The sequence below is a fragment of the Bufo bufo genome, chromosome 5, assembly GCF_905171765.1.
Source record: "Bufo bufo chromosome 5, aBufBuf1.1, whole genome shotgun sequence".
NCBI classification, from domain to species: Eukaryota; Metazoa; Chordata; class Amphibia; order Anura; family Bufonidae; genus Bufo; species Bufo bufo.
In genome coordinates, this window is record NC_053393.1 from 341,608,861 (window position 1) to 341,753,039 (window position 144,179).

Genomic DNA, 144,179 nt, shown 5'->3' on the forward strand with positions numbered 1-144,179 from the left:
GATTAGAATGATATGATCTACATATAGATAATATAGGATCTACTGTTCACAATAGGTGATATCACAGCTTATATTCACCCTCTTGACTTCTGTACAGGGCACAGAGCATGTCTAGAAAACTCTCCTATAGAAGTCAATAATATCCCCTCCTGTTCATTATGTCCATGGGCGTCCGCGGGGGGGGGGGCAAGTGCTTCCCCCTGGGGCCCTGAAAATCTGTGAACTGAGTTCTGCCTCTGCTCTGCAGCACTGGCAGATCCAGAAGGGGGCAATGGGGCAATTCCCCCCCCCCCGAGCTGCTCAGAAGTGGGAGGGGGGGGTGGCGGGGCACAAGGAGATGAACGCTTCCATTGTGGAAGCGTTCATCTCCATAGTCATCTGTATCGCCGTCCTCAGGACAGCGATACAGATGACTGTGCTGAGGCAGGGGAGGGAGAGGCGTGTCTCTTTTATTTCCTCTGATAGGCTGCAGGCACTAGGCCGGCAGCCTATCAGAGGCCGGCACAGGCGGCACGATGACGTCATTGCGCCGCCTGAGCCGTACAGTGCGGGACACAGGCCGGAAGAGGCCTGCATCGCATCGCTGCCAAGGAGGTAAGTATAAGTGTTTATTTATTTTTGTGTACAATACTGGTGGCTACTGGCACATAATGGGGGTCTCTGGCTACTGGCACATAATGGGGGTCTCTGGCTACTGGCACATAATGGGGTCTCTGGCTACTGGCACATAATGGGGGTCTCTGGCTACTGGCACATAATGGGGGGGCTGTCATTACTGGCACATAATGGGGGGGCTGTCAGTACTGACACATAATGGGGGGGCTGTCATTACTGGCAAATAATAAGGGGCTGTCATTACTGGCACATCATGGGGTTGTCATTACTGGAACGAGGGGGGCTGTTATTACTGGCACATGATGGGGGCTGTTATTACTGGCACATGATGGGGGGCTGTTATTACTGACACATGATGGGGGGGCTGTTATTACTGGCACATGATAGGGGAGCTGTTATTACTGGCACATTATTGGGGGCACTATAGGGGCATCTACTGAGGCCACAAAGTAGGGGTGTTTTATATGGGGGGCTCTGTACAGTAGAATTTTATACTGGGACACATTATGGTGGGTACTATGAGGAAGGGGGAGAGGAGTACTATGGGGTCATCTACGGGGGCACTAAGAAGGGGTATTTTAGACTTGCAAATTATGGGGGACACTGAGGGCATCTACTGGAGCATTTTATACTGGTACATTATGGGGGGCACTAGGAGGAAGAGGGGAGAGGAGCACTATGGAGGCATTTATTGGGGGCACTATATAGGGGTATTTTATACTGGCACATTATGGGGGCACTATGGGGACATTAGCTCAACTGGGGGCATTACAAGGGGGTATTTTTTGCACTGTCACATTATAAGGAGAATTATTTCTACTGGGGGGCATTATGGTGGGCTTTATTACTCCCACATGGTATGACCCCCTAGTAGCAGCACCATCCTCTCCCTGCTCTGCTATTCCTCTGCCCCTTCTCCAAATCCTTATTATGAAATCTTTCTCATTACGATAAAACACTTCAGCTCCGCCGAGCCCCCTGCCAAAGTGTTGAAGTGGTGTCCGAGATCTCCAAGGGCCAAGCCAAGTAATTGTAAGTTTTCATGTGAAATATGTTTATGTTATACACATATAACCTACACTGTGCCACACAATATACAGTATACCTCTACACTGTGTAGTCTGTTCTATAAGCACCATTGTTTTGTGGCGGAGGACAGAAAATGATCTGGAAGTGCCCCTCCCGAGACCAGGCTCTGGATCCGCCACTGCACAGCTCATGCGTTATTATACTTTGTGATAATGAATATGCCCCTCCCCTTCATTACATTCTCATAAACAAGCAGAGCATGGATGTCAATAAAATTATGCCCCCCCTGGAAAAATTTCTGCGGTCGCCCATGATTATGTCTATGCTCTATATAAAGTAAATGCTGTTAAATACAGCTCATATGACATTTCTGTCAAGTTACTGAAACAAGTGATGCCCAACTAACTTTGTTGAATATTATCTATAATGGGGTCCTCTGGTTTCCATCAGGGAGGTTGGTATTTGAATAAAATAGCACTGCATGCTGTGCTGTTTTCTATGTTATTTTTAATTGAATCTTTGATGGCAGCACAACGCAGATGTGGGAATAAACCTAAGGCCTCTTTCACACTACGTTTTTTTTTTGTTTTGCAGGCCGTTTTTTGCGTTCCGTATACGGTCCGTATACGGTCCGTATACGGAACCATTCATTTCAATAGTTCCGCAAAAAAAAATGGAATGTACTTCGTATGCATTCCATTTCCGTATTTCCGTTTTTCCGTTCCGTTGAAAGATGGAACATGTCCTATTTTTGCCTACAAATCATGTTCCGTGGCTCCATTCAAGTCAATGGGTCTGCAAAAAAATTGGAACACATACGGAAATGCATCCGTATGTCTTCCATATCCGTTCCGTTTTTGCAGAACCATCTATTGAAAATGTTATGCCCAGCCCAATTTTTTCTATGTAATTACTGTATACTGTATATGCCATACGGAAAAATGGAATGGAAAAACGGAACGGAAACGGAAACACAACGAAAAAAAAAAAAACGGATCCGTGAAAAATGGACCACACTGAAATAGCCATACGGTAATGTGAAAAAGGCCTAAAGGCAATCTGTCATCAGTTTTATGCTGTCCTAACTAAGGGCAGCATAAACTAGTGACAGATCCCCTTAGCAAAATGCTGGGTAACTTTAATTAAGTCAGAGAAAAAAATGCACTATAATAATAGATGCAAGCGTAACATATGGATTAAGCCCTCACTCTATTGATAAAATCTGAGACACTTGGTCAATACATTTTGATCAAAACACATCTAAGCCCACCTTCCAATGACAAGTTAGGACCTAGCTGTAGTCAACAGGTGAAAGGTTCCCTTTAAAACTAGCATTCTCTGAGCACAATTCACTTGTTAGCTTATATCTGTCACTATTAACTGAAAAACATTTTACAACTATTTGAAATGTATAAAGTAAAACAAAGACAGACTTATTATGAAAAAACTGAATGCCAAAAATTGTAATTCACAGTGTTCAGTTTTCCTCACTTCACCTTCACTAAATGTGTGGCTGCCTTTAACTGCTTTTGTGTTTTTTCATTGTTAATCAATGATACTCCACAACAGAGCTTAGCTACTTAGACGAAAAAATAGCAAACCTAACTAATGGCCTATTTAAAAGAAATAATGTCTATTCAGTAAAGAGAGCCCAGAAAAGATTAAAACACTGTTCATTTGAATGTCTTAGTAACATTAATTGTATAACAAAGAGCAGTTTTCTTAAGGGGAGAATCTTGTCAGAAGGGATGGGGTTTTTTCACACTCACTCAAATTGTTGGCTGTTTTTCTTTATAATTTCAGCAGTAGTATGACATTGAAATTTTGAAAAATGTGTAGAACATTCACATATAGGATGTTAATATGTTAATATTTTTTATGGTAATGTTCCTTTAATAATACTCTCAGAAAGTTTTATTTTTTATTTTATTTTTTTTAGAATTGTTGGCAGTTTTTTATTTCAACAGTACTGTGCCAGTGAAAATTGAATAGAAAATTTTGCCCTTATGTATAAGTCTGCACAGAGATGGGTTAACCACAGGTAGGTTAGAGGTGATGCCTGTTTTTGTAATATTGGTGATCTATCCTTAGGCTAGGTCATCAATATCAGATCAGCAGGAGGCCAACTCCCAGTGCAGCACAAAATACTGCCCCAGCATAACCAAATACCACATTGCATCACAATGTTCTGCCTCATCAGAATAAAATACCACAGTACAGTAAAATATACTGCCCCAGCAGAGCCAAGTATCACAGTGCAGCACAATGTACTGCCCCAGCAGAACCAAATTTCACAGTTCAAAACAATATACTGCCTCAGCAGAAGTAAATACCACAATGTAACACAATATGCTGCCCCAACAGAACAAAATACCACAGTACAGTAAAATATACTGCCCAAGCAGAACCAAACACCACAGTACAGTAATAAACTGCCCCAGCAGAACCAACTTTCACAGTCCAGGATAAAGTACTGCCCCAAAAGAACCAAATACTAAAGTACAGCTGTAGTATTTAGTTTTGTTGGGGTAGTAATGTATTTTGTTTTGTCTTGTGGTATTTGGTTTTTCTAGGGCGGTATTTAGTTCTGCACTGTGATTTTTTTCAGTTTTTTGGCTTGTTTGCTGTAAAACCCAATATCACAGTACAGGACAAAATGCTGTTCCAGCAGAACCAAATAACACAACGCAGCAAAAAATATCTTCCCAGTAGCTGCCCCTCTTTGGTGGCCTCAGCTGCCATGTAATAGACTCCTCCTCTAGTTGTTTCCAGTTAAGGTATGGAGGAGGGGGGTGAGAAGGTAAGATGTATGCCACAGTACAGTGCACCAACAGTTATGTACCCCACAGTTTCCAAACAGTAATGTTCCCCAACGCTAATGCCTCCCATAGTAATGGTCCCCTACAGTAATGTCCCCAAGTAGCCAGGGAGAAAAAAAAACAAAAAACATCTAAGTCCCGTTCAACACCATCTGCAATGCAGGCCTCTTCCTGTCAAAGTCTGGGGTTTACTGCCTTGTAAGCGTCAAGCCTGAGAAGTTGAATGGAGGGGAAGTATACCATCAGCTCCCATGTGTCGCAGCAGTATTCAACTGCATTGCCATTGTGGTACACTAGGTGTAGGAACCGTGTCAATCTGAAGTTCCTTTGCCCCACCAGTGCAAATGAATCTCCTTTTAAACCAAACAAGTGCATTTCCACTGTATTGCATTCTCTGTCAGTAAAGCAAATTGGTTCTGTTGGTCATACACATAGTGCCATTTTACTGCACATGTTGGCTGGGAAAAAAACACTAGGGAGGAAGAAAGGGTGCTCTCATGTCACTGAAAGGAAGTGGGGGGAGAACATGCCCTGAGTGGCCTATAGGCTGCCAGAGAGACTAGATTAGCCAATAGGTGCTGCAGAAAGTGGGGAGGTGCCCTAGCAGAACGTCATTCGATGTTGGGCTGTGAATGAGGGTGGATGGGTCTTGCAGTGGCAGAAAAATGATCTTAGGGAGTCAGGGACAGTCATAAATAAAAATCAAGCTTGTATTCTACTGCCAGGAAAAGTGAAGGGAAAGCCTAGAATTACAAAGAAGGAGAATTGAGTGTGTAGAATAGGGACAGGCAGGGAAAGCTGTCAGCCAGGGAGAGAGAAGTGAGAAGTTAAGGCTGAATTTACCTCCTAGCACAACTGCAGCTGCTGCAAACCTCAAAAGATGCTATCTGCAAGAAAATGACTTACATTTTTGCCCATGTTAACAGAAATCAATTTTTTAAAACACATGTTCTCCACACAGTTCCATAATTTTTAGGGGGAATTATTGAATTTATTTAATCTAGCATAAGATTAGCAGGTGATTACTAGACCAATACAAGGGGTAGCACACAACATTATCTGTGAGTGATAACGTGAATTTACATTTTTATCTGTCTCTACACGTTTTATTTTTTAGGTTGTTGAAATTATTCAACCAGCATATACATGATTATTACACCAATACACAGGCTAACGCACAACAGTATCTGTGAAGCCCAAAAATGTCAGGGCTACGGAAGGTTTCCAAATGAAAGACCCACAGCCAGAATGTGGGTAGTAGCAGCACCAGCTATCTGACCAGAAGTAGCAGTAGTAGTAGTTGTAGTAGGCCACAAGTTGTCCCTGCATGCTCCAGAACATTATTGTTGATGAGATTGTGGATTGGGTGGCTCATTCCTTCTCTCAGTCACAGCAGGATGAGGTGGCAGTGTGTTTAGCAAACATTTTAAAAAGGGGCTTATTCACTAGAGTGTGCCTGCAAGTGAGATATACACCGCGCCATCAGAGACATTTTTTTTTCTGGGAAAATTAACCTATGTTGTGCCACATCTGTGTGTGCGTTCAATCTGCAACCATTATATTCAGTACTCCAGCAGAGAATTATTTATATTTTGGGCAAATTTAACTAGTTTTGGGCACATCTGTGTGTGTGTTTAGGCCGCAACCATATATACAGTATTCCAGCAGAGAATTATTTGTATTTGGGACACATTTAACTACTTTTGGGCACATCTGTGTGTGGGTTCAATCCACAAAAGTTATATGCAGTATTCCAGCAGAGAATTATTTGTATTTGGGACAAACTTAACTCGTTTTAGGCACATCTGTGTGTGTGTTTAGGCCGCAACCGTATATAAAGTATTGCAGCAGAGAATTATTTGTATTTGGGACACATTTAACTACTTTTGGGCACATCTGTGTGTGTGTTCAATCCACAAACGTTATGTACAGTATTCCAGCAGAGGGTACATTTTATTTGGGACAAATTTAACTAGTTTTAGGCACATTTGTGTGTGCGTTTAGGCCGCAACCATATATACAGTATTCCAGCAGAGAATTATTTGTATTTGGGACAAATTTAACTAGTTTGGGGCACATCTGTGTGTGCGTTCAATCGACAAACGTTATATACAGTATTCCAGCAGATAATTATTTTGCTGGTGGCAAATTTAAATAAGTTGTCCATCATCTATTGAATAAACCTTTTAATATGAAGAAGGCAAGCACAAAGGGACGGGAAAGTGGGCATGTTGCTGACGGTTCAGGCAGAGGCCGTGGCCCTGGGTGCAATGAAACTGAGCCAGCTGCCGGTGAAGAAAAAAGATAAAATCCACCATACACTGTTTCATTTTACAGTTAACTGGGCGTCGCAGGACAACACTGTCCAAGTAGGACCAGTGCGACCAGATGGTCGGTTGGATGGCAGAAGATAATTCTTCCACCCTCTCTTCCACCAAGACCAGTCTCATTAGCAAAGAGTCTGGTCCACAGAATCCTCACCCTGATCCTTCTTCCTCCCACCATGAGGACCTATTTTCATTGCCATCACTAGATTTGGCCCTCTCGCCAAGCATGCTTGAAGAGGCACAGATCTTGTACCCTGATTCACAACCTCTTGACCTATTACAGGGTCCAGAAGATGAGGGTGGTGAACGTCATTTATTTGTTAACGAGGTGGATGAGGATGAGACACAGTTGTCAATCACTGAGGTTGTGGTTAGGTCAAGTCAGGAGGATGGGGATAAGAAAGTAGAAGAGGAGGTGGTGGACGATGAGGTCACTGACCCAACTTAAGAAGGTGAAAAGCCGAGCGAGGAAAGTAGTACAGGTGAGGAGGTATCTGCAGCACTACAACAAGCTGTAAGAGGCAGTGGTGCAGCAAAAGGGAGAAGTCGGCCCACACCAAACAGGCCCGCAACCGTTACATGGAGCACCCACATGCGTAAATCTCCCTTGCCAAGGGGTAGGTGTTCCGCAGTATGGCGCTTTTTCGCGGAAAGTGCAGCCGACAAAAGAGTGGTAGTTTACAACCTGTGCAGTACCAAAATGAGCCGGGGCGCGAACACCAGCAACCTCACAACCAACAGCATGATTCGCCACATGGCATCCAAGCACCCTAATTAGTGGGACGAACGCCTGGGTCCACAATCTGGGTCTGTGAGTCACACCACTGCCTCCTCTTCCCCTGTGTTACACATTGCTGGCCAATCCCCTGTCGAAGGCGCAGGGCCTGATGCCCCTTGCTCTGCACCTGGGCCTTCGCAACACCAGAAACTACATCCACTTCCCTGTCCCAGTGTAGCGTCCAATTGTCCTTACCCCAGGCATTTGAACGCAAGCGGAAACACCCAGCCACCCACCCACAACCGTCCATAGCGCAACTTTCGCAACTTTCAAAACTACTGGCCCTTGAAATGTTGCCATATAGGCTTGTGGAGACTGAGGCCTTCCGCAGCCTGATGTCGGCAGCCGTCCCTCGGTACGTAGTCCCCAGCCGCCACAATTTTCATGGTGTGCCGTGCCCGCCTTACACCAATATGTGTCCCAGAAAATCACCCGTGCCCTGACCAACACAATTACTGGGAAGGTCCATTTACCACGGACACATAGACAAATGCTGGTGGCCAGGGACGATACATTTCCCTGACCGCTAGTAATGAGCGTCAGGGGTCAGATTTTGAATTTGCAATATTTTGCGAATATTTTGTAGAATATTCGTTGAATATTCGCAAATTTGAATATTCGTTAGGAGTAGTGTTGATTGCGAATTTTCATAATGCAAATTTTTGTAATGAGAATTTTCGTAATGCAAATTTTCATAATGAGAATCAATGAGATCGTGAAAACTCAGATCCGGTGGTATATTCTAACCCCCAGGCGTTCCCATGGTGACGGGGACACTTGTCGGGGAGGAGTATGCCAAAGTGGAACAACTGTACAGATTAAAAAAAAGACGAATATTCTAAAAAACTACTATATTTGTTTTTTAGACTATTCATAATATTCTAAAACAAGAACAATTTAGCTAATATAGTGCTATAATCTTTATTTTTAATAGTTTTAATTTTTTTCCAATCTGAACTTCAGATGAGAAAAAAATTACAACTATTAGACAAAGAAGATTATAGCACTATATTAGCTAAATTTCTCTATATTTGTTTTTTTTTATTCGCTATATTGCTATACATTTGTTTTTTAGAATATTCGTAATATTCTAAAACAAGAATATATAGCAAAATATTATATTACGAGAATTCGCATGACGAAAATTCGCATTTTAAAAATTCACAATCAACACTGCTCCTAAAGTCAAAGATATTGCAGCCTTCTCATTGGCCCACAAGCTAGAAGCAGGGAGGGAACATGTGTACTTATTTAAAAAAAAATCTTGAATATTCGCTATGTTGCTATATATTGTTGTTTTAGAATATTACGAATATTCAAAAAGACAAATACTGTATATAGCGAATATTCAAATATATAGCGAATATTAAAAAATAATAATAATATAGAACAATTTAATCAGTACACATGTTCCCTCCAACCCTCACATCTCCTCATCCGCTTTCGCCGCTACCTCCAACACTTCTACCTCCAGCAGTCAGCCATCAGTCTCTAGCTGGAAGCAGTGTAGCACTGCTGTGTGGAAACGTCAACAGGCCGTGCTGAAGCTGATCTGCCTAGGGGACAAACAGCACACCACTGCAGAGCTGTGGCAGGGTATAAGGGACCAGACCGAGCTGTGGCTGTAGCCACTCAACCAACAACCAGGCATGGTTGTGTCGGACAATGGCCGTAACTTGGTGGCGACTTTGGAGCTTGGCAAACGGATGCATGTGCCATGCCTAGCTTACGTATTAAATTTTGTGTTTCTACGGTTTATTAAAACATACCCAAATTTGACAGAGTTACTAGTAAAGGCGCACCACATGGGTGTCCATTTCCGCAAGTTGTCTACAGCTTCAGCCGCTCTGTCAACGCTGCAGCAACGCTTGGGGCTTCCAGCTCACCGACTGTTGTGCGACATGAGCACGTGCTGGAACTCTATGTTCTACATGTTGTCCAGGCTTTGTAAGTAGCAGAGGGCAGTTGTGAAATACCGGCTGCAACATGGTCATCGCCTTTCGAGTCAACTTCCACTATTCACAAGCGAGGAGTGGGCATTGATGGCAGACCTCTGTGAGGTTTTAAGAAACTTTGATGAATCCACACAGATGGTTAGTGGCGATAACACTATAATCAGCGTAAGCATCCCACTTCTGTGTCTACTCAAACGATCGCTGCTCACAATGAAGGACGACACTCTGAATGTGGTAGACGTGGAAATGGTAGAGGACTTTAGTGTGGGTAATAGCCAAACCATCGACATTTCGTCTTCTCAGCGCGAATTAGACCATGAGGAGGAGGAGGAGCTGGAGACAGTTGCCTCTGCTACAGAGGGTACTACCGACGGAACTTTAATTTCATTGGTTCGACGTGGATGGGCACAAGGGGATGAGGAGGACGATGAGGAGATGGAGAATCATCCTGACGTTGACATAGACGTCTTGCCTGTTGGTACTCTGGCACACATGGCTGACTTCATGTTAGGCTGCCTTTCCCGCGACCCTCGCGTTATATTGTCACGGCTGTATGTGAGCAACAAGAGCATGCACAGAAAATAGAGCTACTGACCGGACCCAAACTAGGGAGGATAAAGGGTGACCCCTGTCAGACCCTCAAAGCTCTCCCTATGCTGTTAAGCCCATGCCCGGATCCAAATGGTGGAACGAGGCATGCCCGCGTACCTAAGACTGATGACCACTGTAACCCCTACAATAGTGGAAGGGGCACGGCCACCGGTGCCCTGCTCAGTATATGGAGGGAACCGTGGTCGCCTCGGATCCAGTCAGAAAACACACAGATACACTACAATGTCTGCACACTTAGCTGAAGGAGCTGCAGCCGCAGTGAAGACGGATCCAAAGACAGGCTGGCAATATCCGGAGTACTTGCTGCAGCAGAACACAGGTCCAGTGAAAGGATAGCATACAAAGGAAGAAACTCAAGCAAGAGCTACAACTCAAATGAGAAATATAATCCACACACTACAAAAGGAGGAGGGGTGATTTAAAGGCAGGGAAATTAAACGCAGGAGGAACAGCTGGGAGGAAGGAAACAGAAAGTAAAGAGCTCATCACAGGGGCGGAGAAACAGAGCTGTGAGAACGTCTCAAAGCTCTGGTAGTGACATATATGTATTTTAGATAACACGGATTACTGGGTGTTCACCCTTCTCGACCCCCGCTACAAAGAGAACTACTCATCTCTCATTCCTGTGGTGGAGAGGGCAAGTAAAATGGTGCAATACCAGAAGGTCCTTTTTCAGAAATTTCTCCAAACATTTTCATCTGACAAAGCTGGCAGCAGAGTCCGTACTTCCATAGGTAAACGAGGAAGTCAGACAACGGGAACACACTCCAGTTCCAACAAAGGCAGGGCAACACTGTCCAAGGCATGAGACACTTTCATGACACCCCACCAGCAACCACACCATGATACGTGATCTACTGTCCCAAGGAGGGAAAAGTTTTGGAAGATGGTGAAGGAAAACCTAGCAGACCGTGTCAGCGTCCTCAATGATCCCTCGGTGACTTACAACTACTGGGTTTCCAAGCTGGAGACGTGGCACAAACTTGCACTCTATGCCTTGGAGGTGCTGGCCTGCCCTGCCGCCAGCGTATTGTCTGAGCGTGTATTTTAGTGCTGCTGGTGGCATTATAATAGATAAGCGTATCTGCTTTTTCACTGACAATGCTGACAGGTTGACTCAGATAAAAATGAACAAGGCCTGGATTACCCCCTGACTTCTCCACTCTACCAGAGGAAAGCTGAGCTAATGAGGAACAAAAACGCAATTTAAATGTATGCTTTATAATGTACTCAATCCACAAGATTCAGATGCACCCTTTTCACTGCAAAAAAGGGTATATGTTTTAATCTTGTTTTCTCCTCCTCCTCTTCCATACAGTATATATGCCCTCACTACAATGTTTTATAGGGTCCGCTCACCTTCAGGCTCTCAATTCCAATGTTTTATATGGTCTGCTCACCTTCAGGCCCTTACCTCCAATGTTTTATACAGTCTGCTCACCGGTAGGCCCTCACTACAATTTTTTATAGGGTCCGCTCACCTTCAGGCCCTCACCTCCATTGTTTTATACGGTCTGCTCACCTGTAGGCCCTCACCTGTAATGTTTTATGAGGTCTGCTCACCTAAAGGCCCTCACATATAATGTTTTAGAGCGTCATCTGAACAGCAGGCCCTTACATATAATGTTTTAGGTCAGCTCAGCAGCAGGCACTCGGCCAAAAAATTTTATAGGGTCACCAGCATGCCCTCGCTCCAAATGTTTTGGAGGGTCACCAGCAGGCCATCAAGGATAATTTTCAAGGGTGTATATGATGGCCTTCTTGTTTTCTCATCCTCCTCCTTTTCCATACAGTATATATGCCCTGTATGGGTTTTCTCATCCTCCTCCTCCTCTTCCATACAGTATATATGCCCACACTACAATGGTCCGCTCACCTACAGGCCCTCAATTTCAATGTTTTATATGGTCTGCTCACCTTCAGGCCCTCACCTTTAATGTTTTATACGGTCTGCTCAGATGGATGTCCTTGCTAAAGGGTTGAATTTCGCAATCACACCAAGAACCATACCAATAGTTGATATTATTTCTGCCACTGAAGCCTCAATCCACAGCAACAAAAGTACCACAGGGTGAGGCTGAACAACTTCACCTTAAAGTGTCTGCAGCTCTGGCCAGTGCCAAACCACCTCCTTCAAACTTGACTAGAGAAGAAAGGAAGGCGGTTACATCCCTGAAGAAAGACACAAACATCACCATCCTGCCTGCGGATAAAAAAAGATGCACGGTTGTACTTAATACATCTGACTACAATGCAAAGGTGACCACACTCCTGGATGATAACAACACATATGAGGCCCTAAGACGAGACCCAACCAGTGGCTACAAGAAGAAGGTTATAGAACTACTACAACAACTAGAAAAGGACAAAATCATTGATCGGGCCATGTATCATAGCCTCTACCCTGGGGAAGCCCCTCCATGTATTTATGGATTTCCTAAGATACATGTCAGCAGCATCAACTCTGTGACCTACAATGGGGCAAAATACTTAGCCAGAATCCTAGAGCCCTTGGTTGGAAACACACAACATCACATACAGAACTCTCAGGATTTCACCACTAAAATACAGAACTTGGTATTGGGCACAGAAGAAACAATGGTCTCTTATGATGTTACATCCCTCTTCACCTGCATACCCATTACAGAGGCAATTGAAACAGTCAGGAAACAGTTGCTACTAGACAACACCTAAGACCGCAGAACAGAACTTAGCCCAGACCAAGTATGTGCCTTACTGGACCTTTGTCTGAGTACCACCTACTTCAAGTAAAAGGACAAGTTCAACAAGCAAAAACATGGCTGTGCTATGGGATCGCCAGTCTCACCTATTGTAGCAAACCTGTATATGGAGGAAGTAGAAAGGAAAGCCCTGACCACTTTAAAGGGAATTACACCGAGTCATTGGTTCAGATATGTGGATGACACTTGGGTTAAAATTCATAAACAAGAGTCACAGGCTTTCAGCGACCACATCAACTCAGTGGATCATAACATCAATTTCACGCAGGAAGATATGCAGAACAACAAACTGGCGTTTCTGGACTGTCTTATAACAGTGGAAGAGCAAACGAAGCTGGGAATAGAGGTCTATCGAAACACACACAGACCAGTACCTGCTATTTGATTCCCACCATCCTCTAGGCCACAAACTGGGAGTCATCCAGACTCTACACCACCGGCCAGAGAAAATCCCCACCAGCACAGAGGCCAAGGCGAAGGAATTCAAACACCTCAGAGGGGCACTTAAAACTTGTGGGTATCCAGATTGGGCCTTTGTCAAAATAGAAGGAAGGAGAAGAAAGAGCACCAAGACTTCCAGTGAGGGCGAGAAGCATGACAGACGCAAGAATATGGGTATCCCATATGTAGCTGGGGTGTCTGAGAAACTCAAAAGGATTTTTTATAAATATCACATCCCTGTCTGCTTTAAACTCAGCAACACACTGAGGCAACAACTGGTTCACCCAAAAGACCCAACGCCTAAACACAAGTTGGACAACATTGTGTACGCAGTCCAGTGAAATTAGGAATGTTCAGAACTGTATATCGGCGAAACAAAACAACAACTACATCAGCGTATGGCTCAGCATAGAAGAGCCAAAACCTCTGGTCAAGATTCAGCCGTGTACTTGCATCTAAAAGAAACAGGTCACACCTTTGAAGACAGTCAAGTACGTGTTTTGTATAAGGAGGCCGATTGGTACAAACGAGGTGTGAAGGAGGTCATCTACGTAAAAATGGAGAAGCCAAGCTTGAATAGAGGCGGGGGGGGGGGGGGGTAGACATCTATTGTCTGCCACATACAATGCTGTCTTGACACCTTTCTCTGGGAGGTCATATCACCTACTGACTCCAATTAGGATAATGGAATCAACACCTTTGACCCCATGCTGGGTATAATGACCTCTGACCTCTGGTATAATTACCAGATGATGATTCAGTTACATATTTATTCCCAGAGAATTCTTGTACAGCCACTCAGAATTGAGAAAGCTCGTTGGAAGAACGAGTGAAACGTTTTCAAAAAATCTACAGTAAGTCCAGTCGCCTTGATTTATTCTTTACAGACATAAAAGTAAAGTTTTTGCTGCGACCACAAATCTGTTTGTAGTAATACAGGCTAATTTTAAAGCGGGTTATCCAGGAATTGATAATGATTTACTATCCTCAGGATAGTTCTTCATTATCACTTGGGAGAGGAAGGGTTCCAGCTCTCCCACCGATCAGCTGTTACTGGGAGCCGACGCGCTCACTGCTCAGCTGGTGCCCTTGCAGCTCCACAACCACAGCACCATACATCGTATAGTGGTTGTGCTTGGTATTACAGCTCAGCCCCATTGACTTGAATGTCATTGGCCTAGTAAGAGGCTGCGGCACTCACAGACCACCAGCATCTTTTAACAGCTGATTGGCAGAATCCTGGTTGTCGGACCCCCACCGATCTGATATTAATGACCAATTCAAAGGACAGGTCAATATAAATTCCCAGATAACCCCTTTAATTCATCATTATCTATTGTACCAAGCAGTATGAATGCTTTAGTACAGTAACCATGGTGACAGATGCTTAAGTTTTATATTTAAACATATTTCTATCTGTTTTGTGTGGTTTTTGGCAGTGGCGTACCGCCAATATAGGCAGACCACGCCATTGCTATAGGGCCCGTGGCCACAGGGGGGCCCGAGCGCATGGAAGGCCCCACCCCCTATGTATACTCTGCACAAGACACAGTTTAATCATGGGGTATTGAGGCGGCAGGTGGCCTGCCCACTTGTGTTCACCCACTATGTCCACGAACTGACCCTTTTCTACTTATCCCCTGGCGGCAATGCAGAGTCCAGACAGCCAACCTAACCTCCTCCCGTTAGCCCATACATTCTATTGAACCACCTCCGGTTTGCACATACATTCTATTGAACCTCCTCCCGTTTGCCCGTACATTCTAGTAAACACCTCCCGTTTGCCCATAAATTCTAAACCACCTCTGGTTTGCCCATAAATTTTAAGCAAGAGAATTGAACTGCACTCCTCTAGGAGATAGGTGGTGCTCAGTGGTAAGGGTGGTAACAGTATTGATAGAAAACCACGGCACTCTGAAGAAATTTTATAATGATTTCTTATTAATTTCATTATTTTTGTTTCATTGTTTTTATCCATCCGCATAAATAATCACTGGCCAACGTTTCGGTCCTACATAGACCTTGTTCACGGCCTTACTTTCTTAAGTAATGTAGATGGCGGATGGCTTCGCCATCTACATTACTACATTACTTAAAGGGATTCTGTCACCTCGTTTTCGGGTATAGAGCTGTGGACATGCACGGCTAGATCGCCGCTAGCATGTAACATAGTAACATAGTAACATAGTACATAAGGCCGAAAAAAGACATTTGTCCATCCAGTTCGGCCTGTCATCCTGCCAGTTGATCCAGAGGAAGGCAAAAAACCCTGTGAGGTAGAAGCCAATTTTCTCCACTTTAGGGGAATAAAAAATTCCTTCCCGACTCCAATCATGCAATCAGAATAACTCCCTGGATCAACGACCCCTCTCTAGTAGCTATAGCCTGTAATATTATTAAGCTCCAGAAATACGTCCAGGCCCCTCTTGAATTCCTTTATTGTACTCACCATCACCACCTCCTCAGGCAGAGAGTTCCATAGTCTCACTGCTCTTACCGTAAAGAATCCTCTTCTATGTTTGTGTACAAACCTTCTTTCCTCCAGACGCAGAGGATGTCCCCTCGTCACAGTCACAGTCCTGGGGATAAATAGCTGATGGGATAGATCTCTGTACTGACCCCTGATATATTTATACCTATTAATTAGATCTCCCCTCAGTCGTCTTTTTTCTAAAGTGAATAACCCTAATTCTGATAATCTTTCAGGGTACTGTAGTTGCCCCATTCCAGTTATTACTTTAGTTGCCCTCCTCTGAACCCTTTCCAGCTCTGCTATGTCTGCCTTGTTTACAGGAGCCCAGAACTGTACACAGTACTCCATGTGTGGTCTGACTAGCGATTTGTAAAGTGGTAGGACTATGTTCATATCACGGGAATCTATGCCCCTTCTGATGCAACCCATTATCTTGTTGGCCTTGGCAGCAGCTGCCTGACACTGGTTTTTGCTGCTTAGTTTGCTGTTTATTAAAATTCCTAGATCCTTTTCCATGTCAGTGTTACCGAGTGTTTTACCATTTAGTATGTACGGGTGACTTGCATTTTTCCTTCCCATGTGCATAACTTTACATTTATCAGTGTTAAACCTCATCTGCCACTTATCTGCCCAAGCCTCCAATCTATCCAGATCCCTCTGTAGCAGTATACTGTCCTCATCAGTGTAAATTACTTTACACAGTTTAGTGTCATCTGCGAAAATTGATACTTTACAAGCCTTCTACAAGATCATTAATAAATATATTGAAGAGAATAGGGCCCAATACTGACCCCTGAGGTACTCCACTAGTGACAGTGACCCAATCTGAGTGTGTACCGTTAATAACCACCCTCTGTTTTCTATCACTCAGCCAGTTACTTACCCACATACAGATGTTTTCTCCCAGTCCGAGCATTCTCATTTTATATACTAACCTTTTATGTGGTACAGTGTCAAATGCTTTGGAGAAGTCCAGATATACGACATCCATTGATTCGCCGCTGTCAAGTCTAGAACTTACCTCCTCATAGAAACTGATTAAATTAGTCTGACATGACCGATCACTCACGAAGCCAAGCTGATATGGCGTTATTTGCTTATTTCCGTTGAGATGCTCTAATATAGCATCTCTCAGAAAACCTTCAAACAGTTTACCCACAACAGATGTTAAACTTACCGGCCTATAGTTTCCAGGCTCTGTTTTTGGCCCCTTTTTGAATATTGGCACCACATATGCCACGCGCCAATCCTGTGGGACATTCCCTGTCAGTATAGAGTCTGCAAATATCAGAAATAAGGGTCTGGCTATGACATTACTTAATTCCTTTAGGATACGGGGGTGTATGTCATCCGGTCCTGGCGATTTGTCTATTTTAATCTTTTTAAGTCGCTGATGTACTTCTTCCTGGGTCAGACAGGACACTTTTAATGGGGAATTTATTTTTGCATTCTGCATGTCATCTGACAATTTATTTTCCTCAGTGAATACATTGGAGAAAAAAATATTTAACAGCTTTGCTTTCTCCTCGTCGCTCTCTGCGACTCCCCCCTCATTACTCTTTAAAGGGCCAACACCTTCAGATTTATACTTTTTAACATTTATATAATTGAAGAACATTTTAGGGTTAGTTTTACTCTCTTTTGCAATTAATCTCTCGGTCTCTAGTTTGGCCGCTTTTATTTGTTTTTTACATGTTCTATTTTTTTCCTTATAGTTTTTCAGTGCTTCCGTGCTACCCTCCTGTTTTATTGTTTTATATGCTTTCTTTTTGTCATTTATTGCTTTCTTTACAGTTCTATTTATCCACATTGGTTTCTTTTTGTTCCTTAACCTTTTATTACCATACGGTATGTACCTCTCACAATGAGATTTTACGATGTTTTTAAAGATATCCCATTTTGTGTCTGTATTTGTGAGGACTTTGTCCCAATTAGTTAGGCCTATGGCCTCTCTTAGTTGGCTAAATTTAGCTTTTTTGAAGTTTGGTATTTTTGTTCCTCCCTGTAGAAACGCTCTTTTGAATGATAATTGGAAGGTTATTACTTTATGGTCACTATTTCCCAGGTGTCCCCCAACCTGCACGTCTGTTGTTCTGTCAGGTCTATTGGTTAATACTAAGTCCAGTATGGCCGTCCCTCTAGTCGGGTCCTGAACCAGTTGGGAGAGGTAATTGTCTTTGGTTATTGCCAAGAACCTGTTTCCCTTATGAGATATACAAGTTTCAGTTTCCCAGTCTATATCTGGGTAGTTGAAGTCCCCCATAATAACCACCTCATTATGATTTGCCGTCTCGTCTATCTCGTTTAGTAGTAGATTTTCTGTGGACTCTGGTATATTAGGTGGTTTATAGTAAACTCCTATTAGTAATTTATTGTTGTTTTTAGATCCATGTATCTCTACCCACAGTGACTCCACATGTTCATGTCCCTCACTTATATATTCCCGGAGTGTGGGCTTTAGACAGGACTTTATATAAAGGCAGACCCCTCCCCCTCTCCGGTTTTGACGATCCTTTCTAAACAGACTGTAACCTTGTACATTAACTGCCCAGTCATAGCTATCATCCAGCCATGTCTCAGTTATTCCCACTATGTCATAGTCCTCCTCACACATCACTAATTCCAGTTCACCAGTTTTATTAGTCAGGCTTCTGGCATTAGTATACATACATTTGAGAGGTTTATGTATATTTTTTCCCCTACACCTTTCCTTCTGAACTGTTCTAGTCCCTCCTTCCATTCCTCCCCCATTCTTATTACCTTGCCCCCGGTCTCTATCTGCACTATCTTCCCCTCTTATAGTGTAATTACCCTCCCCCCAGTCCCTAGTTTAAACACTCCTCCAACCTTCTAGCCATCTTTCTCCCCAGCACAGCTGCCCCTTCCCCATTGAGGTGCAGCCCGTCCCTACGATAGAGCCTGTAGCCGATAGAAAAATCGGCCCAGTTCTCCAGGAACCCAAACCCCTCCTTCCTACACCAGTTCTTGAGCCACTTGTTAATTTCCCTAATCTCCCGCTGCCTTTCTTGTGTGGCCCGTGGTACAGGTAGTATTTCGGAAAATACTACCTTTGAGGTCCTTGCCCTCAGCTTTTGACCTAAATCCCTGAAATCATTTTTAAGGACTCTCCACCTACCTCTAACTTTGTCATTGGTTCCGATATGGACCATGACCGCTGGATCGTCTCCAGCCCCTCCCAGTAATCTGTCAACCCGATCCGCGATGTGTCGAACTCTAGCGCCAGGAAGACAGCACACTGTTCGGCGATCACGGTCTTTGTGACAGATTTCCCTATCTGTTCCCCTAATAATTGAGTCTCCCACTACCAGCACCTGTCTGGCCTGCCCTGCTCTCCTGGTTCCCTGCTTACTGGAGCTGACATTCCCCTGACTGGCAGAGGAAGTGTCTGGCTGCAGCAGTGCCGTCCCCGGACTGACATCCCCCTCATCTGCCAAACGTGCAAACTTGTTGGGGTGTGTCAGATCAGGGCTAGCCTCCCTGGCACTCTTCCCTCTACCCCGCTTTCTAACTTTTACCCAGCTAGCTACCTCACTTTCCTCAGCCTCCTCTCTGTCACCCTCCCCCTCATCTACCTCAAAGAGTGCTTGCTCGGTGAGAAGCAAACTCTTTTGCAAATTATCAATGCCTCTCAGCGTTGCAACTTGCCCATTTAGAGACTCGATCTGCGATTCCAAACGGGTAATTTGCTCACATCTAGAACAAAGATATACACCCTTGAACTCCTGTTCCAGGACTGCATACATCATGCAAGATGTAAACTGGACTGCGTTGTAAATTGTGCAACACATACTAAATGGGGATTACAACAGTAAAAAAGTAAAACAGTATAAATGATTTAGATTTAGACCCTGTCTGCTGTAGTCGAAGGACCACGTAAAATTAAGCCAACAACACACAAGGAAATTATATCCAACCTTAGTTTCCAAACTCCTTTTCTTAAACTCCTTGTTTTTTAACTCCACTTAATAAGAGCCTTGCTCTACTAAGTGGCTTCTTAAATGGAGTTAAAAAACAAGGAGTTCTAGAGCTGTGTGTGGTTTTGTGGGAGTGATTTCAGGTGGCTGAGTGTGGATTGCAGCAGAGATCATTGAAAGTTAAGTGTTTGTATTCTAGTACTTGCATTTAAAATCACATTTTTTTAATTTATTTTTTATACCGGCCCTATAGGGCTGTGTGCTTTTATTTTGTTTAATAAATGATTTTAGAGATATGTAAATGAGCCTTGTAAGGTGCCCAAGGGGCTGCACTAACCTTCCTGGAGCCCAGCACCACCTGTGTCTCCGAATCTCCTCCTTTCGTCAGTTAGATTGCCGTAATCTTGCGATGTGCGAACTCGCACATGCGCAGTTCCTTCCCTGAGGCTGATGCCAGCACAGGGAAGGAACACTATACCGGCACTGCGCATGCGCGAGATTACAGCAATCTAACTGTGATGAAAGGAGGAGGACGCAGGCGGTGCTGGGCTCCTTCACAGGGGGCGTGGCTGGGCACCAGGAAGGTTCGTACAGCCCCTTGGGCACCTTACAAGGCTCATTTACATATCTCTAAAATAATTTTTTAAACAAAATAAAAGCACACAGCCCTGTAGGACAGGTATATTGCGGACATGCTAGCGGCGATCTAGCCGTGCATGTCCGCAGCTCTATAGCCTAAAACTTGGTGACAGAATCCCTTAAAGATACTAAGGCCGTGAACATGGTCTATGTTGGACCGAAACGTTGGCCAGTGATTATTTATGCGGATGGATTAAAACAATGAAACAAAAATAATGAAATAAATAAGAAATCATTAATACATTTTTTCATAGTGCCGTGGTTGCCGATACATTTTGTTAGGGGTCAGCGTGACTTCAGGACATGCACAGTATTACAATCGGCATGGCTTGCTGTCCGGAACAGATACTACATAGTAAAGCATGGACCCGATCTCCCCTCAGATACCACCTACCTGTGTATGAATTTTGTGTAAGTACTTAGGTGATGCATACCTTTCATTGATCTGCACATTTTTTTCTGAACTGACAGATGTTTATATTTGCTCATGTTTTTTTCTTGTACATTTATTTATATACCTCCTGAGTCCTCTATGAGCCTACAAGCCTCCCCCCCCAGCACATCACTAACATCAGCAGCAAGGAGTTAATAATGCCCCCCAAAATGCCTGAGCACCTTACTTACTTCATTCCACGGCACCCGCATTGCTCCTGATGCCCGCACAGCTGCCACTGCCTCCCTCCCGTCACACAGATGAAAACATTCAGCGACATGGGGGGCAGTAAATAGCAGGCCACAATTTTTTATTGCTACCATTTTGGAGTGTGTGTGACTTTTTTATCACATTTTATTATATTTTTTGGGGTAAGATAAGTGATGAAAAAATGGCGCTGGTAGCAAAGGGGTTAAGATGTGCGGGATGGGCTATGTCCGGCTTTACCAAAGCAGACAGGCAGGAACAGTGATGTGTTTTTTAAGTTACTGCAACAAAGTTGGTTAATAAAAAATTATCAAAAAGATTTATCCCTAACGGTTTCAGTAGGTCATGTATACATGTCTTTATTGGCAAATGGGGGTGTGGCAGGGGAGGAGCCAGGACAGGAGGTGGGATGGGCCAGAGGTGGGTAGTGGGCGGGGTTAGGGGGCCCAATTCAGATTCTTGCTATGGGGCCCAGTGATTTCTATGTACGCACCTGGTTTTTGGTTTATATTTTAATAAAACTGTTGGATTAGAGTTCTCCGGATCCGGCACTGCTAGATGCTACCGGAATGCCCGCTAGCCCTATTAACTATAATAAACTGGAGAGGGATCTGGCAGGTAAGTAATCATTTATGGGGTCAGTTGCCCATAGCAAAGATTCCACCTTTCATTTTTGACAGCTCCTTTGGAAAAAGAAAGGTGAAATCTGATTGGTTTCTGTGGGCAACTAAGCCAGTTCTACTTTACACCAGTTAGAAGATTGACCTCTAATAAAGAGTAGTGAGGTCATCTATCAGAGGTGACTGGTTTCCTCTTAAAACCGGACAACCCCTTTAAATATGTTTAGTTGGCTATGTACTTCCATTCTGTCACTAAGGACGCCATGTTGTCTGAAATGTTTAGGGCACCTGCACATGTTGCAGAATTTTCATGTTTTTTTCTGCATGGATTCCCATGCACTTGTGATAGTCTATGGCCTGCATAACGGATCCGTCCCATTCCCGATATGCAGAAGAGGACTCCCCTGCATAACAGAAATGGGACGGATCTGTTTTGCAGCTCATAGACTTCTATTATGAAGGAATGAATAACGGAATGCCTCTAAAGGAAATCCTTTATGCATTCCGTCATAGAATTGCTTTATGGTCCGTGGTAACGGAATCCATAACGCAAATTCTGGTTTTACCACCAAACGAAGCATGAACGAATTTCAAAATATGAAATTTGCTTATCTTTAGTTATAAAGTGACGGGGGACCCCTATGAATATGGAAACACTTAATAAATGGGGAGCCAATGATATTTACTATAGATTTCTGTTGGTAGCACATCAGAGCTGGGGCCTTACCCATCTGATATCTCTTATGTGACCAGAGTCTAACTCCTACTAGGCTGCCTATGTGATCGGAGTCTAACTCCTACCAGACTGCTGGAGCGAAAAGGCCATTCACAGAAGTTGAAAAACATTTCACTGCAAGTACTTGGCTGGCGGCCAAACGAACAACACACCCCAAAACTTATTTTCCAAAAAATATGACAAAGTAATGGATTCTCATGGCCCTTAAATTGTGGCCCAAATGCTGAATGGATGCTAAACAAATGAGATATATGGAAGGGATTTTTTATAGCACTGGCGTATAGATCCTCCCTGCAACAACTTCATTCTTGTCAGTTTAGTAGTCACCAGCTGGAATGGAGGTGCTTTATGGAGGACCTCCCTGTAGCAACTACCACCTGCCCAGAATTGATGAACCTCCCTTCAGCAACTTTGTTCCAGTAATTTCAGTAGTGAACGAGCTAGAATGGAGTTGCTGTATGGAGGACCTCCATGTAGCAACTACCGCCTGCCCATAAATGATGAAGCTCCCTTCAGCAACTCCGTTCCAGTCATTTCAGTACTGAACTAGCTAGATTGGAGTTGCTGTATGGAGGACCTCCCTGTAGCAACTACCGCCTGCCCAGAAATGATGAACCTCCCTTCAGCAACTCCATTATAGTCATTTAAGTACTGAACCAGCTAGATTGGAGTTGCTGTATTGAGGAACTCCCTGTAGCAACTACCACCTTCCCATAAATAATGAAGCTCCCTTCAGCAACTCCATTCTAGTCATTTCAGTACTTAACCAGATAGATTTGACTTGCTCTATGGAGGACCTCCTAGGCGTAGGGCTAATGCACATGAATGTATTTTTGGTTGGCATCAAAACCGCAATTTTTGTGCGTCGGATGTGGACCGATTCACTTCAGTGAATCGGTTAAACATAAAAAATTACAATGTGCTATTAGAAAGTACATGTCGCTCAAGAATAAGACATAATAAGGCTTTGTGAAAAGAAAAGTAAAAAGTTATGGATCTACAGTAGGAAGGCAGGGAGGAAAAAATGAAAACACAAAAATGAAAAACAAAGAAAAAAAGAAAAAAGTGAAAAAGACATATATATATATATATATATATATATATATATATATATATACAGTACAGACCAAAAGTTTGGACACACCTTCTCATTCAAAGAGTTTTCTTTAATTTCATGACTATGAAAATTGTAGATTCACACTGAAGGCATCAAAACTATAAATTAACACATGTGGAATTATATACATAACAAACAAGTGTGAACTAGGTTCTTCAAAGTAGCCACCTTTTGCTTTGATTACTGCTTTGCACACTCTTGGCATTCTCTTGATGAGCTTCAAGAGGTAGTCCCCTGAAATGGTTTTCACTTCACAGGTGTGCCCTGTCAGGTTTAATAAGAGGGATTTCTTGCCTTATACAGTGGGATGCGAAAGTTTGGGCAACCTTGTTAATCGTCATGATTTTCCTGTATAAATCATTGGTTGTTATTGTTACGATAAAAAATGTCAGTTAAATATATCATATAGGAGACACACACAGTGATATTTGAGAAGTGAAATGAAGTTTATTGGATTTACAGAAAGTGTGCTATAATTGTTTAAACAAAATTAGGCAGGTGCATAAATTTGGGCGCTGTTGTCATTTTATTGATTCCAAAACCTTTAGAACTAATTATTGGAACTCAAATTGGCTTGGCAAGCTCAGTGACCCCTGACCTACATACGCAGGTGAATCCAATTATGAGAAAGAGTATTTAAGGGGGTCAATTATAAGTTTCCCTCCTCTTTTAATTTTCTCTGAAGAGTAGCAACATGGGGGTCTCAAAACAACTCTCAAATGACCTGAAGACAAAGATTGTTCACCATCATGGTTTAGGGGAAGGATACAGAAAGCTGTCTCAGAGATTTCAGCTGTCTGTTTCCACAGTTACTAACATATTGAGGAAATGGAAGACCACAGGCTCAGTTCAAGTTAAGGCTCGAAGTGGCAGACCAAGAAAAATCTCGGATAGACAGAAGCGACGAATGGTGAGAACAGTCAGAGTCAACCCACAGACCAGCACCAAAGACCTACAACATCATCTTGCTGCAGATGGAGTCACTGTGCATCGTTCAACCATTCGGCACACTTTACACAAGGAGATGCTGTATGCGAGAGTCATGCAGAGGAAGCCTTTTCTCCGCCCACAGCACAAAAAGTGCCGCTTGAGGAGGGCTAAAGCACATTTGGACAAGCCAGCTTCATTTTGGAATAAGGTGCTGTGGACTGATGAAACTAAAATTGAGTTATTTGGACATAACAAGGGGCGTTATGCATGGAGGAAAAAGAACACAGCATTCCAAGAAAAACACCTGCTACCTACAGTATAATATGGTGGTGGTTCCATCATGCTGTGGGGCTGTGTGGCCAGTGCAGGGACTGGGAATCTTGTCAAAGTTGAGGGACGCATGGATTCCACTCAGTATCAGCAGATTCTGGAGACCAATGTCCAGGAATCAGTGACAAAGCTGAAGCTGCGCCGGGGCTGGATCTTTCAACAAGACAACGACCCTAAACACTGCTCAAAATCCACTAAGGCATTTATGCAGAGGAACAAGTACAACGTTCTGGAATGGCCATCTCAGTCCCCAGACCTGAATATAATTTAAAATCTGTGGTGTGACTTAAAGAGAGCTGTCCATGCTCGGAAGCCATCAAACCTGAATGAACTAAAGATGTTTTGTAAAGAGGAATGGTCAAAAATACCTTCAACCAGAATCCAGACTCTCATTGGAACCTACAGGAAGCGTTTAGAGGCTGTAATTTCTGCAAAAGGAGGATCTACTAAATATTGATTTCATTTCTTTTTTGTGGTGCCCAAATTTATGCACCTGCCTAATTTTGTTTAAACAATTATAGCACACTTTCTGTAAATCCAATAAACTTTATTTCACTTCTCAAATATCACTGTGTGTGTCTCCTATATGATATATTTAACTGACATTTTTTATCGTAACCACGAACGATTTATACAGGAAAATCATGACGATTAACAAGGTTGCCCAAACTTTCGCATCCCACTGTAAATGGGGTTGGGACCATCAGTTGCGTTTAGGAGAAGTCAGGTGGATACACAGCTGATAGTCCTACTGAATAGACTGTTAGAATTTGTATTATGGCAAGAAAAAAGCAGCTAAGTAAAGAAAAACGAGTGGCCATCATTACTTTAAGAAATGAAGGTCAGTCAGTCAGCTGAAAAATTGGGAAAACTTTGAAAGTAAGAGCTATTTGACCATGAAGGAGAGTGATGGGGTGCTGCGCCAGATGACCTGGCCTCCACAGTCACCAGACCTGAACCCAATCGAGATGGTTTGGGGTGAGCTGGACCGCAGAGTGAAGGCAAAAGGGCCAACAAGTGCTAAGCATCTCTGGGAACTCCTTCAAGACTGTTGGAAGACCATTTCAGGGACTACCTCTTGAAGCTCATCAAGAGAATGCCAAGAGTGTGCAAAGCAGTAATCAAAGCAAAAGGTGGCTACTTTGAAGAACCTAGAATATGACATATTTTCAGTTGTTTCACATTTGTTTGTTATGTATATAATTCCACATGTGTTAATTCATAGTTTTGATGCCTTCATAGACATGAAAAAAAAGAAAACTCTTTGAATGAGAAGGTGTGTCCAAACTTTTAGTCTGTACTGTATATATATATATATATATATATATATATATATACACACACAGTGCCTTGAAAAAGTATTCATATCCCAAAAATTTTCACGTTACACCCACAAACTTAAATTTTTTTTTATTGGGATTTTATATGACAGACCAACACAAAGTAGCAAGTATGTGTAAAGTGAAAAGAAAATGATACATGGTTTTCAAAATTTTTAAGATATAAAAATCTGGAAAGTGTGGTGTGCATTTGTATTCAGCTGCCCTGAGTAAATACTTTCTTAGGACCACCTTTTGAGGCAATTATAGCTGCAAGTCTTTGGGGCTACTTCTCTACCAGATTTGCACATCTAGAAGCTGGCCCAGTCTCAAGTCTTTTGCAGCCTCTACCAGGTTTTCCTCCAGAATTGCCCTGTATTTAGCTCTATCCATCTTCCTATCAACTCTGACCAGCTTCCTTGTCCTTGCAGAAGAAAAGCATCCCCACAGTGTAATGCTGCCATCACCATGATTCATGGTGGGGATGATGTGTTCAGGGTGATTTGCAGTGTTAATTTTCCGCCACACATAGCGTTTTACATTTAGGCCAAAAAATCCAACTTTGGTCTGACCTGACCAGAGTACTTTCTTCCACATGTTTTCTGTGTCCCCTACATGGCTTGAGTCAAACTGCAAACTGGACTCCTTATGGGTTGCTTTCAAAACATGCTTTCTTCTTGCCACTCTTCCATAAAGGCCCTATTTGTGGAGTACATGACTAATAGTTGCCCTCTGGACAGATTCTCTCACCTGAGCTATGGATCTCTGCAGCTCCACCAGTATGACCATAGGCCTCTTGGCTGCTTCTCTAATTAGTCCTCTCCCTGCATGGGCTGCCAGTTTATTTGGACACTGGACACCCATGTCTTGGTAGGTTTGCAGTTGTGCCATAATCCTTCAATTTTCAGATTATGGATTTAACATTGCTCCATTAAATGTTCAGAGCTTGGAATTTGTTTTTAGAACTTAACCCTGATTTTCACTTCTCCACAACTTCATCCCTGACCTGTCTGGTGTGTTTCTTTGTTTTCATGATGCTGTTTGCTCACTAATGTTCTCTAATAAAACCCTGAGGCCTTCACAGAACAGCTGTAGTTATACTGAGAATAAATTATACACAGACTACATATCTATTAATACTCTATTTTCTAATTAGGTGACTTCTGAAGGCAGTTGGCCGCTCTGGATTTTATTCACGGTTATCAGAGCACAGGGGGCTAAATACTAATGCAAGCCACACTTTTCACTTTTCACTTCACACATATTTGCTACTTTTTATTGGTCTATTACATACAATCCAAATAAAATGAATTTAAGTTTGTTGGTTTAACGTGAAAAAAGTTCAATGGGTATGAATACTTTTTCAAGGGACTGTATAATCAGGCAGGAAGGAAAAGACGAAAACGCAAAAACGAAACATTTGCTTTAAATAAAATTCATGTTAACCAGAATAAAAATAAATAAGGATGAAATTATAAAATTCTGATTATATGTAAAAAATATATATAGAAATATAATTAATACCCATTAATAAACTGATAAATACTGATAAACATGCTTCACTGTGCATGTGCAATACTCATAAATGTGCTTCTCTGTAGAGAAACTACTGTTCTGTAGAGAAACTACTAGATGGAGTTTCTATGAGCAGGTCTTGCCAGCAACTCCATTCTAGTCCTGTCAGCAGTGATCGGTCTAGATTGGAGTTGCTCCTGGCAGTATCTACCTCCAGCAACTCCATTCTAGCCTCCTCACTGCTGAACTGTCTAGATTGGAGTTGCTCCTGGTAGATCCTGCCTCCAGCAAATCCATTCTAGTCAACTCACTAGTGAAGTGTTTAGAGTGGAGTTGCTGTAGGAAGGACCTGCCAGAAGTAACTCCAATCTAGACACAACTCTAAATAGACTGCACTTACAGGTCACATGATGCACCCGATGTCACATGACCAGTGATGTTAACGCGTCTAAAGTATGAGTGTCGGCTCTTATTGGCTAGCGCTCCTTCACAAGGAGATGTCCTAGCAACCGGACGCTGGTGGTGATGCCTGCCGGATCTCACAAACACTAGTGTGAAACTAGCCTGCAGGAGCAGTGTGGAAAACTTACTTTAAAGTGGTATGTGGAACCAGCCTAAACCTACAAATACCAAATTTTGTCATTAAAGGTTTTGGGGACAATGGGGGAGATTTATCAAACTGGTGTAAAGCAAAACTAACTTAGTTGCCCATAGCAACCAATCAAATTTCACCTTTCATTTTCCAAAGGAAAGGTGGAATCTGTTTTGTCACTATGGGCAACTAAGCCAGTTTTTTTTTTTTATACATCAACTTTGATAAATCCCCCTCATTTTTTTATTACTGCATTCTAATTATCTTGGACTTTTGTAATCATTTTCCAGTTGTTTTCAACAGCTTGCCTTTTACAACATTCAGTTTCATTGCATGTGCCTACTATTGTTTCTCCTTCCCAGTGAAGTCAATTGAGGATTATTTACATGGCTCAATGGACTTCACAATGAGTGCTGTCCCTGTTCTCCAGAGACGGTACACGTATCCATTGATTTTAATGTGCTTTTTCACACATCATTGTTTTTTCACTAAACATAATTTAGTAAGGAAATGGCAGCAAGCTGTACTTGCTTAGGTTGCATTCCAAACATACCCATTGAAGTCTATGGATCGTTGAACACCACTGACAGAACATACATGATATCCGTCTTTTGTCAGTGGTTTTAATAGACTATTGATAGGAGATGCTCTGTAAATCCTCAGCCTGGCAGTGCACATGATAAATAAATAAAATAGCAATGACAAAAAAAAAACATGTTCACTAATTAAACACTGACTGTTTTATCAAGACTTGTCTTGGATATGGATGTGTGAATAAGTCCTTAGAGAACTGATCAGCTGGCTTGATCTATACTGTAGCCCTTATCTTTATTTTCCTTATACAATAGCTCACTAACACTCATTTAACATTTTCTGGAGCCTGCAAATTTATTTTTATTCTTTCATTATTTTTCATTCTTTTTTTATTTTAACCTTCACATAGTAATATTAGGGCTTATTCTTTGTGGAAAAGTTCTAATTTTTAATGGTACCATTTACTATTGCATAGATTCTAATAGAAACTGGAAAAAAAAATCTAAATAGGATGGAATTGGAAAAAAAAGAATTCTACCACCGTTTTAAGGGTTTTGTCTTTACAGCATTCTCTAAGGCTACTTTCACACCTGCGTTCGGGTGTCCGCTCGTGCGCTCCGTTTGAAGGGGCTCACAAGCGGCCCCGAACGCAGCCGTCCAGCCCTAATGCATTCTCAGTGGAGGCGGATCCGCTGAGAATGCATCAGTCTGCCAGCGTTCAGCCTCCGCTCCGCTCAGTGAGCGGACACCTGAACGCTGCTTGCAGCGTTCGGGTGTCCGCCTGGCCGTGCGGAGGCGAGCGGATCCGTCCAGACTTACAATGTAAGTCAATGGGGATGGATCCGTTTGAAAATGACACTATATGGCTCAATCTTCAAACGGATCCGCCCCCATTGACTTTCAATGTAAAGTCTGGACGGATCCGTTCAGGCTACTTTCAGACTTAGAAATTTTTCTAAGTTATAATGCAGACGGATCCGTTCTGAACGGATGCAAACGTCTGCATTATAGGAGCGGATCCGTCTGATGAAACATCAGACGGACCCGCTCCGAACGCGAGTGTGAAAGTAGCCTAAGTGGTTATACAGACCTGATATATTTATTCTCCAGTTCGGCATAATTTTATTCTAGGGAAATGTAGGTGATTTGAATTTTTTTATTTAGTTTTTTATATTTTTTTAAACGTTTCTATTTATTTGTTTAAAAAATAATAATAAATTGTCACCCTAGGTAGACTTAGTCTTGACATTAGTTCCGGGGTCCTATAGGGTGAGATAGGATTCTAGGTATCCGATGTATGAACTTACCTACCTTTGGGGCCTTACCTACCTTTGGTATATTTCACAATATTTTCAAAATGAAGCACTGAAGGATAGGGACACATTATTAATGAATGTAAGGGAAGATAGACAAAGTTATTTTAGATATATTCAGTTGGTGGATATTGTCAAAACGGATATAAAAAAGGAAGATATAGTGATAAAATCACACGAGGTGATGAATTATATATTAGGCTGGAAAGGTAAGCACAAATTGGTGTCAAGCTTGTATAAAAAGATACGAGAAACTAGAAGTGAGGGATTTATTTGTAATAGTAAATTAAAATGGGAGAATGATATAGGGATAATAACAGACGATCAGTGGGGGAAATTTTGGTGTTTTAAACCATATCTGAGGAACCCCTCTCATAGGGTAACTCAGTTTATGATATTACACCGTTTATATATAACACCAAAATGGCTCAAGAAAGTTTCAGCTAAAACGCCCGGATTATGTCCTAGATGTATGAATGATAAAGCGGATATTATCCATATGTGGTGGAGGTGTCTAAAGATTCAACCATTCTGGTGCAGTTTGATTGAATCAATCGGGGATATTTTTAGTTTCAAAATCCAATGGATGGCTTTTGTATGTATTTTGGGTGAAACTTCCCATGTGCTATCAAAGGAGAATGAAATTATGTTATACAAATCATGTTTTATAGCTCGCTTACTGATAGCAAGAAAATGGATGCGCCCTGAGGTACCAACAATAAAAGAATGGGAAAATTTTATGAACTCCAATTGTATAATAGAAAGAGTAGGGTATATTAAGAGCAACATAGGTTATAGACAAGAGAAAATTTGGGCTCAGTGGTCAAAACATATAAACAAATAGATATGGATATATGTATGTGTATATATATATATATATATATATATATATGTGTGTGTATGTATGTGTATATATATATATATTTTTTTTTTTTTACTTATTTGTTTTTTGTCCCCCCCCCCAATCTTCCCGGTGGATATAGGGTGGGGGGATATGGGTTTGGGAGGGGGGAAATAAGGTTTAAAGGTAATATAAGTGGTGTGCATTTACTGTAATGTATTGGATAGGTTAAGTATCTCCATGTAGGGGATGTCTTAGTGGTAGGGGAACGAATACCCTACTACATTTTATCGGTTTAAATGTATAAAGCACGCTTACTTCCTCTTGGTTGATACCTGATGTTTTTTTTGTTTTGTTTTTTATTATGTAACTGTTAAATGTACTACTAGTGTTCTTTTTGTACTTTATTGGATTAAATAAAAAAATTAAAAAAAGAGAACTGATCAGCTGGCTTTATCTATACTGTAGCCCTTATCTTTATTTTCCTTATACAATAGCTCACTAACACTCATTTAACATTTTCTGGACCCTGCAAATTTCTTTTCATTCTCTTTCATTCTTTCATTATTTTTCTTTCTTTTTTATTTTAACCTTCACATAGTAATATTAGGGCTTATTCTTTGTGGAAAAGTTCTAATTTTTAATGGTACCATTTACTATTGCGTAGATTCTAAAAAAAAATCTAAATAGGATGGAATTGAAAAAAAAAGGAATTCTACCACCGTTTTAAGGGTTTTGTCTTTACAGCATTCTCTAAGTGGTTATACAGACCTGATATATTTATTCTCCAGGTCGGCATAATTTTATTCTAGGGAAATGCAGGTGATTTGAATTTTTTTATTTAGTTTTTTATATTTTTTTAAAAGTTTCTATTTATTTGTTTAAAAAATAATAATAAATTGTCCCCCTAGGTAGACTTAGTCCTGACATTAGTTTCGGGGTCCTATAGGGTGAGATAGGATTCTAGGTATCTGATGTATGAACTTACCTACCTTTGGGGCCTGTTCATACTGGTAGTCTGTCAGGACTGGAGTTAGGGTTTTCTCCATCTTCCTTCCCTAGTTTCCAGACCTTATTCTGGTATCCCCTTTCCCTCCTATGCTTGGTGTGGTGCTTTCCTCCCACACACGAGCGGGACACTCGGTACCGAAATAACTTTGGATTCCAAAGTCCAAAGTTATTTGCGAGACTTTGGTGATAAAGAATTTCACCTCGCCGGAGCCCATAAAATTGAATGTTGTACGGAGACGGATTTCCGTACAGCATTCAAATGAAGTTTTGACCGAAGTGACTATCAATCTATGATCCGAAGCTCACCTCACACAACACTACATAGAAACAAATTTTTAATAAAGACAAATGGAAAAAAGATTTTTAGTCCAAGAAACATTAATGGCAATGATAACAAAAATGCCCCAAAGGTGTTCATAGCATTTCCTCATCACCCCACTCAATAATAAAGTGGTTAAATTGCAGATAGTTTAAAATATATAGAATACAAAATCCTACTACTTCATGAGGGTCACATTAATGTAATTTCATAAACAGGAAAACAGCATGCCTACAAAACTGGAATTATAATATCAGATGATAATTATATAAATATTTTTTGCATCCTGTTGAGATGACAATAAAACCATGATTTAAATGATTTAAGTAATACAAACATTAACATCAGGGCTGCTTGCAAAATCAGTTATTCTTATGCCTACAAGGAAATTGAGCCCTCACTGTTATGGAAATATTATATAGTATAGCACAGCATGATGGAAATTCAAGCAATGATTCAAAAAATGATATTGAGATTTACTGTATACTGAACAAATGAGAATTAGTTGAGGTCATATTACCTTCCAGGAGAGGGGGGAAAAGGGGGTGGGGGTAAGTGTAGTTTTTATTTATTTACTAAATTTTCTATATTTTGTAATCAGGTTTCCTGTTTTATTTACACAGATATTTGGAATATAACTATTATCTATTACTACTACCTATTGTGTAGTTGTACACAAAGAATTTTTAGTTTTTGATGTCATAATTTGTAGTTTTTTGGCTAGAGTGTTGTGACAACATATTAGTCTTATGCTTTCCTACCGATAAACTTAGAGGGATATTTATCAAGACAGGCACTTTCCGCTCTAGTCTTGATATCCCCAGCATTGCCGGAGGATGCAACACACTTAAGATAAGGTGCAGGCCTTGTCATAAATTAGGTGCATCCTCTGTCAGTCTCAAAGCTGCCACAGATTTCTAGCTTCATTTGCACTAGAAAACTTATGTAAATGAAGATAAATTTGTCTCGACTGTTGGTCACACCCCTTTTCACCTTGCCATGCACCCTTTTGGAAAAGTGGTGTGGGCTAGGTAAAAAGGGGCACTTGTGACTTTGCATTTAAAAAGCCACAGCACAGCTTACAACTTTTTAAAGCCACTTTTCTGGTGCAAGGGAGATGATAAATCTCCTCTTTAATGTAGATTGCTAGAAGGGTTCCCTTTCTGCATTTGGTGATCTTGCTTGGCACAAAAGCCTCCCTCACCTGGTGTCCAAAGGGAGTCAAGCTACATAAAAAATGAGGCAGAGTGCAACAGGGAATAATACCTTTTGTGACAGAAGGATTAGATATAAGCAAAAAGAGGTGTTCACGTGGTGTTGTGATCAGCCACAACAACTATACTAGCACAGATTACCCCCAACAGGGGTTCAGATCAGCAGCAAGGGTTTCACCATCCACGTCACTTGGAGTAAATGGACCAGCTCTCCAGACAGGCAAACAAATTGTATTAAAGAAAAAAATTTAAAAAATCGCTGGTAACCGCTCTAGCTCCAGTATAAAGTATCTTTATTTAGAAAAATCTGATGTTTTGTTGTGGTGACAGAAGCAGAGTGCTATTGTAAAGGGCATTGTCTATCTCATATGATGGAACCCCTTTTAATAAGTCAAAGGGTCATTGAGTTTTCAGAAAACATTTGATATGTCATAGAGATATATCAAAAGCTTTGTTTGGTGGAGGTCCAAATGCCGACACTAACATCGATGGCTAGAATCTGGAGAGAGAAGTGCTTGCATATCTCCTCAGTGCAAAGAACAGAATTGAGACCAGACCATAGATTGTCTATTGAGTCCGTCTCATTTCCTTTTCTGTAGCGAGGAGAGAAAGTAGAACCAGAAAGGGCACCTGCACTCCATTTTTTAGTGGTGCCAGTGGCAGAAAGACACCAAATCGTAGATAGGTAAAATCCATGGCACTTAATATTATAATGCTCAAAAGATTATTTTATTTACGTACATTAAGTAGAATGTTTATGTCATAGAATTTCTTCAGCCATATGAGCCTGTGTGTAGTTGTGTATGTGCATGCTGTTGTACCATGGTTCCAGCAGCATGCACGTACCCTACTACACACAGGTAGAGTTAAGCGGACACCTGGATGTTCGGGTTCGACGGGTTTGGCCGAACTTCACAAAAGACTTCGAGTTCGGGAACCGAACTGGACCCCGAACCCTATTGAAGCCAATGGGGACCCAAACTTTTGAGCACTAAAATGGCTCTAAAAATGTCATGGAAAGGGCTAGAGGGCTGAAAATGGCATCAAAATGTGGTTAAGAGCATGGCAAATGTGGATAGGGAAATTACTTTAAATAACATAAAATACGTAAAAATATAAAATAATAATCTTAATCTAGGAGGACGAGGTCCATATGGAGTAGGAGGTTGAGGAGGCAGTGGATGTGGCCGTGTAGGTAGAAGCGGCGGTGGAGTAGCAGGTAGCCTACACTGCTTTTTGGTTTTAATTTTTAATTTTTTTTTTTTTAAATTAGGGTACACCCCAAAACATTGGGAAATATAACCTGTGATAACCCCCTCCAGTCGTACTAAACACACGTTCAGACAATACACTGGCTGCAGGGCAGGCCAGCACCTCCAAGGGGTAAAGGGCAAGCTCAGGCCATGTGCCCAATTTGTAGACCCAAAAGATGCAGGGGCTGACCCCTGTCAGTTAGTTTGTGTAGGCGTGTGCACACATACTGCCCCACCATGTCGCACAGCCCCGTGATGTTCACGATCCAATTTGATATCTGCTCTATCAACTATGGATGTTCTTTTCTGCGCTTATTATGGTGATGACGGGTGGCAGGGAATCAGGGTTCCAGGCCGGAGAGGGAGCCTGAGAAAAGGATTCCACATGCAAGGGAGGTCAATGGATGAAATTAAATGTAATTGAGCGGAAATGTGGGAAAAAGTGTGGCAATTACCCACTCCCGATTCGGGGAGGTAGTGACGACAAATAACAATACAGGACTCTTAAGATGCCCTGTTATTGGAATGATTAATAAAAAATTATAGGGAATGTCACTGTGGTATTTTGGATTTAGAAATGTTAGCCAGGAGAGGCCCTGCTGCCGCTTTGTTGACTCTAGATAGCTTCTGCCTGATCGCACATCCCTGTGACGTCAACCATCCATTTGGATATCTTCTCTATCAACTTTCGATGTTCTTTTCTGAGCCTACCATGTTGATCACGGTTATCGGTGAATCAGGGTTCCACGCCGGAGAGGCAGCGTGAGAAAGAGAGACCACATCCAAGGGAGATTAATGGATAAAATTTTATTTTGATCGAGCGGAAATATTGGAAAGTTATTGAAGCGCAAATGTGAGACAAATTATTGAAGCGCAAATGTGGGAAAAGTTATTAAAGCGCAAATGTGGGACAAATTATTCAAGCGCAAATGTGGGAAAAGTTATTGAAGCGCAAATGTGGGACAAATTATTGAAGCGCAAATGTGGGACAACTTGTTAAAGTTTAAGCATTGAATCAAAGGAGGTGGAACTCTTCAATTAAAGAAGAATTTCAGAAATTTTATTCCCTGTCACCTTTGCAGAGCAGGGGTTTATTCACGGACAAAATTGTAAAATGTTAACCCAAGAATGTAACAGAAAAATTTGTGAAATTTATTAACCTGTCTATTGACAGAAAAAAAATGTTTAATATCACCCGAAAATGTAAAAGAAAAATTTGTTAAATTTATGAAGCTGTCAACTAGGTAGAGCAGGGGTATATTACACAAAAAAATGTGAATTTCACCTGAAAATGTAACAGACAAATTAGTGAATTTTTTAAAACTTTTGACTAGGTATAGCAGTGGTACATCGCAACCAAAAATTGGTGAATTTCACCCGAAAATGTAACAGACAAATTTGTGAATTTTTTAAAACTTTCGACTAGGTATAGCAGTGGTACATCACACCCAAAAAATGTTTGTATTTTACCCGAAAATGTAACAGACAAATTTGTGATTTCTTTTTCTAACCTGTCTACTTGGTATAGCAGTGGTATATCACACCCAAAAATTGGTGAATTTCACCCAAAAATGTAACAGACAAATTTATGAATTTTTTTAACCTGTCTACTAGGTATAGCAGTGGTACATCACACCCAAAAATGTGTGAATCTCACACGAAAATTTAACAGACAAAGTAGTGAAATGACATAAATTAAAATAAAATACGTACAAAAAAAAAATAAAAAAATTGATTTATGAGGTGGAGGCCCATATGGAGTAAGAGTTTGAGGAGGTGGTGGACGTAGCGGTGTAGATGGAAGCAGCGTTGGAGGAGGACGAGGTAGCCAACATTGGGTTTTGGTTTTAATTTATTTATTTATTAGGGTACACTCTAAAAGAGTGTGAAATATCCCAAATACAAGAATAAGCAATTGCGCTGTAGTATAACAATGACTGGTTAAGGCCGGTATGCATGTCTATTCTGCACAAGGTACGGACAAGTCCTGTGGGATCCATGCCTGGTTCATTTTAATAACTGTGAGCTTGTCCACTTTGGCTGAGGAAAGGCGGCTTCACTTGTCTGTGATAACGCCCCCTGCCATGCTAAACACACGTTCAGATAATACACTGGCTGCAAGGCAGGCCAGCACCTCCAAGGCATAAAGGGCAAGCTCAGGCCATGTGCCCAATTTGGAGACCCAGAAGTTGAAGGGGGCAGACCCATCATTTAGTACGTGTAGGCATGTGCACACATACTGCTCCACCTTGTTGGTGAAATGCTGTCTCCTGCTAAGACGTTCCATATTAGCTGGTGGTGCTGGTTGTTGTGGCGTGCTGACAAAGCTTTTCCACATTTAGGCCATGCTAACCCTGCCTTCTGAGGTTCTGGTGGTGCCCCAGCTGTGTTGGCGACCTCTTCCTCCCTCTCTGCCTTCCCCTTGTGCTTCCACTGTGCCCCCGCTGTCAGATGGGAATGCCAACAGCAGCGCGTCTACTAGCGTGCGCTTGAACTCGCACATCTTACGATCACGCTCCAGTGAGGAAATTAACGATGGTACGTTGTCCTTGTAACGGGGATCCAGCAGCATTGCCACCAAGTAATCAGCACAAGTTAGAATGTGGGCAACTCGGAGGTCATTGCGGAGACACTGCAGCATGTAATCGCTCATGTGTGCCAGGCTGCCCAGAAGCAACAAAAGCTGTCCTTTGTGGGAGGTGTATCGTCTGTGTCCTCTGTATTTCCCCAGCCATGCACCAGTGATGGCCATGAGCTGGTCTGGGTGCCACCCTGCTGAGAACAAGGTTCCTCCTCCTCCATCTCCTTATCCTCCACCTCGTCATCCTCCAGAACTGTGCCCTGGCTGGACAGCTGTGTACCTGGCGTATGTGGGTGCAGGAACCCACCCTCGGAGTCACTTGTGAATGACTGGCCGGAAACCGTACAAAATGATCCCTCTTCTTCCTCCTCCTCCTGTGCCACATCCTCTTCCATTATCGCCAGCAGCATTTCTTCATTAAGGCATAGAAGTGGGATAGTAACGCTGAGAACCACGTTATCAGCACTGGCCATGGGGGTGAAGTACTCAAAACAGCGCAACAAGGAACACAGGTCTCGCATGGAGGCCCAGTCATTGGTGGTGAATTGGTGCTGTTCCGCAGAGCGACTCACCAGTGCGTGCTGCAGCTAAAACTCCACTATCGCCAGCTGCTGCTTGCACAGTCTGGCCAGCATGTGCAAGGTGGAGTTCCACCTTGTGGGCACGTTGCATATGAGGCGGTGAGTGGGAAGGCCGAAGTTACGCTGCAGCACTGACAGGCGAGCAGCAGCAGTGTGAGAACGCCGAAAGCGCGCATAGACGGCCCGCACTTGACATATTGGGGTAATTTTTAAGGAATCTCTGCATCACCAAATGCAGCACATGTGCCAGACAAGGGATGTGAGTCAAACCGGCTAGTCCCAGAGCTTCTACGAGATTTTGCCCATTATCGCACACCACCATGCCGTGCATGAGGCTCACTGGCACCAACCACTCATCGGTCTGTTGTTCAAGGCCCGTCCACAGCTCCTGTGCGGTGTGGGGTTTGTCCCCCAAACAGATAAGTTTTAAAACTGCCTGCTGTCGTTTACCCCTGGCTGTGCTGAAGTTGGTGGTGAAGGTGTTACGCTGACAGGATGAGGAGCCGGTAGGAGATGAGGAAGCGGAGTAGAAGGAGGAAGCAACAGGAGGCAAACTGAAGCGCCCTGCAATCCTCGGTGGTGGAAGGACATGCGCCAAACTGCTATCCGCCTCAGGCCCAGCCGCCACTGCATTTATCCAGTGTGCTGTTATGGGGATATAACGTCCCTGACCGTGATTACTGGTCCACGTATCCGTAGTGAGGTGCACCTTGCCACAGATAACGTTACTCACTGCACACCTGATTTTGTCCTCTACTTGGTTGTGCAGGGAAGGGATGGCTCGACTGGAAAAGTAGTGGTGGCTGGGCACAATGTACTTTGGGACCGCCACCGCCATAAGGCTTTTAAAACTATCTGTCTCCACCAGACGGAATGACAGCATTTCAAAGGCCAGTAATTTAGAAATGCTGGCATTCAGGGCTAGGGATCGCGGGTGGGTAGGGGGGTACTTCCTCTTCTTCTCCAGTGTTTGGGAGATGGAGAGCTAAACGCTTCCGTGGGACATTGTGGAGATGCTTGGTAACCCAGGTGGTGGTGTTGCTGGCAGATCCTCTGTTTGCGGGATGGCAGGTGGCACTATCATTCCAGAGGTGGATGAAGAGCCCGAGACTGCTGCAGAAGAGGAAGCAGGAGGAGCCAAAGACCTTTCTTGGTTTTTGAGGTGTCTACTCTACTGCAGCTCGTGCTTAGCACTTAAATGTCTGGTCATGCAGGTTGTGCTCAGGTTGAGAACGTTTAAGCCTCGCTTCAGGCTCTGATTGCACAGCATGCAAACCACTCGTGTCTTGTCGTCAGCACATTGTCTGAAGAACTGCCACGCCAAGGAACTCCTTGGAGCTGGCTTTGGTGTGCTCGGTCCCTTACTGCGGTGGGCAGTAGCAGACGTACTGTCTAGAGGATGGCCGCTCCGCTTTTGCACCCTGCTCCCTCTTCTGCTGTGCTGGTGGCTCTGTGCGACCACCGCCTCTTCCTCTGAAATACATAGGTCACTCGCATGACCTTGATTCCATGTGGGGTCGAGGACCTCATCGTCCTCCACATCATCTTCCACCCAGTCTTCACCCCTGCCCTCCTTGTCGGTCTGCACACTTTAGAAAGCCCCAGCAGTTGGCACCTGTGTTTCGCCATCATCCGAGACGTGCTGCGATTGTCCTCCCATGTACTCATCTTGAAAGTTAAGTGGTTGGGCATCGGTGCACTCAATCTCTTCCAATTCTGGGGCAGGGATAGGTGGATGGCCCTGGAAAACCCTGCTAACAGAGTCATCAAAAAGCAGAAGAGACTGCTGCATGACCTGGGGCTCAGACTGCTTGGATGATTTGCAAGGGGTAGAGGTGAAAGACTGATGAACATCAGCTACAGGTGCCAACTCTGATCTTTCAGCAGGAGACTGGGTGGGAGACAATGTGAAGGAACTGGAGGCACAGTTAGCAACCCAATCTACTATCGCCTGTACTTGTTCAGCATCACCATTCGAAGACCCGCACTAGGCCCGACCAAATACCGCTGCAGGTTCTGTTCTTCTCGCACCTAAGAAAGTGGTTTCACTTGTGCATGTAGCTGGCACAGATCGACCACGTCCTCTCCCTGCAACAGAAGCTCCACCAGCAGCACCACGAACTGGGCTACGTCCCTTATTTGACGCTCTCCTCATATTTCTCAAAGGATCTTGCCCTAAATTGGTGTTTAATTAATAGCAGAATAGAACCACAGTATGTAAAGGGTGAATCTCACACACCCTGATCCACACTAGGCCGCATTTAAAGATTTTTGCCCAAAATGGCTGTATTTCAAATAACTGAATAGAACCACACTATGTAAAGGCTGTATCTCACAATGACATATGCAGCAAAGGCTGCAAAATAAACTTTTTTGCCCAAAACGGGTGTTTGTTTAATAACTGAATATGACAGCAGTATATAACCCTTGAATTTCACACATGCTGATGCTGCAAGGCCAGAAAAATTGTGTATTTTTCCCAAAAAAGGGTGTTTTATTAATAGAAACATAGAAACATAGAATGTGTCGGCAAATAAGAACCATTTGGCCCATCTAGTTTGCCCAATATATCTGAATCCTATGAATAGTCCCTGGCCCTATCTTATATGAAGGATAGCCTTATGCCTATCCCATGCATGCTTAAACTCCTTCACTGTATTTGCAGCTACCACTTCTGCAGGAAGGCTATTCCATGCATCCACTACTCTCTAAGTAAAGTAATACTTCCTTATATTACTTTTAAACCTTTGCCCCTCTAATTTAAAACTGTGTCCTCTTGTGGCAGTTTTTCTTCTTTTAAATATGCTCTCCTCCTTTACTGAGTTGATTCCCTTTATGTATTTAAAAGTTTCTATCATATCCACTCTGTCTCTTCTTTCTTCCAAGCTATACATATTAAGGTCCTTTAACCTTTCCTGGTAAGTTTTATCCTGCAATCCATGTACTAGTTTAGTAGCTCTTCTCTGAACTCTCTCTAGAGTATCTATATCCTTCTGGAGATATGGCCTCCAGTACTGCGCACAATACTCCAAGTGAGGTCTCACCAGTGTTCTGTACAGCGGCATAAGCACTTCACTCTTTCTACTGCTTATACCTCTCCCTATACATCCAAGCATTCTGCTGGCATTTTGTGCTGCCCTATTACATTGTCTTCCCACCTTTAAGTCTTCTGAAATAATTACTCCTAAATCCCTTTCCTCAGATACTGAGGTCAGGACTGTGTCAAATATTCTATATTCTGCCCTTGGGTTTTTACGCCCCAGGTGCATTATCTTGCAGTTATCCACATTAAATTTCAGTTGCCATAGTTCTGACCATTCTTCTAGTTTTCCTAAATCCTTTTCCATTTGGCGTTTCCCTCCAGAAACATCAACCCTGTTACATATCTTTGTGTCATCAGCAAAAAGACAAACCTTACCATCGAGGCCTTTTGCAATATCACTTATGAAGATATTAAACAAAATTGGTCCCAGTACAGATCCCTGTGGAACCCCACTGGTAACATGACCTTGTTTTGAATGTTCTCCATTGACTACAACCCTCTGCTGTCTGTCACTCAGCCACTGCCTAATCCACTCAACAATATGGGAGTCCATGCTCAATGACTGCAGTTTATTGATAAGTCTTCTATGTGGGACAGTGTCAAAAGCCTTACTAAAATCTAGATATGCGATGTCTACTGCACCTCCACCGTCTATTATTTTAGTCACCCAGTCAAAAAAATCTATAAGATTTGTTTGACATGATCTCCCTGAAGTAAACCCATGTTGTTTTTCATCTTGCAATCCATGGGATTTTAGATGTTCCACAATCCTATCCTTTAATAGGGTTTCCATTAATTTGCCTACTATTGATGTCAGACTCACTGGTCTATAGTTGCTCGATTCCTCCCTACTACCTTTCTTGTGAATGGGCACGACATTTGCCAATTTCCAATCTTCCGGGACGACTCCTGTTACTAATGATTGGTTAAATAAATCTGTTAACGGTTTTGCCAGCTCACCACTAAGCTCTTTTAATAATTTTGAGTGTATCTCATCAGGCCCCTGTGACTTATTTGTCTTCACTTTAGACAGCAAACTTAGAACATCTTCCTCTGTAAAGACACATGCATCAAACGATTTATTAGTCATCCTTTCTAGTGGAGGTCCTTCTCCTTCTTTTTCTTTTGTAAAAACTGAACAGAAGTATTCATTAAGGCAGTCGGCTAGCCCTTTATTCTCTTCTACATACCTTCCGTCCTTTGTTTTTAATTTAGTTATTCCTTGTTTTAATTTCCTTTTTTCATTTATATATCTGAAGAATGTCTTATCCCCTTTTTTCATAGACTGAGCTAGTTTTTCTTCTGCCTGCGCGTTAGAAGTTCCTTTAACTTGCTTGGCCTCTTTCTGCCTAATCTTGTAGATTTCCTTATCTTCATTGCTCTGTTTTTTTTTATAATTACAAAATGCTAGCTTTTTATTTTTAATGATTTGGGCCACTTCTGCTAAGTACCACAGTGGTCTCTTCCTTTTTTTGCTTTTACTGACAAGTCTAATGCAATTTTCTGTTGCCTTCAATAATGCACCTTTTAAGTAGTCCCATTTCTCCTGGACTCCATGTAATCCGTTCCAGTCTGATAAGGACTCATTTATGACTAATATCATTTTTGAAAAGTCTGTTTTTCTAAAATCTAAAACTTTTGTTTTTGTGTGGTGGGACTCTTTCACAGTTCTTATATTAAACCACACTGACTGGTGATCACTAGATCCCAAGGTTTCGCCTACAATGACATCATATACCGAATCCCCATTTGTGAATACCAAATCCAAAATGGCCTCCCTCCGGGTTGGCTCCTCAACCACTTGTTGTAGGGATAACCCCAGTAGGGAATTTAGAATAGCTGTACTCCTGGTAGAACTCCTGCTATTTTGGTTTTCCAGTTTATATCTGGAAGATTGAAATCTCCCATAATGATAACTTCTCCTTTCATTGTCATTTTAGCTATTTCTTCAACTAGTAGATCATCTAGTTCTTAACCACCTCCGGACCGCTGTACGCAGATTCGCGTTCCGGAGGTGGCAGCGCTGCGCACAATCACGCATATACGCGTCATCTCGCGAGACGCGAGATTTCGCTCCAAGCCGGCCCGCGCATGCGCATCGCGGGCCGGCAAAATTCAAAGAAGAAGTTCGTCACCAGCCTGCCAGCAACGATCATTGGCTGGCAGGCTGGCGATTTTTAAAAAATCCAATCAAAAGTCATATAACAGATCATATTAGTAAATATGATCTGTTATATGGCTTCTCTGCTCCTCTGCTGGTCCTTTTCGTCGGTTGGATCCAGCAGAGAAGCAGACTGAACTGTGAGTACACCAAACACTTCACTGTAGCCCCTGATCACTCCCCTGCACCCCAATTAACCCTTTGATCACCCCTTTGATCGCCCCTGTCAATCACTAGTGAAAGGAAAAAAAGTGCTCAGTGTAAACTGTCACTTTTTTTTTTTCACTGGTATTGGCTGTTAGGTTTTAGGGATAGTTTAGGCCCCTTGGTTAGGTAGTTAGCGTCAGTTAGCGCCCACCCCACCGCACCGCAGTCACTTTTATTCGCTGAATAGCGTATCGCTAATCAGCATTTGTACTTTTATAGTATCTGTAAGTGATCAAAACTGATCACGGTCAGATCTATAATAGTATTAGTGTCACTTTAGTGTACTTTAGTTCCACCCAAAACGCAGTGTTTGCCCGATCAGGCCTGATCGGTCGCCCACACGTGCGTTCACCCACGCCCGCCCCACCGCAGTGACAAAAAAAATATATTTTTTGATCACTGCACATTCATTTTACACGCACTGCGGCGATAAAAAAATCAGTTTTGATATTTTTTATCAACCGCAGCGGCCTCCGGTACTTCGCTAGCCTCCCCTTTGTAAGACAGGCTTGCTTTTTTTCTTGGGTAGTCTCAGGGAATACCCCTAAATTTAGTAGTCCAAAATGTCAAACAGGGGGTATTCTTCTGAAGAGGCCTACAGGATTCTGACCCAGTCGGATGAGGAGTGGGAACCCTCATCTGATGAATCTAGCGGGTCAGAATATGAACCTGTGAAAAGCAGTGGCTCTCTGACCCAAAGTTCGGACGAGGAGGTGGAGGTCCCTGATAGCACCAGGCGTACCCGGCCCCGTGTCGCTAGACCACAGGTTATGCAGGATCCGCTTCAAGAGCAGCAGAGTGGGGCTGTCGCTGCCGGATCAAGTGGTGAGGCATACACCAGCAGCGCAGCCCTCCCTGGACCTAGTACCAGCACTGCCGTACAACATGGTGACGTGGCGAGCATCAGAAGGGCAGTTGAAGCTGGTACAGTGGCACGTGCACTAGTTACCCCGTCGCAGCCACCGCACAGACAGGCCCGTAGAGCCCCTAGAATCCCTGAGGTGCTGGCAAACCCTGATTGGCAGTCACCAACTTCAGCCGCACCTGTAGTTCCCCCTTTCACCGCCCAGTCTGGAGTTCGGGTTGAGACGGCTCAAATCGGTTCGGCCCTGGGATTTTTTGAGCTGTTCTTGACTGCGGAGCTCTGGGACTTAGTCGTGGCAGAGACCAACCAGTATGCCACACAATTTATATCCGCCAACCCGGGAAGCTATTATGCCCAGCCTTTCCGAACTTAAATTTTTTTTGGGCCTTCTCCTCAACATGGGCCTGACAAAAAAGCATGAATTGCGGTCATATTGGTCAACGCACCCGATTCATCACATGCCCATGTTCTCTGCTGCTATGTCCAGGGGACGATTTGAGGCCATCCTCCGTTTCCTGCATTTTAGCGACAACACCACCTCCCGTCCCAGAGGCCACCCAGCTTTTGACCGGCTCCACAAAATTCGGCCCCTCATAGACCATTTCAACCAGAAATTTGCAGATTTGTATACCCCCGAGCAAAACATCTGCGTAGACGAGTCCCTAATACATTTTACCGGGCGCCTTGGCTTCAAACAGTACATCCCAAGCAAGCGTGCCCGGTATGGGGTCAAATTGTATAAGCTCTGTGAAAGGGCCACAGGCTATACCCACAAATTTCGGATCTATGAGGGAAAAGATCAGACCCTGGAGCCAGTCGGTTGCCCTGACTACATGGGGAGCAGTGGGAAGACAGTCTGGGACTTGGTGTCACCCTTATTCGGCAAGGGGTACCATCTTTATGTGGACAATTTTTACACAAGTGTGGCCCTCTTTAGGCATTTGTTTCTAGAACGGATTTGCGCCTGTGGCACCGCGCGAACTAGTCGCGTGGGCTTCCCCCAACGGCTTGTAACCACCCGTCTTGCAAGGGGGGAGAGGGCTGCCTTGTGTAACGAAGAACTGCTCACGGTGAAATGGAGAGACAAGCGTGACGTTTACATGCTCTCCTCCATTCACGCAGACACGACAATCCAAATTGAGCGAGCAACCCGTGTCATTGAAAAGCCCCTCTGTGTCCACGACTATAATGCGCTCATGGGAAGGGTGGACTTCAATGACCAGATGTTGTCTCCGTATTTAGTTTCCCGCAGAACCAGACGCTGGTATAAGAAGGTGTCTGTATATTTAATTCAATTGGCGCTGTACAATAGTTTTGTTCTCTACAGTAAGGCTGGGAGAACACGATCTTTCCTCAAATTCCAGGAAGAGATCATCGAGAACCTCCTTTACCCAGGAGGTTCCGTGGCCCCATCCACCAGTGTAGTTAGCCGTCTACACGAGCGACATTTCCCCAGTGTCGTTCCTGGTACCTCAACCCAACCGTCACCCCGAAAAAGATGTCGTGTCTGTAGCAGGAGTGGAATAAGGCGTGACACCCGCTATTTCTGTCCTGACTGTCCTGACCACCCTGCCCTATGCTTTGGTGAGTGTTTCCGGAAGTACCACACACAGGTACACCTAGCATAGGGATTGCATCTCACAGGACAGGCACACAGGGCTATTAGGGCCCTTTTACTCTCAGCTGCTGCAAACCTCTCCTTTCACCTGGGATAAAGTGCATAACGTACTTCGCCACATCTTTGGGCGATTTGCGCTTTGCACATTGTCCCATGGGGAAGGAGAGGTTTGTTCTATAAAGGTAAAAAAAACTAAACAAAAAAAAAATTACCGGTAAGTAAAAAAGTTGAAAAAGTTAAAAAAAGTTAATATGTTCTGTTCTAAAGTTAATAAAGTTATTGCTTTGCGGCCTGGTTTTTTCTTTTTTGTTTTGTTTTTTTTTACCTTCCAGGTGGACCAACCGATCGACCAGCTGCAGCACTGATGTGCATTCGGACAGAAGCATTGCGCTGCTGTCAGATTACACGCAAGTCGGTGTATGCGGCGCTGCAAGACGAGATTTCTCCTCTGCAGTAAAAGATATGTTTGCCGAGGCATATGAGCTGAGGAGGTGGCGGTGTTCATATACTTTGGCAAACACTTTGTATATATAAAAAAAAAAATCCCGGCAATGATTTATTCATCCACATCGATTGATGTGAATGGAGAAATCTGGTTTGCCAGGGCATACGAGCTGAAGTGGGTATGGATGTTGGGCAGAGCTCCTATGTCCTGGCAGACGCCTTTCCCCTCCTTTTTCTTTTTTTGGCAGAGATTTTTTCATCCACATTGATCGATGCGAATGAAGAAATCTGTGCCGTTCATTTTTTTCTTTCAGCCCAGAGGCTGAACGGAAAAAAAAAATCTCATTACCCGTATGCTCAATATAAGGAGAATAGCAGAAACTCCTAATGCTGGGCATACATGTAATGATTGCGGAGACCCTCAAATGCCAGGGCAGTACAAACACCCCACAAATAACACCATTTTGGAAAGAAGACACCCCAAGGTATTCGCTGAGGGGCATATTGAGTCCATGAAAGATTGAAATTTTTGTCCCAAGTTAGCGGAAAGGGAGACTTTGTGAGAACAAAATCCAAAAAATCAATTTCCGCTAACTTGTGCCAAATTTTTTTTTTTCAATGAACTCGCCATGCCCCTCATTGAATACCTTGGGGTGTCTTCTTTCCAAAATGGGGTCACATGTGGGGTATTTATACTGCCCTGGCATTTTAGGGGCCCCAAAGCGTGAGAAGAAGTCTGGTATCCAAATGTCTAAAAATGCCCTCCTAAAAGGAATTTGGGCCCCTTTGCCCACCTAGGCTGCAAAAAAGTGTCACACATCTGGTATCTCTGTATTCAGGAGAAGTTGAGGAATGTGTTTTGGGGTGTCTTTTTACATATACCCATGCTGGGTGAGATAAATATCTTGGTCAAATGCCAACTTTGTATAAAAAAATGGGAAAAGTTGTCATTTGCCAAGATATTTCTCTCACCGAGCATGGGTATATGTAAAATGACACCACAAAACACATTACCCACCTTCTCCTGAGTACGTAGATACCAGATGTGTGACACTTTTTTGCAGCCTAGGTGGGCAAAGGGGCCCACATTCCAAAGAGCACCTTTCGGATTTCACAGTTGATTTTTTACTGAATTTGATTTCAAACTCCTTACCACACATTTGGCCCCTAGAATGCCAGGGCAGTATAACTACCCCACAAGTGACCCCATTTTGGAAAGAAGAGACCCCAAGGTATTCGCTGATGGGCATAGTGAGTTCATGGAAGTTTTTATTTTTTGTCACAAGTTAGTGGAATATGAGACTTTGTATGAAAAAAAAAAAAAAAAAAATCATCATTTTCCACTAACTTGTGACAAAAAATAAAAAATTCTAGGAACTTGCCATGCCCCTCACGGAATACCTTGGGGTGTCTTCTTTCCAAAATGGGGTCACTTGTGGGGTAGTTATACTGCCCTGGCATTCTAGGGGCCCAAATTTGTGGTAAGGAGTTTGAAATCAAATTCTGTAAAAAATGACCTGTGAAATCCGAAAGTTGCTCTTTGGAATATGGGCCCCTTTGCCCACCTAGGCTGCAAAAAAGTGTCACACATCTGGTATCTCCGTACTCAGGAGAAGGTGGGGAATGTGTTTTGGGGTGTCATTTTATATATACCCATGCTGGGTGAGAGAAATATTTTGGCAAAAGACAACTTTTCCCATTTTTTTATACAAAGCTGGCATTTGACCAAGATATTTATCTCACCCAGCATGGGTATATGTAAAAAGACACCCCAAAACACATTCCTCAACTTCTCCTGAATACAGAGATACCAGATGTGTGACACTTTTTTGCAGCCTAGGTGGGCAAAGGGGCCCATATTCCAAAGAGCACCTTTCGGATTTCACAGGTCATTTTTTACTGAATTTGATTTCAAACTCCTTACCACACATTTGGGCCCCTAGAATGCCAGGGCAGTATAACTACCCGACAAGTGACCCCATTTTGGAAAGAAGAGACCCCAAGGTATTCGCTGATGGGCATAGTGAGTTCATAGAACTTTTTATTTTTTGTCACAAGTTAGTGGAATATGAGACTTTGTAAGAAAAAAAAATCCAAAAAAAAAAATCATCATTTTCCGCTAACTTGTGACAAAAAATAAAAAGTTCTATGAACTCACTATGCCCATCAGCGAATACCTTAGGGTGTGTACTTTCCGAAATGGGGTCATTTGTGGGGTGTTTGCACTGTCTGGGCATTGTAGACCTCAGGAAACATGACAGGTGCTCAGAAAGTCAGAGCTGCTTCAAAAAGCGGAAATTCACATTTTTGTACCATAGTTTGTAAACGCTATAACTTTTACCCAAACCATTTTTTTTTTACCCAAACATTTTTTTTTTATCAAAGACATGTAGAACAATAAATTTAGAGCAAAATTTATTTATGGATCTCGTTTTTTTTTGCAAAATTTTACAACTGAAAGTGAAAAATAAAAGAAATATAGGAAATAGCTCACCCACTCGCATCCACTACGAGGTGCTCTAGTCTAAATGTGAAACACCCTTCACGGCAAAAATAGTAAAATAGTAGAAGACTGGCACTCTCAACACAGGGGTCATTAGGTTGCAAATCACAAAATTTAATGTAGGTACATAAAAGGTTAAAATTAATATTGATAAAATGCGTAATTACATACACTGTTGATAAATAAACACAGTCTGGTGTCAATGGTAACAAATAAATCAAGGTGATAAATTTTATCAATGTTGCAAGTCCTTGAGAAATTAGCAATAAAGGGATAAAACTTCTTTTTTGTTCCTAATGGAGAAAGATCCAGTATTGAGATACTTCAGTTATGTTGAACTTTAGGTATAATGTTCCTTTTCAAGCAGGCTGTATATTTTAACAGCTCAGAGTATATCTGATAACGCCCACTCTATTAGTATGCTTCAATAATAATCAGGGATATAGTGCACTGTTGTCCCGCAAAATATAAGAAAAATCTTCTTATAGCTGGGTCATATATAGATCTTTGTCCAGATCCCTAGAAACCAAACGCGTTTCGAGGACACCTCTCCTCTTCCTCAGTGGAGAGGTGTCCTCGAAACGCGTTTGGTTTCTAGGGATCTGGACAAAGATCTATATATGACCCAGCTATAAGAAGATTTTTCTTATGTTTTGCGGGACAACAGTGCACTATATCCCTGATCGGACGAAAACGAAGCTTGTGCCCTATACAACTGGCCGCTACGTCACTTCCGGAGTGACGATCTTGTCTCCGACTCCACGTGGAACGCTGACCAAGGAACAGCCGGGACGCCGGCTCTCAGCAGCGTTTAGATCACTTGGAGGATTGTCCGACACAAAGGAGAAGGTAAGCCCACATAGTGGGTTGTCATCTGTACACCGTCCCGGAGTGCCGGACTGATATAGAGACATACCCGTATAGCGGGCTGATAATATATATGTCTTGAAATACCGGAGGGACTGATTATTATTGAAGCATACTAATAGAGTGGGCGTTATCAGATATACTCTGAGCTGTTAAAATATACAGCCTGCTTGAAAAGGAACATTATACCTAAAGTTCAACATAACTGAAGTATCTCAATACTGGATCTTTCTCCATTAGGAACAAAAAAGAAGTTTTATCCCTTTATTGCTAATTTCTCAAGGACTTGCAACATTGATAAAATTTATCACCTTGATTTATTTGTTACCATTGACACCAGACTGTGTTTATTTATCAACAGTGTATGTAATTACGCATTTTATCAATATTAATTTTAACCTTTTATGTACCTACATTAAATTTTGTGATTTGCAACCTAATGACCCCTGTGTTGAGAGTGCCAGTCTTCTACTATTTTACTGAAAGTGAAAAATGTCATTTTTTTGCAAAAAAATCGTTAAATTTCGATTAATAACAAAAAAAGTTAAAATGTCAGCAGCAATGAAATACCACCAAATGAAAGCTCTATTAGTGAGAAGAAAAGGAGGTAAAATTCATTTGGGTGGTAAGTTGCATGACCGAGCAATAAACGGTGAAAGTAGTGTAGGTCAGAAGTGTAAAAAGTGGCCTGGTCTTTCAGGGTGTTTAAGCACTGGGGGCTGAGGTGGTTAAACTTGACCAGGTGGTCTATATATCACACCTACACGAGTTACTGCATGGTTAGCAAACTGCAACGTAACCCAAACTGACTCTATGTTGGCCTCACCAACTTGTATTAGGTTATACTTAATGCTATCTTTCACATACAGGGCCACTCCTCCTCCTTTCTTGCCTTCTCTGTCTCTTCTGTATAAAAAGTACCCTGGTATGGTTATGTCCCAGTCATTTCGTTCATTAAACCATGTCTCCGTAACAGCCACTAAATCTACATTCTCAGATGCCATTATTGACGCAAGTTCATTGATTTTTTTTACCTAAACTGCGAGCATTTGTAGACAGGACTCTGAGCTTATCATTTCTTAACCTCTGTGCTTCTGACCTGTTCTGGCATTGTTTCGGGGGGCAATTGGACTCTTTTATTTTCACTCTTTTGCCCCCCCTTCCTAGTTTAAATACTCTTTCGCAAATTCTTGGAGTTGTTCACTAAGTACATTTGTTCCTTTGAGAGAAAGATGCAAACCATCTTTTTTTGTACAGTTCCTTTCTATTCCAAGTAGAGCTATCATGAGAAACAAAGCCAAATCCTTGCTCTTGACACCATTTACCAAGCCATATGTTGAACTCCTTTATGCGCCTCTGCCTATCATTCTGAACATTATGCACAGGCAGAACTTCAGAAAATGAAATGGTGGATGCAAAATCCTGTACGTCATTACCAAGTGTGATAAAAGATTTTTTCACCTCTGACACTTCATTGCAAGCCAGGTCATTTGTCCCTAGATGGACAAGAACATCCACGTCCCCTTCCTGCTTTGCTTGCTTAACAATATTAATAATACGTCTTCTATCTCTTCTAGCAGTAGCCCCAGGGAGACATCTCACAAAACCATTTTCTTTAAGCTCCACACTTCTTATGATTGAATCACCCAGCAACAGCTGCTTCCTTTGAGACTTCACTTTATCTTTTTTGTCCTTGGCTGCAGTCTTGCATACATTAGACATAGGAGTCAATGGTTTCTCACCCTCTGTGCTTGAGTCCATATCCATGTTGTCCTTACATTCTGAGAGTGCTGCAAATGAATTATGGAGAACCACCGACTGTGGGACATGTCTTCTATCCACCACTCTAAGTCTTCCAGAACCTACAGTAACCCATCTGCCATTTCTGGGGGTCCTCTGTGGCAGTGGCATTGCAGCAGTTCTAGCTGGAGTTTGTTTAACAGATAATTTAAATATCTCTGATTTCAAAAATGCAATTTCCTGCTGCAGTAAGGAGAACTGTCTACAGATCTGACAGCATCCGAATCTCCAAAGAGTGGAACATGAAATAAATGCACAACAATTCCTGCACTGAACCAAGTCTGCCATTTTAAAGAGGAAAAAAAAAAAAAAAAAATTGTAAATTTAAATCGAACAAATCTTACCTTTTTTTGTATTTTTTCCACCTTCCAGGCTACCTCCTGACTATCTCCTGCAATATCTCTTCACTGTACTTAATGTAGTACTTGAAGGTAGTACTTGCAGCTAATAAATTAGGCCAGCTAATGAGTCTGTCTCTATATATACACACACTCCTTCACAAGCTCCTCCCCCAGCAACAAATGTAACACCTTAGTGAGCTAGGCTCATTAGCAAACGCACAATAGCAAACACCTGACCAAATTCCTTACCTCTTCTCAAGCAATGGTCAGCAAAAAAAACACAGATGAGCCAGTTGCAAACTCAAAGCCAATCTCTTGCAGTATCTCTTCAATCTCTTCAGTCTCCTGCAATATCTCTTCACTGTACTTAATGTAGTACTTGAAGGTAGTACTTGCAGCTAATGAATTAGGCCAGCTAATGAGTCTGTCTCTATATATACACACACTCCTTCACAAGCTCCTCCCCCAGCAACAAATGTAACACCTTAGTGAGCTAGGCTCATTAGCAAACGCACAATAGCAAACACCTGACCAAATTCCTTACCTCTTCTCAAGCAATGGTCAGCAAAAAAAACACTGATGAGCCAGTTGCAAACTCAAAGCCAATCTCTTGCAGTATCTCTTCAATCTCTTCAGTCTCCTGCAATATCTCTTCACTGTACTTAATGTAGTACTTGAAGGTAGTACTTGCAGCTAATGAATTAGGCCAGCTAATGAGTCTGTCTCTATATATACACACACTCCTTCACAAGCTCCTCCCCCAGCAACAAATGTAACACCTTAGTGAGCTAGGCTCATTAGCAAACGCACAATAGCAAACACCTGACCAAATTCCTTACCTCTTCTCAAGCAATGGTCAGCAAAAAAAACACAGATGAGCCAGTTGCAAACTCCAAGCAAATCTCTTGCAGTATCTCTTCAATCTCTTCAGTCTCCTGCAATATCTCTTCACTGTACTTAATGTAGTACTTGAAGGTAGTACTTGCAGCTAATGAATAATAGCTAATGAAGAAGAATATAACCCCAGTATATAAAGGGTGTATCTCACACGCCCTGACCCACACTAGGCCGCAATTAAAGATTTGTGCCCAAAATGGCTGTATTTCAAATAACTGAATAGAACAACACTATGTAACGGCTGTATCTCACAATGACATATGCAGCAAAGGCTGCAAAATAAACTTTTTTTGCCCAAAACGGGTGTTTGTTTAATAACTGAATATGACAGCAGTATATAACCCTTGAATTTCACACGTGCTAATGCTGCAAGGCCAGAAAAATTGTGTATTTTGCCCAATAAAAGGTGTTTTATTAATAGAAGAATATAACCCCAGTATAGAAAGGGTGTATCTCACACGCCCTGACCCACACTAGGCCGCAATTAAAGATTTTTGCCCAAAATGGCTGTCTTTCAAATAACTTAATAGAACCACAGTATGTAAAGGCTGCATCTCACAATGACATATGCAGCAAAGGCTGCAAAATAAACTTTTTTGCCCAAAACGGGTGTTTGTTTAATAACTGATTATGACAGCAGTATATAACCCAGTATATAAAGGGTGTATCTCACACGCCCTGACCCACACTAGGCCACAATTAAAGATTTGTGCCCAAAATGGCTGTATTTCAAATAACTGAATAGAACAACACTATGTAAAGGCTGTATCTCACAATGACATATGCAGCAAAGGCTGCAAAATAAACTTTTTTGCCCAAAACGGGTGTTTGTTTAATAATTGAATATGAAAGCAGTATTTAACCCTTGAATTTCACATGTACTGATGCTGCAAGGCCAGAAAAAATTATGTATTTTGCCCAAAAAAGGGTGTTTTATTAATAGAAGAATATAACCCCAGTAAATAAAGGGTGTATCTCACACGCCCTGACCCACCCCACACTAGGCCGCAATTAAAGATTTTTGCCCAAAATGGCTGTCTTTCAAATAACTGAATAGAACCACAGTATGTAAAGGCTGTATCTCACAATGACATATGCAGCAAAGGTTGCAAAATAAACTTTTTTGCCCAAAACGGGTGTTTGTTTAATAACTGAATATGACAGCAGTATATAACCCTTGAATTTCACACGTGCTGATGCTGCAAGGCCAGAAAAATTGTGTATTTTGCCCAAAAAAGGGTGTTTTATTAATAGAAGAATATTACCCCAGTATATAAACGGTGTAACTCACACGTCCTGATCCACACTAGGCCGCAATTAAAGATTTGTGCCCAAAATGGGTGTTTGTTGAGTAACTGAATAGAACCACACTATGTAAAGGCTGTATCTCACACGTACTGATCCAGACTAGGCCGCAATTTAATTTTTTGGCCCAAAATGGGTGTTTGTTAAATAACAGAATATGACAGCAGTATATAACCCTTGAATTTCACACTGACAGATGCAGCAATGGCTGTAAAATTGGGTATTTTGGCAAAAAAGTGTGTTTTTAAAAACTTAGAAAATGATCGCTGTATTTCTAGCTTAAATTGCACACTGACTAATCCAGATGTTGTTTATTGCCAAAAAGTGTGTTTTTTTTAGCAACAGAATATGAAAGCTGTATATATTCAACTTGAATTTTACACGTGCAGATCTGTAAAATAGTGGATTTTGGCAAAAAAAGGGTGTTTTTAAAAACCCAGTAAATTATGGATGTATTTCTAGCTTAAATTGCACACTGACTAATCCAGATGTTGTATATTGCAAAAAAAAAAGTGTGTTTTTTTAGTAACAGAATATGAAATAACAAAATAACAGAATATAAAAGCTGTATATAACCCTTGAATTTCACACGTGCTGATGCTGTAAGGGCTGTAAAATTGGGTATTTGGGCAAAAAAGTGTGTTTTTAAAAACTCAGAAAATTATGGCTGTACTTCTATCTTAAATTGCACACTGACTAATCCTGAAAATGCACCAGATGTTGTATATTGCCAAAAAGGGTGATTTTTTAAAACCAGATTATTAGTGCAGTTTTTCAAGCTTTGATTTCAATATCACAAAAGCTCAGATGCAGTGCTGGTGCACTGAGCTTGCATAAAAATGGCTGCCGCCGACACCCACCTAACTAACAGACGGATAAAAGTTATTTTTTTCTATCACTGGGCTCAGGGAAGGGTAAAAAGATTGTGCCCTGCACCCACACAACTAAATGTATGTAGATCGCTGAGTTAGATTCAAGTTCTGAACAAAGATTCTCTCCTATTCTCTCCCTGAAATCACCAGCAGCATCCTCTCCCTACACTAGTAACAGCAGAGTGACGTGCAGTGCTACATGACTCCAGCTTATATAGAGGCTGGGTCACATGCTGCACTGGCCAATCACAGCCATGCCATTAGTAGGCATGGCTGTGATGGCTTCTAAGATCAGACAGTTAAACGCTTGTTGATTGGCTGCTCTGCAGCCTTTCAAAAAGTGCCAAGAAAGCGCCGAACACCAAACCCGAACTTTTACTAAAATGTTTGGGTTTGGGTTCGGGTCCGGGGTCCAAAAATCCAAAAGTTCGGTATGAACCCAAACTTTACAGTTTGGGTTCGCTCAACCCTATTCCTGAGGCCTCAGATCCACATGTCAGCTAGCGGTCGTGTCTTGACCATCAACCCAGCGATTCTTGATTGGTTGACTGGATCTTCAACTTCGTCACAAGTGACAGCAGCACCAGCAGCCTCAGTCTAGAGTCGCTGCTGAGCTGCTTTCTTCACCCACATAGTGAAGAAACTACTCACCAGCAGCATCAGGTAGACCTGAAGCAGGACCTGAACCAGCAGGTGGTGGCATACTTTGACAGCACCCTGCCAGCCGTCATAGAAGATCCGCTGGACTATTGGGCAGCCAAACTGGATTTGTGGCCGCAACTGGCCGAGTTTGCCCTGGAACAGCTGTCCTGCCCGGCCAGTAGTGTGGCATCAGAGCGGGTGTTTAGTGCGGTGGGGGCCATAGTTACTCCAAGAAGAACTTGCTTGTTCATCCAAAATGTGTAGAGACTTACTTTTGTCAAGATGAATTAGGCGTGGGTCAGCCAGGATTTCCACCCACTAATGCCTGATGCATCAGATTAAATCATCCATCTCCACACTATGTCACTGTGGTATCATGCTGCTGCTGCTGCTGCTGTTGCTGCCATGTCCACACTATGTCACCATGCCACTCTGTGGCCTCCTGATGCTGCCATCTCCACACTATGTCACCGTGCCACTTTGTGGCCTCCTGATGCTTCCATGTCCACACTATGTCACCTTGCCAATCTGTGGTATCATGTTGCTGCTGCCATCTCCACACTATGTCACCTTGCCACTTTGTGGCCTCCTGATGCTGCCATGTCCACACTATGTAATCTTGCCACTCTGTGGTATCATGCTGCTGCTGCTTCTGTTGCTGCCATCTCCACACTATGTCACCTTGCCACTCTGTGGTATCATGCTGCTTCTGTTGCTGCCATGTCCACACTATGTTACCTTGCCACTCTGTGGAATCATGCTGCTGTTTTTGCCATCTCCACACTATGTCACCTTGCCACTCTATGGCCTCCTGATGCAGCCATGTCCACAATATGTCACCATGCCACTCTGTGGTATCATGCTGCTGCTGTTGCTGCCATCTCCACAATATGTCACCCTGCCAATCTGTGGCCTCCTGATGCTGCATCCACCTCCAGACCCTGTCATTGTGCCACTTGGTTGTCTCCTCATGTTTCTTCCACCTCACCACTATGTCATAGGGCCACTCTGTGGACTTCTCATGCTGTTACCACCCTCCCCACTCTTGAAATCACCATTTATTTGACCTTTCTTCTGATCGGTCAGAAGGAAGGAAAAATTAGATACACAACGGATCCTGTCTGTGTAGCAGCTGTAGGCCTGTATGGTCACATTAGAATTGGCTTATAATTCGGTAGCCAAAAGCAGGAGTGGGTACAAAACACAGAAGACATGCAAATATTACTTTCATGTGTCATCTCTGTTTTAGATCCACTCCTGTTTTTTTTTGGCATTACCAATACTCATGGATTACTTAGAAAATGCTGACCGAGTGAAGGTGGATGCTCCACAGACAGGATCCGATTTTTGTGGGTTATTGTTCTGAGGATCAGAGGAAGGGCAAAATATTCAGTGACGTCAACACAAACTTACTGCTGACACCCTCTCCACTCTGTCGGGAGAGGCTCTACTTGTATACCGTATTTTTCGCCCTATAAGACGCACCGGCCCATAAGACGCACCTAGGTTTTTGGGGAGGAAAATAAAAAAATATATATTTTTAACCAAAAGGTGTGCTGTGTGTTTGGTGGGTTTGGAACTAATGGTGGTCTGTGGATGGCACTATTACTGGGGATCTGTGGATGACGGACACTGTTATGGGGGGTATCTGTGGATGACGGACACTGTTATGGGGGGGATCTGTGGATGACGGACACTGTTATGGGGGGGATCTGTGGATGACGGACACTGTTATGGGGGGGGATCTGTGACGGACACTGTTATGGGGGGGATCTGTGACGGACACTGTTATGGGGGGGATCTGTGACTTGCACTGTTACAGGGGGATCTGTGGCTGGCACTGTTACAGGGGGATCTGTGGCTGGCACTGTTACAGGGGGGGATCTGTGGATGGCACTGTTATGGGCTGGGGGGATCTGTGGGTGGCACTGTTAGAGGGGGGATCTGTGGGTGGCACTGTTATATATGTGCCATCCACAGACCCCCCAGCCCATAACAGTGCCATCCACAGACCCCCTCAGCCCATAACAGTGCCATCCACAGACCCCCCAGCCCATAACTGTGCCATCCACAGATCCCGCCGCCGCCGCTCCAGTATACAAATATAAGATGTCTTATTCAATTAATAGTTATTAAACATGCCCCCTCACTCCTAATAGTACCTTACATCCTATTTTATATTAGTATACCGGAGCGGCGGGGCGGGGCTATACTACACTGACTGCACCGCCCCGCCGCTATTGCCGGCCCCCAGCTCCTCCTCCCAGTCCCTCCCCGAGTCCCCGCTCGCTCGTACATCGCAGCTTGCGATGTAAAACTGCAAGCATTCGCCCCATAAGATGCTGGGGCATTTCTCCCCCATTTTGGGGGGAGAAAAAGTGCGTCTCATGGGGCGAAAAATACGGTAAGCGTTTAATAGAAAAGGTTCTGTAGACATCTATGTGGAATCAGCTGATGAGGGTGTACAAGGAGTGGGCTTCTTCTTGACGCTAATATGGACCTGTAAGGCTGAGTTAATACTTGAGTTATTTGGTCAGTTTTGGCCCCGTGACTGCCCAAATAAGTGAAGTGTGCAGTGATTTTAATAGCGACGCCTGTCATCTGCATGTCATACTAACTGACAGTATTATTTCACTACCCCAGCACACTCCCTATGCGTGTTACTGCTGCAAGGCACAGTGTTCTACACCCATGTAAAGGCTCTATGCAGCTCGGAAATAGCAGTTTTTATCGCGATTCGTCGCGAATATATTCAGATCGAACCCCCCGAATCGAATTTTTGTGAAATTAGCTTATCTCTAGAAATAGTAAATGGAACATCCAAAAAGTGACCCCAACATATTTTGCCAAAATGAACACGCAGCAGACCATACAAAGTGAAAATTGCAATTTTTCCACAGATATGATATTTCAGTGCCCAATATGCTGTGACCAGTATGTGCCATCTGAGACTCACACCAGACTTCTTGTATTGATAGTCAGGTTCTACTGGGTATTAAAACGCCATAAATGTGAGCATAAACTGCTGTATGGGCACATGGACTCAGAAGGGAAGGAGCGCCGGTTGGCTTTTGGAATGTGGATTTTGCTGGAATGATTTTCTGGTGCTCATCACATTTGCAGAGCCCCTGAGGTACCCATACCATGGAATCCCCCTAAAAGTGACTGTATTTGGGAATCTACACCCCCAAAGTACTTATTCAGGGGCAGAGTGAGCATTTGGACACCATAGATGTTTTGCAGAAACTAATGAGCAAGGGACAGTGCAAAATGAAAATGGGAAGTTTTCCACAGATATGGAACTTCAGTCCCAGGGCCGTTTCTAGGGGCGGGACGGGCGGCCGCCCGGGGCGCTGTCAGAAGGTGCCCGTCATGCTGCGCCTCCTGAGCGCTTGCCGCCCCTCTAAAGAATCTCCTGCCTGCTGTCTCTGCTCTGTGCTCATGTTAATGTAGCGTGGCCGAGCTCTGTTTCGTCCGCGGTACAAGAGCATTTGTTTCCTGTACCCGGCCGGACTGACAGGAAGTGCTCACTTAGTGTGCACTTCCTTTCAGTCCGGCCGGGTACAGGAAACAAATGCTCCTGTACCGCGGACCGTACAGAGCTCGGCCACGCTACACTAGAGGTGACAATAGAATGGAAATGAGTGACAAGGGGGGGGAGAATGGAAATTAGTGACGGGGGGGGGGGGGAGAGAATGGAAATTAGTGACAGGGGGGGGGGAGAATGGAAATTAGTGACAAGGGGGGGGATGAAAATGAATGACAAGGGGGGGGGGAATGGAAATGAGTGACAAGGGGGGGGGGTGGAAATGAGTGACAAGGGGGGGGGATGGAAATGAGTGACAAGGGGGGGGATGGAAATGAATGACAAGGGGGGGATGGAAATGAATGACAAGGGGGGGGATGGAAATGAGTGACAAGGGGGGGATGGAAATGAGTGACAAGGGGGGGAATGGAAATGAGTGACAAGGGGGGGGAATGGAAATGAGTGACAAGGGGGGGGGAATGGAAATGAGTGACAAGGGGGGGGGGATGGAAATGAGTGACAAGGGGGGGGGGGAGAATGGAAAATGAGTGACAAGGGGGGGGGATGGAAATGAGTGACAAGGGGGGGGGATGGAAATGAGTGACAAGGGGGGGGATGGAAATGAGTGACAAGGGGGGGGGATGGAAATGAGTGACAAGGGGGGGGATGGAAATGAGTGACAAGGGGGGGGATGGAAATGAGTGACAGGGGGGGGATGGAAATGAGTGACAAGGGGGGGGGATGGAAATGAGTGACAAGGGGGGGGGTGGAAATGAGTGACAAGGGGGGGGAAATGTTAATGAGTGACAAGGGGGGGGGGGGGGGGTAGAAGAGAGTGACAAGGGAGTCCCCAGAGCCAGACTGCAGCCAGAGACCAGATCATCTTATTGTCCTGGTGGTAAGTAGACAATGCAATATGTTTATTATGTAATTGTTTAGTTATTAATACTACATTGGAAACTAATTTACCTCACATTTAGGGTCCATTCACACGTCCGTATGTGTTTTGCGGATCCACAAAACACGGACAGCGGCAATGTGCGTTCCACATTTTGCGGACCGCACATTGCCGGCACTAAGAGAATATGCCTGTTCTTGTCTGCTATTGTGGACAAGAATAGGACATGTTCTATTTTTTTCAGGATCGGAATTGCGGCCCCATAGAAATGTATGAGTCCGCAATTCCATTCCGCAAAAAGACAGCTACAAGAAGCTGGATTAACCATAAGGGAAGCATAGCAGTTATTTTAATTTAAAAGCTGAGAAAGGGGTGGAACATATGTGATGTCTGATAAGGGGGGGGGCGGCAATTTTTATCTTGCCTAGGGCGGCAAAAATCCTCGCACCGGCCCTGCCTCCCTCTGACATCTCGCCTGACCTGTGCCCGAGTGCCGAGTCCTCTCACTCTTCAGACAGTGCGGGCGGCACTTACTGACGTCACGCGCCTGCTCCTCCCACTAGGCGGCGCAGGCGTGTGACATACAGTGAGTGAGAGAGCGCCGCACTGCCTGCCTGTTACCGCCCGCCCTGAGCCCCTGAGCAGTGCTGATGCCTGCTGTGAGGCGAGTGATGGTCTGGGGGGGCATTAATTACAATGGGGGGGGGCATTAATTACAATGGGGGGGGGCATTAATTACAATGGGGGGGGGCATTAATTGCAATGGGGGGGCATTAATTGCAATGGGGGGGCATTAATTACAATGGGGGGGACATTAATTACAATGGGGGGGAGCACTGTGGGAGACATGAAAATGGGGGCCACTGTCACTGTGGGGGACATTAAGTTTAATAAGGATCACTATGGACATTATTTAGAATGGAGGCTGCTGTGGGTGTCATTACTCATTATAACTGTATAATGTCTGATAGGCCTAGTCCTGAGCTGAGTTATATCACCCTGCCCATGCCCTGTATAATAATGTACCCATCCCTGATACCCCTTAGTTATATTACCCGGCTGGGGTAATATAACTAAGGGGTATCAGGGTACATTTATTATACAGGGCAGGGTAATATAACTCAGGACTAGGCCTATCAGACATTATACAGTTATAATGACACCCACAGCAGCCTCCATTCTAAATAATGTCCATAGTGATCCTTATTAAAAATAATGTCCCCCCACAGGCAGGCAGTGCGGGCGGCGGCGCTCACTCACTGTACGTCACGCGCCGCGTGACGTACAGTAAGTGCGGTGAGCACCGCCGCCCGCACTGCCTGCCTGCTACCGCCCGCCCGGAGCAGTGCTGAGAAAGAAGCCTGCTGTGAGTGAGAGCCTGAGTCTGTGGGTCACTGTGACCGTCCGTGCAATGTGGTTCCACATTTTTTACAATGGGGAGACACTTATTTCATCGAGCAGTTTTGAGGGGGGGGGGGGAGTTTTTTTGACACTCGCCCTGAGAGAAATTTTACCTAGAAACTGCACTGTTCAGTCCGCAATATGATAAGCCCGGCTTGACCCATCTAAGACTCACATCATACCCTTTAATTGTTAAGTGAGTTCTGCAGGGTATTGAAATGTCATAAATGAGGATGTAAACTGCTGCTTGGGTCTACTGCAGCGTTCAGAAAGAAAAGACCACCTTTTGGTTTTTGCTGTGCAGATTTTGATGGATTGGTTTATAGGTGCCATTCTGCTTTTGAACAATCTTTGGATACCACGGCAGCCATTTTCTGACAACCATACTTTTTTCTTTATTTACTCTCAACAGTGCTATGTGAGGGATGTTTATTGCAGGATGAATTGCCATTATCATTGGTTCTATTTTGGGGTCCATACGACCTTTTGATCACTTTTTATTTAGCATTTTGGGAAGCAGGATAAAGAAAAGAGAGCAATCCTTCCATTGCTTTTTGGATTTTGTTATTGCAGTGAACATTGCTTAGAGTCTTTATGTTGGGAAGTCACTTGTACAGCACATGTCAGAAAGAGGTTAAATAACAATCAGATTACAGTTTATTAGTAATCAATGCAAAAATACAGGTAATTCCAAAGGGTATATTTTCTTCTATATACACTCACCTAAAGAATTATTAGGAACACCTGTTCTATTTATCATTAATGCAATTATCTAGTCAAACCAATCACATAGCAGTTGCTTCAATGCATTTAGGGGTGTGGTCCTGGTCAAGACAATCTCCTGAACTCCAAACTGAATGTCAGAATGGGAAAGAAAGGTGATTTAAGCAATTTTGAGCGTGGCATGGTTGTTGGTGTCAGACGGGCCGGTCTGAGTATTTCACAATCTGCTCAGTTACTGGATTTTCACGCACAACCATTTCTAGGGTTTACAAAGAATGGTGTGAAAAGGGAAAAACATCTAGTATGCGGCAGTCCTGTGGGCAAAAATGCCTTGTGGATGCTAGAGGTCAGAGGAGAATGGGCCGACTGATTCAAGCTGATATAAGAGCAACGTTGACTGAAATAACCACTCGTTACAACCGAGGTATGCAGCAAAGCATTTGTGAAGCCACAACATGCACAACCTTGAGGCAGATGGGCTACAACAGCAGAAGACCCCACCGGGTACCACTCATCTCCACTACAAATAGGAAAAAGAGGCTACAATTTGCACAAGCTCACCAAAATTGGGACTGTGAAGACTGGAAAAATGTTGCCTGGTCTGATGAGTCTCGATTTCTGTTGAGACATTCAAATGGTACAGTCCGAATTTGGCGTAAACAGAATGAGAACATGTATCCATCCTCTGATGGCTACTTCCAGCTGGATAATGCACCATGTCACAAAGCTCGAATAATTTCAAACTGGTTTCTTGAACATGACAATGAGTTCACTGTACTAAAATGGCCCCCACAGTCACCAGATCTCAACCCAATAGAGCATCTTTGGGATGTGGTGGAACGGGAGCTTCGTGCCCTGGATGTGCATCCCTCAAATCTCCATCAACTGCAAGATGCTATCCTATCAATATGGGCCAACATTTCTAAAGAATTCTATCAGCACCTTGTTGAATCAATGCCACGTAGAATTAAGGCAGTTCTGAAGGCAAAAGGGGGTCCAACACCGTATTAGTATGGTGTTCCTAATAATTCTTTAGGTGAGTGTATTTTTTTATGACTTTATGATGGAATGCCTAAATCAACTAAGATACTTCATTCACTATATATTTATATCCCAAAATCTAGATGAAAATAAATGTAGCAGCACAACCACCTGAACACATGCTGCTTTAAGACCCATAACCAGTGCTTTAAGTGGGCCAAAGAGGTGCCGGTACTCTATTAGGCGCCGGTGCTCCCCCCCCCTGCACATCAGACCCCCCATCACACACATATATTAGTTCCTCTATGTACCAGTACAGTACCCCCCCCCACACCGCACATTCGTTCCTCTCTGTACCAGTAATCCCTGCACATCAGACCCCCCCCCCCCTCATCACACACACACACATTAATTCCTCTCTGTACCAGTACCCCCCTGCCAGGGGGGTACTGGTACAGAGAGGAATTAATGTGTGTGTGTGTGATGAGGGGGGGGTCTGATGTGCAGGGGGGTACTGGTTCAGAGAGGAACGAATGTGCGGTGGTGGGGGGGGGGGGGACTGGTACATAGAGGAACTAATATATATGTGTGTGATGGGGGGTCTGATGTGCAGAGGGGTACTGGTACAGAGGGGCACTAATGGGTGGGGGGGGGGGGGGGGGGGGTACTGGTTGTAAAGAGAGGAACTAATGTGTGTGATGGGGGGGGGGGGTCTGATGTGCAGGGGGGTACTGGTACAGAGAGGAACGAATGTGCGGTGGTGGGGGGGGGTCCTGGTACATAGAGGAACTAATATATATGTGTGTGATGGGGGGTCTGATGTGCAGGGGCCCCCTACACATCAGACCCACCCATCAGACACATATATATTAGTTCCTCTATGTACCAGTACCCCCCCCCCACCACCGCACATTCGTTCCTCTCTGTACCAGTACCCCCCTGCACATCAGACCCCCCCCCCTCATCACACACATTAATTCCTCTCTGTACCAGTACCCCCCTGCCAGGGGGGGGGGGGTACTGGTACAGAGAGGAACTAATGTGTGTGGGGGGAGGGGGGGGGCCTGTCACTCACCAGTACTCTTCAGAAGTTGGATTCCAAAGCAAAGTCGATGTTCTTTGCTGCACCGTCCGACTCCTGACTCCAAGGAGGACCAGTCACTGGTCGCCGCACTGATCGCTCCTCAGTCACAGGCGCGCGGGAAGGAGTTGACGTCACCTAACGTGAGGTCAAACTCCCTGCCTGCGCCAGCCTGAGCCGTACTCTGCAACGACCCGCCCCCTCCACTAGCTGCCCAGCCAACGACATTAGGGAGGAGATACTGCCAGCTCTCCGCTGCGCTCCGGTACCGGAAACCCACGTACTGGGCGCACGGAGAGGTGCTGGTACTCTCCAGGGCAATTTTTGGAAGTGGCGGTACTGAGTACCGCCGCGTTCCGGCCCACTTCAAGCACTGCCCATAACAGTAAAAGACAGCCCCAGTACCCAATCAGCAACCTTTCAGAATATAAGGAGAAGAAAAATTCTATAGCACACAGTAAGCAGCATTAAAACAGCTGGGAAGCCTGAAAAACAACTGTAACTAACAATTTTATGGCTTAGAACACCATGAAAGAAGGGAGAAAGACAGGCAAATATGATACAAGCCTAACAGCTGGAAAATGAGACACACATTACTTACAAGCTACGCAAGGTATATCTTCAACCTGCCAACCCCTGCTAGTATATCATTATAAAAATGACAAAAGTATTTCCTGAAGGCTGAGAACAACTTGTTTCTCTCTCTGCTTCCTGAATTTAATAAGGAAAATGTATTTCAATAAACTAAGTTTAATCATTGCTTAACCCCTTAAGAGACCTTCTCCACAAAATGCATTCCAATCTGCAAGCAGCATGTTATAGAGTAGAAGGAACTGAGTATATTGGTTTACATATTTTTGAGGCAAAGGATTCAGTAACATTTGTATTTTTATCCATTTAAATCTCTGTTCTATCTGTATTTTGTATTTAGAGATTTTACTAGGCTCTAAAATGACACATTACCATTATGTGGTTAGTACCATTACAGCAATAACAAAGTTATATAGTTTTTATGCTTTTAAATAATGCTTTAAAATACAAACAAAAAACTTTAAAAAAAACAACTACTCTTTGCATCGCAATATTTGGGCGCTCTATTTAACTGTACAAGGGCTAATTTTTTTGGTGGAGTGAGCATTAATTTTTATTGATACCATTTTGGGTTATATGTGACTTTTCAATCATTCTTTTTATTCAATTGTTTGGTAGGTGACCCAAGAATGGCTATTCGGTCATTTTTATTAATGTTTTTCTATTTGAATAAATACTTTAATATTTTGATAGTTTATCCATTTTTTGACCCAGTGATGCCAATGATGTTTATATTTTTTATTATTATATGTACAATGGGGAAAAAGGATGAGTTAAATGTTTAATTCTTTTTGTTCTTTTATATTTTTGCAATTTTTTAAAAAATGTTTTAAACTTATCTTTTAGTAAAGGGAACTTTAGTTATAGGGGACTTGAACATGCAATTGTTATGTTTTTTTGTACCATAGACTGTATTTTCATTTTTAGTAATGAAACATTCTGTACCTGATCCTTCTCCATTTACATATCCCCAAAGTTTATTGATAAGGGATGTTTAATGCAAAGTTCAATATAATAACGTTCTGACCTGTGGTGTGGTCAAAATAAGGGTCAAGAATAGGTTTCTGGGTGAACACTTGATCTACTGTATACTGTGTAATTAGGGAAACTTGTGCTTTTATTGCTACTATCGTTACACCTGATTGAGTGATCTAGAGTATAAATGAGCAAATAGATTCTAATGAGTCCAAGTTACTTAAAATTTGTTCTGAGTACAAGAGAGAGAGAGAGAGAATTCTCCTGTGTATCATATCAGCATACAGCTCTCTCTATCTTATTGTTTTAATACATACATTAAAAGTTACATTTTTAAATGCAGCCACTGTTTGTATGGTGCCTCCATTTTGGTCCTTCACCCCAAACACCCATCTTTACCAAGGCTGTTTTAAATTAGAGCAGTATATATGATAGTTGGATCCTACTTTCCCTGAATTGAGGTCTTTGAGTTCTAGTGACAAAAAGAGAGGTGAGTCATCACAAAGTAGGGTTGCATCTAAAAGAGGTCACCTTGTGGTGGTGGGTGAGTACAAATGATTTTGATCAAATTATACTTGCTAGCTACTTCATTTTTAGTAATATAGTGAATATAGCATTAATAAAAATGTATAATCTATATATTCAATGTTTGCAGAGTGCTGTTGCATCAGCATCAGAATAAGCATTTTGTACTACTATTTTAGTTGTTTTCACTGAAAGATTTAAAATAGTACCTTCTGGATTGTAAAACACATGCCATACACTTCTATTGCTATTTTTGTAACCCACACCAATAACCAACACTTGAACTGTCTGGAGATGCCCTGTCTCAGATTTTTGACTCCTATTTTAGGTATTTTCACTGAGATTTAAAATGGTACTCTCTGGATTGAAAAACATGCATTGTACAAGTGGCTAGAGATTAACACCCCCCCACCACACACACACACACTAACACTTGAATGTGTATGGTGTCATTTATGTTCAATTTAGCTGGTAGAAAAATGGTGTTATTGCTTTTGCTACACTCCTACGCAACATGTTTAAAACATTATAACAACAAAGAACAATTGCAGCCGTAGATTGAGTCATTGGTATAAAATGCAACATGTTTAGCAGGGATGTATATGATGCAGCAAATTAAAAATATTCACTAATTGCTCAGCAGTCAACACTGCAGCATAATGTTAGTTGTATTGGGAAAAAGCTTACAATAAGTTTAAGGTTTGGGAGAAAAAAAGCTGTCTTTCTGTTCAAATGAGATAAAAAACAAATGTTCTTGCAGGAAGCTGCTTTTGAGGTTCTGCAACAACTGCATCTGTATTATAAAGCAATAACTGTAGCCAAAAGGCACTGCCTGGCACACCAAGGCTCAGCTCCTCACTCCCTGGCTGAAAGCTACTAGAAGTGACCAACTGACGTATGTGATTGCTCCCCATATTAGTAAACCAGCAGTTGGGGCAGCGTGTCGTTGCACAGCAAAGGCAGCATTCAAGCTCTCACCATGATTCCTCCATACTTGAACCTGACTGTAAAGGGAGGATCCCAAACAAAACCAGTATTCATTGCTAAAGATAATATGGTTCCATTCCATAGCATTCCGAGTTTTTCTGGTTCACAATATCACTGCAAACAAAGGCAACAGTGTTTGGCTGTAAGTGCCTGGAAATGGTCTCTGGGCATAGATAGTAATGTGTAATAAAGAGATAAAAGAGAGATAGGAGGCAGCGCCTCATGTGTGGTATTGTCTAGTAATAGGTGCAAGAGATAGATAAAAAACTCTTACCAGAAGATGTTGTGAAGAGTCACAACACCTATATAAAGCTTGTGCTGATTTTCCCGATCAGCGTGCGGGGTGCCTGCGCTGCTGCCTAGGTTCCAGCCCCGTGCCTTGGAGGCATTCGTCGGGGAGAAGTAAGTTGCAGAAGAAGAAAGAAGATGAACCTTTGGATGGCGCTGTCAGCAGGAGTCGGAAGCAGGTAGGTATTGGTAACAATACTTTTTTATTTTCAGTCAACGCGTTTCAGGGGCGGAGTTTCCTGATGAAGGGGGCTCTCCGCCCCTGAAACGCGTTGACTGAAAATAAAAAAGTATTGTTACCAATACCTACCTGCTTCCGACTCCTGCTGACAGCGCCATCCAAAGGTTCATCTTCTTTCTTCTTCTGCAATGTGTAATAAAGGTGTTACCTATAGCTGGATGGTGAGAAATGAAACTGTGGGAGCTGCTCATGCTTGTTGGTGGATTAAACTATCCTCTCTGTCTTGGCTGTCTGGGCCTGTGTTTGTGCCCCAACGTAACCACTGCTCCCAATACCTCCAAACAGGTAGGTCTGAATGGCCTAGATGGCTGGAAGTTCCTCAAAACAGTCATCATCATCCTGTTTCTCTCAGTCAAATGATGTGCCCCTGCAGTCAGCTCCAGTGGGAGCCAGTGTAGAGGATAAGAGTGGAAGTGGCCTTGATGTAGTGTTGTAATGTCAGGGTGTCAGGCCGTCACTCCCTGGGGTCTGTTGCAGTAAGAGTTATAGTCTGAATAATGGGGCTAGAGTTGAACATAGCAAAGCCCTTGTCCTTTTTACTAAGTGCAATGTAGAACTTGAAATACATACAACAGCAGTAGGTTTTTAGTGCAGTTCTTTTTTGGCACCAGCTGAGGAAGTATGGTGGCAGGTTGGCTGCAGTTCCGCACTTAAATGATACTGGCCTAATGGTTGATTCAGATGGGTGGTTTGGCCCGCTCCTCACAGCAGTGTCTTCAGTATGATTCTTGAGAGTGGGTACTCTACAAGCTACTTCCCAACTCTCTGGCAGGTGAGGGATCTCTGGATAAGTGGACCTAGATAAAGTTCTTGGGGAATTAGTGCTCTATGAGCTACTTCACACCTTTTCCACTATCAGGACAGGACCTCTACGTCCCCTTCACCACATTGCACACCACTAGACTAACCAACTACTCTAGACCTCTCCTTCTGTCAGGAAGTCAGACCAACCCACTCTCTGGGGGTGGGGGGGGTGGGGGTGGGGAGGATGTTTAACCCTGTATAGCCAGCCATCACCAACCAGTACCTCCCCTGCAGAATAAAATAACATGGTACAGATAAATAATATAACAGATTGTATATGAAACTATATAGAAAAAGACAGCAATTAAGCATACCGTAGTAGCAGCCCCCTAGGTCTATGGGTACTAGACCCCCTATCTCATGTCTATGAGTGCATCATAGAGGCATGTCTAACAGACAATGTTCTTTCACCAAGCGGTAGACTACTCAAATGCAAGCCTTAAAGACGCCTTTTTATAGGGCTGTAGTTTTAGGCCCTCTTGTTGGTCAACCACTGCAGGAGAGGGTAATAATTGTTTAATAGTTCTGAATTTGGTCCATTTGTACAAATCCTTCTGACTGTGGATTAGTGTAGTTAGAATTCTTTAGAGATGGTTTAAGTAAGTTTTTCCAGCCTGATAAGCATTAGCAACGCTTTTTCTGAGGTCCTCAGAAATTCCCATTCTTTGTGTCATGATACATTTCCACACACATATGTTGTGAAAATCGGACTTTGATATATCCCTGTTCTTTAACCCCTTAATGCCCAGCGCCGTACATGTACGGTGCAACTGACGTAACTTAACGCCCAGCGCCGTACATGTACAGCGCGTGATCGGGCGGGTGCAGGAGCTGCGCCTGCCCGCCCGACCCTGGCAGGGGTCCTGCAGTCATTTATAGAGCCCGTACCCCTGCTCGTATGTGCCAGCATCGGTGAAATCACCGATGCTGGTGCATTAACCCCTGCACAGCCGCGGTTCAGTGCTGACCGCGGCACGTGCGATGATCCGTGCAGGGAGGAGGCAGCCATCGGTTCCCCCCCGCTGCTAAGACGTGGACGGGATGGCCGGGAAGGCAGCCCGATGCCTTCCTTAAGCATCCTGGCTGCCTTCCGGGAGAGCTTGTGAGATCTAGCCCCTGGATCTCACATGCAAGCAGGCTGTAAAGTGTATTACAGTCTGTAAAACACTTATAGCCAATGCATCACAATACAGAAGTATTGTGATGCATTGTAAAAGGGGTTTAGACCCCCCAAAAGTTGAAGTCCCAGAGTGGTACAAAAAATAAAGTAAAAAAAAAGTGAAAAAAAATACGTTTTCAAAATGATTTAAAGATATTAAGTAAGAAAAAAGCGTCTTTTTCAGAAAATAAAGTAAAAACTATAATTGTAAAAAAATATGAAAAAAAAGAAAAGTAGACTATTAGGTATTGCCGCCGCTCCGTATCTAACGGCCTATATAAAAATATCACAGACCTAACCCCTCAGGTGAACACTGTAAAAAAAATATAAAAAAAATAAAAACTGTGCTTAAAAAAAACATTTTTTGTCACCATACATCACTAAAAGTGCACAACACCAAGCGCCGCACTGTGAGTAAGCCGCACTGTGATGGCAGCATAGTTAGGAGCCTCTCCGTGCTTGATCCTTTAAAGCATCAGCATACACAAGCTGACAGACGGCAGCATGGTTAAGATCGGAAACCCTAGAGCTGGGGACACCCTCTGGTGCCAGCAGGCAGCCGACAACAACGGCGATATGGACAAATTCCTTAAAAAAGCGGCGCACGCAACTCACACCGTAGAGACTGTCCTTATATCGTAACGACATGCTCTAATTGTTCCCGTCTTTCCGCTAGACTTCCTCTTTACCTATCATTCTAACTTTCCTGCTTACTACCCATTCCCTCCCCCCCTTAATATCAGCGGTATGTTGAAAAATTATGTTTAACTTCTTCTCACCCTGTCCTCCATTTTACCCTTCCCCCCTTCCCCTCCCCCCCCCTCCCCATCTTGGCAGCTTCCTCATTGTCTGTCTTTAAGTCACTTTCTGACTTTTAATCTAGGCTTAGAGGATCACCATAGGGTTGATTAACCATTTCCCCCCTTGTGACCCTTTTGTCCTACAAAGTATCAAACCCATTACAGAGGGTACCATTACTTGAGATCTTTCAACCACGTTATTTACTGTTTTGTTTATTTTGTTTATTTTGTTATGAAGGTACATGTACTCCGTGCCCTAAGGATCCATCAGATGCAAGAACTCCCTCTGGGGCCCATGCTCGCCTGAACTCCACCCAATACTCTCAGCAATAGTGCGTTCTCCTGGGGAAGGAAGGACCCGCAGCAAGGTAACACATTATACATTAAATATAATGGCTGACCTGTCATTTGCGTCCTACAATGTCAAAGGCTTTAATTCTCCCTCTAAACGAAGTCAGGTTTTCTCATTGTTACGCAAATCGGGAGCCAATGTCCTACTTCTCCAGGAGACGCACTTCAAATTTAATCATTACCCCAATCTCTCACATGGCCACTTTTCCCAGTGGTATCACTGTGGTGGCAATTCCTCTGCTTCAGGTGGGGTGAGTATTGGTTTCAGAGGCGAGTCCCTTTCAAGTACCTCTCACCTGCAGGACCCTGATGGTCGCTATTTATTGGTTAGGGTAGTATCGGACCTCAGATATACACATTCATTAACCTTTATGCACCAAACACCTGGCCACCACAGTTGGTTCTCCAAGGTTTTCCCTCTCATTAACCTCCTTTGCAGAAGGTTTGATCGTAGCGGGAGGCGATCTCAATGTCACTCTAAACCCACAGCTAGACTCCTCAACTTCAAAATCGGCCCTGGCGCTTAAAACCCTACCGTACATTAGAAAGGGTCTCTGGAACCTTCACCTTATAGATGTCTGGCGTACGCTATATCCTACCACAGCCCGACTATACTTTCTACTCTACTGTCCATGGACATACCAAACGCCTGGACTACTTATTTGTTTCTAAGCAACACCTCAATTCTGTCACCAACCCTCAAATAGGATCCACTCCATCTCTCTGACCATGCTCCTATCTCCCTTTCACTTTCAGCCCCCGCTCCCAAACAGAACAAATTCTGTGGCGCTTAAACGAATCCTTATTAGGGAACCTGAATACCAGAGATAAGATTGCCCGAGCTTCTTGAAGAATACTTCACTTTAAATAAGGATCCAGACATCTCAGCCCTATCCTTATGGGATGCCCACAAGCCTTTTATTAGGGGACACTTCATAAGTATGGGAGCTTACCTAAAAAAAGAGAGAAACAAAAGGCTTGATTCTCTATGTCAGAGAATACAATCCTTGGAATCCCAACATAAACGGTCTTTTTCGGCTCCACAGCTCCAAGAGTTGTCCGGTTGTAGAGCTGAACTGAAGTCCATGTTACAACAATCTACGGCTAAATTATTCCTGAATTCGCAACACAAATTCTTTGCTCATGGAGACAAAACATCCAAATTTATGATGCGCAGGATAAAGAATAGAAGATCGATGAATTACATCCACCAAATAGAATCCCCTCAGGGTTCACCCTTATACTCTTCCAAAGATATAGGTGCCCAATTTCGTGAGTTTTATGAAGCTCTCTATAATTTGCCTCACACACTTACTCCCGAGACCCAGACATCCATCCTTTCCTCCTTCCTAGATTCACTCTCTATACCAACTATCTCCGAAGACCAGAAACAGAAGCTTGCTTCCCCTTTCACCCTGGGGGAGCTAGCGACTGCCTTAAAACAGACCCCTTCTGGCAAAATCCCAGGCTCAGATGGCCTTCCAGTCCAATATTATAGAACATACCAACAATGCTTACTCCCCCACCTACTTGCGGTATGTAATTTAACTCTACAAGGGGAAAAACTTTCCATTGATATGACACAAGCCCATATTACCTTGATCCCTAAAGAAGGGAAAGACCCTAAGCAGTGTGCCAATTACAGACCTATTTCCCTCCTCAATATTGATCTTAAATTACTGGCAAAATTATTGGCTAACCGTCTTTCCGTTTTCCTCCCCTCAGTAGTACACAGGGATCAGGTGGGCTTTGTCAAAGGTAGGGAAGGTAGAGACAATATGGCCAGAGTATTAAATATAGTGCAATTCTCTGCTAACCGATCTAGACCTCTCCTCACGGATGCAGAAAAAGCGTTCGACAGAATTAACTGGTCTTTTCTGCGACGCATCCTATACCGATTTGGCCTACCTGATCCCTTTGTACAAGCCACTTTTGCAATGTATGCCCAGGCTTCAGCCTCTGTCTTGATCAATGGCGATTTATCAGACCCCTTTATCATTCAGAACGGTACTAGGCAAGGGTGCCCCCTATCCCCTTTGCTCTTCGTACTGGCTCTGGAACCACTTCTCCTAAAATTGAGAGCGGACACATGAATCCGAGGAGTGGCACTGGGAGGTACGGATCATAAGATTGCCGCCTTTGCGGACGACATCATGATTATGACATTAAACCCTAAGGACTCACTATCTGCAATCCAAAAAAATTTAGATACATATAGCTCCTTTTCCAACTTTAAAATTAATAAGCAAAAATCACTGGTAATCTGTGTAGGGATCCCCCAATCGACTCAAAGAAGCTTAAAAAGAGACTCCACTTTCAACTGGTCCTCCCCCTACATAACATATTTAGGGATCAAAATTAGTCCTAACACCTCGGAACTATTTTCACTTAATTATACCCCATTATTAAAAGACATCTCCCATAGCATAGGTAAACTGGATATTCCAACCATCTCTTGGTTTGGCCGAAAGAATCTGCTTATGTCTTTGATACTTCCCCGCCTTACTTATTTACAACAGGTACTGCCCATTCCAGTCCCCAAAACCTACTATAACTCTCTAAAGAAACTATTCCGATTGTTTATTTGGGGAGGGAAGAAACCCAGACTGTCTTATGAACTTTTATCGCGTCCCAAGTGTTCTGGGGTATTGCCCTACCAGACCCAGAGTTGTATGGAAAGGCAGTCCTATTGTCCAGAATAATAGACTGGCATAGACCTGGTAGCACAAAACCCTGGGTTGCGATAGAGCAAGAGCTAATAAATAAACCCTTTAGATCCCTTTTGTTAGCCAACAAAAGCACATGTAATTTACCTTCCTCGCCATACCCTGTTATTCAAGTCACTCTGAATGCGTGGAAATGGTTTCAGTCCTCACACTGCTCAATACCCTTCCCTTCTCCTCTTCTTTCAATTAGTGATATCCTGGGAACGGCATTGCCCGCAGTAACTGATTGTACCCCAAAGGAACTGAGGGACTCCTCTACCCCAATCCTCTCATTTTTTGATCCTAATGGTTCTATGCTCCAGCTCAAAGAGTTCCAAAAAATCTTCTATGCCGATTGCCTACACATCTCCTCCACGTCATATCTACACGCCTTCATCTCTCAGCACATATCAATAAGCGACCTTCTTCGCCCTTTGCTATGGTCTGAGGTCCTCGTCTCAAACCCTATCCCCCAAGAAAGTTAATTTCACAATTTATAAAAGACTAAATAATCCTTTGATCCCTAGTAAACCAGCGTTTATCCGCCACTGGGAAAAGGATTTGGGACAGGAATTCTCCTTCTCCACCTTGCCGAATTTAATGTCATCCCCGCACTATTTATCTAGATGTGTTCGCATACAGGAAAACGGGTATAAGATCCTAACCAGATGGTACAAAACACCAGATATTACAGCTCTGTACTCGGCAACAGCTTCTGATATATGTTGGAGGTGCTGTATAGATAGAGGAACTTTTCTCCACATTTGGTGGGATTGCCCAATCATCAAGACCTGGTGGAAAGACATTTTTCAGATTAGTAATCTAATATGCAAGACTAAGGTGCAAATATCCGTGAGCAAAGCCCTTCTTAACCTCAATGTAGATAAGGCAGTTCATTTGATGCCTTTTCTTTTTAAACAGCTTCTGATAGCAGCCTGATTATTAATCCGTAAATATTGGCTGTCCACCTCACCCCCCCCCCCCCCCCATAGAGCAGTGGAAACTAAAGGTTGACCAAATGTTCAGTTTTGAAGAACTCTCCTCATGGGAAGCTAGAAATCTCCCAAAATTCCAACGCCAATGGCATCTATGGCAAAAGTTTAGACACCCGAGTTACACATAGTGACCGATCTCCCGTCTTTTAAATATAATTGACTCCTATCTTGGTCTGCTTCTCTGAAACAGAAATTAGACCCTTTGCTAACCCTTCACAATGTCTTCCTTTGGTATATTCCATTGTGTTTGTACTATATTTGTTGCTGGTTTTGCTGACACAGTAAATTCCCGAATGGTGTAATATAACTGTATAAGTAATAGAAACATGGAATAATGTCTTCTGCTGTATCTGATGTGAAACATATTTTGACATCTTTGTACATGCAACACGCCTTGCTAGGCGTGTTAGTATCTATATATGTATAAAAAAAGGCTTATGCCCCCCAATATAGTACCAATATAACTGTCAGCTCATCCCGCAAAAAATGAGCCCCTACCTAAGACAATTGCCCAAAAAAAAAAAAAAAAACTATGGCTCTCAAACTATGGAGACACTAGAACATGATTTTTCTTTTGTTTCAAAATGCTTTTATTGTGTTAAATGTAAAAAAAAAGAAAGAAAAGAAAATAGACATATTAGGAATCTCTGGCCTGCTCTAGTTCTCCTGGGCGTCTCCATCTCCAATCTCCATCTGGCCAATCGCAGCACTCAGCTCATAGCCTGGGAGAAAAAAAAAACCTCAGGTTATGAGCTGAGCACTGCGATTGGCCAGAACTAGAGCAGGCTCCTCCCAGTTGAGCCGAAAATCTGAAGATACCGGAGCCTATACCGGGAGAACGGAGCGGCGCCCAGGGATAATAGTAAGTGCAGCGAAATCCCTACTTAGTTTAGATTTTTTTATTGTAATGAAAGGTCCTCTTTAAAGGGGCTGGCACTATGAAGGTCTCTGTGGGGGCGGTCACTGTGAAAGTCACTCTTAAGGGGGTGTTCACTGTGAAAGTCACTGTTAAAAGGGGCGGTCACTGTGAAAGTCCCTGTTAAAGGGGCGGTCACTGTGTGCCAGCACTTCCATCTCTCCCCTCCTCCCCCGAAGACGAGGTGAGACGTATTGATGCCTCTTCCTGTGGAAAGCTGCTATTGACAAGTTGAGATAACAGCGCTGAAAGTGCACAGGTTGAGGGGTACCAAGAGAACTGGTTCTAAAGGCATATTTGTGGAACTTGGGTGTCACCCCTCCTCCTGAAAAGCCTGTGTAAAGTTGGAAAAGGATAGAGAAGGAGGAATGTTATTAACTGCGGAAAAGGAGAGTACTGCGGTATAAGTTGGCAGGCTGTATGAGCTTGACATATTTATTGCTTGTTTGGACTGGGGGTTGGGGGGGTGAGCCAGAGACGGCTCTAATGAAGGGGAACTGAGGCGTGTGGCTTATAGTACGGCTTATAGTACAGCTTTGTTACCATCCCAGTGAGTGCTGGTTCTGGAAGAGTGAAGGCTACGGGATATTAGTAAAGAAAAGGAAAAAAAGAAAAAAAATCATAAAAAACATTAGCTTTTAAAGGAAGGAGAAAAAGTGGAAAAAATCTAGATAATTGGGGGGTATATGAGGTGGAAACAGCTTGGGAGCCCCGCTACTGGTTCTATATATTCTAATACGAAGTGGAAGGAAGAATTGATCCTATGCCATGCTACGAACTAAGTTTACTAACTCAATCAACTTACTACAGGCCGCTACGGATGTTATGAATTAATCAATTAACTTAGTATATAAATTAAGTGTTTGCCAAGGACTTCTATGGTATCAACTGTTTGGGGTTGTGGGTTCTATAATCATGAAGCTCTGCAATTAAATCAACTGCATTATAATGTACTAAGATGGAGAAGAAATACTAGCGGATTTATGGACATATGAATTAGTGGAACCAGTGAAGTATTTATAATTATGTACAGGGTGGGCCATTTATATGGATACACCTTAATAAAATGGGAATGGTTGGTGATATTAACTTCCTGTTTGTGGCACATTAGTATATGTGAGGGGGTAAACTTTTCAAGATGGGTGGTGACCATGGTGGCCATTTTGAAGTCTGCCATTTTGAATCCAACTTTAGTTTTTTCAATAGGAAGAGGGTCATGTGACACATCAAACTTATTGGGAATTTCACAAGAAAAACAATGGTGTGCTTGGTTTTAGCGTAACTTTATTCTTTCATGAGTTATTTACAAGTTTCTGACCACTTATAAAATGTGTTAAATGTGCTGCCCATTGTGTTGGATTGTCAATGCAACCCTCTTCTCGCACTCTTCACACACTGATAGCAACACCGCAGGAGAAATGCTAGCACAGGCTTCCAGTATCCGTAGTTTCAGGTGCTGCACATCTCGTATCTTCACAGCATAGACGATTGCCTTCAGATGATACGAGATGTGCAGCACCTGAAACTACGGATACTGGAAGCCTGTGCTAGCATTTCTCCTGCAGTGTTGCTATCAGTGTGTGAAGAGTGGGAGAAGAGGTTGCATTGACAATCCAACACAATGGGCAGCACAGTGAACACATTTTGTAAGTGGTCAGAAACTTGTAAATAACTCATGAAAGAATAAAGTTACCTTAAAACCAAGCACACCATTGTTTTTCTTGTGAAATTTCCAATAAGTTTGATGTGTCAAATGACCCTCTTCCTATTGAAAAAACAAAAGTTGGATTCAAAATGGCCGACTTCAAAATGGCCGCCATGGTCACCACCCATCTTGAAAAGTTTCCCCCCCTCACATATACTAATGTGCCACAAACAGGAAGTTAATATCACCAACCATTCCCATTTTATTAAGGTGTATCCATATAAATGGCCCACCCTGTATATGAATCTTTGTTTTGATCTAATGCTGTTTTTTGGGCCTGTATGCTGATCCTTCTTCTTTGACAGTTTATTTGGTAGATACCGTGAGGTTGATATGGAGAGGTGGGTGGAGGAAGGGGATAAAAGCGTGGGCAGTAAGGGAAAATCCAGAGATGGCCAGACAGGGGGCGGGAAAAAAGGGCAAGACACAAGTGGAGCTTAATACCTCAATTTCCCCAAAGTTAAAAAAATCTGAAAGATCCAAGCAATTACTCCCGACCAACATGCGCGGACAGATTAGTCCTTAAAAAAAAAAAAGAGGATGTGTTTTTAGGACAAGAGGGTGAGTCTATTATAGAGGAAAATTCTGGATTGAAAACATCTGAGGTGAGTTTCCAGTCTGGGGAGAGTGCCAGTAAACAGTTGAGGGAGCTGGAGGAAAATGCCTCAACAAAGGAGGAGCAGGTCCCTAGCCTGCAAGATATATTTCAAGAAATAAAAAAATGCAGTTTGGCAATGCAGGATCTCTCTCTCCAGACTGGAAATATTAGGGAGTCCATGGGGTTCCTCAGAGCGGATGTGCAAAAATATAAAGAAAGGTTGACAGAAATAGAGAAAAGAGCATCTGACTCTGAGGACCTTCTGCAGACAATGATTAAAGAAAAAAAATCCTTAAAAGAGGAAAATAGGGAACTGAAAAATAGACTATTGGAGCTAGAAAACAGGACTAGAAGGTCTAATCTGATATGTCTTGGAATACCAGAGGGCGCAGGGGGGAATGACCTCTGCGCTTTTATACAAACTTGGCTGACGGAACAACTGGGCCAGGACATCTCGGATTACAAAAACTTTGTGGAACGGGCTTATAGGCTACCGTCAAAGCTGCCTCCACCTGGAACGAGACCGAGACCTTTACTTTTTAGTTTGTTATCGATTTGGGATAAGGAGGAGATACTGCACAGGTCAAGGAAAAAAGGGAAACTAGAATACTTGGGCGCAATAGTAATGCTATTTTCGGATTATGCAAAAGAAACGATAAAGGAAAGAAGTTGTTTCATTGATGTGAAAAAAATTAGTGTTCAAATAATGTGAAATATTTGATGATGTTCCCGGCTAAATTGAGGATCGAATGGGAACGCAAGAATTGGGTTTTTGATAAAGTGTAAGCGGTACAATTATAGATTAAAGATAACATAAGGTGTTGAGGGGTACCTGGGCTGGGGGCTGGCGGGGAGGGGGAAATGCTAAGAGAGAGAACCAGGACTGAAGTTAACCTGGCTCATTCAGAAGGGAGTGGGGGTGGGTAAGGTAGCTATTTCGCTATGCTGCTGTTTTTTTTTTCTCTCTTTCCCCACCTTCTCTCTTGGGGGTTCTCACCTATATTTGAGGAGTGGGTAGACAAATAAATAGATTTCTATGAGAATAATCTCTTGGAATATTAGGGGTTTGAGCAGGGGAGTAAAGAGGGTGGCAGTTTTTGATGCAATACATAGATCTCTACCTGCTATAGTTTGTTTACAAGAGACACATTTGATAAATGAAACGATAAATCGGTTGTTTAGACTGTGGATACAGCACTCTTTTCACTCAGTCTACTCACCATATGCTAGAGGCGTGAGTATTTTAATACACCGCGATATAGATATTAAAATAGGGAAAACAGTTATAGATGAGGAGGGTCGAAATATTCTGATTGACTGTTTATTGGAAGGAAGACCATGGATAATGGCAAATGTTTATATACCTCCACCTTTTAAAACAGACGTCCTATTAAAAATCCACGATTTTGTGCTCAAGGTATGGGATAAATCACTTTTAGTTATGGGTGACTTTAATAATATTATGGATAGTAAAATAGATAGATGTAGGGCAGGCAATGCTCAAATTTTTTGCACGGGATCTAAACTAAAAAATATTACGGAGGAAATGGGTTGGATTGATATCTGGAGGGTAATGCACCCTAAACTAAAAAAATATTCATGTTTTTCAAAGACGCATAAGAGCCTATCACGGATTGATTTCGTTTTCACAAATAATAAACGCTCGTTGGATATTGAACGGGTTAAATATGGACAGCGCGGGATTTCCGATCACAATCCAATTATTATAAATATAAAAACACAAAAAAAATACAAGGAGGTTGCACATAAACATAGGGTGGATAAATGCTAAGATTTTAAAAGAGATAGTGGAATTTTTTGATATGAATGAAGATTCAGCAGCAATTAATACAATATGGGAGGCCACAAAGGCCTATATAAGAGGGATTTTTATAAAATACATGGCAATATATAAGAAAGGGATAAGGAAAAAAATAATGGACTTGCAACAAGAGACGGGAAAATCTGAAAAAAAAATACATTGAAAACCCTATAGATAAAAATTATGAAGAGTGGATAGAGAAAGTTTCCAAACTGGAAGATGAGCGGCTCCTAATGGCGGAACAACAAAAAGAATATTATGTGAGGGACAATTATATTTATGCTCATATACCGGGTAAAAAGCTAGCGGCCTTGGTAGCGACTCAGATAAAAAAAAACTATTATATACATTGTCTATTAGATAAATCAAGACACAAAATTATTGAACAAGCGGCTAAAATAGAACTGCTCAAAGAATTATTTGAAGACATATATATAATAGCAAGACAAATAAGAATTTGGCGCAAATACAACAGTTTTTGGAGACAATAACTATCTCTATGTTAACAACAGATCAAAGTGAGACTCTGGAAGCCCCTTTGAATGCCCTGGAAGTGGATAAAATACTATCTAGGGTTACAAAAAATAAGGCCCCAGGAATAGATGGCATCCCGTTTGAAGTCCATGCTCAATATAAAGAAATATTAATCCCAAAACTATTGACAATGTGGGACGATTCGAGAAAGGTAGGGAAACTGCCAGACTTATTGAGAGAAGCACTAATTACATTGATTTTAAAACCGGGAAAAGATCCAACCCTTCTGGACTCATATCGTCCCATTTCGTTAATGAACACTGATATTAAATATTGTCTAAGATTCTGGCAACTAGACTTAGAAGTGTGGTCTCGGGGCTTATTCATGAGGATCAGACGGGATTTATGTCAGGCAAAACTACAACTGATAATGTCATTCGCTACTTTGTGAACACCCAGCTTGAGCCCGTAAATTGCGGCGAACGATTGATTGTTACCATAGACGCCTCAAAGGCGTTTGATACTATAGAATGGTCTTTTTTGATTGCAACACTGAACAAGATGGGATTTGGTGACAACTTTATATCATGGGTAAACCTGTTATATACGGAAATTTCAGCAAAAGTGATATTAAATGGGGAATATTCTGATAATATACATATTTGCAGGGGGGTTAGACAGGGATGTCCCCTTTGCTTTTTGCTATAGCCATGGAGCCTTTAGCTGATATGATCAGGCAAGATGAAGCAATTGAGGGGTTCAGGTTCAATGAGCATGAGGAAAAAATTGCCTTATATGCGGATGACATTATGCTGTTTGTAGGTTCACATAGATCATTGGTCAAGATCTTTCAGGTGTTTGACCAATATGTCAAATATTCCAGGCTTAAGATAAATTGGTCTAATCAGCCTGTGTCCCGATTGATCCTCTGAACAATTTCATCCCAGGAGCACTGGAAATTAAGAAGATCAATGAACCCGTTAAATACCTAGGTATTCAAATAACCCCAAACCCCAAGGATTATGTCCAATTGAATGTGACCCCCCAAAATACAGGAAATTATGAAAAAAATTGATGTATGAAAAAGACTACATGTTTCGATGGCAGGTCGTATCTCCTTGGTGAAAATGTGTCTGCTACCATCCCTTAACTAGCCTCTTAATGGATTTGATATGGCGAGGGAAAAAACCAAGGATAAAAGCACAAATATTGTGTATCCATGAGAGGGAGGGCGGATTATCAGTTCCAGATGTGGAACTTTATTTTATTTCCGGCCATGTAAAAAATATGATAATGTGGAGTAATACGCAAAGATATAAGTCCATGATTGCAGGAATAAATGAAAGGCTAGATAATTGTACTATCTTTCAATTAATAAAAGCTGGGATTTTGGTACAACAGGGTGGTAGTAAGATACCGCTCTTTAAGCTGATGGATACGATTTGGAAGCAAGCAAGAGAACTGTGGAACCATATTGGACCCCATGTTGACACCATATTGTGGTGAAACACCCACTTTACAGAATTGAAGTTAATCGAACAGAAAATCTGGTGTAAACATGGAGTTTACAAACTGGGTCAGATATGGAGACAGGGGGATATAATAGCATATGAAGACCTCAAAAAGGAGTATGAACTGGGCAAAATAGAATTGAGATTTTTTTATCTGCAACTAAAATGTGCGTTACGAACGTTGCTAGGTAAAACTACACAAATTGATACACTTCAGCAGCCGCTACTTAATATTTCTAAACTAACGGCAGGGGGAAAACTAATTTCTAAAATATGTGAATGTCTATTACATCAAAAGACTAAGAAAAGAGCAATTACTAGCTTAACCACCTCCGGACCGCCGAACGCAGCGACGCGTCCTGGAGGTGGTTGTTTCATTCCGCTTGGACGCGCCGGCGCGTCCTCTCGCGAGACACGAGATTTCGGTCACAGCCGGCCCGCGCATGCGCATCGCGGGCCGGCAAAAGTTTGAGGACAATTGCATCAGCAACCTGCCAGCCAATGATCGTTGCTGGCAGGTTGCTGATTTTTTAAAAATCGAATCACAAGCCATATAACAGATCATATTAGTAAATATGATCTGTTATATGGCTTCTCTGCTCCTCTGCTGGTCCTTTTCGTCGGTGCAGAGGAGCAGACTTCACAGTGAGTAGCACCAACACTACACCTTAGCCCCAGATCACCCCCCTGCACCCCAATTAACCCTTTGATCACCCCTTTGATCGCCCCTGTCAATCACTAGTGAAAGACAAAAAGTGATCAGTGTAAACTGTCACTTTTTTTTTTCCACTAGTATTGGCTGTTAGGTTTTAGGGATAGTTTAGGCCCCTTGGTTAGGTAGTTAGCGTCAGTTAGCGCCCAGCCCACCGCACCGCAGTCACTTTTATTTGCTGATTAGCGTATCGCTAATCAGCATTTGTACTTTTATAGTATCTGTAAGTGATCAAAACTGATCACGGTCAGATCTATAATTGTATTAGTGTCACCTTAGCTCGCCCTCCACCCAAAACGCAGTGTTTGCCCGATCAGGCCTGATCGGTCGCCCACACGTGCGTTCACCCACGCCCGCCCCACCGCAGTGACAAAAAATTTATTTTTTTTGATCACTGCACATTCACTTTACACGCCTTGCGGCGATAAAAAAAATCAGTTTTGATATTTTTTATCAACCGCAGCGGCCTCCGGTACTTCGCTAGCCTCTCCTTTGTAAGACAGGTTTGCTTTTTTTCTTGGGTAGTCTCAGGGAATACTCCTAAATTTAGTAGTCCAAAATGTCAAACAGGGGGTATTCTTCTGAAGAGGCCTACAGGATTCTGACCCAGTCAGATGAGGAATGGGAACCCTCATCTGACGAATCTAGCGGGTCAGAATATGAACCTGTGGAAAGCAGTGGCTCTCTGACCCAAAGTTCGGACGAGGAGGTGGAGGTCCCTGATAGAACCAGGCGTACCCGGCCCCGTGTCGCTAGACCACAGGTTACGCAGGATCCGCTTCAAGAGCAGTAGAGTGGGGCTGTCACTGCCGGATCACGTGGTGAGGCATACACCAGCAGCGCAGCCCTTCCTGGACCTAGTACCAGCACTGCCGTACAACATGGTGAAGTAGCGAGCACCAGAAGGGCAGTTGAAGCTGGTACGGTGGCACGTGCAGTAGTTACCCCGTCGCAGCCACCGCACAGACAGGCACGTAGAGCCCCTAGAATCCCTGAGGTGCTGGCAAACCCTGATTGGCAGTCACCAACTTCAGCCGCACCATTAGTTCCCCCTTTCACCGCCCAGTCTGGAGTTCGGGTTGAGACGGCTCAAATCGGTTCGGCCCTGGGATTTTTTGAGCTGTTCTTGACTGCGGAGCTCTTGGACTTAGTCGTGGCAGAGATAAACCGGTATGCCACACAATTTATAACCGCAAACCCGGGAAGCTATTATGCCCAGCCTTTCCGGTGGAAACCAGTCCAAGTTTCCGAACTTAAAATTTTTCTGGGCCTTCTCCTCAACATGGGTCTAACTAAAAAGCATGAATTGCGGTCATATTGGTCCACGAACCCAATTCATCACATGCCCATGTTCTCTGCTGCTATGTCCAGGACACGATTTGAGACCATCCTGCATTTTCTGCATTTTAGCGACAACACCACCTCCCGTCCCAGAGGCCACCCAGCTTTTGACCGGCTCCACAAAATTCGGCCCCTCAAAGACCATTTCAACCAGAAATTTGCAGATTTGTATACCCCTGAGCAAAACATCTGCGTAGACGAGTCCCTAATACATTTTAGCGGGCGCCTTGGCTTCAAACAATACATCCCAAGCAAGCGTGCCCGGTATGGGGTCAAATTGTATAAGCTCTGTGAAAGGGCCACAGGCTATACCCACAAATTTCGGATCTATGAGGGAAAAGATCAGACCCTGGAGCCGGTCGGTTGCCCTGACTACCTGGGGAGCAGTTGGAAGACAGTCTGGGACTTGGTGTCACCCTTATTCGGCAAGGGGTACCATCTTTATGTGGACAATTTTTACACAAGTGTGGCCCTCTTTAGGCATTTGTTTCTAGAACGGATTTGCGCCTGTGGCACCGCGCGAACTAGTCGCGTGGGCTTCCCCCAACGGCTCGTTACCACCCGTCTTGCAAGGGGGGAGAGGGCTGCCTGGTGTAATGAAGAACTGCTCGCGGTGAAATGGAGAGACAAGCGTTACGTTTACATGCTCTCCTCCATTCACGCAGACACGACAATCAAAATTAAAAGGGCAACCCGTGTCATTGAAAAGCCCCTCTCAGTCCACGACTATAATGCGCTCATGGGAGGGGTGGACTTCAATGACCAGATGTTGGCTCCCTATTTAGTTTCCCGCAGAACCAGACGCTGGTATAAGAAGGTGTCTGTATATTTAATTCAATTGGCTCTGTATAATAGTTTTGTTCTCTACAGTAAGGCTGGGAGAACACGATCCTTCCTCAAATTCCAGGAAGAGATCATCGAGAACCTCCTGTATCCAGAAGGTTCCGTGGCCCCATCCACCAGTGTAGTTAGCCGTCTACACGAGCGACATTTCCCCAGTGTCGTTGCTGGTACCTCAACCCAACCGCCACCCCGAAAAAAATGTCGTGTCTGTAGCAGGAGTGGAATAAGGCGTGACACCCGCTATTTCTGTCCTGACTGTCCTGACCACCCTGCCCTATGCTTAGGAGAGTGTTTCCGGAAGTACCACACACAGGTACACCTAGCATAGGGATTGCATCTCACAGGACAGGCACACAGGGCTATTAGGGCCCTTTTACTCACAGCTGCTGCAAACCTCTCCTTTCACCTGGGATAAAGTGCATAACGTACTTCGCCACATCTTTGGGCGATTTGCGCTTTGCACATTGTCCCATGGGGAAGGAGAGGTTTGTTCTATAAAGGTAAAAAAAACTAAACAAAAAAAAAATTACCGGTAAGTAAAAAAGTTAAAAAAGTTAAAAAAAGTTAATATGTTCTGTTCTGAAGTTAATAAATTTATTGCGTTGCGGCCTGGTTTTTTCTTTTTTTTTTTTTTACCTTCCAGGTGGACCAACTGATCGACTAGCTGCAGCACTGATGTGCATTCGGACAGAAGCATTGCGCTGCTGTCAGATTACACGCAAGTCGGTGTATGCGGCGCTGCAAGACGAGATTTCTCCTCTGCAGTAAAAGATACGTTTGCCGAGGCATATGAGCTGAGGAGGTGGCGGTGTTCATATACTTTGGCAAACACTTTGTATATATATAAAAAAAAAAATCCCGGCAATGATTTATTCATCCACATCGATTGATGTGAATGGAGAAATCGGGTTTGCCAGGGCATACGAGCTAAGTGGGTATGGATGTTGGGCGGAGCTCCTATGTCCTGGCAGACGCCTTTCCCCTCCTTTTTCTTTTTTTGGCAGAGATTTTTTCATCCACATTGATCGATGCGAATGAAGAAATCTGTGCCGTTCATTTTTTTCTTTCAGCCCAGAGGCTGAACGGAAAAAAAAAATCTCATTACCCGTATGCTCAATATAAGGAGAATAGCAGAAACTCCTAATGCTGGGCATACATGTAATGATTGCGGAGACCCTCAAATGCCAGGGCAGTACAAACACCCCACAAATGACCCCAATTTGGAAAGAAGACACCCCAAGGTATTTGCTGAGGGGCTTATTGAGTCCATGAAAGATTGAAATTTTTGTCCCAAGTTAGCGGAAAGGGAGACTTTGTGAGAAAAAAAAAATAATCAATTTCCGCTAACTTGTGCCAAATTTTTTTTTTTTCTATGAACTCGCTATGCCCCTCATTGAATACCTTGGGGTGTCTTCTTTCCAAAATGGGGTCACTTGTGGGGTATTTATACTGCCCTGGCATTTTAGGGGCCCCAAAGCGTGAGAAGAAGTCTGGTATCCAAATGTCTAAAAATGCCCTCCTAAAAGGAATTTTGGCCCCTTTGCCCACCTAGGCTGCAAAAAAGTGTCACACATGTGGTATCTCTGTATTCAGGAGAAGTTGGGGAATGTGGTTTGGGGTGTCATTTTATATATACCCATGCTGGGTGAGATAAATATCTTGGTCAAATGCCAACTTTGTATAAAAAAATGGGAAAAGTTGTCTTTTGCCAAGATATTTCTCTCACCCAGCATGGGTATATGTAAAATGACACCCCAAAACAAATTCCCCAACTTCTCCTGAATACGGAGATACCACATGTGTGACACTTTTTTGCAGCCTAGGTGGGCAAAGGGGCCCATATTCCAAAGAGCACTATGCCCATCAGCGAATACCTTAGGGTGTCTACTTTCCGAAATGGGGTGATTTGTGGTGTGTTTGTACTGTCTGGGCATTGTAGATCCTCAGGAAACATGACAGGTGCTCAGAAAGTCAGAGCTGCTTCAAAAAGCGGAAATTCACATTTTTGTACCATAGTTTGTAAACGCTATAACTTTTACCCAAACCATTTTTTTTTTACCCAAACATTTTTTTTTTATCAAAGACATGTATAACAATAAATTTAGAGCAAAATTTATATATGGATCTCGTTTTTGAAAGTGAAAAATGTCATTTTTTTGCAAAAAAATCGTTAAATTTCGATTAATAACAAAAAAAGTAAAAATGTCAGCAGCAATAAATACCACCAAATGAAATCTCTATTAGTGAGAAGAAAAGGAGGTAAAATTCATTTGGGTGGTAAGTTGCATGACCGAGCAATAAACGGTGAAAGTAGTGTAGGTCAGAAGTGTAAAAAGTGGCCTGGTCTTTCAGGGTGTTTAAGCCATGGGGGCTGAGGTGGTTAATGCACAAATGGTGAGATGTCATAAACCCCCAGCAAGAACAGTTCTGTGAACTGGCAATACAGGGAAAAAATAGGGTATCAAAGAACTTTTCCTATAGGATTACCCAATTTCATATATTATACCGTCTCTACTACTCTCCTAAGATACTAATGAAGTATTATAAACCTAAAGTGTTTAGTTGTTTAAAATGTGGGGAGTTAGGGGTGGATGATGTCCATATACTCTGGACATGTATAAAGACTCAAAAGTTTTGGGGAAATAGACAGAATAGAGCAATACCATCGGTTTAAAGTCCCCAGTAAATTTGAGATATGTGTATTGGAGGTGATGGATAAAGCGGACACCCCCAACACCAAGAAATAGCATCCAAACTCCTTTTTCAAGCAAGGAAATGTATTATTGGACATTGGGGAGATAGTGCTGTTCCCACGGTTAGGGAATGGGAGAGGCTTACTAGAACATTACTTGCTAGAGAAGAATTTCACCTGGTAAATATTAAAGAAAAAAATACATTTGTTAAATTATGGCAGAAGTGGATATTACAGTGATTTTCTCGGAGATGATGGGTAGTATGGTTTGGGACCGTGGGAGGCAAGAATGAGAGAAAAAGCAGGATTTTTTTTATTTTATTTATTGAGAGCAGACAGCGAATAAGGAAACTGGGTGGGGGTGGGTTTATACAATGTTATGAAATTAAAAGTTTGTTATAATACCTTTTTTATGATGTAAAAAAATATAATAAAGATTATAAGTAGTGTTGAGCGAACAGTTCGAGCATAGTTCGGGTCCGTACCGAATTTTGGGGTGTTCGTGACACGGACCCGAACCCGAACTTTTTTGTAAAAGTTCGGGTTCGGGTTCGTCGTTCGGCATGTATTTTGGCGCATTTTGAAAGGCTGCAAAGCAGCCAATCAACATGCATCATACTACTTGCCCTAAGATGCCATCGCAGCCATGCCTACTATTGGCAAGGCTGTGATTGGCCAAGTGCAGCATGTGACTCAGCCTCTTATAAGCTTGTGCGCACGTCGGGACGTGCTCACTCCCGATGTGAATAGAACAGGGTTAGACGCAGCTGATGCTAGGGCGAGAATAGGCAGGGATAATTGAATAACTGGAAGCAAATTTCTCTCCTCCACCTGTGATTCATCTGAACAACTGCAGCTGAGCTGCTTTTTTGATAGGGATTGGCTATTTTTAGAGTGGCCAGAGTGATTTTTCCATCCACATGTACCCGGGCTGACCGCCGGCCGCCATTTTGCGACTTGTAGTGCTGCAGCAGAAGCTGCCACAGTGTGCATTCCAAAGCTCCAAACAAGTCAGACATCTACACCTGGGATTCAGACCAATAGCGATTTAGCAGCACAGTCCAAGGCTATTTTTTTTAAAGGTTGTGCAGACCATTTTGTGGCACATGTTACTGGGCTGATAGGCGGCGGCTATCTTGGGACTAGTGCTGCAGCACAATCTCTCCCAACGTCCATTAATCACTTGTAACAGTGGTCTGTGCCATAGAAATCCTACATCAGGGACTTGGGTGTGCTTGTGTCACCCCTACTAATACCAGTCCACCTGTAATCCATACAGTGAAAAGCCATAAAGTATTCCAGTGAGGGAATTTTTTTTTTATTTAAAAAAGGCCAAGTTAGTTTATCTGGCGTTCAATATACTAGATACAGTTAGGCCTGCGTTTCATACATCTGGAATTAGCAAACTAATGTGCTGGGGTTGGGAAAACATATATGTACCCATACTAGAATCTGTCAAAGAAAGCGGTACTCACATATAACAGTCATTCCATCTGTAATCCATACAGTCAAAAGACTGAAAGTATTCCAGTGAGGGAATTTTTTTTATTTAAAAAAGGCCAAGTTAGTTTATCTGGCGTTCAATATACTAGATACAGTTAGGCCTGCGTTTCATACATCTGGAATTAGCAAACTAATTTGCTGGGGTTGGGAAAACATATATGTACCCATACTAGAATCTGTCAAAGAAAGCGGTACTCACATATAACAGTCATTCCATCTGTAATCCATACAGTCAAAAGACTGAAAGTATTCCAGTGAGGGAATTTTTTTTATTTAAAAAAGGCCAAGTTAGTTTATCTGGCGTTCAATATACTAGATACAGTTAGGCCTGCGTTTCATACATCTGGAATTAGCAAACTAATTTGCTGGGGTTGGGAAAACATATATGTACCCATACTAGAATCTGTCAAAGAAAGCGGTACTCACATATAACAGTCATTCCATCTGTAATCCATACAGTCAAAAGACTGAAAGTATTCCAGTGAGGGAATTTTTTTTTTATTTAAAAAAGGCCAAGTTAGTTTATCTGGCGTTCAATATACTAGATACAGTTAGGCCTGCGTTTCATACATCTGGAATTAGCAAACTAATGTGCTGGGGTTGGGAAAACATATATGTACCCATACTAGAATCTGTCAAAGAAAGCGGTACTCACATATAACAGTCATTCCATCTGTAATCCATACAGTCAAAAGACTGAAAGTATTCCAGTGAGGGAATTTTTTTTATTTAAAAAAGGCCAAGTTAGTTTATCTGGCGTTCAATATACTAGATACAGTTAGGCCTGCGTTTCATACATCTGGAATTAGCAAACTAATTTGCTGGGGTTGGGAAAACATATATGTACCCATACTAGAATCTGTCAAAGAAAGCGGTACTCACATATAACAGTCATTCCATCTGTAATCCATACAGTCAAAAGACTGAAAGTATTCCAGTGAGGGGATTTTGCTTATAAAAAATAATATATTTCATTGTGGTGCGAGTTGAATCGCAACAATGAAGAAAAATACTATTAAGGGACGAGGACGCGGTCGTGGTGATGTCCGTGGAGCCTCTGTTGCTGGTAGAGGACGTGGCCGTTCGGCCCCAGGCGCACACAGTAGGGAACGAACTCCCTCAACTAGCCGGCAGAATGTACCGCAATATCTCGTGGGGCACAATGCCGCTCTTAGGATGGTAAGGCCTGAGCAGGTACAGGCATTAATCGATTGGGTGGCCGACAGTGCTTCCAGCACGTTCACCACATGGTCTTCCACCCAGTCTTCTGCGGAAAGCGCACAGGTGGCACCTGAAAACCAAGCCCATCAGTCTGTCACATCACCCCCAAGCATATCAGGGAAACGGTCTGAGCCACAAGTTATGCAGCAGTCTCTTCTTCTGTTTGAAGACTCTGCTTCCAGGGTTTCCCAGGGGCGTCCACCTAGCCCTTCCCCAGTGGAGGAAGACATACCATGCACTGACGCACAACCACTTATGTCTCCAGATGAAGAGGACATGGGAATACCACCACAGCAGAGTCACCGACTCTCTGATGATGACGAAACACAGGTGCCCACTGCCGCGTCTTTTTGCAGTGTGCAGACTGAACAGGAGGAGGTCAGGGAGGGAGACTGGGTGGAAGACGATGCAGAGGACGATGAGGTCTTAGACCCCACATGGACTGAAGGTCGTGGCGATGACTTTCACAGTTCAGAGGAAGAGGTAGTGGTGAGACCGAGACAACAGCGAAGCCAAAGAGGGAGCAGGGGGCCAAAGCAGACGAGCCGCCGCCCCCAGAGTTCGCCTGCTACTGGACATCGCCAACAGGGACCCAGCCCCACAAAGGCAGCTTCAAAGAGTTCCCTGGCATGGCACTTCTTTAAACAATGTCCTACCGACAAGACCCGAGTGACTTGCACGCTCTGCCATCAGAGCCTGAGGCGAGGCATTAACGTTCTGAACCTCAGCACAACCTGCATGACCAGGCATCTACATGCAAAGCATGAACTGCAGTGGGGTACACACCTTAAAAACCAGGCACTCGCTGAGGCTCCCCCTGCTCCCTCTACCGCTGCTGCCTCGGCTTCCGCCTCGAGAGGAATGTTGCCACCTGCCGAGCAGCAAACAGAGGATGTGCCACCGACACCACCACCACCGCCACCGTCAACTAGCGTCTCCACTATATCACACAGCAGCGTTCAGCTCTCAATATCTCAAACCTTAGAGAGGAAGCGCAAATTCCCCCCGAGTCAACCTCGAGCCCTTGGCCTGAACGCCAGCATTTCTAAACTGCTGGCCTTTGAAATGCTGTCATTCCGGCTGGTGGACACAGACAGCTTCAAAAAGCTGATGGCCATGGCTGTCCCGCAGTATGTGGTTCCCAGCCGCCACTACTTCTCCAAGACAGCCGTGCCTTCCCTGCACATGCAAGTGTCCGATAAAATCAAGTGTGCACTGCGCAACGCCATTTGTGGCAAGGTCCACCTAACCACAGATACGTGGACCAGTAAGCACGGCCAGGGACGCTATATCTCACTAACTGCACACTGGATGAATGTAGTGGCGGCTGGGCCCCCGGCGGACAGTTCCTTGGCGCACGTCCTTCCGCCCCCTAGGATCGCAGGGCATCATTCTCTGCCTCCTGTAGCCTCCTCCTCCTACTCGGCTTCCTCCTCCACTGCTTCCACCAGCTCATCCGGTCAGCCACACACCTTCACCACCAACTTCAGCACAGCCCGGGGTAAACGTCAGCAGGCCATTCTGAAACTCATATGTTTGGGGGACAGGCCCCACACCGCACAGGAGTTGTGGCGGGGTATTGAACAACAGACCGACGAGTGGTTTCTGCCGGTGGGCCTCAAGCCAGGCCTGGTGGTATGCGATAATGGGCGAAATCTCGTGGCAGCTCTGGGACTAGCCGGTTTGACGCACATCCCTTGCCTGGCGCATGTGCTGAACTTGGTGGTGCAGAGGTTCATTCACCACTACCCCAACATGTCAGAGCTGCTGCATAAAGTGCGGGCCGTCTGTGCGCGCTTCCGCCGTTCACATCCTGCCGCTGCTCGCCTGTCTGCGCTACAGCGGAACTTCGGCCTTCCCGCTCACCGCCTCATATGCGACGTGCCCACCCGGTGGAACTCCACCTTGCACATGCTGGAGAGACTGTGCGAGCAGCAGCAGGCCATAGTGGAGTTTCAGCTGCAGCACGCTCGCGTCAGTCGTACTGCCGAACAGCACCACTTCACCACCAATGATTGGGCCTCCATGCGAGACCTGTGTGCCCTGCTGCGCTGTTTCAAGTACTCCACCAACATGGCCAGTGGCGATGACACTGTTATCAGCGTTACAATACCACTTCTATGTCTCCTTGAGAAAACACTTAGGGCAATGATGTTAGAGGAGGTGGCCCAGGTGGAGGAGGATGAGGGCTCGTTTCTAACACTTTCGGGCCAGTCTGTTCGAAGTGGCTCAGAGGGAGGTTTGTTTAAGCAGCAGAGGACAGGTTCACAAGTCGCTAGCCAAGGCACTGTACTGGAGGACGAGGAGGATGAGGAGGAGGAGGTGGAGGGGGACGAGGATGACGCAAGTTCACAGCGGGGTGGCAGCCCAGGCCCATCACTGGTGCGTGGCTGGGGGGATACGGTGGACGATGACGATACGCCTCCCACAGAGGACAGCTTGTCCTTACCCATGGGTAGCCTGGCCCACATGAGCGAATATATGCTCCAATGCCTGCGCAACGACAGCAGAGTTGCCCACGTTTTAACGTGTGCAGACTACTGGGTGGCCACCCTGCTGGATCCCCGGTATAAAGACAATGTGCCCACTTTAATTCCTGAACTGGAGCGCGACCGTAAGATGCGCGAGTACAAGCGCACGCTGATAGAGGCGCTCTTGAGAGCATTCCCACATGTCACAGGGGAACAGGTGGAAGGTGAAGGCAGAGGAGTGGCAAGAGGTCGCCAACGCAGCTGTGTCACGGCCAGCTCATCTGAGGGCAGGGTTAGCATGGCAGAAATGTGGAAAAGTTTTGTCTCCACGCCACAGCTATCTGCACCGACACCTGATACGGAACGTGTTAGCAGGAGGCAGCATTTCACTAACATGGTTGAACAGTATGTCTGCACACCCCTCCACATCCTGACGGATGGTTCGGCCCCATTCAACTACTGGGTTTCGAAATTGTCCACGTGGCCAGAGTTAGCATGTTATGCCTTGGAGGTGCTTTCCTGCCCGGCGGCCAGCGTTTTATCTGAACGCGTATTCAGCACGGCAGGGGGCGTCATTACTGACAAGCGCAGCCGCCTGTCCACAGCCAACGTGGACAAGCTGACCTTCATAAAGATGAACCAGGCATGGATCCCACAGGACCTGTCCCTCCCTTGTGCAGAGTAGTCCTTATTAACTGCCTAAAACATGTCTTGTTGTGCTACGGGCCACTTCTTTATTTGATACAAATTTTATGAAACCCACAGTTGAATGAAACTCTTCTCTGTCTGGGCGCCGGGGCCTAACCAGATGAAAGTGGCCGGTTAAACTAACGGGTGACATGAAGCCATAACCTCTGCCATGCTACCTCTGTCTTCTGTCTGGGTGCTGAGGCCTAAGTCAAATAAAGCGGTCTTCTGCTGTGCTGGGGGATATGAAGCTAATCTCTGACCTCTCTCCTCTGTCTGGGTCCAAAGGCCTAAATCACTGAAAGAGGCCTTCTCCTGTGGTGTGTGATATGATGCCAGAATATGTGCTGTGGGGCCTCTCTCCTCTTCCTGGGTGCAGGGGTCAAAGTAACTCAATGGTGGCTTCTCCTGTGGTGGCTGATATGATGCCAGAATATGTGCTGTGGTGCCTCTCTCCTCTTCCTGGGTGCAGGGGTCAAAGTAACTAAATGGTGGCTTCTCCTGTGGTGGCTGATATGATGCCAGAATATGTGCTGTGGGGCCTCTCTCCTCTTCCTGGGTGCAGGGGTCAAAGTAACTCAATGGTGGCTTCTCCTGTGGTGGCTGATATGATGCCAGAATATGTGCTGTGGTGCCTCTCTCCTCTGTCTGGGTCCAAAGGCCTAAATCACTGAAAGAGGCCTTCTCCTGTGGTGTGTGATATGATGCCTGAATATGTGCTGTGGTGCCTCTCTCCTCTTCCTGGGTGCGGGGGTCAAAGTAACTCAATGGTGGCTTCTCCTGTGGTGGCTGATATGATGCCAGAATATGTGCTGTGGGGCCTCTCTCCTCTTCCTGGGTGCAGGGGTCAAAGTAACTCAATGGTGGCTTCTCCTGTGGTGGCTGATATGATGCCAGAATATGTGCTGTGGTGCCTCTCTCCTCTTCCTGGGTGCAGGGGTCAAAGTAACTAAATGGTGGCTTCTCCTGTGGTGGCTGATTTGATGCCAGAATATGTGCTGTGGGGCCTCTCTCCTCTTCCTGGGTGCAGGGGTCAAAGTAACTCAATGGTGGCTTCTCCTGTGGTGGCTGATATGATGCCAGAATATGTGCTGTGGTGCCTCTCTCCTCTTCCTGGGTGCGGGGGTCAAAGTAACTCAATGGTGGCTTCTCCTGTGGTGGCTGATATGATGCCAGAATATGTGCTGTGGTGCCTCTCTCCTCTTCCTGGGTGCGGGGGTCAAAGTAACTCAATGGTGGCTTCTCCTGTGGTGGCTGATATGATGCCAGAATATGTGCTGTGGTGCCTCTCTCCTCTTCCTGGGTGCAGGTATCAAAGTAACTAAATGGTGGCTTCTCCTGTGGTGGTTGATATGATGCCTGATTCTCTGCTGTGAAACCTCTCTCCTCCATCTGGGTGTAGGGGTCAAAGTCTTTTAAAGTCGCCTTCTCCTGTGCTGATTGATATAAAGCTGATGGTTGTGCCATCTGACATGGTTGCCAGGGTCTGATTCAATGGGGGCCTACTCCTGTGGTGGGTGATCTAAATGCCTGATTCTCTGCTGTGAAACCTCTCTCCTCCGTCTGGGTGTAGGGGTCAAAATCTTTCAAAGTCGCCTTCTCCTGTGCTGATTGATATGAAGCTGATGGTTGTGCCATCTGACATGGTTGCCGGGGTCCCATTAAATTGGGGCCTACTCCTGTGGTGGGTGATCTAAATGCCTGATTCTCTGCTTTGAAACCTCTCTCCTCCGTCCGGGTGTAGGGGTCAAAGTCTGTCAAAGTCGCCTTCTCCTGTGCTGATTGATATAAAGCTTATGCTTGTGCCATCTGACATGGTTGCCGGGGTCTGATTCAATGGTGGCCTACTCCTGTGGTGGGTGATCTAAATGCCTGATTCTCTGCTGTGTAACCTCTCTCCTCCGTCTGGGTGTAGGGGTCAAAGTAACTAAATGGTGGCCTACTCCTGTGGTGGGTGATATGATGCCTGGTTCTCTGCTGTGGGACCTCTCTCCTTTGTCTGGGTGCTGTGGTCAAAATAATAGTAAGTGACCTTCTCCATTGGTGGGTGACTTGAAGCCTGATTCTGTGCTATGGGACCTCACTCCAATTAATATTGTTTAATTTTTATTTATTTTATGTTAACTCATCATTTCCCTATCTACATTTGTTTGCAGGGGATTTAACTACATTTTGCTGCCTTTTGCAGCCCTCTAGCCCTTTCCGGGTGTGTTTTACAGCCTTTTTAGTGCCCAAAAGTTCGGGTCCCCATTGACTTCTATGGGGTTCGGGTTCGGGATGAAGTTCGGGTCGAGTTCGGATCCCAAACCCGAACATTTTTCGAAAGTTCGGCCGAACTCGTCGAACCCGAACATCCAGGTGTTCGCTCAACTCTAATTATAAGGGAAAAAAAAGGGGCGGTCACTGTGAAAGTCACTGTTAAAGGGGAGGCCACTGTGAAAGTCACTGTTAAAGGGGCTATCACTGTGAAAGTCACTCTAAAAGGGGCGGTCACTGTGAAAGTCACTGTAAAAGGGGCGGTCATTGTGAAAGTCACTGTTAAAGGGACGGTCACTGTAAAAGACGCTGTTAAAGGGGCGGTCACTGTGAAAGACACTGTTAAAGGGGCGGTCACTGTGAAAGACACTGTTAAAGGGGCGGTCACTGTGAAAGTCACTGTTAAGGGGGCGTTTACTGTGAAAGTAACTGTTACAAGGACGGTCACTGTGAAAGTCACTGTTAAAGGGGCGCTCACTGTGAAAGTCACTGTTAAAGGGGGGTCACTGTGAAAGTCACTGTTAAAGGGGCGGCCACTGTGAAAGTCACTGTTAAAGGGGCGGTCACTGTGAAAGGGGCGGTCATTGTGAAAGTCACTGTTAAAGGGGTGGTCAGTGAAAGGGGTGGTCACTGTGAAAGTCATTTTTTTTGGTTTGTTTTTTAATATTTCTTTATTGTTTTCTCAGAGGGAGGACAATGACATATACAAATACAAAAACAACAAAATCTGTATAGTAATCTTGCGTATTCTACCACCACAGAGAAATACATAAAACTACAACATTAAAATGTCAAATAACATGGTAGACCAAAAAAAATAACTGAAAAAGAAATATTAATGCTGGTATATCCTCCATATTACCCCCCCTTAATCCCCCCCAGCCCTGCCACGGTTGTCACAAGGGTAGTGGGCGACTCTCACCAGTTTTCTGGAATACCCCCTCAATTTGTATAATTTCATACAATTCATACCATTCCTAGCGTACGTACGAGGGGCAATTCATACCGAGCCACCCTTATCAATCCCACCCCAGCCAGATCCCCTCATAGAATCCGTTGTTTTCCCCCTTTAAATTTGATACGCTCAAATTCCTTTATTCTGCGCATGTATCTTTCCCATTCTAGCAGGGCTGGGGCCTTGTCCGTCGCCCAATTCCTGAGAATTAAGACCTTGGCCACTAAAAGTCCCTTCAACCACCGAAGTTGTTCACCTTTTGAAAGCTTGTGTTTGCTCTCAGGGGTAAGAATACCAAGTATGGCGAGTTCGATCATGGGTAAAAATTTGGTAGTACCTCTTGACCTTATTGCCTGAAATATACTTTGCCAGAAGTTGTTAATAGCCGGACAACTCCATAACATATGAACATATCCAGCCTCCGGACAAAGACACTTCAGACAGCAAAAATCTTTCTCTTTATGCTTATACATTTTAGAGAGAAGCTCGGGAGTATAATACAGCCGATGTACAATTTTAAACTGTATCAACATATGTTGACTAGAGAACGAGGCCTTTTTGATATTTTTACACCACTGAAATTAGTTGCATATCCCTAAATCTGTAGCAAGTGGTTACAAATAGGAGGAGTTAAACATGTGGTACGGGACTTTATAACGTGTCGTACATCCTATGTTGTTTACATTGTATTTTGTCCTTGTAACAGATTTTATATTGTCAAAACAATTAGCCCACTGTTTGAGCGAATACGAGAACATGTCAATTCTATCCGTTCAGGCAGAGGGTGTCCCCACTTGATTGAGCACATCAGGGCCGCGCATGGCGGCCGTCCGCGTTGACTTTCCTTTGCAGGAATGGAACAGGTTCGACCCATCCCTAGGGGAGGGGATCGACACCGGCTACTCCTGCAGAGGGAAGCAAGGTGGATTCTACTCACTAGAGCTACTGGAGCGGCGGGGCTGAACGACAGGAATGACATGTCCGTATTCCTTTAAGAGATTAAGTGAGATATCAGGAAACCCTTTCTTGTGTTGAGCCTTGTCAGATAAAAGGCCTCTGGACCCCTTAAGAGATTAACCCTCTCTTGCATAGAGATCATCTCTGTATGCTGCATAAATTAGTAGTGTCACCATGTAGTGACATACATTGTATGAAAATGTCCGTATGACTATCGAGATTGATCCAACCTTTGGTGCTGATTTGTATGTAGTTCTTCTTATTTGCATGCAGGCGCACAGCTGTTGCTGATAATACCGGCTGTGGGACGTCACCTTTATAACGCGCAGTACTGCGCGATGACGACTAGAGCGGCCAGAAGAAGCGCAATAGAACGCGCGAAATGGCCGTAGCCGCTGATGACCTGCAAGAGCTTGTCCGCCCCAGCACCCCATCTACTCTGTCCTGAATGAAGAAAGAATAAAGTGAAACACTTTTGTTACTTCGGTGAGTGCCGCATGTTCTTTTGATACTACTTCTACATTGTTGCATTCGATTCTGCTTCCTCTCTTTATGCTGAGCACCACACACGAAGATTGGATTACTGCATTGTTGGCGCTGAGCCAGTAGACGAGGCCGGTTTCATTTACCTGATTAGTAGCAGTGCCGCCATATTCTGTTCTTTTTGCAAGCTTGATTGACTACCAACCCATAGACTTTTATGATTGCGCCATAGAGTTAGTAGAAGGTGCCAGGTTTCCTAAGGGGTGTATTTATAATCTCTCTAAGCCCGAACGCAAGGCCATGGAGGATTATATTAAGGAAAGCCTCGGTAAGGGGCACATTAGACCTTCTGTCTCTCCTATGGGAGCGGGGTTTTTCTTCGTTAAGAAGAAGGATGGTGGTCTTAGGCCTTGTATTGATTACCGGAAATTGAATAAGATCACTATCCAGAATAGATACTCTCTCCCATTGATTCCGGATTTATTTAACCAGGTTCTGGGGGCAACCTGGTTTTCTAAGATTGACCTGAAAGGGGCATATAATCTAATCCGAATCATGGAGGGAGACGAATGGAAGATGGCGTTCAATACTCCGGCAGGGCACTTTGAATATCAGGTTATGCCTTTTGGACTCAGCAATGCCCCAGCTGTGTTCCAAAACTTTATGAATGATATTCTTAGAGAGTTTTTAGATAAATTTGTCTTTGTATATCTTGACGACATTTTGATATTTTCTCCTGATTTCAAATCTCATGTGTCTCATGTAGAGTTGAGCGAACACCTGGATGTTCGGGTTCGAGAAGTTCGGCCAAACTTCCCGGAAATGAAGTCAATGGGGACCCGAACTTTTCGGCACTAAAAGGGCTGTAAAACGGCCAAGGAATGGCTAGAGGGCTGCAAAAGGCAGCAAAATGTAGGTAAATCCCCTGCAAACAAATGTGGATAGGGAAATAAATAAAAATAAAAATAAAATAAATAAAAATTAACCAATATCAATTGGAGAGAGGTCCCATAGCAGAGAATAAGGCTTCATGTCACCCACCACTAGAACAGGCCACTGGCAGATATTTAGGCCCCGGCACCCAGACAGAGGAGAGAGGTCCCATTGCAGAGAATCAGGCTTCATGTCACCCACCACTGAAACAGGCCACTGTCAGATATGTAGGCCCCGGCACCCAGACAGAGGAGAGAGGTCCCATAGCAGAGAATCAGGCTTCATGTCATAGCAGAGAATCAGGCTTCATGTCACCCACCACTGGAACAGGCCACTGTCAGATATTTAGGCCCCGGCACCCAGACAGAGGAAAGAGGTCCCATAGCAGAGAATCAGGCTTCATGTCATAGCAGAGAATCAGGCTTCATGTCATAGCAGAGAATCAGGCCTCATGTCATAGCAGAGAATCAGGCTTCATGTCATAGCAGAGAATCAGGCTTCACGTCACCCACCACTGGAACAGGCCATTGTCAGATATTTAGGCCCCGGCACCCAGACAGAGGAGAGAGTTCCCATTGCAAAGAATCAGGCTCCATGTCACCTACCACTGGAACAGGCCACTGTCAGATATTTAGGCACCAGCACCCAGACAGAGGAGAGTGGTCCCATTGCAGAAAATCAGGCTTCATGTCACCCACCACTGGAACAGGCTACTGTCAGATATTTAGGCCCCAGCACCCAGACAGAGGAGAGAGGTCCCATAGCAGAGAATCAGGCTTCATGTCATAGCAGAGAATCAGGCTTCATGTCACCCACCACTGGAACAGGCCACTGTCAGATATTTAGGCCCCGGCACCCAGACAGAGGAGAGAGGTCCCATTGCAGAGAATCAGGCTTCATGTCATAGCAGAGAATCAGGCTTCATGTCACCCACCACTGGAACAGGCCATTGTCAGATATTTAGGCCCCGACACCCAGACAGAGGAGAGAGGTCCCATAGCAGAGAATCAGGCTTCATGTCATAGCAGAGAATCAGGCTTCACGTCACCCACCACTGGAATAGGCCACTGTCAGATATTTGGCCCCGGCACCCAGACAGAGGAGAGAGGTCCCATAGCAGAGAATCAGGCTTCATGTCATAGCAGAGAATCAGGCTTCATGTCACCCACCACTGGAACAGGCCACTGTCAGATATTTAGGCCCCGGCACCCAGACAGAGGAGAGAGGTCCCATTGCAGAGAATCAGGCTTCATGTCATAGCAGAGAATCAGGTTTCATGTCATAGCAGAGAATCAGGCTTCGTGTCATAGCAGAGAATCAGGCTTCATGTCACCCACTACTGGAACAGGCCATTGTCAGATATTTAGGCCCCGGCACCCAGACAGAGGAGAAGAGGTCCCATTGCAGAGAATCAGGCTTCATGTCATAGCAGAGAATCAGGCTTCACGTCACCCACCACTGGAACAGGCCATTGTCAGATATTTAGGCCCCGGCACCCAGACAGAGGAGAGAGGTCCCATTGCAGAGAATCAGGCTTCATGTCACCCACCACTGGAACAGGCCACTGTCAGATATTTAGGCCCCGGCACCCAGACAGAGGAGAGAGGTCCCATTGCAGAGAATCAGGCTTCAGGTTACCCACCACCGGAACAGGCCACTGTCAGATATTTAGGCCCCGGCACAGAGGAGAGGTTCATTCAACTTTGGGTTGCCCCGAAATATAATGGTAAAATTAAAAAAGAGGATTGAATGAAGTGCCCTGGAGTACAAGAATATATTGTTAAGGGGAGGTAGTTATAAATGTCTAATCTGCACAAGGGATGGACAGGTCCTGTGGGATCCATGCCTGGTTAATTTTTATGAACGTCAGCTTTGTCCACATTGGCTGTGGATAGGCGGCTGCGTTTGTCTGTAATGACGCCCCCTGCCGTGCTGAATACACGTTCAGACAAAACGCTGGCCGCTGGGCAGGCCAGCACCTCCAAGGCATAAAAGGGTAGAAATAAGTGAAGAAAAAGGTCCCGGAGACAATAGAGATCCTCTGTCAGCTCTTCTTTATTAATCACATGTAGAAAACGGACATAGCCACCTCATACACTGCATGGACGTTGACGCGTTTCGGGTGAGTACCCTTAGTCGTAACACTTTGCCATGTGTGACCTCACAATTTAAAGGAGTTGGAGTGCACCTCCTCCAAAATCAAGGAAGGAGTCTCCAGCCCCATAGGCTGCCACACACTGTGACACACCTCTTCATTTGCTACTTCAATCACAGGTATAATTGATAACACACTGTGCGGACGTTCTCTGGACATATTAACCCTGGGAGTACCAAGGTATTCGCTCCCTGGAAAGAAAAGCCGCACAGTGTGAACATACTATCATTCCACAAATTAAAAACATATAGTACACGGCTAGCTCTGGCCACATGGACAATTTGGAGACCCAGAAGTTGAATGGGGCCGAACCATCAGTCAGTACGTGGAGGGGTGTGCACACGTACTGTTCCACCATGTTAGTGAAATGCTGCCTCCTGCTAACACGTTCCATATCAGGTGGTGGTGCAGTTAGCTGTGGCGTGGTGACAAAACTTTTCCACATCTCTGCCATGCTTACCCTGCCCTCAGAGGAGCTGGCCGTGACACAGCTGCATTGGCGACCTCTTGCTCCTCCTCTGCCTTCGCCTTGGGCTCCAGTGCAGGAAGTAAGGTGGGCACATTGTCTTTGTACCGGGGATCCAGCAAATGGCAACCCAGTAGTCCGCACACGTTAAAATGTGGGCAACTCTGCTGTAGTTGCGCAGGCACTGCAGCATGTAGTCGCTCATGTGTACCAAGCTGCCCAGAGGTAAGGACAAGCTGTCCTCTGTGGGAGGCGTATCGTCATCGTCCTGTGTTTCCCCCCAGCCACGCACCAGTGATGGGCCCGAGCTGCTTTGGGTGCCACCCCGCTGTGAACATGCTTCATCCTCATCCTCCTCCACCTCCTCCTCATTCTCGTCCTCCTCATCCTCCAGTAGTGGGCCCTGTCTGGCCACATTTGTACCTGGCCTCTGCTGTTGCAAAAAAACTCCCTCTGAGTCACTTCTAAGAGATTGGCCTGAAAGTGCTAAAAATGACCCCTCTTCCTCCTCCTCCTCCTCCTCCTGGGCCACTTTCTTTTCCATCATCACCCTAAGTGTTTTTTCAAGGAGACATAGAAGTGGTATTGTAACGCTGATAACGGCGTCATCGCCACTGGCCATGTTGGTGGAGTACTTGAAACAGCGCAACAGGGCACACAGGTCTCGCATGGAGGCCCAGTCATTGGTGGTGAAGTGGTGCTGTTCCGCAGTGCGACTGACCCATGCCTGCTGCAGCTGAAACTCAACTATGGCCTGCTGCTGCTAAGGTACTAGCTATTAAGAAATGGGTAAGGCCTTCATCCTTAAAGGCATTACAATGGTTCTTAGGTTTTGCCAATTACTACCGTAAATTTATTAAGAATTTTTCAGTAATTGCTAAACCGTTGACAGACCTTACTAAGAAAGGGGCGGATTTGGAGAACTGGTCTACTGAGGCTATTACTTTGTTTGAAACACTAAAAAAGGCATTCAGTAGCGCTCCCATTCTGATCCAGCCAGATCAGGAGAGTCCTTTTATTGTGGAGGTGGATGTGTCTGAGGACGGCACCGGAGCAGTTCTTTCACAAGGTCCTGCTAGTCTAACTAACCTGAGACCGTGTGCATTCTTTTCCAGAAAATTTTCTTCCACCGAGAGAAACTACGACATAGGGAATCGGGAGTTGCTGGCTATTAAGTGGGCATTTGAGGAGTGGAGGCTTTTTCTGGAGGGGGCAAGGCATTGTGTAACTGTTGTCACTGACCATAAGAACCTTATGTTTCTCGAATCTGCTAAGAGGCTGAATCCCCGTCAGGCTAGATGGGCACTGTTTTTTACTCGTTTTGAATTCTCCATTACTTTCAGGCCTGGAAGTAAAAACGTGAAGGCTGATGCATTATGTCGGAGCTTCCATGCTTTTCAGCCTACAGAGGCACCGCCTGAATCCATACTACCAGCAAATATCTTCGTAGCAGCCTTAACCCAAGATATCACGGCTCTCATTAAGGCTGAACAACATCTGGCACCGGCAACCACCCCAACAGATAAGTTGTTTGTTCCCATACAATTTTGTCTCCAGCTGTTGGGCGAGTGTCATGATTCTGCCTTTTGTGGACATCCTGGTTTTGAGGGCACTAGAGAGTTGGTTTCTAGATCCTATTGGTGCCCACTCTATTTAGGTGTCAGCCTGTGAGGTTTGTGCTAGGTTTAAGACACCTAGGACTCGCCCTGCTGGTAACCTACGACCCCTACCCATTCCCAGTAGACCCTGGTCCCATATCTCGATGGACTTTATTACTGACCTGCCGCCGGCGGAGGGTAAGACTGTGGTTTGGGTAGTGGTCGATAGGTTTAGCAAGATGGTTCATTTCATTCCTCTATCTACAGGGAGTGCAGAATTATTAGACAAATTAGTATTTTGACCACATCATCCTCTTTATGCATGTTGTCTTACTCCAAGCTGTATAGGCTCGAAAGCCTACTACCAATTAAGCATATTAGGTGATGTGCATCTCTGTAATGAGAAGGGGTGTGGTCTAATGACATCAACACCCTATATTAGGTGTGCATAATTATTCCTTTCCTTTGGCAAAATGGGTCAAAAGAAGGACTTGACAGGCTCAGAAAAGTCAAAAATAGTGAGATATCTTGCAGAGGGATGCAGCACTCTTAAAATTGCAAAGCTTCTGAAGCGTGATCATCAAACAATCAAGCGTTTCATTCAAAATAGTCAACAGGGTCGCAAGAAGCGTGTGGAAAAACCAAGGCGCAAAATAACTGCCCATGAACTGAGAAAAGTCAAGCGTGCAGCTGCCAAGATGCCACTTGCCACCAGTTTGGCCATATTTCATAGCTGCAACATCACTGGAGTGCCCAAAAGCACAAGGTGTGCAATACTCAGAGACATGGCCAAGGTAAGAAAGGCTGAAAGACGACCACCACTGAACAAGACACACAAGCTGAAACGTCAAGACTGGGCCAAGATATATCTCAAGACTGATTTTTCTAAGGTTTTATGGACTGATGAAATGAGAGTGAGTCTTGATGGGCCAGATGGATGGGCCTGTGGTTGGATTGGTAAAGGGCAGAGAGCTCCATTCCGACTCAGACGCCAGCAAGGTGGAGGTGGAGTACTGGTTTGGGCTGGTATCATCAAAGATGAGATTGTGGGGCCTTTTCGGGTTGAGGATGGAGTCAAGCTCAACTCCCAGTCCTACTGCGAGTTTCTGGAAGACACCTTCTTCAAGCAGTGGTACAGGAAGAAGTCTGCATCCTTCAAGAAAAACATGATTTTCATGCAGGACAATGCTCCATCACACGCGTCCAAGTACTCCACAGCGTGGCTGGCAAGAAAGGGTATAAAAGAAGAAAATCTAATACCATGGCCTCCTTGTTCACCTGATCTGAACCCCATTGAGAACCTGTGGTCCATCATCAAATGTGAGATTTACAAGGAGGGAAAACAGTACACCTCTCTGAACAGTGTCTGGGAGGCTGTGGTTGCTGCTGCACGCAATGTTGATGGTGAACAGATCAAAACACTGACAGAATCCATGGATGGCAGGCTTTTGAGTGTCCTTGCAAAGAAAGGTGGCTATATTGGTCACTGATTTGTTTTTGTTTTGTTTTTGAATGTCAGAAATTTATATTTGTGAATGTTGAGATGTTATATTGGTTTCACTGGTAAAAATAAATAATTGAAATGTGTATATATTAGTTTTTTGTTAAGTTGCCTAATAATTATGCACAGTAATAGTCACCTGCACACACAGATATCCCCCTAAAATAGCTAAAACTAAAAACAAACTAAAAACTACTTCCAAAAATATTCAGCTTTGATATTAATGAGTTTTTTGGGTTCATTGAGAACATGGTTGTTGTTCAATAATAAAATTAATCCTCAAACATACAACTTGCCTAATAATTCTGCACTCCCTGTAAACTCCCGAATGTCAAGACCCTGGCGTCTATTTTTGTGAAAGAAATTGTACGGTTACATGGTATCCCGGAAAATATTGTATCTGACAGGGGTGTGCAGTTTGTGTCCAAATTTTGGAGGGCTTTCTGTCAAAGATGTCAGATTTTGTTGTCTTTTTCCTCCGCCTACCACCCTGAGAATAATGGGCAGACTGAACGCCTTAATCAGTCTGTGGAACAATTCCTGAGGTCGTCTGTTGCTGATGACCAGCAATTATGGGTTAAATACCTTCCGTTGGCTGAATTTGCTTTGAATAACCGTGTTAATTCTTCTGCTGGGGTCTCCCCTTTCTTTTGTAACCATGGTTTTCATCCCCGTTTTCATTCTGGGTCATCCATCTCCTCCTCTAACCCTGAGGCGGATAGGCTATCTTCTGAACTGTGCACAGTTTGGGCGCCCGGGTTCAAATGAACCTAGAAAATGCTCAAAGTTCTCAAAGACTCAAAGCCGATAGGAAACGTTCAAGGGGCGCAAATTTTCTGGTTGGGGATAAGATGTGGTTATCCTCCAAGAATCTCTCTCTCAAGGTAGATTCTAAAAAATTTGCTCCTCGTTTTATTGGACCATATAAGATCATGGAGGTGATTAACCCAGTATCATTTAGGTTGGATCTGCCCGAGTCATTCCACATTCATAATGTGTTCCATAAATCTCTACTTAAAAGATATGCTGAACCAGTAGTACCATCAAAAGGCTCGCCTCTGCCGATTCTTGTTAATGATGCTGTCGAGTATGTGGTGTCTAAAATAGTGGATGTCGGGAAGGTGCGTGATTCCTTGCAGTACCTGATTCACTGGAAGGGGGTATGGACCTGAAGAGAGATCTTGGGTACCTGCCAGGGAGGTTCCTAGACTTATTCGAAAACTTCATTTAGAACACCCTGAAAGGCCATCGCCTGAAGTCTTGGGTCCGGTGGCCCCTCGTAAAAGGGGGTGGGTACTGTCACGGGGCGCCAAAGGCGCACTCGGTCTCCCATCATCCGCAGACCTGCTGCTTAGCTTCGGGAGTGAGGATCTGTGTTTGGCCTCGTTCCCAGGGTGGCTTTGCTAGCTCCTAGGTCTGCCTTGAGCGCCGAGTGATCACTCGGTGCTCGATTTGTCTGTCTGTCGGTCATATGACGCTGGACACGTCACATGACCCTCACTCCCCACTATAAATACAGGCAGCCTGCTGGCCACAGGTTGCCTGTTAATTTTAGGTATCTGGGGATTGTTTTGTTCCTGCATACTTACCTGATCCTGTGTTCCCTGACGATTCTCTGCCTGCTCCTCCTGTACTGTGCATCTCTCCTGTTATCCTGACCCCGGCTTCCACCTGACGATTCTTTGCGGACTCCTGTTGTACTTCGTTTCTCTCCTGGTATTTGACTTCGGCTTTTCCGGACTATTCTCTGCTCATTCCTTAGTACTGCGTAGCTCTCTAGGTATTGACCCGGTCCGTTCACGTTCCGTTATTTGTCTTGTCTGTCTTCCCAGCACGTATCCTAAGTTAGGGACTGTCGTCTAGTTGTCCCCTGTCATTAGGACTTGCGAGGCAAGTAGGCAGGGCCAGGGGTGAGGGTGGAGCGCAGTGGTCACTAGCCTCCCCCCTGTCTGTTGTGTACATTACCGTCACAGAAGGTGGTTTGATTTCTGTGTATGGTGTAAGTTCACTGGTAGAAAAATGGCATTATTGTTTTTACTACAATGAAAAACATTTAAAAACAACACAGATATGATGCATTGAAAAAAAAATTGCTCAGTGGCAGCAGATGTCTTTATTGCTATACAATGCTTCTTCTATAATGCAATGCATGTATTACAAATGGACAGGGCCGCTGATAGGCCAGTACAGCTGGCCCAGTTGTACCGGGCCCGGCTGGCAGGGGGGCCCGGGCTGCCGACTCCCGACTCGTAGGGTTGCCACCCGTCCGGGATTCACCCGGACAGTCCGGGTTTGTAATCCTGTGCCCGGGTACAAGCCTTTCTTAGACCCTGGCACAGGATTATTCATTCAAACTGCAGTGTGGTCCGACCGAGACTCCGATCGCATATTTAAGCTGTCACTCCGGGTGATCAGCTGAGCGCAGCGCTCCCGAGCCTCCCCTCCTCCCTCCTCCCTCCTCCAGTCTACACACTACAGTACAGTGATGCCAGGCAGCGCTGTGTTCACTCACTGTTCAGGCTCCTCCCCTCGCTCCTCCCCTGCCTCCTAGTCCCTCCCTCCCTCTCTCTGATAAGGAAGTGATGACATCAGAGAGAGAGGCAGAGGGAGCTCCGTGGGAGAAATCATTCTTCTTCTCCTCTCCAGTCCAGCTCCAGCAGCCTGAGCCTGCCCATGTAGTGCCCACTGTGCCCTGCCTGCAGACAACCTGACCAAGACAGTCCTGACTCCTGAGTCCTGACACCTGTCCTAGTCTGTCACTCACTTCTAAAAAGGTAGAAATATAAAACATTTGAATTGTGTAATTGTATGTAACAGTGTGGGCTTCTGTCACCCCACTAAACTCTTTTTTTTTGCCTTCTTATAATCCCTATACTGCGATATATGAATACATAATGTTATTAGTCATTTTGGTTCAGTAGATAATGAATAAAACAGATTTTTATAATATGTAAATTACCTCTCTACCAGCAGGCAGGGCGGTTACTTGCTGGTAGCATCCGCATCCTCCTATCATAATGACGCCCCCTCCTCATGTTGATTGACAGGGCCAGCGAACGCGATCGTCCTCTGGCTGGCCCTGTCTGCTATCAAGTTATTGCGCCTGCGCCGTAGCGGTCTTCAGTCGGCACAGGCGCACTGAGAGGAGGACGCTCGCTCGGCCGCTCCTTCCTCAGTGCGCCTACACCAATGACGTCACATCTACACCCGGCGCAGGCGCACTGAGGAAGGAGCGGCCGAGCGAGCGTCCTCCTCTCAGTGCGCCTGTGCCGACTGAAGACCGCTACGGCGCAGGCGCAATAACTTGATAGCAGACAGGGCCAGCCAGAGGACGATCGCGTTCGCTGGCCCTGTCAATCAACATGAGGAGGGGGCGTCATTATGATAGGAGGATGCGGATGCTACCAGCAAGTAACCGCCCTGCCTGCTGGTAGAGAGGTAATTTACATATTATAAAAATCTGTTTTATTCATTATCTACTGAACCAAAATGACTAATAACATTATGTATTCATATATCGCAGTATAGGGATTATAAGAAGCCGAAAAAAAAAAAAAAAAAGAGTTTAGTGGGGTGACAGAAGCCCTTTAAACAGGTTTCTGAATCTGTCAATCATCAGAAAAAACGTTATGTTATGTAGCTGACTGACATTAGCGATGTGCTGATGTCAGCAGTACATAACTCCCTGCCTGCCGCTGCCGCCGTTCTCTTAAAATAAAGACTTATCATATGCTAATGAGCCTCTAGGTGCTATGAGGGCGTTCCTGCAGCACCTAGAGGCTCCGTCTATTCACCCTTTGGCAGTGGCACGCCCATGTCCAGTTGATTGACGTCCGAGTTCTCCTCTTCGTCCCGTAAATCCCGCGCCTGCGCCGAATACTAAACGGGACGGCGCAGGCGTGGGATCAGGGGCGTAACGATCGCGGTGCGACAGCGACCAAGGGTGGAGACGGGACATGGTTGGAGGCGGGACATGGGCGTGGCTGGAGGCGGGGCCTGGAAGGGGGCCCTCCCTCCCTTCTGTTCGGGTTTGGCTTGAAGAAAAGGTGGCAACCCTACTCCCGAGCCATTTTAATTTTTTTGCTGTCAGTGGGCTGGCTCCAGTAACAGCAGGCAGTGTGGGGGCGGCGCTCACTCACTGACGTCACACGCCTGCTCCTCCCACTAGGCGGCGCAGGCGCGTGACGTCAGTGAGTGAGCGCTGCCGCCCGCACTTGTTACTGGAGGGTGGAGGGAGGAGGCAGGAGCTGAATGTAAGGTAGTATTTTAGTAAAGAGATGAGCGCTGTGCCTGTGCTAAAATTAAAGTTACTGTCTGCAGCCTGCACGGCTGCACCGATTTATTAATGTATACTACTGTGAGTGGCGGGGGGGGGATCTATATGGATGACGTCATGACGGCACTGTTATAGGGAGGGCGGGGGATCCGTGGATGGCACTGTTATGGGGGGGGGGTCTGTCATGTGGATGACACTTATGGGGGGGGCCGGGGGGTCTGTGGATGACACTTATGGGGGGGATCTGTGGATGGCACCATTATGGAGGGGGATCTGTGGATGACACTGTTATGGGGGGGATCTGTGGATGACACTGTTATGGGGGGATCTGTAGATGACACTGTTATGGGGGGATCTGTGGATGACTGTTATGGGGGGGATCTGTGGATGGCACTGTTATGGAGGGGTATCTGTGGATGACACATAGCATAAGATGCTATATACGGTATGTGTCATCCACAGATCCCCCTCTATAACAGTGCCATCCACAGATCCCCCCATAACAGTGCCATCCACAGATCCCCTCCATAACAGTGCCATCCACAGATCCCCTCCATAACAGTGCCATCCACAGATCCCCTCCATAACAGTGCCATCCACAGATCCCCCCCATAACAGTGCCATCCACAGATCCCCTCCATAACAGTGCCATCCACAGATCCCCTCCATAACAGTGCCATCCACAGATCCCCTCCATAACAGTGCCATCCACAGATCCCCTCCATAACAGTGCCATCCACAGATCCCCTCCATAACAGTGCCATCCACAGATCCCCTCCATAAAAGTGCCATTCACAGATCCCCTCCATAACAGTGCCATTCACAGATCCCCTCCATAACAGTGCCATTCACAGATCCCCTCCATAACAGCGCCATTCACAGACGACCCCCCAGCGCCATAAATATCACTTGTAGACAAATCTGCATGTTGTTTCAAGGCGGCGTCTGGGGAGGGGCCAAGGGCGGGGCCAGGGGTGTGGCTGAAGGAGGGATCAGGGGGTGGAGCTGAAGGGGGCCCCGTCATGTATGCTGTACGGGGCCCCATGATTTCTATCAGCGGCCCTGCAAATGGATATGATTCACTGGAAAATAAAATTTACACTTGTTGCTCAGCAGTCAGCACTGCAGCATAATGCTAATTGTACTGGGGGAAAAAACAGCTGTTTTTTGTTCAAATCAGAAAAAAAATGTTCTTTTCTGTAGGTGGCTGCTTTTGAGGTTCTGCAGCAACTATAGCTGTGTTATAAGGCAGTAACTGCAGCTAGAAGGCACTGCCTATGTCAACCACACCCAGTCTCAGCTCCCCACTCCCTGAAAGCTCTTCCTGCTCATATTTCCAATTCTACACAATTATTCTTTTATCTTGTCTTTCCCTTAAAGTTTGATTGTGAATGTATTTTGTATAAGATCATTTCCTATCAGACACTGCTATACCCATCCACCTTCATCAGCAGCTAAAAATAAAATGGTGTTCTAGTTGTTCTGTTATGGCACCTCCCTGCCTGCTTCCCTCACTGATTGGCTCATCCAGGCTGTCTGTCAGTCTTGAAGTCAATCAAGGCAAGCCCTCCCCACTTCCTTTCAGGGTCATGTAAGTGTCCTTCTTCTTGTTCCCTCATGGGCTTTCCCACCAACATATGCAGTAAAATGGCGCTTCACACCATTTATCTGATATGAACTTGAAAAGCTTCAGATTCATTTTGTGAAATTAGTAACAAATACAGTTTGTTACAAATTGATTTGCTTACCCCTACACTGTATATGACAAAAAAGCGTCATGATATGTACCTTATGTTTTATAGTACAAATGACATCAAATAGTCTAAAACTGTAACCACATACACTGTTATGTTTTTAATTGTATTCCACAAATAGGGAGATTTGATTATTTGTAATCAGAAAATATCTATTTACAACACTAATAAATCAATTCTAATCTATCCCCATTGCAAAGGACTGAATTGACTTCCCCAGCAGATGCTAGGGAAATCATGCAGAAAACGTTGAGTACATTGCCATAGTATGCTATTTAGGAATATTGATTTTCCACACAAAAAATAAAACACCTGCAATGAAGTCATGATAAAGTTTCTGAACACTTCTTCACACCTCAAAGCCTTGCCATATCAATCCTACACAGTGAATTATTGCTGAGAGAAACAACAATACAAAACAAGCTCCTCTAGAATTTTGATTTAAAAAATTGGTATACTGTTAAAATACTCTGATACAAGTATTCCATCATCAGTTAACTTTGCATACCATTTTAGTGTATGTGTAATATGTAATTAGAAACTAACTACATTACTTAATAATGTCTATCTATCTATCATCTGTACTGAATGATTATTAATAAAGATGAGCAAAGTTTTCAAAAATTCAATTCATTACAAATTACTTTGTGACGAATAACATTTGTATGGAGCCGCTGCAATGATGGAGAACAGCGATCACGCCGCCCCTCGTCACTTAACTCATCAGATGCTGATTCAACACTGATCGCGGCATCTGAGAGTCTCATTCAGCCTATCAGGGTGTTAATCGGGTTAAAACAAAAAAATATATACACTCACCTCATCCATTTCATCGCAGAGGGGCTGTTGAGGCAATCTTGATGGAAGAAAATGTGTCAATCACCGCACCCACCCAGCATGATGATCTGGTGGCGTCACACGTCAATTAGCGCCTTTTCATCAATCAAGTTTATCATGGCACCTGTTTACCATGTAGCAGAAAGACACTTTGAGCAGGACAATACACCATGCCATAAGGGCCACATAGTCAAGAGCAGGATACTATGCCACAAGAGCCACATAGTAATGGATTGGTTCCAGGAAAATGTCAGTGAGTTTGCCTTGGTTCTCTGGTTTCCACTGTCCTATAGAGCATCTCTGGCATGATGTAAAATGGGAAAAGACGAAACACATACAATGCGACAATTCACTGCAATATAAAGTACAAAATTGCATAAAAATTACAAGTGCTACACTAATAAGTGAGAGATACTTGGCAAATCGTTTTGTACAAAATAATCTGAGCCTGTCTGCCGAACATCAAGGCAATCTCTATTAGACGGGTTCCTACGCTAAATTCTACCTGTTAGGCGCCATGACGGCTACCATACACTTCAGGGAGTGTAGGTTACACAGCAGGCCCACTCCACAGCATCACCGCCGCCAATGCATACCAAGGGTTGCAGTGAGAGTCCACAAACTCTCACTCCTGGTGCAATGGCTTCAGTGAGTGAAGTGGAGCAGGCCTGACTATGTACTGACACTAATTAAAATCAGCCTGTGAGGCAGACAGGGTGGTCAGGAGTGCATGACTGGGGAGGCAGCCACACCTCCAGCAAAGACTGCAAAGAAAAACCAAAAAAGGGGGTCAGTCAGCACACCAAACCGCAGGAGCACATTGCGAAGGCAAGGAAAAACATGAAAAGACGAAACACATGCAATGCGACAATTCACTGCAATATAAAGTACAAAATTGCATAAAAATTACAAGTGCTACACTAATAAGTGAGAGATACTTGGCAAATCGTTTTGTACAAAATAATCTGAGCCCGTCTGCCGAACGTCAAGGCAATCTCTATTAGACGGGTTCCTACGCTAAATTCTACCTGTTAGGCGCCATGATGGCTACCATACACTTCAGGGAGTGTAGGTTACACAGCAGGCCCACTCCACAGCATCACCGCCGCCAATACATACCAAGGGTTGCAGTGAGAGTCCACAAACTATCTCACTCCTGGTGCAATGGCTTCAGTGAGTGAAGTGGAGCAGGCCTGACTATGTACTGACACTAATTAAAATCAGCCTGTGAGGCTGTAAAATGCGTTCAGATTCTACAGAATCAGAATTCATCCCAAATTTCCTAAAAAAATTCAGATTGTATTAACTTAAATTTATTGTCATTCATATCATGCCACCAGATCTAAGATGTGCTAATTTGTATATACAGTGTTGTTTGAAGAACCCCAGAGAAGTGTTGACTATATTACAATACTGCTCATGTGTACTTGGTGCTCTCCATAAAGAGAAATAGTACCCCAACAAAGGCATCTTAGGCAGCCAAGCACATTTTATTTGCTCTGCTCTGTTATAGAGTAGTTACTCAGTAAGAGCTGGGTTCCTGGTTTCAGACACCTTTGGAAAGGAGACTGGCTTGTATGTTTCTTTTCCACAGAAGTATTTTGTCAGGACACAAGGACAATATAAATCATGGATTTTAATTGGTTCTTCCCTTTTAATTGTTTGTCATGCAAATGGTGAGATATTCGATACCTAGCTGCATTACTTGATTATGAAGTAACTGTACATGTGTAATAACCTTCAGATGGGGCTAGGAGGGGGCAGGAAAGTAGAAAACACTTTATGGCAATTAGCTCATCTCCGTTGAATACATCATCATAAGATGTCTTGTTATCACCTCTCTTTGTATCATATGAGCATCAGCCGATTGCTATGTTGGGTGCTGGTCTATCTGGAGCCCACCCATCTGTTTGATGACTCACGGTTACTTATCTTTGTCTTTGTATATACACATGTAGCCAAGCAAAAATGTACTCTGATAACTCTGATAACATGTCACAGTGTTATCCCTTGCCATCTTGTGACAAAAGCCATTGAAATACGTTGAAAAAGTTAGACATGTTTTACTTCACTCATTCACCATCAAGTTTAGCTCAGTTGCATCTGCATATCTTTTGTCATAGTTCAGTAAACTCTTCATGCACCTAAGTCATGTTAAGTCTTTTTTCCCGAACTTCAGATAATAATTCAAAAAACAATAGGTAAAAAATCTTATTATAAAAAGGCACTGAATTAAAAATTTGATGCTACTACTAGAAGAAATTATATTATGAAAACAGTTCAAGGCTACAACCAAAAACTTGGTGGATAAGAAAATAGGGGAAAGTTGATCTATGAAGCACAAGCATGGAAATAGATAAAAAATATTATTTTGAAAAGCACTGAATGGAACAGTGTGAAGCTACCACCAAAAAGTTCATCAATAAAATATAGGAGAAAATTTATATCAGCTTCTAACAGGCCTATTTTTTTTTGCAATTTAGTTTGTGCAAATCAAGAGGAAAAGATCTGCATTCTGCACACAAAAATAAATAAATGTGCAATTCAACTTTCATGCCAAAAGGATTAGAAAAAGAGTGTTTCACACCTAAAGATACAGCATAGCCATTGAATCATTGCTCAGACTTTTAAACAGGCTTCCCAGCAAAACTAGGATAATAGCTCTTCCAGGATAAAACCCTTTATCACCGCAAAACAAAGTCAGTTTTTCTAGTTGAGAGGACCTCTGTTTGGGCACTATTTCTATTATGAAAACTAGCTAATATATGAGATACTATTTTTGGCTGCCCTTGGTTTCTAGGGAAAAAAAAAAATGTGAATTAGCATGTCCAGCATCAGCTAGAATCAGAAAGGATTATATTTATTTTTATTTTTGTCAGGAAAGCTAATTTGAATATTTTTCCCAAAACCCAGATATGTAAATTGGCTTTTTTGCAAAAAAATAAAAATAAAAATAAAAAAGGTAATTCTTTCTGATGCAAACCTGCGTTAGACGTGCAATTTTGTATGTATTTTCCCAAAAAACAAAAGGAGTGTTTCAGCAAGAGAAGCAAATTTTGTCTGTTCACTCCTAGTTATGTTGGAAAACTGTTTAAAAGTCTGATGAATGATTGAATGAAGATGTTGTATATGTAGGTTTAAATTTTTTTTTTTTTATTGTTTTGAAATGAATACTGAATTGCACATGCCTTTCTCATGCAGATCTCTTTCTTGATTTGTCTTTTTTTATTTTTTTATTAGGGACATATAAAAGTGTAGCAGAGTACTATGCTAGCCATCAGATGATTGGCTGTTCAAATTCCTTCGTATGGCTACATCAATGGAAGAATAAATGAGTTCTAAGACACTCTTGATAGGTTGGGATGAAAAGATTAAAAAAACATCTGCCGGCTTATGAAGGCCAAAACTGGTTGCAGCAGTAGCAGACTTTTTTCTTTCTGTCTGTTTATGTATCTTTGGGATCTAAAATTCTAAGGCCCCTTTCACACGAGCGAGTATTCCGCGCGGATGCGATGCGGGAGGTGAACGCATTGCACCCGCACTGAATACTGACCCATTCATTTCTATGGGGCTGTGCACACGAGCGGTGATTTTCACGCATCACTTTTGCGTTGCGTGAAAATCGCAGCATGCTCCTCTTTGTGCGTTTTTCACGTAACACAGGCCCCATAGAAATTAATGGGGTTGCGTGAAAATCGCAAGCATCCGCAAGCAAGTGCGGATGCGGTGCGATTTTCACGCACGGTTGCTAGGAGACGATCGGGATGGAGACCCGAACCTTATTATTTTCCCTTATAACATGGTTATAAGGGAAAATAATAGCATTCTGAATACAGAATGCTAAGTAATACAGGGCTGGAGGGGGTTAAAAAAAATAAAAAATCATTTAACTCACCTTAATCCACTTGCTCGCGATGCCGGGCATCTCCGTCTGACTTTTACTGTATAGGACCTGTGGAGAGCATTAACTATAGTTTAAGGACCTGGGATGACGTCACTCCGGTCATCACATGGTACGTCACATGATCTTTTACCATGGTGATTCACCATGGTAAAAGATCATGTGACGTACCATGTGATGACCAGAGTGACGTCATCCCAGGTCCTTAAACTATAGTTAATGCTCTCCACAGGTCCTATACAGTAAAAGAGTCAGATGGAGATTCCCGGCATCGCGAGCAAGTGGATTAAGGGGAGTTAAATGATTTTTTATTTTTTTTAACCCCCTCCAGCCCTGTTTTACTTAGCATTCTGTATTCAGAATGCTATTATTTTCCCTTATAACCATGTTATAAGGGAAAATAATACTATTTACAGAACACCGATCCCAAGCCCGAACTTCTGTGAAGAAGTTCGGGTTTGGGTACCAAACACGCGCGATTTTTCTCACGCGAGTGCAAAACGCATTACAATGTTTTGCACTCGCGCGGAAAAATCGCTGGTGTTCCCGCAACGCACCCGCACATTTTTCCGCAACGCTCGTGTGAAAGAGGCCTAAGAGGAAAAGTTTTTGAATGTAAAAATTTAGATCAAAAAAGTTATGAAAAGTACACTATTTTTAGGTCTTTCTTTACATTTAAAGGGTTATTCAGATCTCAGCCAACCGTTGATGAGATGGAAATACCTGTGGTATGCAACTGCTAGAAGTGACTCGGGTCATGGTAACATCCAATCAGGCTGTGCTACCCTGTTTCTGTAACTCAAAAACACAGAAATATAGTGGCAATACTGGAGGAGCGGCTCAACCCCTAACACTGTAGCGTGTTTTACATTGGGGGAGCAGCCCCACCGCATGTGGACCGCAGCAAACGACTATCCCCAGCAAAAAATGCATACGGTGGAGGATGTCGGCGCGGTCCACATGCACCACAAGGGCATCCTACACAAAACGGAGCATTGTGCGGATGTAAATACAATCATATAAATCACAGAAAAAATGCACCAAACGGATATGCCACTGACTATACTGGCTAGTCATAAATGCAGATATTAAAAGCTGAGACTTTCGCCAATATATTCCTGTCAGGAAAATATCGGAGCCCATCATTGCACCACGTCACGGTCACTCAGCATGGCAAAGGGTCCTACCACTACGCTACCTATGGTGTGAACACGGTCTGAAGGCGATGTAATCCAGCTCGCAGCCAGGCTTCCACACAAACGCCTAGCAGGACAACTAGTGCAATGTGAACAAAGCCAAGACTGCAAGCCACGCCCATATCAGACCCTGTGATGGAGGTCACCAGGTGCAAAAGAGTGTTTGAATGCCAGGTAACGGCACATACACTACATATAAAACAAGACAAAAACACAGAAATATAGTGGCAATACTGGAGGAGCGGCTCAACCCCTAACACTGTAGCGTGTTTTACATTGGGGGAGCAGCCCCACCGCATGTGGACCGCAGCAAACGACTATCCCCAGCAAAAAATGCATACGGTGGAGGATGTCGGCGCGGTCCACATGCACCACAAGGGCATCCTACACAAAACGGAGCATTGTGCGGATGTAAATACAATCATATAAATCACAGAAAAAATGCACCAAACGGATATGCCACTGACTATACTGGCTAGTCATAAATGCAGATATTAAAAGCTGAGACTTTCGCCAATATATTCCTGTCAGGAAAATATCGGAGCCCATCATTGCACCACGTCACGGTCACTCAGCATGGCAAAGGGTCCTACCACTACGCTACCTATGGTGTGAACACGGTCTGAAGGCGATGTAATCCAGCTCGCAGCCAGGCTTCCACACAAACGCCTAGCAGGACAACTAGTGCAATGTGAACAAAGCCAAGACTGCAAGCCACGCCCATATCAGACCCTGTGATGGAGGTCACCAGGTGCAAAAGAGTGTTTGAATGCCAGGTAACGGCACATACACTACATATAAAACAAGACAAAAACACAGAAATATAGTGGCAATACTGGAGGAGCGGCTTAACCCCTAACACTGTAGCGTGTTTTACATTGGGGGAGCAGCCCCACCGCATGTGGACCGCAGCAAACGACTATCCCCAGCAAAAAATGCATACGGTGGAGGATGTCGGCGCGGTCCACATGCACCACAAGGGCATCCTACACAAAACGGAGCATTGTGCGGATGTAAATACAATCATATAAATCACAGAAAAAATGCACCAAACGGATATGCCACTGACTATACTGGCTAGTCATAAATGCAGATATTAAAAGCTGAGACTTTCGCCAATATATTCCTGTCAGGAAAATATCGGAGCCCATCATTGCACCACGTCACGGTCACTCAGCATGGCAAAGGGTCCTACCACTACGCTACCTATGGTGTGAACACGGTCTGAAGGCGATGTAATCCAGCTCGCAGCCAGGCTTCCACACAAACGCCTAGCAGGACAACTAGTGCAATGTGAACAAAGCCAAGACTGCAAGCCACGCCCATATCAGACCCTGTGATGGAGGTCACCAGGTGCAAAAGAGTGTTTGAATGCCAGGTAACGGCACATACACTACATATAAAACAAGACAAAAACACAGAAATATAGTGGCAATACTGGAGGAGCGGCTTAACCCCTAACACTGTAGCGTGTTTTACATTGGGGGAGCAGCCCCACCGCATGTGGACCGCAGCAAACGACTATCCCCAGCAAAAAATGCATACGGTGGAGGATGTCGGCGCGGTCCACATGCACCACAAGGGCATCCTACACAAAACGGAGCATTGTGCGGATGTAAATACAATCATATAAATCACAGAAAAAATGCACCAAACGGATATGCCACTGACTATACTGGCTAGTCATAAATGCAGATATTAAAAGCTGAGACTTTCGCCAATATATTCCTGTCAGGAAAATATCGGAGCCCATCATTGCACCACGTCACGGTCAGTCAGCATGGCAAAGGGTCCTACCACTACGCTACCTATGGTGTGAACACGGTCTGAAGGCGATGTAATCCAGCTCGCAGCCAGGCTTCCACACAAACGCCTAGCAGGACAACTAGTGCAATGTGAACAAAGCCAAGACTGCAAGCCACGCCCATATCAGAGCCTGTGATGGAGGTCACCAGGTGCAAAAGAGTGTTTGAATGCCAGGTCCACTTGCTGCGGTCCACATGCGGTGGGGCTGCTCCCCCAATGTAAAACACGCTACAGTGTTAGGGGTTGAGCCGCTCCTCCAGTATTGCCACTATATTTCTGTGTTTTTGTCTTGTTTTATATGTAGTGTATGTGCCGTTACCTGGCATTCAAACACTCTTTTGCACCTGGTGACCTCCATCACAGGGTCTGATATGGGCGTGGCTTGCAGTCTTGGCTTTGTTCACATTGCAACTTGAAGGGAGGAATAGGAATAAGGTTGCGGCACTCACCGAAATGTATCAAAGGTGTCTTTTATTGTGGCTTCCTCAGCAGGTAGCAGAAAGGATCCGGGGCGGACACATAGTTGCAAGCAGCGACGGCCGTTTCGCGCGCTACGACGCGCTTCCTCAGGCCACTGATTACGTCATTGCGCATACATGCGCTTTATACGAAGTGGATAGGGGGACGGCCGACGCCGTCAGCAAGTATCTCACTCCCACAGATGTGACGTGATAAAAATACATGCAAATCAACAGGTAAGGTTACAATCCAATGGTTAATTGAGCCAAAACAAGACAGATATAGAAAACATACAAAGGAAGGACGAATATTAAAGCGTACATATAAGGCAAGTCGCAAAATTACATCTCTATATCGAGGTCGAGATGCTACGGCAGTAAGTTAAGATTCCTTAATATGAACCATGGTCCACGGTATGTATATAAAGCCTCATCAAATAGGCGAAATGTTTTTAGGGAAAGACAAAGGGAAAGGATCCACTTCTACATGGGAAAGACAAGTCGCATAAAATCCCTCCAAACATGAGCGCATGAAGTTTCACAAAAATACAGACATGTCATTTCTATCATTCATTCCTACCGCATGCATGGCCTCCGTGCGCATGATCCACCTTGCCTCCCTCTGCAGGAGCAGGCGATGCCGGTCACCACCCCGAGGGATGGGGCGGACATGCTCTATGCCCGCAAAGGAGAGGCAACGCGGATACGCGTCGTGGGCCGTGCGGACATGTTCAATGAGGCGTGGACTGCCTCTGCCTGATCGAATAGAGCCAATGTGTTCGCGAATTCGCTCGAACAGGGGGCGAATTGTCTTTCCGATGTAGAAGCGTCTACAAGGACAGAAAACCACATATACTACATAGGACGTACGGCAATTAATAAAGTCCCGTACTGTGTGCGATACACCACCTATTTGTAGATACCTAGAGCAGACATTAAGTACGCAGAAGGAACAATGGCCGCATCTAAAATTGCCCGTCGGTTTTTTCAACCAAATTTCATCTCTAGGTGAAGAAAAGACGCTTCTGACTAACTTGTCTTTAATTGTGGGGCATCTTTTAAATGTGACCAATGGTCTGTTTTCAGTGAAGCTGTTAAGAGTGGGGTCTCCCTTGAGAAGGTCCCAGTTTCGATTGATGGTCTGCCGGACCATTTCAGCGACCGGACTATATTGAAAAGTGAAAGCAAAACGTGAGGGTTTAGTACTGTTGCTCCGTTCAGTGAGCAAGGAATTACGGTCAAATGAAGACGCTTTTAATAAGGCTGCGGAGACTTCTCGCAGTGGATAGCCCCTACTAATGAGTCTAGCTCTAAGTTCTCCAGCTTGGCGAAGAAAACCTTCGTCCGTGTCATTGATCCTTCGCAGACGGACGAACTGTCCGTATGGAACTGCGCGTTTGACTGAAGATGGGTGGAAGCTGGTCTGGTGGAGGAGCGAGTTTGTCGCTGTCGGCTTACGGTGGCCACAAGTGTGCATCACTCCATCTTTTACCGTAACATGTACATCTAGAAAATCCAGAACTTCACCACCAAAATTGATGGTGAACTTCATGTTCATGCGATTGCATGCGTTAAGGTGATCAACAAATGCACGACACGACTCCTCGCTCCCCGACCAGACCAGAAAAATATCGTCCACATATCTTAAGAATAGGCTGATGTGGCTCACATAGGGGTTATCCACCGCGAAAATATAGGTCTCCTCAAATACCGCCAGGTACAGGTTGGCAAATGTGCACGAGACAGGCGTGCCCATGGCCGTGCCTAGTACCTGGCGGTACCACTGTCCATCAAATTGGAAGACATTGTTTGACAAAACAAGGTCTAATGCCTTGTGGACGAAGTCAATGAAAACCGCGCTCTTATTGCTTCTGCTGAGGACTGTATCAACAGCCCTCAACCCAAGGTCATGGGGTATTCTAGTATATAGGCTCTCGACATCCAAGGACACGAGACTGAATTCCTCCCGCCACTCCAGACCTCGGAGTGCCCGGAGGAAGTCTCCCGTATCCTTGAGGTATGTCGGAGTGCTCCTTAGTAATGGTCTAAGGAGCCAATCAATATAGCCAGATAGAGGTTCCAGCGCTGAACCGATGCCTGCCACGATGGGACGTCCCGGAGGTCGGGTGAGGGATTTATGGATTTTTGGTACGAAATGCCAAGTGGGGATTTTTGGGAAGGCTGGCACGAGTTTATCCCTAAAATTTTTAGGTAAAAACCCGTTATATATGTGCTGATCAATAAACCGGCAAAGTTTGGAAGATATTTCAGGTATCGGGTTCCCCCTTAACTTCATGTAAACTGTACTGTCTCCCAACTGTCTATTGGCCTCCTCCATATAATACTCCCTAGACATCAGGACCACGTTCCCTCCCTTGTCGGCCGGCTTAATCACCATATTTTTCTGCTTCCCTAACCACAATAAAGCATGAGATTCTTCCGCCGTGAGGTTGGAAGGTGCTGCTGGATACACCAGCGCACGTATTTCTTTCAAAACTTGCTTGTGGAACAGGTCAATTGGTGAGCCGGCCGGCATGGGAGGAAGGAAGGTGGACCCGATGCCCCCTGTGTATCTGCTGAAATGTTCTACTCCATCTGTGGATTCATCAGGTTCAGTGCTGGAAAGGAAATGGATGCAGGAAATTTCTTCATCACTGAATTTATCAGACAAATGGAAATCAGTGAGTGACATTGTGGCAGGAACCTCCCCCTGTAAGGGGTCGAGGACCTGAGAGGCAGTTTCAGAGAATAATCTCTTGAGGTATAGCTTGCGGATAGACAAAAACAGATCTATCTCAAAGTCAACCAGGTTGAACTGTCCAGGTAGGCTGTATCCCAGCCCCCGATTGAGGAGTGGGATACAGCCCTGGGGCAGTTCAGAGCCTGTGAGATTGAGAACCACATTTTCGGGGGGTGCTTGGATATAGAGTTCGTCAGGAACTACTGTCGCCAGGAGACCTGATGTCTTCTTCTTGTCGATTTTCTGGTTCCTCTTGCTTGCTGTTCCACGTCTACCACGCCCCCTTCTCGTGCCTTTTCTAAAGGGGTTGTTGTATCTTCAGCTGGATTAGCTCCATTTCCCTCGGAGGCACTTGATTCCGAATCGGTAGCCCAGAAATTATGGCGTCCTCTCCGTGGGGCTCGTTTGGGGCGGTTTCGCTTTTTACCCCAGTCAAAGACACGATCAGCCTCATAATCATTTTTATCTCTGATAAATTTGTCCCTCTTTCGATCTTTGATGTCCGCCTGTGTGGCAAGTAATTTTTTATTAAGCCTTTTCTCAAATCCATGGAATTGCGACTCCATGAGTCGTTTTTGTAACTCCCCCTTTGCCTTAGTTAATTCCTCTGTGACACTGGTGTACTCTTGCTGGTCCCGTGTCAATACCAATTCCATAATCTCTAAAGAGAATCTCTGGTGTGCCGCTTTCCATTCCCCTATAAATAGGGGATCATCCTCATACTGCACGATCTCTTTAAAGAGGCGTAAGCCTCTGGGAACACGCCCACTTTCCTTGTAGGACTTCAATGACTCAATAGTCCAGAATAGTCTGACTTCTTTATCAGCCAGTTGAAATATTTTTGCTTCCAAACTTTTAGTACTGGAAGTTTGCACATAATCCTGTTGATTGCAGGTAACAAAAAATGTGTGTTCACATTGCACTAGTTGTCCTGCTAGGCGTTTGTGTGGAAGCCTGGCTGCGAGCTGGATTACATCGCCTTCAGACCGTGTTCACACCATAGGTAGCGTAGTGGTAGGACCCTTTGCCATGCTGAGTGACCGTGACGTGGTGCAATGATGGGCTCCGATATTTTCCTGACAGGAATATATTGGCGAAAGTCTCAGCTTTTAATATCTGCATTTATGACTAGCCAGTATAGTCAGTGGCATATCCGTTTGGTGCATTTTCCCTGTTTCTGTAACTCCCATAGAAACTGAATAGAGCTCTGAGAACAGCATATCACAGCAAGCTGAGCTGTGTTTGTGCTGCATAAAGAGTGTAGCTCACCATGCTATGCTGTTTCTGTAACATCTATTCATTTTGATAGGAGTGACAGAAACAAGGTAGAACAGATTGTTCAACTGTTTCCATAACCATGACCAGTGTTCCCTCTAAGCTGCGCATGTGCACGGCACCCGCGCAACAATTATAGTGCCCTTGCTCACAAGTTTTTTAAGTCCGCTCTGCTCTGACCGTGCTGGCAAAATGCCCATATTTCTGGACCATCGCAGCACGTCTCGAATGATGACGAAACACAGGTGCCAACTGCTGGGGCTTTTGAAAGTGTGCAGACTGACAAGGAGGGCAGGGGTGAAGACTGAGTGGAAGATTACATGGGGGATGATGAGGTTCTCGACCCCACATGGAATCAAGGTCATGTGAGTAACCTGTGTAGATCGGAGGAAGAGGCAGTGGTCGCACAGAGCCACCAGCACAGCAGAAGAGGGAGCAGGGTGCAAAAGCAGAGCGGTCATCCTCTAGACAGTACGCCTGCTACTGCCCACCGCAGCAAGGGACCGAGCACACCAAAGCCAGCTCCAAGGAGTTCCCTGGCGTGACAGTTCTTCAGACAATGTGCTGACGACAAGACACAAGTAATTTGCACGCTGTGCAATCAGAGCCTGAAGCAAGGCATAAACGTTCTCAACCTGAGCACAACCTGCAAGACCAGGCATTTAAGTGCAAAACACGAGCTTCAGTGGAGTAAACACCTCAAAAACCAAGAAATGTCTCTGGCTCCTCTTGCTTCCTCTTCTGCTGCAGTCTCGGCCTCTTCATCCACCTCTGGAGTGACAGTGCCACCTGCCACCCCGCAAACAGAGTATCTGCCAGCAACACCAACACCTGGGTCACCAAGCATCTCCACAATGTCCCACGGAAGCGTTCAGCTCTCCATCTCCCAAACGCTGGAGAGGGAGAGTACCCCCCTACCCACCCGCAATCCCTAGCCCTGAACAACAGCATTTCTAAATTACTGGCCTTTGAAATGCTGTCATTCCGTCTGGTGGAGACAGATAGTTTTAAAGGCCTTATGGCGGTGGCTGTCCCACAGTATGTTGTGCCCAGCCGCCACTACTTTTCAAGGCGAGCCATCCCTTCCCTGCACAACCAAGTAGGGGACAAAATCAGGTGTGCACTGCGCAACGCCATTTGTGGCAAGGTGCACCTGACTATGGCTACGTGGACCAGTAATCACGGTCAGGGCCGTTATATCTCCATAACAGCACACTGGGTAAATGCAGTGGCTGCTGGGCCTGAGGCGGATAGCAGTTTGGCGCATATCCTTCCACCACCGAGGATTGCAGGGCGCTTCAGTTTGCCTCCTATTGTCACGGATGGTGTACAGGAAACAAGACAATACCATATAAACAATGTCTCTCTGGATCCACAACTAAGGAACAAAGGGAGACCCCTGTAATAGAGCTGCCGCTCTCCCTCACTGCTCAGCCTATGCGAACACCCCAAAGGTGGATGGCCGCATATCCACGTTCCTCGGCTATCTATTACCTGAAGACCCTACAATAGTGAAGGGACACGACCACCGGCTCCCTACACTGACACGGAGGGAGTCAGGGTCACCTGGATCCAGAAAAGACAAAAACATAAATACATAAACAGCACTTATCTGCAGACGACTGACGACTGAGGACTGAGGACTGAGGACTGAGGACTGGGGACTGGGAACTGGGAACTGGGAACAGCATGCACACACACTCCAGGAAGTTGTATCAGCCGCACACTACTGCATTATGGGGAGGAACTTAAAGGGTAGCGATCAGTCTGACTGCATGACAGCTGAGATAGACTAACGAGATGAGAAACTAAACCAAAACAAAGAAATTCAAGGAGGAGGATCTGAGAAGCTCCTGTGAGCGCTTCTCAGCTGTCTGGCTGTGACAGTACCCCTCCCTCTAGGAGTGGACTCCGGACACTCAGGTCCCACCTTCTCAGGATGGGACCTATGGAAAGCCCTGATGAGACGAGAGGCCTTAATGTCCGTCACTGGGACCCACATCCTCTCCTCAGGACCATAACCCTCCCAATGAACGAGGTACTGGAGGGAACCGCGGACAAGACGAGAATCCACAATCCTAGAGACCTGAAATTCAAGATTTCCATCAACCATAATCGGAGGAGGAGGCAAAGGCGAGGGTACAATAGGTTGAACATAAGGTTTCAATAAGGACTTCTGAAAAACATTATGGATCTTCCAAGTCTGAGGAAGATCAAGACGGTAGGTAACAGGATTGATGACAGACAGGATCTTGTAAGGCCCAATAAACCTAGGACCCAACTTCCAGGAGGGAACCTTCAATTTGATATTCTTGGTAGACAACCACACCAGATCACCAACATTCAGGTCCGGACCAGGCACATGTCTCTTATCCGCCACACGCTTATATCTCTCACTCATGCTCTTTAGATTATCCTGAATCTTTTGCCAAATAGATGACAAAGACGAGGAGAATCTGTCCTCATCAGGCAAACCAGAAGAGCCCTCTCCCGAGAAAGTCCCAAACTGCGGATGGAACCCATATGCACCAAAAAATGGTGACTTATCAGAGGACTCCTGACGACGGTTATTTAAAGCAAACTCAGCAAGGGACAAAAAAGAACACCAATCCTCCTGATTCTCCGCCACAAAACAGCGCAGATATGTCTCCAAATTCTGATTGACGCGCTCTGTCTGGCCATTCGACTGCGGATGGAAAGCAGAAGAGAATGACAACCGAACCCCCAAGCGAGAACAGAAAGCCTTCCAGAATCTGGAAACAAACTGCGTGCCCCTATCAGAGACTATGTCTGAAGGAATCCCATGCAATTTGACAATGTGGTCAATAAATGCCTGCGCCAGCGTCTTAGCATTGGGCAAACCAGGGAAATGGATAAAATGCACCATTTTGCTAAAACGGTCCACCACCACCATAATCACAGACTTCCCCGAGGAACGAGGCAAGTCCGTTATGAAGTCCATGGACAGATGTGTCCAAGGACGGGAAGGAATGGGCAAAGGAAGGAGAGGACCTGATGGCCGTGAATGAGGGACCTTGGCACGAGCGCAAGTCTCGCAAGCTGCCACAAAACCCTCAACCGACTTACGAAGCGCAGGCCACCAGAATCTCCGAGCGATGAGATCCAGTGTGGCTCTTGCCCCCGGGTGCCCAGCAAGGACCGTGTCGTGGTTTTCTTTAAAAATCTTGTGTCTCAAAGCGAGAGGCACAAACAACCTCCCAGGAGGACACAGATCAGGAGCTTCTGACTGGGCTGCCTGCACCTCTGCCTCCAATTCAGGTAAAGGAGCAGAGACCACCACACCTTCAGCCAAAATGGGACCCGGGTCTTCAAAATTCCCACCTCCTGGAAAACAACGTGACAGGGCATCTGCCTTCACATTCTTAACCCCAGGGCGGAACGTAACAACAAAATTAAACCTTGAAAAGAACAAAGACCATCTGGCCTGTCTCGGGTTCAGACGCTTGGCTGACTCCAAATAGGCCAGATTTTTATGGTCAGTAAACACTGTAATAGGGTGTCTGGCTCCCTCTAGCCAATGGCGCCATTCCTCAAAAGCCAACTTGATGGCCAACAATTCCCTATCTCCCACATCATAATTTCTCTCTGCGGAGGAGAGTTTCTTTGAGAAAAAGGCACACGGTTGCCATTTGGCAGGAGAGGAACCCTGAGACAAGACCGCACCCACCCCTACCTCAGAAGCATCAACCTCAACTATGAAGGGTAACGAAATATCAGGTTGTACTAGGATGGGAGCGGAAGCAAAACTCTCCTTGATATTAGAAAAGGCCTTACGCGCCTCTAGCGACCAGGAAGAAAAATCTACCCTCTTTCTGGTCATATCAGTGAGTGGTTTAACAACAGAGGAATAATTCAAAATAAATTTCCTGTAATAATTGGCAAAGCCCAAAAAACGCATCAGCGCCTTCTGGTTCTCAGGAAGCTCCCACTCAAGCACAGCGCGGACCTTCTCGGGGTCCATGCGAAAACCAGAAGCGGAGACAAGAAACCCCAGAAATTGGACTTCTGGAACCGCAAACACACATTTTTCCAGTTTCGCATATAATTTATTCTCCCGCAGGATGAGCAAGACCTGACGTAAGTGTTCCTTATGAGTCTTGAAATCAGGAGAAAAAATCAAAATGTCATCCAAATACACTAATACAAATTTTCCCATTAAATGATAAAAAATGCTGTTGACGAAATGCTGAAAAACGGCTGGGGCATTCATCAAACCAAAAGGCATAACCAAATTCTCAAAATGGCCCTCAGGGGTATTGAAAGCCGTCTTCCATTCGTCTCCTTCTCTGACCCTAACCAGGTTGTATGCCCCTCTTAGGTCTAATTTGGAAAAGACTTTAGCCCCAACAACCTGGTTAAACAGGTCCGGGATCAGAGGAAGCGGATAAGGATCACGAATAGTGATACTGTTCAGCTCCCTGAAATCCAGACACGGTCTTAAAGAACCATCTTTTTTCTTAAGAAAGAAAAAAACAGCGGCAACAGGTGACTTCGAGGGTCGTATGTGTCCTTTTCTCAAACTCTCAGAGATATAAGCCCGCATAGCGACCCTCCCAGGTTGGGAGAGATTGTATAAACGAGATTTAGGCAGCTTGGCGCCTGGGATGAGATTATTAGGGCAATCATACTCCCTGTGCGGAGGCAAACCCTGAACTCCACTCTCAGAGAAGACATCCAAAAATTCAGAGGGGAAAGGTGGTACAGTCTTAGTAGAACCCTCAGAAACAGATGTTATGAGGCAATTCTCTCTGCAAGTTACTCCAACCATTTATTTGCCTCGCTTGCCAATCAATGGTGGGGTTATGTTTAGTGAGCCAGGGTAGCCCCAACACTAGAGGAGTAGGCAAACCGCTAAGGACGAAACATGACACATCCTCAACATGAGCATCACTCACAATTAAACGGATATTGTGAACTATGCCCTTTAATGTTTTCTGAGAAAGTGGAGCTGAATCAATAGCAAAAACAGGAATATCCCTTCCCAAAGTGCATACCTGGAAACCATGAGTTATTGCAAATTGATTATCAATGAGGTTGACAGCTGCTCCACTATCCACAAAAATCTCACAAAAAATGCTCTTGCTCTCTAGCGCCACCCTAGCAGGCAGGACAAAATGGGAACTACAAGCAAACGGAAAACCTTCAATTTCCGCCTCAACCCTGCCAATAGTAACAGACGGAACATTTTTAAAAGATTTTTTCCTTTTTGTCTCTTTATTACTCCCAGAAAACTGCCTGAATCTTCTTGAGGGACAAACATTTGCCAAATGATTTATACCTCCACAACAAAAACAAACCCTCCCATGCGGGCTGAATCTTCTATTGTCAGAGGCAATCAACCCCAGCTGCATGGGCTCCTGCTCAGAAGGGGCTGACAGCGACTGAGACTCCTGCGCACAGAATGAGACCGCTGAACTGTTCCGAGACTGAGTAGGACAGGAAGGAGAGATCTCTCGTCTCTCTCTAAGACGCCTGTCAATACGAACGGCCTGAGACATAGCAGAGTCTAAGGAGATAGGCCTCTCATGAAAGGAAAATGCATCTTTCAATCCCTCTGAAAGACCATGGCAAAATTGACTTCGGAGTGCAGCATCATTCCAACCAGTATCAGCTGCCCATCTCCGAAATTCGGAGCAGTATATCTCTGCGGATTGTTTACCCTGGCATAACAGACGTAGTCTAGACTCAGCCAGAGCAATACGATCCGGATCATCATATATCTGACCCAGGGCTAAAAAGAATTCATCCACTGAGCGGAGGGGCCGTGCCCCCTCCGGTAGCGAAAAGGCCCAAGACTGAGCGTTACCCCTGAGCAGCGATACAATGATCCCCACCCTCCGTTCTTCATCACCAGAAGAATGGGGAAGAAGGCGAAAATGGAGTTTGCAAGCCTCTTTAAAACGCACAAAATTCTCACTACCCCCAGAGAACGTATCCGGGAGCGAGATCTTGGGCTCAGCACAAGCTGAACCGGTCACTTGAAACTGAGAAAAAATCCTACGGAGATCAGCTACCTCCAATGAAAGACCCTGGAGGCGTTCAGCCGAAAGTGAAACCGGATCCATGCTTGAGACGGTTTTGGCGGCTGATAATGTCACGGATGGTGTACAGGAAACAAGACAATACCATATAAACAATGTCTCTCTGGATCCACAACTAAGGAACAAAGGGAGACCCCTGCAATAGAGCTGCCGCTCTCCCTCACTGCTCAGCCTATGCGAACACCCCAAAGGTGGATGGCCGCATATCCACGTTCCTCGGCTATCTATTACCTGAAGACCCTACAATAGTGAAGGGACACGACCACCGGCTCCCTACACTGACACGGAGGGAGTCAGGGTCACCTGGATCCAGAAAAGACAAAAACATAAATACATAAACAGCACTTATCTGCAGACGACTGAGGACTGAGGACTGGGAACTGGGAACTGGGAACAGCATGCACACACACTCCAGGAAGTTGTATCAGCCGCACACTACTGCATTATGGGGAGGAACTTAAAGGGTAGCGATCAGTCTGACTGCATGACAGCTGAGATAGACTAACGAGATGAGAAACTAAACCAAAACAAAGAAATTCAAGGAGGAGGATCTGAGAAGCTCCTGTGAGCGCTTCTCAGCTGTCTGGCTGTGACACCTATTGCTTAATCCTCCTACTCTGCTTCCTCATCCTCTACCAGCTGTCAGCGCTGCAGCGTAACTTCGGCCTTCCCACTCACCGCCTCATATGCGACGTGCCTACAAGGTGGAACTCCACCTTGCACATGCTGGCCAGACTGTGCGAGCAGCAGCAGGCAGCACGGGTGAGTAGCTCGGCGGAACACCATCACTTCACCACCAATGACTGGGCCTCCATGCGAGACCTGTGTTCCTTGTTGCGCTGTTTCGAGTACTCCACCAACATGGCCAGTGCTGATAACGCCGTTCTCAGCGTTACTATCCCACTTCTATGCCTCCTTGAAAAAACGCTCCTGGCTATGATGGAAGAGGATGTGGCACAGGAGGAGGAGGAAGAGGGATCATTTCGTAGGGTTTCAGGCAAGTCATTCCCAAGTGGCTCCGAGGGTGGGTTCCTGCACCCACAAACCCAAGGTACACTATTGTCCAGCCAGGGCACAGTTCTGGAGGATGAAGAGGTGGAGGATGAGGAGGAGGAGATGGAGGAGGAGGAACCATGTTCACAGCAGGGTGGCACCCAGATCAGCTCATGGCCATCACTGGTGCGTGGATGGGGGGATACAGACGATACACCTCCCACAGAGGACAGCTTTTCGTTGCCTCTGGGCAGCCTGGCACACATGAACAATTACATGCTGCAGTGTCTCTGCAACGACCGCCGAGTTACCCATATTCTAACTTGTGCTGATTACTGGGTGGCCACGCTGCTGGATCCCTGTTACAAGGACAATGTACCGTCCTTAATTCCCTCACTGGAGCGTGATCGTAAGATGCGCGAGTACAAGCGCACGCTGGTAGACGCACTGCTGGTGGCATTCCCACCTGACAGCGGGGGCACAGTGGAAGCACAAGGCGAAGGCAAAGGACGAGGAAGAGTTCGCCAACGCAGCTGGGGGACCGCCAGCACCTCAGAAGGCAGGGTTAGCATGGCCGAAATGTGGAAAAGCTTTGTCAGCACGCCACAACAACCAGCACCACCTGCTGATATGGAACGTCTTAGCAGGAGGCAGCATTTCACCAACATGGTGGAGCAGTATGTGTGCACACGCCTACACGTACTGAATAATGGGTCTGCCCCCTTCAACTTCTGGGTCTCCAAATTGGGCACATGGCCTGAGCTTGCCCTTTACGCCTTGGAGGTGCTGGCCTGCCCTGCAGACAGTGTATTATCTGAACGTGTGTTTAGCATGGCAGGGTGCGTCATCACAGACAAGCGCAGCCGCCTGTCCACAGTCAATGTGGACAAGCTCACGTTCATTAAAATGAACCAGGCATGGATCCCTCAGGACTTGTCCGTACCTTGTGCAGAATAGACATGTATACCGGCACTAAGCAGCCATTGTTATACTGCAGCGCAATTGCTTATGTTTGTATTTTGGATATTTCACACTCTTTTGGAGTGTACCTTAATTTAAAAAAATTTAATTAAAACCAAAAACCTGTGTTGGCTATCTCGTTCTCCTCCACCGCCGCTTCCACCTACTCCGCTATGTCCACCGCCTCCTCAAACTCCTACTCCATATGGAACTCCACCTCATAAATCAATATATTTTTTTTTTGTACGTGTTTTATTTTATAGTATTTCACTACTTTGTCATTAACATTTTCTGGTGAAATTAACCAATTTTTGGGTGTATAGTTCCACTGCTATATCTAGTAGGCCGTTTAAAAAAAAAAAATGTCATTAACATTTTCGGGTGAAATTCACAAATTTTTGGGTGTATAGTACCACTGTTATACCTAGTATGCCGTTTAAAAAAAGAAAAAAACGTCATTAACATTTTCTGGTGAAATTAACCATTTTTTGGGTGTTTAGTACCACTGCTATACCTAGTAGGCCAGTTAAAAAAAAATAAAACAATTGTCATTAACATTTTCTGGTGAAATTAACCAATTTTGGGGTGTATAGTACCTTTGCTATACCTAGTAGGCCATTTAAATTTTTTTTTATAAATTGCCATTAACATTTTCTGGTGAAGTTAACCATTTTTTGGGTGTATAGTACCACTGCTATACCTAGTAGGCTGGTTAAAAAAAAAAAAAAATTGGCATTAACATTTTCTGGTGAAATTAACCAATTTTTTGGTGTATAGTACCACTGCTATACCTATTAGACCGGTAAAAAAAAAAAAAAAAAACATTTGTCAGTTACATTTTATGGTCAAATTCACAAATTTTGGGGTGTAATATACCCCTCCTCTACCTAATTGATAGCTTAATAAATTTCAATAATTTTTATTTTACATTTTCGGGTGACAATAAACAATTGTTTTCTGTCATAGACCCCTGCTCTACCAAGTAGACAGGTTAATTAATTTCTGTAATTTTTCTGTTACATTCTTGGGTTGACATTATACAATTTTAGATGTGAAACCCCTGCTCTGCATAGGTGACAGGGAATAAAATTTCTGAAATGCTTCTTTAATTGATGCGCGCCACCTTCTTTGATTCAATGCTTAAACTTAAACAAGTTGTAACACATTTAAGCTTCAATACTTTGTCCCACATTTCCGCTATACTCTTTTGTCCCACATTTGCGCCTCAATAGCTTTTCCTACATTTCTTCTCGATCTTAAATTTTTTAAATAAATTTATCTCCCTAAATTTGGTCTCTTTTTCTCACGCTCTCTCTCCGGCCTGGAACCCTGATTCCCCGCCACCCATAATCACCATGGTAGGCGCATAAAAGAACATCGAAAGTTGATAGAGCAGATATCAAATTGGATCGTGAACATCACGGGGACGTGCGGCATAGTGGGGCAGTAAGTATGCACACGCCTACATGAACTAACTGACAGGGGTCAGCCCCTGCAACTTCTGGGTCTCCAAATTGGGCACATGGCCTGAGCTTGCCTTTTAGGCCTTGGAGGTGCTGGCCTGCCGTGCAGCCAGTGTATTGTCTGAACGTGTGTTTAGCACGACTGGAGGGTTATATTTCCCAATGATTTGGGGTGTACCCTAATTTAAAAAAAAAATATTAATTTTAAAACAGAAGAATCGAATAACAGTGGACTATGACCAGGGTGAGCCAGCAACTTTGCCTATAGTATATGAATATCCTTCCTCTGTAAAATCTTTTTAACAGGCTATGCACCCCATTGTCGGAGAAACTTGTGGACACATGGGCAGAAGTACAACAGATAGACCACAGGTTGAAGGGTTTAGGGACCGCGTGCCATGACATGATCTCTTTCTCAGAACAATTATAATAACATTTCACATCAAACTTATTGTATTATCCTTGAGGATCTAATTGAATCATACACTAATGCCTTCAATGAACAACAAATATTTTAAATCATGTAAATATAGGGAAACTGTTTCCAGAATACAATATTGAACTACTATAAGTACAGATAATTAAATTATGCTGAAAAATAAATTACATACTGGATTAAAATACATTTACCTCCTTCTGTAGATATACGTGCCCCTATCTACATCCCTTACTCTTTGTGCTCTAATATGATGGTTTCATGTGTTAATTAATCTACTTACACTTACTTTAGGTATCATAGCTGAAATCAATGCAATTACCTTCAAAGTTAAAGGTCTAAATTAGCCCAATTAAAGAGATTACATCAATTTAATACTCTTGTAAGCCTTAAGCAAGTCCTTACCATTCACATTTATATAAAAATATTCTGATGCTGAGGGAAAAGTACTTTACCTAAAGGGTGAGATTGCCTTCAATATTCACACTCAAACACTAACAAACATTTATACTCAAACTGCAAAGCAAGAATGAACTGCTTTAAATAATAACTATTGTTTTCTTGTTTTTTTTTTTACTGAAAATGAGATTTTGTAATATATCTTATTAGAGAAAGATGGTTCCTTCTCCTCATATCAGTCTTTTCTCCTGCTCCCTCTCCTTCTTCACTAATTCTCATTTCAAAGTTCAAATCCATCTTTAGGCCTTATGCACACGGCCGTGTTCCGCGGCTGAGAGCGGTCCGTGGTAACCCGGCCGGGATTCCTTCTGACAGCAGGAGCGCACGGCGTCATTGGTTGCTATGACGCCGTGCACTTCATGCCGCCGCTGCTGTACAGTGATACACTCGTATAGATCTATATGAGTGTATCACTGTACAGCAGTGGCGGCATGAAGCGCACTGCGTCATAGCAACCAATGACGCCATGCGCTCATGCTGTCAGAAGGAATCCCAGCCAGGTTACCACGGACCGCTCTCGGCCGCGGAACACGGCTGTGTGCATGAGGCCTTATTGAGGACTGGCTGCCTGCTCACAGAAGGATAAGATTTCCTAAAAGGCAAGATTGTCTCCACTATTTACACTCAAGCATGAACAAACAATTGTGTCCAAACTGTAAAGCAAGTTAAGGATGATTAAACTATTTTAATTTCTTAATTCTTCATTTTTTTATCCCTACCTTCCAGGAACCATAACTTTTTTTATCTTTATTTTTCCACTTATATACAGTACAGACCAAAAGTTTGGACACACCTTCTCATTCAAAGAGTTTTCTTTATTTTCATGACTATGAAAATTGTAGATTCACACTGAAGGCATCAAAACTATGAATTAACACATATGGAATTATATACATAACAAACAAGTGTGAAACAACTGAAAATATGTCATATTCTAGGTTCTTCAAAGTAGCCACCTTTTGCTTTGATTACTGCTTTGCACACTCTTGGCATTCTCTTGATGAGCTTCAAGAGGAAGTCCCCTGAAATGGTTTTCACTTCACAGGTGTGCCCTGTCAGGTTTAATAAGTGGGATTTCTTGCCTTATAAATGGGGTTGGGACCATCAGTGGCGTTGAGGAGAAGTCAGGTGGATACACAGCTGATAGTCCTACTGAATAGACTGTTAGAATTTGTATTATGGCAAGAAAAAAGAAGCTAAGTAAAGAAAAACAAGTGGCCATCATTACTTTAAGAAATAAAGGTCAGTCAGTCAGCCGAAAAATTGGGAAAACTTTGAAAGTAAGGGCTATTTGACCATGAAGGAGAGTGATGGGGTGCTGCGCCAGATGACCTGGCCTCCACAGTTACCGGACCTGAACCCAATCGAGATGGTTTGGGGTGAGCTGGACCACAGAGTGAAGGCAAAAGGGCCAACAAGTGCTAAGCATCTCTGGGAACTCCTTCAAGACTGTTGGAAGACCATTTCAGGGGACTACCTTTTGAAGCTCATCAAGAGAATGCCAAGAGTGTGCAAAGCAGTAATCAAAGCAAAAGGTGGCTACTTTGAAGAACCTAGAATATGACATATTTTCAGTTGTTTCACACTTGTTTGTTATGTATATAATTCCACATGTGTTAATTCATAGTTTTGATGCCTTCATAGTCATAAAAATAAAGAAAACTCTTTGAATGAGAAGGTGTGTCCAAACTTTTGGTCTGTACTGTATATATATATATATATATATATATATGGAGGCTTGTTTTTTGAGGGACAATTCGAACATTCAAATGGCACCATTTAATATTGCATATAATGTAGTGGGAAGCTGGAAAAAAATTAAATGTAGCATAATTCAATAAACAAGGAGTTCAGTCATTGTTTTATGCATTTTTTTTTTTTGTATGGTGCCCCCATGAAACAAAATGACATGCTACTTCATTCTATTAGTCAGCATGATTACACATTTTTTTGTTATTGTGTATTAATACTTAAAACAATTAACCATCTAGACCCCATAACTGTTTTATATGTATGTCTAAGAAGCGGTATAAGGGCTTTTTTTTGTAGGGGAGATCTGTATTTTTCATTGATATCATTTTGGGGTGTGAAAGACTTTTCAATTGTTTTTATATATATTTGGCAGGTGTTCCTAGGAATTTTGCTATGACAGGCATTGAAGCCTTTAGAAGGCCTAAGGCTGCAGTAGCCATCAAGCAGCTCCCAGGTGCTATCACCGGGGTGCCATTCATTCACTGTCGAGAGAACCCGGTAATTGATCACTGAGATGCTATGGTGGCAAATGACCACAGATTCTGACAAGTTAAAGGCCATGATTTGGGTTGTCTCCTATCAAGGACTCTGCCACTTCTATGGAGCCTGCTTATCTCCTGAGCTGCAGCCATCTTTAAAGACACAACATCCGCCATACACATATGGCAGATGTTGGGAAGGAGTAACAGTTGTTTCTTTTTTTCCCCAAAAACGTAATATAAGACATTTTGTAATATATATTAATAGAGAAAGATGCTTCTTCCTCCTCTTATCAGGCTCCTCTCTTGCTCCCCCTTCTATTTCAATAACTTAATTCAATGCACACTGTCCTCAGTGAAGACCAACTGCCTGATCACAAATGGATCAGAATAATTAGAGGTCAATGGAGGGGAAAAAGAGGTAGAGGAGAAAGAAAGGGCTGCTGTAGACAGCAGACTATGAGAAAAGCATTTGGTTTGTAAGTGTTTTAAAGTTTAATTTAACTGCTATAATTGCTTACAGTAGTTTTGCTGACAAATGCCCTCCATTACTGCTGCTATTTCTGAGATTCTGCTACATAGAGTTAAGAATACCCTGTTTATACATGTGTCTGGGCAGATTCACTACCTCAGAAAAAATGGGGAATTACAGATTACACAGGAAAAGTCAGATGCAAGGTACATATGCTAGAAATTGTGTCCTCATAAACAGTACACACTAATGCCAGCTTATTCAGAAAAATCACCTGAAATGACAGATCTACTTTAAGAACCTACATCATCTCAAGTTTTTTTAATTTTTTTTATTCAATTTAGCTATAAGACCTTAAATTTTGAAGAAAGCACACCTATCAAATAGGACCCAATAGAAACCATATAATTGCAGGTGAGAGCCGAATACAGCAAACACTGACAAATAACAAAATTAGCCCACTGCTGACCAAAATTATGAAAAAAATATATATCTTTATTGACCAGCATCTTAAACCAGCATAACAAACCACATGCAAAAGGTATTGACATCCTAAACCACATGGAAGTGCCCAGCCATGCTCATATATACTGTAAATAGACAAAGTAAATGATAAAAGGTACGATTGAATAAACCATCAAGCCACCATGTGGTGTACCCCCATAAGTCATACAATACATTAAAGTGTACAGACACGGATAAAGCACACCTCCACAACACCTCGACACATGTTTTGCGTCCTTTTACACAGGGGAGACTCCCCTGAGGAGGCTGACGCGAAGCACGTGTATGTAACCCCAACAAACTGTATATTGTATTTGACATTCTCATAACTGTCACAAGATATACATATACATATATATATATATATATATATATATATACACTCACCTAAAGAATTATTAGAAACACCATACTAATACGGTGTTGGACCCCCTTTTGCCTTCAGAACTGCATTAATTCTATGTGGCATTGATTCAACAAGGTGCTGATAGCATTCTATAGAAATGTTGGCCCATATTGATAGGATAGCACCTTGCAGTTGATGGAGATTTGAGGGATGCTCATCCAGGGCACGAAGCTCCCGTTACACCACATCCCAAAGATGCTCTATTGGGTTGAGATCTGGTGACTGTGGGGGCCATTTTAGTACAGTGAACTCATTGTCATGTTCAAGAAACCAATTTGAAATGATTCGAGCTTTGTGACATGGTGCATTATCCTGCTGGAAGTAGCCATCAGAGGATGGATACATGTTCTCATTTTGTTTACGCCAAATTCGGACTCGGCTCGTGCATATTGTTGCCTCTTTTTCCTATTTGTAGTGGAGATGAGTGGTACCCGGTGGGGTCTTCTGCTGTTGTAGCCCATCCGCCTCAAGGTTGTGCGTGTTGTGGCTTCACAAATGCTTTGCTGCATACCTCGGTTGTAACGAGTGGTTATTTCAGTCAACGTTGCTCTTCTATCAGCTTGAATCAGTCGGCCCATTCTCCTCTGACCTCTAGCATCCACAAGGCATTTTTGCCCACAGGACTGCCGCATACTGGATGTTTATCCCTTTTCAGACCATTCTTTGTAAACCCTAGAAATGGTTGTGCGTAAAAATCCCAGTAACTGAGCAGATTGTGAAATACTCAGACCGGCCCGTCTGGCACCGACAACCATGCCACGCTCAAATTTGCTTGAATCCCCTTTCTTTCCCATTCTGACATTCAGTTTGGAGTTCAGGAGATTGTCTTGACCAGGACCACACCCCTAAATGCATTGAAGCAACTGCCATGTGATTGGTTGACTAGATAATTGCATTAATGAGAAATAGAACAGGTGTTCCTAATAATTCTTTAGGTGAGTGTATATATTTATACACACACTACTCACAAAAAGTTAGGGATATTTTGCTTTTGGGGTGAAATTTATGGAAAACGGAAAAGTTCACACTACAGTGAACAATGCAATGGTGATTTCCTCATCTCAAACTATTTATTGAAACAGCAGCAACAACAGTGATGGGTATATCCCAACAAAAATGGCAATGTCTCAATAACTTGTCTTGTGTCCTTGAGCATAAATTATGGCTTGACAATGACATCTCATGGCATCCGACTCTTCTTGAAGGGCGGACTTCAAGTCATTGAGGTTCTGGGGTACAGAGTTACGAGCCTCTACACAGTGACTCAGCTTATCCTTTAGGTTTTCAATGGGATTCAGGTCTGGAGAAAGAGCAGGCCACTCCATTTGAGGTACCCCAGTCTCCAGCAGCTGTTCTCTTATGATGAGACCATGAAGATGAAATCGAGCTTGTGTTGTTCATGCAGAGACACAATAACTGGATTAATGAGGTTATTCAAGTAGTATGTGCTTGTTACAGTACCATTCACAAAGTGTACGGCTGTTCTGTATTGACTCGACACAACAGCCTACAATGTAACATTACCACCACCAAAGGCTTATCTGACGACAACAGTTAGCTCTCTTCTTGACGCCTTCAACATGGTTGGCGGCTATTATTTCTGCTCAGCGTGAATTAACTTTCATCAGTGAACAACAAACTAGAGTACATTAGTTCACAAATTTGTCTTATGAAGGTAACTTACAACAGAAAATTGCTATTTTGTAATAATTAAAAATAGAAATCCCATGTTGGGAAAAGGTGTTATGGTCTGATGAAACCAAGGTTGAACTTTTTGGCCATAATTCCAAAAGATATGTTTGGCGTAAAAACAACACCGCACATCACCAAAAGAACACCATACCCACAGTGAAGCATGGTGGTGGCAGCATCATTCTTTGGGGCTGTTTTTCTTCAGCAGGAACTGGGGCCTTAGTTAAGCTAGAGGGAATTATAAACCGTTCCAAATACCAGTCAATATTGGCACAAAACCTTCAGGCTTCTGCTAGAAAGCGGAACATGAAGAGGAACTTCATCTTTCAGCATGACAACGACCCAAAGCATACATCCAAATCAACAAAGGAATGGCTTCACCAGAAAAAGATTACAGTTTTGGAATGGCCGAGCCAGAGCCAAGACCTGAATCCGATTGAAAATCTGTGGGGTGATCTGAAGAGGGCTGTGCACAGGAGATGCCCTCGCAATATGACAGATTTGGAGTGTTTTTGTAAAGAAGAGTGGGCAAATCTTGCCAAGTCAAAATGTGCCATGCTGATACACTCATACCCAAAAAGACTGAGTGCTGTAATAAAATCAAAAGGTGCTTCAACAAAGTATTAGTTTAAGGGTGTGCACAATTATGCAACCATATTATTTTATTTTTATATTTTTTCTTCCCTCTACCTAAAAGATTTCAGTTTGTTTTTCAATTGAGTTGTACAGTTTATAGGTCACATTAAAGGTGGAAAAAGTTCTGAAATGATTTATCTTTGTCTCATTTTTTTACATCACAGAAACCTGACTCTTTTTTTTTGCTAAAATTAGTCCAAGAGACATATTCATACAGTAGATTAGGTCGTATTTGGTATTGCAGCTTACTCACATTGCAATGAATCTTATTGAGCTGAAATTTCAAAGAGAAACCATGATATGGTCTCGTTCCTTTTTTATCTTTTTCTCTGTCTTATACAATGGAACAAAGCGGAACCATTATTTGGGGCCATAGAACTCTATTCGAACTGATCAAAACGGAATGCCTCTAAATTGTTGCCTTTTGCATTCCATCCTTAAATTCCATTAAATTACGTTATAATCCTGTTATAACAGAATGGTATAACGGAATATACAATGCATACTGTATATGAACCCACTCTAACAGTGATGCTACTTCTGGACCCACTTTTTCTCATCATGGACAATCTTTTTAATAAGTTATTTGTGTATTTCAAACTAAACCCTATACACTACAGATATGTACCTGTAAATCATTTCATTATCTGAGATGCAAACACTTATCTTACTCATTCCTTCAAAAAGTATTATTGCTGATTCCTTCAGAGTAATACTTAAAACCTAGCTTCATACAAGCATTTACACAAAAACAAAACATTTTGCTATTATTACAAAACCCAACCATGAAGGATGCAGAACCTTTCAAGTGTCAACAAACTTGTTCAAAAGCAGCAACTATGGAGCAATTATGATATCAAAGTCTTCATACAACAGCATACCATATTTCAACAAATTGAATTACGTATCAAGCTTCCACTTATCATTCCCAAAACAATACATAGCTGCTAAAGCAGTATTACTAGAAAAGCACTGCATGTTTCAGTATGAAATATTTGCATTTAAATAAACACTTCTACTATTAGATGCATACCCCAACATGGGATTTTTATTTTTAATTATTACAAAATAGCAATTTTCTGTTGTAAGTTACCTTCATAAGACAAATTTGTGAACTAATGTACTCTAGTTTGTTGTTCACTGATGAAAGTTAATTCACGCTGAGCAGAAATAATAGCCGCCAACCATGTTGGAGGCGTCAAGAAGAGAGCTAACTGTTGTTGTCAGATAAGCCTTTGGTGGTGGTAATGTTACATTGTAGGCTGTTGTGTCGAGTCAATACAGAACAGCCGTACACTTTGTGAATGGTACTGTAACAAGCACATACTACTTGAATAACCTCATTAATCCAGTTATTGTGTCTCTGCATGAACAACACAAGCTCGATTTCATCTTCATGGTCTCATCATAAGAGAACAGCTGCTGGAGACTGGGGTACCTCAAATGGAGTGGCCTGCTCTTTCTCCAGACCTGAATCCCATTGAAAACCTAAAGGATAAGCTGAGTCACTGTGTAGAGGCTCGTAACTCTGTACCCCTGAACCTCAATGACTTGAAGTCCGCCCTTCAAGAAGAGTCGGATGCCATGAGATGTCATTGTCAAGCCATAATTTATGCTCAAGGACACAAGACAAGTTATTGAGACATTGCCATTTTTGTTGGGATATACCCATCACTGTTGTTGCTGCTGTTTCAATAAATAGTTTGAGATGAGGAAATCACCATTGCATTGTTCACTGTAGTGTGAACTTTTCCGTTTTCCATAAATTTCACCCCAAAAGCAAAATATCCCTAACTTTTTGTGAGTAGTGTGTGTATAAATATATACACTCACCTAAAGAATTATTAGGAACACCTGTTCTATTTCTCATTAATGCAATTATCTATTCAACCAATCACATGGCAGTTGCTTCAATGCATTTAAGGGTGTGGTCCTGGTCAAGACAATCTCCTGAACTCCAAACTGAATGTCAGAATGGGAAAGAAAGGTGATTTAAGTAATTTTGAGCGTGGCATGGTTGTCGGTGCCAGACAGGCCGGTCTGAGTATTTCACAATCTGCTCAGTTACTGGGATTTTCACGCACAACCATTTCTAGGGTTTACAAAGAATGGTGTGAAAAGGGAAAAACATCCAGTATGCGGCAGTCCTGTGGGCAAAAATGCCTTGTGGATGCTAGAGGTCAGAGGAAAATGGGCCGACTGATTCAAGCTGATAGAAGAGCAACTTTGACTGAAATAACCACTCGTTACAACCGAGGTATGCAGCAAAGCATTTGTGAAGCCACAAAACGCACAACCTTGAGGCGGATGGGCTACAACAGCAGAAGACCCCACCGGGTACCACACATCTCCACTACAAATAGGAAAAAGAGGCAACAATTTGCACGAGCTCACCAAAATTGGACTGTTGAAGACTGGAAAAATGTTGCCTGGTCTGATGAGTCTCGATTTCTGTTGAGACATTCAAATGGTAGAGTCCGAATTTGGCGTAAACAGAATGAGAACATGTATCCATCATCTGATGGCTACTTCCAGCAGGATAATGCACCATGTCACAAAGCTCGAATCATTTCAAATTGGTTTCTTGAACATGACAATGAGTTCACTGTGTTCTGTCCCCACATGAAGGCGAATGAAGGTGTAACTGATAATGACTTTGTGACTGTCCTACCTTCGTATCCAAGCAGTGGAGCAGACCGGACCGACAGATGCTCAGGTTAGATGGATCCAGACGTAGACATGAGGATGCAATCAAACGTGGGTTTATTTGATCCAGAGCAGTGACATACAGTGATACAATACAGGAATGCAATAGATGCTGTGATGTGGATGTCTTTCCTGAGGCTAACTGCTGAGGCAACTGCTGGTCAAAAACTGATGCCTTCACAAGCCAAGGTGTGTGTCTCCAGTCACAAAGAAATGCAGCACTGAAAAAGGCTACAGGAAGTGACCAGGCCCAAGGCTGCTAAAACCACGCCCAGAGAAAAAACTTTATAGACAACGAACGAGGCGTGCAGCATACGAATTCCGGCCAGCAGATGGCAGCAGAGAACAATAGATAGAAACAACATAGGTGAAAGAAGAAATAATAATAATACAGTGCAGAAATTCTATTTGAAAGGAACAGCACACACTGTACTAAAATGGCCCCCACAGTCACCAGATCTCAACCCAATAGAGCATCTTTGGGATGTGGTGGAACGGGAGCTTCGTGCCCTGGATGTGCATCCCTCAAATCTCCATCAACTGCAAGATGCTATCCTATCAATATGGGCCAACATTTCTAAAGAATGCTATCAGCACCTTGTTGAATCAATGCCACGTAGAATTAAGGCAGTTCTGAAGGCAAAAGGGGGTCCAACACCGTATTAGTATGGTATTCCTAATAATTCTTTAGGTGAGTGTATATGTATAAAATGAAGAAATTTGGACACAGATACACAGAAAATACTACTTTCATAATATCACACATACTAAAATGCTGACCATATGCATCTATTAACAGTGTTAAGCCTTCTCATAAGTGTTACTCATGCAATATTTCCTTTTTTATTCTGCCTTGGACATTTATTTCTCAGTGTGTTTAATTGGGCCTTGCCATGTTTGTGGATGCCAAGGTGTTGGATGCATTTCCTTAACTTAAAGGGGTATTCCCATCACAGACAATGGGGGCATATTGCTAGGATATGCCCCCATTGTCTGATAGGTGCGGGTCCCAGAGGTGCACCTTCAACGAGAACAGAGCGGGGAGAGCTGTGGCTGGAGGACCCCAGATTTCCCGGGGTCCGTCCACCACCAAGTGTTGTGGAATAACACTCAGAAAACGCATTCTTCAGGAAGAATACGGTTTATTGCGGCTAGCCGGGATCATTAACAGCTTCAATCGCACAAAGGAAAATGCTCAAAGGGAGAGAGGTCCACACTCATCTTATACACATAACCATCCTAAACTTTGCATAGTTGTCTTATTCTCATTGGATAGGTTAAACTCTCTCTACAACCCCATTGGACATCTCCATATATGAATAATGCTTGCTTGCTTCATGTTCTTCTTGGCCAACATATGTTATTAATTACCCATGCTTGCTTCATCTAATCTATAGCCCCTCACCCAAGTAAACCCTACCCCCCACCTTAGGAATGTGTACACACACATAAGATTTGAGAATGTAGTGTCTGGTATAATCAGGCGGCATTATACTATATATTTTTCATTTTCTCCTTCACAAGTGCTGCTCCCCGCTGCTTCCATAGAAGTGAATGGGAGCGCACCATGCACGCGTGGCCCCTGCTCCCATTTATTTCTATGGGGCAGACGTAAATAGCCGAGCCAGCGCTCGGCTATTTTCGGCGGCCCCATAGAAATGAATAGAGGGCGGCTGCGCATGCGCAGTGAGCCCTCCGTTCATTTCCTCGCTCCGTTCTCATTGTAGGTGCGGGTCCCAGAAGTGGGACCCGCACCTATCAGACAATGGGGGCATATCCTAGTGATATGCCCAGATTGTCTGTGATGGGAATATCCATGGAAATATGAGTGAACCACTTGAGATTCAGTTGGGTTCAGTTTCACAGCAGTATTGAAAAAGTTTGGTCGGTACCGAAATCAATTCAGACCAAACCAAAGTTGCTCCAATTGCTCTGGAAATTGGTATAAACACCCTAGTCTCCTAGGACTCAGATTTTTTAGGAAAACATGTTATCTCTTTTTGTTTATTATTGATAAATTTTATGACACTTATGAGCGAAGAGCGAACCAATGGATGTCATATATCTTGACTTTTCCAAAGCATTTGATACTGTACCACATAAAAGGTTAGTATATAAAATGAGAATGCTTGGACTGGGTCTCACGACTGTGACTGATCCAGACAGGTCTGGGAGGAGAAGGTCGCAGCGACTTGCTACTCGCGATAGCTTGTGAGTTTGCTCCGTGGTTCAGGGTATGTCATCCGGGTTTTGCCTTGTGAACCTTTTTGTCCTGACTGGGAGTTTGTAGGCATCCTTCTCAGGTGAGTCCTTACTTCCAGTGCTATTCTGACCTTTGAAGGAGATCGTTTGACGGTGTTGCTGTGGAGCTCTTGTCCGGCGTGGACTATCGTGTTTGGGATCGCCTTCTCTGCTCGTGACTGGATAAGTCTATCTCTGCTATAGATTGTTTGTTTGTTGCTGTCTTCCCCTGTTGTTCTCCTAGATGTGAGTGATGGTGACTAGTGCTCCCATCGGCCTTTCCCCAGTCTAGTCTTGTTAGGGTGACTGAGGGTTTAGGCATCCTGCTCGCCGCACGGGTTCACACCCCGTCTAGGGTATCAGGGAAGACAGGTGCCAGCTTAGGGTTAGTCAGGGGTGGCCATTCTATTTCCCATCCGTAGATAAGGGTCAAGATATATGACACCCAGAGCAATGAAGATAAGGAAAT

The 144,179-nt window shown here is 44.0% G+C and overlaps 1 pseudogene; it reads left to right on the plus strand.

Annotated features, from left to right (window-relative positions):
• The first annotated feature begins 6,691 nt into the window (after nucleotides 1-6,691).
• Nucleotides 6,692-119,194, plus strand: LOC121002518 (annotated as a pseudogene).
• Nucleotides 119,195-144,179: the final 24,985 nt, after the last annotated feature.